Raw genomic sequence first — 139851 nt, 5'->3', positions numbered from 1 at the left:
AATATCCCAACTGTAAGATACTCACAACTGAAAGTGCACAACATACATCGTGGTGTCATGGCACAACCTCGCACTTTCAGGTCCTCAGGCCAGTATGTTTGCCACTTAACTCTGGTATTTACCTTCCATAATTCATGACTATGAGGTTGTTAATGCACGTATTCGTATTTTCTTCTAAATATTCGTGATTGTCATGATTGTAACGGTCATATACCGGGTTGTGAACACTAAAAAAATAAATGAATACTGTCACACCATCACTCCTGTAATTGTTATTAAAAGATATAAACATTCGAAACACTTAAATAACACAACATTACTATATGACCTTTGTTTATTTATCATGAAAAAAAAAATTGAAAAAAGGCTATCTATGATGTACTTACCATAGGGTCGAATCCAAATTTTAGTGTTATAAGCCCTAAAGTTTGCTAATAAGCCAGTTAAAAAGCATAGTGGTATTATTTCCTGTCTACGTTTTTAACTAAGACGTATTGTTTAATTTCTACGTTTTCTTTCAATTCAGTTGAAATGTGGGAAATCATTAAAGTAAACATATTTTTATTTTGTTTCTTTATAGCTCTATCCAGTTTGTTAACTGTCGATTAACCAAGTTTCCTACAAGGAGGTTCACACATAACATCGAGGAATAAAAAGCTTTTTTTCTTCAGTAAATGAGTCGAGTCATCAGTTGATCAGTATATCTCGAGGACAAGTAGATAGAGGTAATGTGCAGAAAAGTGTTTGATATGCAAAACGTTTATTGTATTTTGTATTAAAAGCCTTATTCTTATTTTTAGCAGAGTTTAATGAGGTTTATCTGGAACTTAATACTTTGTAGACTAAGAATTTTTGCAAAATTAAGATTTGTGTTTATTCAGGTTCTTTGTTAATATTTATATTTTGTTGAACTATAGTTTTCAATTTTCTTGTATCTTTATTTAATTTTTACCCTCGGATTTATGTTTATTTTATAACTTAATTGTAGTTTAACTTGTGGTGCACACACTCATTACACTTCTTTACTCTCTTACCACAGTTCAAAACACCCATCACAGGATTTTTTGCTCTTGTTTTGTTTTCTCTCATAATAACAACTGTAGTTTTTTGTTTTGTATTTTGTAGTGTGAACAGAGATTTTTCATATGCGTTCAACTCCTTCTTTGCGAAAAATTCGGCTAGAGATCAGATAAAGATAAACGTACACGCATTAACACGGGATCCTTCTGACCCGCAGTTAGCGGATGCTAAAGGAAATCCGCAAGCAGGAAACACCACAACATGAACAGCTTGATGTTCTTACGGAGTTCATATGCAGCTAACAGTAAAGTTTACCTCATGTATTGCAGAGTTACGTATATATATATATATATCTAATATTAAATGTATACAACAAGTTAACAGCATCCTTAGCCAACTCTTCGGCTACTGTTATAAGTTTCAATAAGGCGACTTTAGTGTCACGTTTGTGCTGCACCCACGATTGAAGTAGCTCTCACAAACGTTGAACTTAGACAACTAATCAACAGCTTTTTTAGCCAATTATTCAGCTACTATTGTCGGTTCTAATAATGAGATTTCACTGCCACACTTGTACCGCAACCACAGTCTTAAGATATGAAGCATGTGTTTTGCGTCAACGGGTCATGAATCATAAACTCAAACAGTTCAAGCACACTAACCAGAAGACCACGTTTGGTCCACTAACCGTAAAGAATAAGAAGTGCCATTAAAATCACTGAGTAGAATGGTTAACGTTTTAGTGTATGTTACTTTAGCGTTGAGATTTTGTTTTTAATTCAGAGGAAATTCACTACACACACCTCCACTTTTTTTAGCTAGTTTAATAGTCGTTATTGTATTATGTGTTTGAACATGTTAGTAAAATCCAACTAATTTATTTTCAAATAAGTAAGATGGGACTTAATCTTATTATAATACGATCTAACCACTATCTTAGTACGTACCTGATATCAATAGATTTGATTCCAAAAGGGAAAGATGTTAGGCTCACTCTATGATCATTTTGTACTTTTATCAGGTTCAATAGGCGGATCAGTGAGTATCTCTTAAATGTAAATAAAGCAAGAATAAAATTATTTATTAAACTCATAAAAATGAGAATTTGTTGTTTGAATTTATCTAACTTTCTACTACGGAGGAGAATATTAGGTTTGAAGTATGTTAAAATTAATATCAATATTATACACAAGCTTATCGAAAAAAGTGTTGTTTTAAGAGGTTGCGAATATTCCATCGTTTGGGTATAATACGTAATTATGTTTAAAAAGAAAAATGCCAAAAGAAATAACAGTATAGTTCAAGATGCTATGCCCCAGAAAATATCGCTTTGATCGACTAGACTGACTGGTAGTTCTACTTAAAACGAATATTTATTACTAAGGCTTTACATAGAAACGAGAATGTTGTATCACGTGACATGAGGATGAGTGTTTTTCTAATAGCAAGGCCGCATCGGGCTATCTGCTGAACCCACAGAGAGAAATCGAACCCCGCATTTTAGCATCATAAATCCGGAAACTCACCGCTGTACTAGCGGGGGAGGCATGAGGATATATACATGTGTATATTGTTGTATTGTGTTTCATTCAGACTATTTTCCAATTGATTTAGCTAAAGATACTTGAATCGCCACAAAGTCTAAATGTGAGGTACATTAAGAGATTTATTTATCTCGAGCTTTATTGTCATATTTATTTTAATAATAATTTCTAGTCTTCGGTGTTAATATAGACATTTAAGTTGAAGCAACCGTTCTTACAATATCTGACAGTTATTTATTATATTATTGTTTCATGTTCTGTCTAACAATATCTGTTGTCTTGAAGAAATGAAACAATCATATTCTTAAAATAATCTAGTTTTATTTTGAATAAATAAACAAATAAAAACTTCAAGATTATTTCTAGAGTTTATGACTGCTTCAGTTATTCAAAACTTCGTGCACTGCATTTCTAACGGTTTTACATAATTTTAAAAATGTATATTATTTTATTACAATATGAGTATAAGTTATAAAAATACCGCAGCCCACCGATTAAAATGTCTAACGAAAAGATAAGATGAAAGAAAAAGATGAATGACTTCCTAATATTCGGTTTAAGCAGTTTGATCTTATAAACGTTCTATTTAACTAAATCCGTCTAATTTATTTGTGCATAAGAAAATATATGTATATATATGCACACTTATTTTTAATTTTCCAGTTTGAACATTCGTTTATTTTCTCTAGAATTTAACATTTTCTTAAGAGCGCAGTCTTTTCTTGTTTACTTAGGGTACCTGATGTAAATAAATGTACATACAAATACATACTTAATACTAATATTTAAGTAAAGTAACAATAACGCAATAAAAAATACGAAAAAACAAACACGAGTAGTTTTCTGTAAACCGATTATAATTCTGTTGTTGGTGGTTTGTTATTTAGGATGGCGCTGCTCTTCCCGGTCTGGGTACTGAAAAACGTAATGGGATAAACTATAAACTGAGGGAGAAGAGACAGTGGTGAAACATGATACAAATGTTTGTTTCTTTGTTTGTTGATGTTTCACATACAGCTACTCGACGACTATCTGTATCATTTATCCCTTATTTTGAACTATTAGGGAAGGTAGCTAGTCAACTACATCCATTGTCAAATATTGTCAGACCAACTAGCGGCATTTTACCGCGATTCGTTAATTATACCGCTATAATTCGGAATTTGATTTTTATTCAAGCCCCGGATTAACCATTAAGCAAAATATGCACGTGCTTAGGGCATCAAGGGAAAGGGGTACCACAGAGTTTTCCCCAAGCTATCATGCCATACTCAACTTAAGTCGATTTTTTTTGTAATTGTCTCTATCTCTCGTATTCGACTGTACTCTTCGTTGTTAAAAAACATTTTATTTGACTTAGTGATTGAATAAGTTTCGAGAAACAACTAAACTATGTATCTGAAGTAAGTAGACATTGATTTGCGAAAGATTAGTATAAAGAGTAGTACCAAATGTGGATAAAACTTCAGGTAAATGACCGTATATTATGATATCTGACTGAAGATGAAATATTTTTCTCAACCATTCCTTTTGTTGTGGCTATTTATAAGAAATTATAGGCATGTAACTGTTTTGTTTTACCTTTTACTGCTTTATTCAGTCACATCTACAGAAAAATAAGAATGTAATACCACAGAAACATAAGTCAAACGAAATGGTGACAGATGTGTACAGAGACGTGGGTAGTTTTATGTTTTTTCGGCTTCTGTTTTCGTACGTTATATTTGGGTTATTGTCTCGTTTTAGTTTTATTTGCCATAGTGTTGCAATAATTTATTCATGTGTGTTTTGTAATACTTTTATAAGTACGTTTCTCACTGAAGCTTTTGAGCCGTAAATTGTTTGGCTTCAAACAACTTGCTGTAAAAAAAAACTCCTTTATATGTGAAATTTACCACACAAAGAAAAAATTTAGAAATGAATGCTACTGTAGCAATACCACCGTTCATAGATTACATGTAACCTATAAGAGTATTTTGGCATGTATGTGTTCCCTTGTGATTATGTAATAATATAAACAGATCTGAAACTGAGATTTACTTACGGAATAAATAGCCAACAAAATTTTGTCAAATATGTCATTTAAAGACCCAAAAATGGAGATCACAATTATATTCTCCTTACTTCTTCGTTGATGCTATCCTGACGTCATAATGCCCTGACTCGGCCCTCTCGTGATATTTGTTATGAGATGAACGAACAATCCGAGACGGAAACGCAGAGACAATGACAACAAACCTTTAAGTGTAATTCAACTATTTTGCGACTATAAATTCAGATCAGTATGTGTTCTACTATATTTCTGAAAAGCTGGAAAAACAATTGACTGATTGGAGCAATCTAAAGGCGATAATTCGACCTTTTAGGTCAAATTGCGTAAAACTTCAACATGTATGACAACATGATTCTTAACGTAATACTACTCCAATACTGTGGCACCGTGGTCATACAAAGATACTGTAAAGAACCGACAAATCAACAAAATCAGTTTAGGATTGTTTGAAAAAGTGCATGAATTGAACAATTTCATGTGAGAAAGGTCTGTACTGAGTACGAGGCCTAACGTTATTGTCACTCAGTTCTCAGATAACAACACTAACGTTAGGCCTAAATAGTGTAACTATTTTAATGTAAGTACACTGGTTGCGCTGCTGTAGGGTTTACCAGGGATTACCAAACTAAGGCCCGCGGGCCTGATACGGCTCTCGAGGTCATTTTGTCCGGCCCGCCAGCAGCTAGCCGCTTGGAAATAAAAAGTGACATTTTATCAAATGTCCGAATGTCATAACAAAATAAATTACACCGATGGTCACTTTAAGCTGGCAAATACAAGACGTTATGATAAAAAGAAACAAGGCTGTCACGCGCATTTTCAACCAATAGGAAAATTCTTCTTTCGTCCTTGCTGCCCGTTTAATCATATCTAGGCACGTATCTATGAAAACATTAGGATTTCGAAAACAAGTACAGACTTAACCCTCGTCCTATCGACTCGTCTTGTAAATTCAGCGGCCTAGGGTTACCGCTTTAGCAAGCTCATTTCTCTTAGTTGTCGGGTTATGCGTTTTTCGTAACTCGTTCTTAGGTAAGTATCGTGGCAAACGTACGTTTCAATATAATTCGTTTGTGCGTTCTTGGACCAGTACAATACTTTTCTCACAGCGTTCTGTGTTTTTTCATTTTCAGATCCTGTTTTTTTTCACCCATCGTTATGGCTGCTTTTCAAAGAAGAAAAGTGGACTCTGAGTGTCGTGCTTTCAATGAAGAATGGGGAGAAAAGTACTTTTTTGTGGAAACAAAAAAAAAACAAACAGAAAGCTACTTGTGTGATATGCACCGAAAGTGTTGCCGTTTTGAAAGAGTACAATCTTCGGCGTCACTATGAAACAAAACATCTATCAACATATTTGAAAATTTCAGGAAAGTTCCGTTATGAGAAATTTGAATCCATAAAACGTGTTTTTGAATCTCAAAAGAACCTCTTCACGAGAAAGTTTGCTGAAAATGAATCTGTCACTCGTACAAGTTACAAAATAGTGCATAGGATGGCAGAGCGAGGAAAACCTTTTACTGACGGCAACTTCATCAAAGAGTGTATGATGGAAGCAGCAAATGAGCTGTGTCCTGTTGTACGGAGAGCAGAAGAACTTGGAGAGAACATCGCATTACAGATACGCCAAAAAGTTAGAAACTTCCTATGATATTCTCTGACACTGGATGAGTCTACTGATCTTTCGAGTACGTCACAACTTCTCGTTTTCATTCGTGGATTTAATTTGGACTTTCAGATCATGGAAGAGTTGGCATCAGTTTGCAGCATGCACGGAAGAACAACTGGAGAAAACATTTTCATGGAAGTGTATAAAACTTTGCAAGACTATAATCTTCAGTGGAATCAGCTTAGAGGTGTAACAGTTGATGGAGGAAAAAACATGGCTGGAGTAAAGAAGGGTCTGGTGGGGCTGATCAGGAAACAGTTGGAAGATCTTCAACTTCCAAGCGCTCTGTTCATACACTGCATCATACATCAGCAAGCACTCTGTGGAAAAGACTTAGATATTTCTTGCGTACTGAAAGCAGTCATTTCTGCAGTGAACTTCATTCGGGGTCATGCACTTAATCATCGCCAGTTCAAGGCGTTTCTTGAAGAAATTGATTCGGATTTCTGTGACTTGCCTTATCACACGGCTGTGAGGTGCTTCAGCTGCGGTAAAGTCTTGTCTCGTTTTTATAAGCTGAGAATAGAAATAGATATATATCTTATCGAGAAATATAGAACTGATTCACTTCTGTCTGATCCAACCTGGTTGTCCAAGTTGTCATTTTTTGTTGACATCACGTCCCACGTGAATGAATTGAACTTGAAATTGCAGGGGAAGAATAACCTTGTCTGTGATCTCTATAGAATCATTAAAGGATTTCGGAGAAAGCTGTCATTGTTTGAAGCACATTTGGAAAGAGAAAACCTCTCATTTTCAGTGTTTCAATGAATTTCATGCTGGAATCACAGAAGATGTCAACCTGGAGTTTCAGAAAAAGATTATTAGTGATTTAAATAAGCATTTTTAGAGAGATTTTCGGATCTCGACAGAATCGAATGTGACATTCTTCTTTTTCAGAATCCTTTTGATTGTGTCATTGATGACGTGCCATTGGAACTTCAGCTGGAGGTCATCAATTTGCAAGGAAATGACTCTTTGAAAGCAAAACACAGATAGAGGCAACTTATTGAATTTTACAGCTGCATACCTGAAGATGATTTTCCAAAGCTGAAGCAGTTCGCATTTGGTATGGCATCAGTGTTCGGAACAACTTATGCCTGTGAACAAGCATTTTCAAAAATGAAGTATGTGAAGTGGATACATTGATTAAGGTTGACTGATGAACATTTGAAAGCAATTCTAATGATTGGATGCAGCAATTTAAAACCGAACATTGAAGATATTTTAAAAGCCAAACGCCAATTTCATAACTCTGACTAACTTTTTTGCGGCTTAGTGAAATTCAGATATGTACTCACTATGTGCGATGTGACAATTGTTTTTGCTAATGTCACCTTCTTTGATAACCTTTTGGTAAATAAAAATGTTGGTTGTATTTCTGTTTGTTTTTTATTGTGTGTGTGTATTGCATGCTACTCTCACATGGCTAATGTGGCATCCTAAACTTAGTGTTAAGTCTTTTACAGAGAACTTTCGTTCTAGCTTATGAGTATTGAACATAATGATTATGCGGACCTCGCTTCTGATTCCCCAAGTAATCTGGCCCTCCGTGAAAACAGTTTGGTGACCCCTTGTCTAGCATGATGAAATGGACTATTCCCAATTTAAGGCCGTCGTTTTGAATTTGCTTTCCAGACATGCAGATGAAGTTTCGGACATTTGCCTGTTTTGTTGGTGTATGGTTTGTTGACTTCTGTGTAGTCTCTAGATCAAAACTCAGCTCAAAGTTGAGGTTACAACTCATTCTACAGATATTTGATTAGGATTAAAGTATTCTTGCCTAGACCTAACCCAGTATTTAGTAGTTCAATGTGCAGTACAGTTTACAATTGACTATATGTTATGTATGTGTACCAGTACCGAATGATCACTGTATATATATAGGCTACTACAGTATGTGTTGTTGAACACAAGTTATTTTGGAATACTTTTTTGGCTCACAATGGATTTGCATATTACCATTGACATTACTTCTTGCATACAACTACCAGAACCACACCTTTAATGAAATTTTTGCAATGACTGAAAACTAATTCCTCTAAAATGGTTTGAAGTCAGTCTCAAATCGATTCCAGATTGGTTTCGAATGGGTTTTAACCAATCAGATTGCAGCAAATCAATAAAGGTATTTATGAATTCATGTTTATGTGCTGATGGACCTAGGTCCTAGAATAACTTTCTGACAATCTTTGTCTAAATGTAGACTTAGAGTTTAGTATGTTTGACTGTCTTACCAACGTTTTTCTTTATGAATTTCAGTGTTTTTTTCTAATTATTATAACTATATATGATCCATATTCTTTCGTGTTTTTTATTTTATTTTTACTTCTGTATTTTTCACACTGCAAGATGAAACGTGTTGAAATAAGTGGTGCACAAAAGAGAAAACTGGCAAAAAAGAACCAACAAAAGACTTTAGATTTAGTAGCCAAGACTGGAAAGCTGACTTATTTTTTTACTCAACTTACACAACATGATATTCTAAATCAAAACCCATCTCCGCCATCAGAAGTCGCTTGTACTGCATCTGACTCAGACAAGATTAAAGTTGAACCAAGCTCCACACCTACAAGTACCTCTTCGTCCACTTCAAGGTCAGAACATCATGATGACATTGAGGTGTCACAGGCTGGCTCAACTGGCACAAATCTCACAACTGATCTCGCTTTGCCTGTAAATTCTCCTGATATCTCCTAGTGTTAATGTTGATTCAAGTTGCTCTTCAAAACGGTCTGAAGTTGAAATAATTATTGAAAATTAAAATCTACTAGATTGTGGTAAAATGCTTCAGTCTATAAAAGATGAAGAAACTAAAGCAAAAGATCCAGGGTTGTGGTTCGATTTCTCTGTTGATGATGTGGATTATTGGATTGTTTGTGGACCCACTGGCTGTCAACTCTAGAATGGACCATTAGGCAAATCTTGCCGAACTTTCAATAGTGGCAAACCAACGAGATACTGTTTGCAGAAACCTTTCTTTGGGATAAAATCCAATGGTGAGCAACACAAGAAAGGTGGTTATTCACCATCAACAGGATCAGTTTACTGGTTTGCTTGTAAACTTTTTGCCCCTAAATTTTCCTTTCGTTTTGTTGAAAGGGAAGGGTTCAGTGACTGGTGAAATACTATTATAATTGATCATCATGAAAGAAGCACTACTCATCGAGACTCGATGCTAGCATACTCAACTTGCAGATAAGGTTTAGACTTGCGACAAGAGTTGGAAAAACAAATTAAAGAAGAGTGCAATTACTGGGAACATGCCTTGGAACGTGTAATACCTGTTATTCGTACGTTAGCTGAACGTGGCCTGGCTTTTCGAAGAACAGATTAAAAATTGGTTCACTGCAGAATCGGAATTTTTTAGGGCTGCTTGAACTCATAAGTCAGTTTGATCCATTTTTAGCAGGGCAAATTTTGAAATATGGAAATTCTGGAAAAGGAAATCCTTACTTCTCCAAAACCACCTGTGAAGAACTCATTGAACAGAATGTCCATGCATTCGTTGTTGATGAAGTAAATTCTTCTGAATATTTCAGCTTGTCAGCTGACTTGACGCCAGATCTATCACGCATAGATCCGTTAAGTGTTGTATTTCGATACTTGAAAGAAGGGCAGCCTATTGAATGCTTGTTAAATTTTCTGGAAATAAAAAAGCCATACTGGTGAGAAAATAGCAAACCAGGTATTGCAGTACTTACGTGAAGTTTGCAAGTTAATTTTTCAAAGTGTAGAGGTCAGTCTTACGACACTGCTGCTAACATGTCTGGGCGTTATAAGGGGATGCAGCAAAAGATTTTAGAAGAAAATAAGTTTGCTATATATGTGCTCTGTGCAGCCCATTCACTAAATGTGATAGGCCGAAGTGCTTTTAACTGCTGTCAAATGGCAGCTAATTTTTTCTCTGGAATGCATTTGTTCTGTACATTTTTTTCAGCCTCAACCAGCCAGTGGAAAATTTTTAAAGTTTGTCTTGGAAATGAAAGTGTGTTAAAATCCCTCTCTGATACCAGATGGGAGGCACATGCAATGGCAACAACAGCAATTTTGAAGTGTTTCTTTAAGATTTTGGAAGCTTTAGAATGTCTCGTTGAAGACTAGTGACAAAAGGGAGACACTAGAAGAGAAGCATACAATATTGTTGATAAGATACAAGAGTTAGAGTTTGTTTTTATGTTGATCATGTGGGATGGGACTTTACAAAAGTTTCATAAAGCAAATCAAGTTTTGCAAAATGAGGATGTGAACTTAAAAACATGTGCATATCTATAAGGGTCGTTTGCTCATCAACTCCGCATTTTAAGGGATCTTTTGTTGAAAGATTTAAAGCAGATGCAAAGGAAATACTGCTAGATGTCAGAAAGAAGCTACTCAATGACGGAGATGCACAAGAAATAGATCTAAATGCCAAAGATAAATTTCATATCACCACCTTCTACACAATTGTTGACAAATAAGAAACCCAGATGGGAAGAAAAGGAGAGGTGTACAAAGAAATTGCAAACATATTTTCTTTCCTAAGTGACGTGCCAAATGATGTCACTTCATCTGCTGAAACTGAAAGGTACTCTCAGTGTTCCCAAAAGCTATTTGATGCTTACCCAAAGGACTTGAACACTAATGTCTCTGCCGAGGTTCAGCAGTTTCACTCATATGTGCGCCATAAATTCAGTGCAACAAAAACTGTAAAAACCAGATTGAGTCATACTGAACTTTATAAAATAACTTAAGAAGACAAACGTTTTCAAACGTAGACATTGCATTGCGTATATTTTTAACATAAATGGTCGCAAATTGCACAGCTGAGCGTTCATTTTCTCAACTCAAGCATATTAAAAATCCCAACACAACAACTATGCGACAAGACAGGCTGGATTCCTTGTCTCTGCTTAGTATACAAGCAGATTTATTACGCCAAATTAGTTTTGAGGACTTGATCACAGATTTTGCAATTAAAAATCTAGGAGAAACCATTTTAAAATTTAAATACTAAGGTATAAGTAAATAATTTGTTTACAGGGTTTTAAAGTAATTTTTGTGAACATCAAAGTGTGAATTGTTAACTCAGAGTGAAGACAAATATACAGTAAAAATAATTCTTTTTAATTATCATTAATCAAAGAAGTGATTTCTCTCCTCATTTATAAATAAAAGATCTCAGTCATTGCTAGATTTTGATCCATGCCTAATTTGTTAAATAAATAAAGTTTTTATTTAATATAGTTGTGAGGTCTGACCTGGAAGAAAACTTTTATTTCACTTTCAGCACTTATTGAGTCTTAATGTCTTTTTAATTAAGCAGTGGAGGAGCCGATGGTGGCACCATTTTTGGGCTGTGCTTAGGGTATCATTTGCTCTAAATCCATCCCTGATGGAACACCATTTATTGTTTGCTTATCAGAAATTGCTTGTTTCTCACATAATCTAAATGTTTCATTTCATCAGACTTCATGACAGATTTCTCTTAACTTCTAATGAAAGTAAGTACATAAAATTATCCAGAAAATAGTGATAGAAAGAAATAAGTAAAGAGCTTGAGTTGTTTATCAGTTGAAGTTTGTAATCTCATGATTCCCTGGTCCGGTATGGCCAGGTGTGTTAAGGCGTTCGACTCATGATCTGAGGGTCGCGGGTTTGAATCCCCCTCACACCAAACATGCCTTTTCAGCCGTGGGGGTGTTATAATGTGACGGTCAATCCCACTATTATTTGGTAAAAGAGTAGCCCAAGAGTTGGCGGTGGGCGGTGATGACTAGCTGCCTTCCCTCTAGTCTTGCACTGCTAAATTAGGGACGGCTAGCGCAGATAGCTCTCGTATAGCTTTGCGCCAAATTCAAAAAAACAAACAAACAAACTCACGATTTCATGATTCCGTTACTTATGTAAAACAATATAACTATGAACATTTATGTAGCTGCTCAAATGCGAACAGAATTTGTCCAGATATGTGAGGGTAAGTGAAGCCCTTATTTTTTGATGATCTGTGCACAGTGCTTGAATTGAGGCAGGATCCCGTTCTGATAACCAGTTCATAGCGTTTGAAGTGAGGCAGGATCCCCTTTCACTTATTTTCTTGCGGTAAACTTCTCAGAAGGGAAAGGTTTAATAGACGATTAAATAAATATTTAGGATGAAAAGGAACTGGTTAAAAAAAACACACGTTTGCATAATATGTCGTGTAAGAGCGAGGCAGGAATGATACAAAGTAATATACGGATGGAGCGAATGGATCCTCTTGCTTCAAACTGTGTTGATGTGATCGAGTTTGTACCACAAAGTAACCACCAGAGTTTCTACACCATAACAGTATACATTTGTTTATACTAAACTTTGTTTTATTGCCCTTTGAATCGTATTTAACTCATAATTCTGCTACATAAAATGTAAATCACTTGACTGACCTCGTAAACACTTTTGCATTCGTTATAGCTTTTATACTATGACTTATAATACACTTGGTATATCTTCATAAATTTTGGCAGACTTTCAGTAAACATTACAGGCCATTTGCTCAGAAACGAAAATAAATTTTTAATGAAGTATTTTTACCAAAGGTTTGTCCATAAATATAGATAGTATTTTTACATACAATTCCGGGTGCTAAGTGTTTTTCACGTTGAGGTCAAAAATACTTTTCTTCGACTCAAAAAAACTCAGATTTTACTTTCTAATCTATAAATTTTATATTTTACTTGTTATTTGCTCTACTATAACTTCATGCAAGGTTTGTCAATTTGACTGATCTTGTAACTATAAAAAAGGCCAGAGTCGTGGGTTCGAATCCCCGTCCCACCAAACACCTTTGCCTTTTTAGCCGTGAAGGCATTGTAATGTGACGGTCAATCCCACTATTCGTTGGTAAAAGAGTCGCCAAGGAGTTGGTGGTGGGTGGTGATGACTAGTAGTCTTCCCTCTAGTCTTTCCTCTAGCCTTGCACTGCTAAATTAGGGACGGCTAGCGCAGATAGTCCTCGTGTAGCTTCGCGCGAAATCCAAAACAAACAATCAGATATCTTAAAAATACATTAATGCACATTTTAATGAATTAAAAAAAACATAATAACAAAGCCTGATTGAAGTAATGATATAATTTTAACTGAGATTGTCGTACTATCTTGCAAAATATGCTAAGTGTAACAAAAATCGAACTCTTACGAAAAAGCTGTTAGAAATGTATTCCGTTCATATGACAAAAAAAGTATACTAAAGTAAATGTTAAAAGCTCAAACCAGTTGATTCTCGTACTGAAATAGCATATAATGCTCATAAAATTCACAAATTATATTGTTCTGTAAGATCAAAGTTTCAAATGCTAGTACCTATAATCATAAGTTGAGATGATTTTAAAGTATTATATCCATGAACGTGCAAATAAATGAGTTTACAGTTAAAGGTATGTAACGAAGTTACCGTTGTATATATTAATTTGTGCCTACACTTTTTCAGTGCAGTTGTTTTTCTTGTATGTGTCGTATATTCTTGACTGTGTAATGCGTAAGTTTCGCCTGTTTTCGAAATTTGTAGGTTATCCTTAAAAGTTTAAAAACCAACAGTACTTACTGGACGAAAGCGCGCGAGAATATTATCGAAAGTTCTACAAACTCGCGTGATTCCTATAAAAATATTATTGGACAGCTACAGTCAGTACGCTATATCCTAAGAAGCTATATCTGTGATTAACGTCAATCAATCGGTAAACTACAGAATTTGACCAGGAACGTTATAGGTTTCGAGCATTAAAGGCTGTTCAACTTCAGTGAATTACTTCGAACGTTGTTATTTCTGCGAGGACATTGAATATCTTCGCCGGAAGGAGTGAACTTCTAACCGGTGCGTGGCTATTCAAGAAAAATGTTGTTAACGGAAACAAATTACAACAATATCAACTCAGAAATAATTTGTTTGGAGTGAACTTATTTTGTTTTTGAACTTGTGCAAAGCTACACGAAGGCTATCTGCGCTAGCCTTCCCTAATTTAGCAGGGTAAGGCAAGAGGGAAGGCAGCTAGTCATCACCACTCACCGCCAACTCTTTGGCTATTCTTTCACAAACGAATAGTGGGATTGACCTTAACATTATGACGTTGAAATTATTACGGCTGAAAGGGTGAACATATTTGGTGTGAGAGGAATTCGAACTCACGACTCTCAGATTACGAGTAGAGCGCCTTAACCACCTGGCCATACCAGGTCCAGTATGGACTTGAATCGTTGGTAAAATATTAAGTTTTATACCGAATACAGGACTCAATATCGTCTATGAGGTTGTAAAACTGTTGCATATAAACCTTCATTTGTGACAACTATTAGTAATTACCGTTATTATGATATATATTGTTTTTATGTTTGTATATTAAAACATATTTGTGTTAAAAAGGGAAATTGTGGAGTCAATCGTGTTGGCAAATAACATAAATTTGATACATATTAAATTTAATTAACTACTAAACTAAATTCAAATTTCCTGTTATTTGAAATAGTAATACGTTAACATAGATTGGAGACTCGTCCGAAATTAATAATAAGGTAGGTTTACGTTTTCCCTTTTTATTGCAAAATTTGTGGCTTACTGAAACACTGTACGCTGTTGAATTTAATACTGATACTTTCTTATTAACATTTTACTAAAAGAAGTAACTTATGTTCAAACATTCAATTACATTATCTTATACCAATATAAAGTTATTGGATTATCTAAGCACGTTTCCTCAATTAATATCTTTTTTTCTTAATGGATTTATTTAATATTAAGTTTATTGGGTATGCATGAGTTAAAGTTTACACAAATTATAGCTAATGTATCTTTAACTACTATGAAAAATAATGGAAAGAGAATTATTCTAACCAATTAAAACTTCTTAACGTTAGCCGTCCTTAATTTTAAAAAGATAGGCTAATGGGAAGGAAACTAGTGATCATCACCACTACTAACTATTTGGCTATTCTTTTATCAACGAAAAGTGGGATTGACCTTCACAGTAAATGTCTACACGATTGAAATGGCGAGCTTTGATCTTGCGACTCGTAGATATGGAAGCTAGCACTGTAATTACAGGCCATGCCAGTCTCCTACTTATATTGTCCCACGTGGCAATTTGAACGTGTGTATGATTCTATTCAAAGTTTTCCAATGTGAAGACGATAGGTAAACCTAGCGAAATTGGTGTTTGTTTGTTTTTTATAGTTTTTAGACATATTAACTTATTTATCCGCAAATAAAAAATAGGCACTTGTTTACATCTGTTATAAGATTATTATTATTTTTTCTTTTTTCAAGGATCTTTTCCCAAAACACAAGATTATTTTGTAATTTTTAAATTCACGTTTTGAAGCCGTGCAAAGGAATAGTTGGACTGACACCAAATGGTTGTCCGTACTTAGTTAAAGAACTAGGGGTAAAACTCGCGTTTCGCGTATGAAACAATTTTTTGATTGTGGTACTTTGTATCTGAATGCACAGAGTTCATAATATGTGAAACAGTGTTCTGTATTTAAAGTAAATAAATACACAATCTACACCCATCCCTTCCTTACACATATGATGACGTCCTCCGCATTCCCTATACTTAATTAGCATTATTTTTATATAGTTTAATGAAGTTTAAAATCCTTTTGGCGCATGTTACTCTTAGGATATTCTCTATCAGCAAATAGTAGGATTAGCTCTCACTTTATAACGCCCCAACAGCTTGGGAGTTGAGTGCCCTAGTCACCAGGGCATAACCCCATTGCTACTGTATAATTTATAAATTGGTGATTTCTTTAAGGTAGGTTTCGTAATTGATTGATTTGAAGATAGTTGACTCATCTGCGAGATAGAGTATTAACTTCAGAAGTTTGTTTATCAAAAAAGTCATTAATTTAAAATGTAGGTCTTGGTGTAAGACTAAAACCAAAGAATAAGAATAATTTGAGAGTGTAATGCAATAAAATAAAATAACTGTAAAGATAAAAATTGTAATTGAAAGGATATCACAATAATATTAAATAGAAAGGATTTTAAAAAAGATACAACAGTGAACCATATTTGGTATAGTCTCTTTACCGAGTCACCTTGTAGTGACATCAGAGACTTAATAAGGCAGACTAAAATCGAAATTTGAAAGTTTATTTGCCTGAAAGGCTGATTAATAAGTTAAGAAAATGTATCTGTTGTGTTAATTAATATAAACTCCTATTGTAGTGATATAATAAGAAAAAATAAAATGTCACTGTAATACAATTTTTTGATTATATTTTATTAATACTATAAGCTTTTGACATCTTAGCTAGGGTCTTCTTGAAGTAGAACGTATATGGCAATTGTTTTACAGTAGTATAATTTTAAAGTGTGAAAACGTTAGAATTTGTGGTACTAAAACCATAATTCCTCACGTCTTCGGTGATCTACCAACAGTACTAACATATGAAATGACCTCTGCATTAAGAACAAGCAATATTACTACATAATACAATATTTACTACTGATGAAATAAATAACAATTAAGAAATATTCCAATTCTTAGAAACATTATTCGTTGTTGTGCAATACAACAATAAGCGTGACTTGTTGATCACTTGGTTGTGTAGCATTATAATAAACCAGTAATAAAATATCAAAATTCAAACATTCTGCATAATAGTATTTCAACTACATCATGTCCGTCACATACACTGCCGACGACGCGTTTCGCTTAATTCAGAACTCATTGAAATACTACTATACACTCTTCTCCTTTTTGAAAAGCCCTGAGGGGGTATAGTGTAAAAAATATAATAGACCTATTAGTGTTTTTTGTCAAATATAATTAATTTTAATTACGTTTCGTTAGTTTAGAAAAGACATCCACATCATAAAATTATTGTTGAAACAAACAGCTTATATAAATAGTGTTCCGACCGCTACTAATTTTGTTGTCTCAGCTTGCCTGATGAACTCTGAATTGAGCGAAAATCGTCGTCGTCAAAGAATATGGTTAAAATACATTTATACACTCTTCTTCTTCTTCTTGAAAAGTCGTAAGAGACTGAATAATAAATGTAGGGTTAAAATTACAGTAAGCTTAATACTAATGTCTTATGTTTGTTTGTTTGTTTTGGAATTTCGCACAAAGCTACTCGAGGGCTATTTGTGCTAGCCGTCCCTAATTTAGCAGTGTAAGACTAGAGGGAAGGCAGCTAGTCATCACCACCCACCGCCAACTCTTGGGCTACTCTTTTACTAACGAATAGTGGGATTGACTGTAACGTTATAACGCCCCCACGGCTGAAAGGGCGAGCATGTTTGGCGCGATAAGGATGCGAACACGCAACCCTCAGATTACGAGTCGCACGCCTTAACACGCTTGGCCATGCCGGGCCCTAATGTCTTATGACAAATATAGAACAAGAAATTCTCAAGAATGACGCCAAATACAACTTCCTAAACAGAATAAAAGAGAGGTTTAATTCTGTTTAGTGATCGTTTCGACGAATTAATTTTTAGAGTGTGTAAAATTCTATTCACCTAATTTCATCATAGGAGTCAAACACAAAGCTAAACACTGGGTTATTTGTGTTCTCCCCACGATGGATATCGAAACCTGTCTTTTTGCGTTGTAAGATCACAGATATATCACTGCGACTGGGGTGTCGAGATAGAAAACTTAAGTTACTTATCGAAATAAAACATGTACAAATAACGAATTAAAGGTACGTTTGTGATATGGCATAATATTAATAAAACCAACATTATACTTTAATTTGCAAAAAAAAAAATTGTGATCATATCATGAAAATCATTCCAATTTCGAAGAATATTCAAGCCTGTTCTAGAATGTTATTATTTGAATCCTGAAAAGTTAATATTACATTTTGTTTAGATTATCATCAGTTTTCATTATAAACTCTACAAAAATTCTATAAAATTCCAATTTATTGCTAGTTCAATCAAATACACGATCAAACAAGCAGCAGTGGGTTTTAATGACTGTCTCAAGTATTAATAAAACAGCATAAAAGACGAAAACTCACTGACAATCAAATACATGCGTGATGGTTGATCACTGGCAACAAAACCAGTTTCTTTACATTTAAACACTTTAGTTCAAATGATTCGGAAAATGAAGCTCACAGTATTCAGTTTTACTTTGATGCATTACACTGGGCTATCGAACCCCGGTTTTTTAGCTTCGTAAGTCCGTAAAATTATCTTCGTTCCACCGGGAGGCAATAAATTGGGAAATCTTGTAATTTTTTTATAGTTTCTATTCAATAATTCTATGCAATCTAGTAGTTAGAACACTTTTCAGGCATGAGGGTGTTATAACGTGATGACCAATCCCACTGTTCATTGGTAAAAGAGTACCCCAAGTGTTGGCGGTTGGTAGTGCTAACTAGCTACTTTCCATCTAGCAGAGGGGTTCCAAGACTTTGCTAACCGACAGATCCTCTCCTGTTAAAAATAATTTTTGTCGTGTGTAACTGGTGTATCATATACATACTTCACTAACTTTACTGCTTGATTCTAGTTTTAAAAAAAGAACAATGAAAAAGATATTTAATACGGAAATGTTTTAAAAAATCTTAACAACTTACTCCAACGTCAGTGATGATACTTCTTGGTTGAAACAGTTTTGCGAATTTCTGGGTCAATGTCTGACAGTTTCAAACGAAAATTCAGCTCCACATTTACCTTATTTTCATACTTTCATTTTATATACATCAATTTGCGATCAACAGGAAACGGTGTCCATTTACATAATTCAATTTATGTTATAAGAAATATTAATTTTGGAATTATATGTATATTACTGTATTAGTTTTATAATTTCTTAACATTTTATTTTACTTGTTGCTCTTTGGCTTGGTGTTTTGGAATTTCGCGCAAAGCTACACGATGGCTATCTGTGCTAGCCTTTCCTAATTTTGCAGTGTAAGACTAGAGGGAAGGCAGCTAATCATCACAACCTACCGTCAACTTTTAGGCTACTCTTTTACCAACCAGTAGGGGGATTGACCGTCACATTATAACGCCCCCACGGCTGAAAGGGAGAACATGTTTGGTGTGACGGGGATTCAAACCCGCGACTCTCGGATTACGAATCGAGTGATCTTAACCACCTGGCGTGTAGCTTCAAAACAAACCACCCCAATGAATAATTTTCTAGATTATTAGGATAAAGCCTTTAAACAAGTCTTTTGGATTCCTATCATGCTAATTATATAAAGTTTTACCAATTTATCAGTATAGAAAGAAATTTCTGAATAAATTTAGTTAAAGACAGACTAATATAGTGCTTCAGATATACAGATTATTTTGCAGTTCTGTTAAATTTGACGATTATAATTATATATTGTAAGCTGTTTGTTTACCCAGTTAACTTAGTTATAGAAGAAACTACTTTTTCAAAGTACGAAATAAATTTTTTATACTTTCAAAATTTAAAATATTTTACATTTTCAAATTTTTATTTTTTCCAATTATGTCAGTTACAAAAATTAATTTTAGAACAGGCAGTCGAGTACCAATATGTTTTAAATTTTCAAGAATTATGATAAATTGTGTTATATATTTAAAATTAAAAAGATATAAAGATATTTGTACAGAATTTCACTTTCTTTTAAATAATATAAGTATTTTAAGCCTCAAGTTTATAAACAATGGGTTTACGAGAAAGTTTTTGAAAGTCACATAAGAAGTTTTTAATAAAAAATTATCATATCCTTTTCTTTTTTTTACTCACAATATTTTTTTAGTCTATCCTTTTCTAAATGTTCATTTCCCCATTATATTTCTTAATTCATGGCCAGGTGATTAAGGCACTTGACGCATAATCCGAAGGTCGCGGGTTCTAATCCCTGTCACACCAAACATGCTCGCCCTTTCAGCCGTTGGGGCGTTATAAAGTGACAGTCAATCCCACTATTCGTTGGTAAAAGAGTAGCCAAATAGTTGGCGGTGGGTTGTGATGACTAGTAGTCTTCTCTTTAGCCTTACACTGCTAAATTAGGGACGGCTAGCGCAGATAGGCCTCGTGTAGCTTTGCATGAAACGAACACACAAACTCATGACATTAATTTAATTGTCCTAATAATACAGGTCAAATATACATATTCCTACTTAATATATAATAACATAAGCTAAATTTTTCAATTTTCTTATTAAGTATGTTTAATACCTAATATCAGTTATAACGAATAATCATCGGCTATACAGCACATTAAACTTACTGAAAAGTACGTATATAACAGAATTCGAATAAAATACACGTTTCTCTTATAACCTAACAAGTTGTAGGTTGGAGTAGCTTATTTATAATTTATAAATAAAAAATAAATTTATTTTTGTCACAGATTATTTCGATAAGCTCCCAGTGAGTCAAAGGTAAGCTTACGAAGCTACATTAAAATGTAGAATTTTAATTCTACATCGTGAACAGAGCCCAAACAGCCTAATGTGTAGCTTTGCGCTGAAAGGTCTAACTTAACAACTGTTCCGATAACAAGCATGAACATTGTAAAAATCACTGTTTTTAATCTGGTTTGTTATGTTTAGAATGTATGAAGTTGTATGCTTAATTTTTCCTGAAAGGTACATGAAAGATATATATATATATATGACTTAAAAACAACAAATTCATATATGTGTGTGTCTGAGCACACACATATATACTGTAAATATGATTGATTCATTTGATACTTGTGTATGTAATTAAGTATTGTAACTGTAACATTTATATATGTACATAATTTAATTTGTGTTGGTTGTATGTGTATATATATGTATTACACATGCGTATAAATGTTAATGTATATGTACATTAGTTAATACAATATTGTCTGTATATATTTATTTTATGTGTATATAGAATGGAGTTGAACAGCTAGATCTCTTATTCCTCTGCGGGGACACACCAATATATTACCACATGTAAACTGTTTTAAATATGTCATTTTGTGTACTAAGTATTGACATCAATAAAACCTGTATGTGATAGAGTTTTAGGGTAATAAAGCTGTATTTTACTTTGCACACATAAGTTGTGTTAAGTGCTTGTGGAATTAGAGTAACGCTGCCTCTTTCCAATCCCCCGCTGGCACAGCGGCAAGTCTACGGATTTACAACGCTAAAATCAGGGGTTCGATTCAGCAAATAGCTCTTGTGGCTTTGCTGTAAGAAAACACAAACATGCGTCATTCAAATAATCCGAGCTTCGATCCCTATCAAGTTGGCTAGAACAAAGTAAATATTAGTACCCTTTTCTCTGGCATAAAAAAATGTTACGAAGCCACAACTATTTAAAATTTTAAATATTAAAATGCTTATAACACTAACTTAAAGAATATAAGTAAGACAGAGTTTTACCTTGCCATATTTACAAAGTGCCTTCTTTTCTCATGAAACTCTTCCCTTTTAACGTTCTATACATGTTATTGTTGTTAATTTTAAAGACGTTTTAACATTTTCTTGGGGATTGTTTGTGTTGAGAGCAGATACCAAATTTGATGTTTATATAAGTTTGATTTTTAATCACCTGAGTTATACCAGATTTCTAACCAATAAGCTCTATACGATTCGTGTTTGGTGGTTCTTTAGTTGTATTTATTTATTGAGAATGGTCGAATATTACTCTGCTTGAATCAGTTCTTTAAACCTTTTTGTTTTACGATGGAAACAGTTACACTTGTTTTAACATTGATTTACAACACATAATGCTAAGTATACCACTCAGAATTTACATTGTTCAGTGAAAAACTCCTTAAAGTAAACGTTCTCTTACGTTAAAATTGTGTGAAATACCTTATGCTTTCCCAAGACTTTACTGAGCTTGTGTGTTCTTATTTTAGAAACTTGTACACAAAATAATTTTACTTATTTACAATAAAAACTCGAGAGAGGATTTCACAAGCATTTAATGATATTTTCAAGGAACCAGCTGATTCCAGCCAGCTGAGGTTCCCGTCTTAGTCACGTGGTTTTGTTTATTACGAACTGCGTCTTCGCACGGGGACTGAAGTGCGTAGTTCTTGAAAACGGCAGTAGTATAAAGAAGGTATAATAAGTAACTGGTAAAGTTAGCGATCTTTGTCTTAGGTTGAAATTTTAATAGTTTAAAATCTTGCGTTACTGATATAATCAGAGGGAGTCAAAAACCTCGAGATAAAGAACGTTTATGAGCGATACTACTAATCTCATCTAAAAATCTTTTCTTTTTTTGTTTTTTATTAGTCTGTGAAAAAAAGGACGCTGTACATGGCTCCTTTTGTCTGTAAGCAGTACAACAAATACGTATTTGTCATCTGCTGGGCCAACAATCTACAACGTTTGTAGCTCTAACTTCAAATAACATTCAGCCAAACTCTTGATTGAAAAAGAAAAGGAGCTGAATCCGTAACGTGAACGCTTCTTGGAAAATTAGTGTAATAACTGATTCTTCGCCTATTGAAAACCAGGAAAAACCGACTTCTCTGGCACACTCTGTAAGTGTTCCAACTCTTTGAACTATCTGATAAACAATTTTGTTAAAAGTATTAGTTTTTCCCATTTATAATGAATCTAGAGTTTCACTACTTTTATCATGGATTTGTATACCAGTGCGCAACTTAAAAAATTAGATTATATTCAAATGAATCCAGTCTTCAACAGACATAATCTGGTTTGGAGTGAGGATGTACTTTGTTACAGATACTGCTTGTTTTGCAATATGTTTGATAAAAGTTATTAATGTAACTGTTATAGTGCATCTTTTGGTGGATGTTATTACATAATAACATTGAATCAGAGAGTTTCTTAACATGGTATCAATTTTGTTATATGTGTTTAGTATGTTTTTATTCTAAGAAAACACTTTCGGAAAGCGTGGTAAAAATTCTTGTAATCATACATATGTGTTTAGCTGTAAAAAAACCAGCTAAAAACATAACGTTTATTATTTAGCATGTTTGTACAGAAAGTGAAGGTCGATTAACTACAACATATCGCTTTATTGTAGGGAACGCTGATTTTTTAAGAGAAAGGGCAGTTGTTTGTCTGCTCTGCCCACCAAGGGGAATAAAATCCCAGATTTAAACGTTGTAGGTCCGTAAACTTTCAAGTAAATAAAATGTTTATTGAGAGGATACACGTTAAGTATGTCCAGGAAGAACGAGCTAAATGGCTAAATGTTATTCACGTTAATGTATGGTGACTGTGCTACAGGAACCACAAATATGAGGCCCGGTATGGCCAGGTGGTTAGGACACTTGGCTCGTAATCTGAGGGTCCCGAGTTCGAATTCCCGTCACACCAAACATGCCTGCCATTTCAGCCTTGGGGGCGTTATAATGTGACGGTCAGTCCCACTATTTGTTGGCAGAAGAGTAGCCCAGGAGTTGATAGAGGGTGGTGATGACTAGCTGCCTTCCCTCTAGTCTTACACTGCTAAATTAGGGACCGTTAGCGCAAATAACCTTCGTGTAGCTTTGCGCGAAATTCAGAATCAAACCATAAATATGAAGTATTTAATTTAGATAAAAAAGTTCAGAAATACAATTTCTATGTTGCTGTTGGTTGTGAGAGGTAATACTGTTGCAGAATTTTTTTTTTCTTCGTTATTTAAACATGTTATTTTTAGCTAGAGGGAGTTTTAATACTGTGCGAAGAGCGCGATTAGAACTTTCTTGGAAGTTTAGCAAGTTGAACAATATAAAGTGTAAATTAGGCGAGATTGGTGGTTTATTAAGAGACGAGAAACTCACTGGCTTATTACGTCTAATATAATGTGTAGCTTTACAATGAATTTTTAAGCAGTTAGAACCGCGATCTTTCAACTTATAAGAGGGGATCGTTTACAACGTGTAACGGTTATTTACATGTTGAATTATAAATATCTAACAAAGATGTTAATAAATTATTCACTGAAAACACTCAACAACATTTAAAACATTTGTAAAAAATTATGTGAATTATAAATAATAAAGATATAGAGAAGTTCCAGGATATTTGTTCAGTGTAAGTTTCGATGTTGTATAATTTTTTATTCTTTTATATCAGTGTCACGTAATACAATTTTAACATTGATTTTGAATATGAAGTGTAGTTTTTAATCTTGAAAAAAATTATTGTTACTATACATTTTTAACACAAAGTTACACAAAGGACTATTAGTGCTCTGCCCACCACAGGTATCGAAACCCGGTTTCTAACTAGTTTAAATCCATAAAAATACCATTGTGCCAGGGGAAAGTTTGAAAAACGTAGGAAGACCCTTTACAGTGTTGTTTGATCTTTGTCTTAATTGCTCTTCTAGTTTTCCCCAGATAAAATTGTCCAGTTCTGTCACTTCGTTTTCGTATATAGAAGTTTGAGTACGTTATATCAAAACGATTTTGAACATGTAAGTCACGTATCAAAACAACAGTACTACCTTTAGACATTGCTTGGGAAGGGTATGTAACAGCCCTCTCACACACAATATTTTTATACACTCAAGCTGTAAAAGTATGTTCAGATAGGGAATTTAGAATTTACACGAAGAACATCCCTTGTACTTAATGGTATTGGAATGCAAATAATATGGATTAATTTGAGGTACCAGGACCATCCAGAAAGAGACCTGCAATAAATCTACCCTAGCCATGGTAAGCAAAATGCGGTATCTTGAAATGAGGATCCATGAACAGAAGGGTAGTTGTAAAAATTGTTCACTTGATCCTGGTAACACCATGTAACATAATCAAGAAGGATATTTACCTGGAAAAGCTACATAAATCACACACACACACGTGCTTAAACCGTCACATACCTTTTGTAGTTGGAAAACGAAATGGATATTCATACTGGTCAATTCGCTAGACCCAGCGTCTCTTGAATTCTGCATGATTATTTTGTTGAAGTGGACGCTAGGAAACCATCGTCTTCGTACAGTAGAGATACTTTGGACATAACAACCTTAGGTCGGAGTCTTTCGCATGAGAACTACGTCGCAGAACTATTGTCAAGCCGCGCGATCGTCAGTTACTTGATATATCATACTCAATCTGTGTATTGTGCCTTTGGGTTTTCTTTTTTTTTGCGTTAAATAATTGTATCCAATGATGTATGATTTAAATTATAAACTTTAACGTTCTAAAACTTGTTGATTTATTAGTCTATTACAGTGATGGATTGACTATTAGGATAACGAATTTGTCAGTCGGATTAGCTGATACTACAATTTTATGAAGATTAGGTAATAAAGTTAGAAGTTTTGTTTGTTGTTAATGTTAGAGCTACATAATAGGCTAAATATCCCTTGCTTATCACGGGTATCGAAATAAAACTTTTAGCATCAGTGAGTCATTGGGGTCAGAAACAGAAGTAATATATGTATAAGAACATCAACATGTAATGAGTATATAATTTTATTATTTAAAACTAGGGAGCTTAAGTGCTCTTAGTACAATATCTATTTACGGCCATTGACTATTAAGTGTAACTCGTGAATTAAGGCTTTCCTTTAGATACATAGGGTTTGCATAAATTTAGAACTTGTAGTCGTAGAATTAAAAATGTCGATATCGTTAATTGTACTGGTTTTGTTTGTTGCTAAGTGTGAAGTTTAATAATGGGTTATCGGTGCTCTGTCCACCAATGATATCAAAATCAGATTTTTGTTTATATACCTCCTCATAATTATCGATGAGACTCTGAAGAGCGGAATGGAGGTTACTCGACTTTACTTTCTTCATTTTAGTGAATAATCTAAAAGAACTTGCCTGACAATAACAACCATTACAGAGCTTGTGTCAGAAGTCGGATTATTTTGTTTAAAATGACAACGCGGACTCAAAGCGAGATGGAAAATTTGGTGGAAATGATGAAATAGTGGGAAATATGACCAAAAGGAAATAAGTTAAAAGAAAAAAACACAAGAGCATGATATGAGAGTTACAGAAAAAGAAATAACACAAGTCACTTTCATCAGAGACAAGCTCGAAAAGGCATTAGAAAAGGTACATCTACAAAGAAAAGGTAATAACGAAATGATATCATTGAAAGGACATAGCAATGTACAAAGTAACATAAATACTATGGTAAAACTTCTGAAAGTGACCTGGCATGGCCAGGTGGTTAAGGCACTTGACTCGTAATCCGAGGGTTGTGGGTTCAAGTCCCCGTCATACCAAACATGCTCGTCATTGTAGCCGTGGGGGCATTATAATGTGACTGTCAATCCTATTACTGGTTAGTAAAAGAGTAGCCCAAGAGTTGGCGGTGGGTGGTGGTGACTAGCTGCCTTCCGTCTAGTCTTACACTGCTAAATTAGGGACTGCTAGTGCCTATAGCCCTCGTGTAGCTTTGCTTGAAATTCAAAACAAAACAAACAAACTTCTGAAAGCTGAACTTGAAAATGCAAGGTGAAACAAATCACATCTCTTTGCGCATGTGCCCAAGAATTCCAAGCGTAAATGTCATTTACTGTCATGTGGAATAGAAAATCCCATTCGTTCTCCACATGTTACTTATAGATGCATCAATTTTTTTTCTTTACTGACAGTCTTTCCTGGGTTATTCTTGCTACATTACAACTTTATCAAGTTACATAATTTAACATGTCAGTTATCAACGTCGTTAAAAATGAAAGCCAACAGATTGTGATGGAAACATACTATAGGAGACATATCAAGAATAGTTTAGAGTGATATTTAGTGTTGATTGAATAGGAAAAGAAAGCTTGAAACTATTCCGAAATAAAACAAGAATATGGGCTGATAAAAACAGCTAGTTGCCATAAAATTCCAGAAGGAGGAAATTTGGAAGCCATTTTCACTATAGGAAGATTCTATACGCAATACATGAGAGAGTCATTCACACAAAAGAAGAGTGCACACTTTCAGTAGACTACTTATAGGAAGAGCGTTTTCTTTGGGTAATAGGATTATTGAAGGAATTTACAATCCAAGAGGATTAGTGATGTGGGCTATGCATTTTTTTTTTTACTCAGACGTATAGATTTTGGTTAGAGGGAGTTTTGACGTCCATGATGAGCATGACACTATGACGAACTTTCTTGAAAGTTTGGAAAGGGAATTAAACCATATTAAATGCGAGTTAAGCGAGACTAGGATATATTATTAATTGATTTATGAGTCTATTATAATGATGGATTGAATAATGAGATAGCGAGTTTGTTAGTTGGTTAATTTGTTACTTCTGTTTAGTGAATATCAAGTTTGTGTTTTAACGAAGTGAGAGAGATAAGATATTTACTGTGCATATTAGAAAACTAACAAATAATTAATGAGTACACTAGTATCACAGCAGTGAATACTAGATAGGATTTTGAACACGTTTATGGACAAACTTGTAAAGAACACTCAAATTGTTTGGTAGACAGATATTTCTATATAATTAACTCTACTCGTAAATATAGTAATTACTGTTATTCCACTGTATGACGTTTACTCTATGTGTAGATTACGCGTCATACGAAATAACTATAAATTCTGTTGAAACTTAGCACTGTGTAGAAAGGCTTCTTAAATATCGTTAGTGAGACCAACTGCTCACCTGTGATAAGAGTACAGAAATGAAGGAATGATGGTTAAATACATGTATATAAATAGGTAACTGTTCCGCCAAAAGTAATTCAAATATCATTTAAACTATAGATGAGATACACACGTTCTGCTTCATTTAAACTATAGATGAGATACACACGTTCTGCTTAATATAAAACTGGCAATACTTATCAACCACCTAATGTTTCTTTTATTGTTAAACATAAAACTACCTAAGGTAAGGATGTGGAGGGACTGTGATATTGTTCGTTTTCTTAGTTATCAATGGGATGTCACTAAAGTATTACACCTTGGAAATTTAACCTTTTTGTGAAAGCTTCCGAGTAATGCTTATAAGGCTAAAAAACTTATAGAAAAGTCACTGAAATTACTTATCTTTTGAAAACACTTTTCTAGTCCATAAAGAAGTAGACTCAACCAAGAGACGAGTAAATTATGACACAACAAGCTAATCGTCAGTTCAACTTTCACATTTAACAACTTAATATAAATTTAATGTAATGCAATGTTTAAAAAGCAATCAAAATGAAACACTGCTTGTGTTCTGTATTATTATAAACCCATTAAACGCAAGGATAATGTTGAATATATATATATTACAATGCTTAATGGTGGATATATATATGTATTAAAATACAGAGGAGTGTAGAGGCTTTCTAGACTAATCAGTTTTTTATAACTACAACAGTTCAAATAAATTAATAAATCAGAAATTTCTATCAAACATTTTAAGTTAGCAAATAAGTGGATTAAATGAGAAATCAATATATATATATATATTTATATATATATATAGATAGATATAAACACACAGATATATTTATACAGATATTTAATATAAACAAAACTAATATATTTATTAAACAATAGTTTTCCAAATATAAATTCAGTTACTTATAGAAAAGTTATATTAAGTTGTTAAATGTGAAAGTTGAACTGACGATCAGCTCGTTGTGTTATAATTTTATCGTCTCTTGGTTGAGTCTAATTCTTTATGGACTAGAAAAGTGTTTTCAAAACATAAGGTTTTTACATCTAATGTAATAAGAGCTCTGCATAGTCTTAATGTGCCTGTCTGTCTGTGCAGTTGTTTGCGAGAAGGATTTATGACGTTTTTATTCGAATGCTTTGTCGGATTCTTCTGTAGTTGCTGAAATAGCGAACTATTTATTTGAATGATACCTTACTTGAAAGACTATTTCTGGATTTTACATTTCTAAGTAAGTCTCTCATACAATCTACCCGAGTGTATGCTACCTCAAACTATCAAAATTATGATTGATACAACTTAAACGAACAAATAACCATACAATGTATTCCTTCTAACAGACACACAAACTCGTAAATATTTTGGCTTAACAGACTAAAAGTACTCTTTCTGAGAACATGTCCTCAAAATAGCATACTTTACGTAAGCAACTATGAGATGTTGCCAACTAAAAGGTTACGATTTCGCTTACTTGTCTTGACTGGACGTTATTTTTATACCTAAGATTGGCACATTTGGAGACCAAGGTTTCGTCGTTGCTGGGAAGTCTCCTATCAGCCTTAAACTTCCTTTTGCACTCTGCACACACACACACACACACACACACACACACAAGTAAAAGTAAACAGTTATCATCAGTCAGCTGTTTGTTGTCAGGGTACGGAAATCCTGACGTCACAAACTACACCTGCAATAAAAAAATGCCTCTCTGTAAACATTCAAAACACTAACACTGTTTTCCCAGAGTATTTCAAAAGTATTGGGAAGAATGAGTGGAAAAATAGTTTGTAAAAACTAATTGTCGAACTCATGAAGTGCTTTATTTTGAGAAAAGTCCAAGAAGAGAGGTAAGGTAATTATGGCGAAGATTACGAAATTAACAAGTGCCATGAAAAAAAAAGTGGCATATGAAAGTATATGTACACGCTCATATGAAAGTATATGCACACACTCATATGAAAGTATATGTACACACGAGAAAACAGATGAAAGTTGAACTCAATTTCGTTTTAATGTTTATGCAGATGATACGAAAAATCAATAAGGTGTACACGCAAAAAGGGGATAATATACTTTGTTATTTGAAAGATTCGAATAAAACGTTCCTTTGTCGAATAATGAATGCATCTAGGTATTTAAGCTTAGAGGAAAAATACTTTTTTAAGGGAATTAAGTTAATCAATAGGTTTTAAAGTTTTAAAATTTCAATATTATAATTATCAAGGTACTGTATAATGATAATAGATTAAACGGCTCAAGAAATACACTTTAACTTTTGAAATTGTTACTCAGTCTGTATTTTGTATGTCAAATTCAGTAAAACGTACGATGAGTTTGCTTTCTATTCGAATTAATAATTGGATCGTTTATTTGGATAAAAATTAATCTCATGCAACACAATAGAAAAGAGGAGATTTGTAATGATGTTCATGCAAAATAACTGAAACAAACTTTTATGTTGTTACAAAATTGTATGATACACTTAACATAAATGTAAAATATATATTTTGTATGGAAAACACGGGCTTGCTTCTTTATAAAAAAGTATAAAATGCACATATGTGGGGATATTACGTAGAATTAATTGTATTATTTAAAATACCACCATGATGACTATTTACAAAAGTGATGTCATGTTATTTTTATACAACTTTAAAAAAACGAAAACAGCTTGAAACTGACGGCAGGCGGAAACATTGAACTAACGAAGTCAACATACCTTCAATTGAAATAACGGTTAAGAGATTTTACCCTTGTTTTTTTCAAGTGATGGAGTTAGTTGACTTAACAAGGTCAACAAGAAAAATAAGTACACATATATCAGCATGGTAACGAGTCACCAACCTCGAACCCTGGGATTCACAATACAGCACTATAATCACTCATCCATGCACAGCTTGTTTTATTATTACTTATCCAAAGAATAGTGGAAAATACAGTCTTACACTTTCTCATATATTTTGCTAATAAATGTGTCATATTTTAGATTTGCAGAATTTTTGCAGCATTAAATATGTTAAGAAATGTTTAATGATATAACAATCTATCTCGCTTTTTGAAACCATTGTTAAAAAGAAGAATTATAATACTGTTGTGAACCTGTTTAATGGAAATAGTTTCAGATAAAACTAATTTGATTGAAAATATAATTTTAATTGTGATGTATGAAAACAACGCTATATAAACAATAAGTAAAATAGAAAGTAAATTTTCAAACAGACAATATGATACTACCGTAAAGGATGACCTGTTAACCCTGTAGAATTTTAAAAGTCTCGATTTGACCAATTTTCTTTTCCCAATCTGGAAATAAACTTAATAAAAATTAAATGTTTCCAATGAATGTTTAATTTTAAATATGATATGCAGCAGGAAAGTTGAGCTAGCACCACAGCTATATTTAGCGTTTAAGTTAACATGAGCAAGTAAAATCTGTTATTCATTAAATAGGCCTTCTAATAGTTGTTTTAAATGTTTGATTTTTCAATGACTCACGAGGTTCTGATATTACAAGTTAGTATACAGAGCAGCGTTTATTAAGTTTTTGTTTTTTTTTAAACACGGTGTGAGCTAATGATCGGTATTTTTATAGAGTGGGTGTTGCTAAAGGTGCGAGATGTGGCACTACAAGAAGAATATTTCGTGTAGTGAAGTATTCAGATCTTGGGGCACTAATTTTAATGATGATTATTTCCAGTACAGTGAACGGTATCCACGAGGGAAGACCATGAAAAAAAATCAACATCCTACCACGAGAGCTGTTGAGAAAAAGACAAAGTACAGAACACTTTATCGAACATACCCTGCACGTAAAAAAACAGAAGTTTGTTTCAACCTTGAATGAAACTTGAGTGTGTTTAAACAAGAAAGTGCTTCAATACCGAACATTAGGTAAAACATTTTCCAACAAATACAATGTAAAGATTACCCCCCGCTAGGACAGCGGTAAGTCTTCGGATTTACAGCGCTAATATCAAGGGCTCAGTTCTCCCCGGTAGACACAGTAGATAGTGCGATGTGGATATGTTATAACAATAGCATACACACGCTGTAAAGAACATTTTTATACGGCTATATGGTTGCAGCAAATTTCTCACGTAATGGGAAAATGAAATCTTACCTAATGCTAGTAAAATAAATATTAACTCAATCTGCTATGAGGAAATGATGTTAACAACAATTCTATATGGGAGGTAAAATTTGTTTATCGTGTGGGTAGGACAACAAGAAATTATGGATTCATCAGGATAAAGTGGAACGTTTAATTACAAAGCAGTACTCCTACAATCTACGTCTTAATTAGAATATCTAAATTCACTTGATTATGAACCGTTAACTTATGTACATTTACTTTGCTTAAACGCGCTCTTGTAAGTGAATAACCATGTATACTACGGTGATGGTATGGGATCAAAGATTATTTTGGCATCCTATGTAGAAACTTGTTGTTGTGAAAGTTGCTGTGCCGACCAGTATAAATATTATATTTACATAGTGTGTAAGTACGGTTAACATGAACGACGACAGAAAAAAAAATCCTCGGGAAGTACAAGACCTCGGACATTATAAGAAGCTCTCTAAATATGGCGGTATACAAACATGATAACATGTGACAGCTGGTGGTATACAGACATGATGAAATGTGATAAGGGTCTTTCTGAGACTAAGCAATTAGAGAAGTTCATATGTTGTTGATGTAGAGTACATGACTGAGTTACAAATAAAAATAAAAGGGCTATCCACAATTTATAATCAACAACAAAAGACCAGAGTTCGTACTATGTCAAAACATGGACCCAAGTCCACACAACTCTCAACTAATATAGCTCTTGTTTAACCTTACCTTACTCAGCCAGGACTCAGTTACAGATAACTTAAATAAAAGTAAACCTACTCCTAAAATCTGACATTATATTATATTTAAACCTTCACTAAGATTGTCTAGATACATTTTAGTCGCACAAAAAGTAATTATAGGTAGTTAAAATATGTTTAGGTTACTTCTGTTCTTTTTATTAATAAATACTCACTCAACATTACTTGGGTCATCACTAATTTCCTGAAATACGTGTATTATAAAGACTATACCTAACACACACGAAATTTTATGTTATAAAATCATAACAGTCCATTTTAAAGTTATTTAACTTCTGATATCAAAAGCTTAGTTGATTTTCTGATCTCTCGTCACCATAGCCAAAAATAAAACTGATTTCATGAAAATTATCATTCTAATTGTGTTGCATTGCATAACGTTATCTAAACAATAGATAAAATAGAAAGTAAAAGTTAAAAAGAAAACAACTGTAATACTTCCGTAGATGATGAACTGTTGGCTGTGTAAGACAAGAAGTCTCCACTTGACCGATAAACTACTATCACACTATTCATACAGTATATAATATTTCAGAAAGTATTTAAGAAGCTGAGCTGGAATCCCAGTGAATTAAAGTGACAAGTTGTTCAGTAGCCTAGAGTAAATACTTAAAAACACATCATCTAATCACTGGAACTTAACTGTCTATCTATGCGGACATCACTGGTACAACGTAAGTAAAACAATTACTTTGTCACACGTGAAAAACACATGACTTTATTTCCGTAAAAATACTTATATGTTGAAGTACTTTTTAACTGCTAACAAATTAGCTTTCGATGACCAAGTTACGACAAATAAAAGAATATTATATTTACTTTCAATTGCTATTTATTAATTAGTTTGATAAATATAGCCTTTTCGGAAGAAACCACGAAAATTTACATGTAGGGAGGTTAATGTATACAGATTAATATAAGTGTATATGTATCCAATGAAGGGATTATTATCGAAAAACAATAAAAAAGGTATTTTATTTTATTGTTTTTACAAAGTAAGCATTATTCACAAGGATTATATTTTACAAATATACTTTAAAGGAAGTTAATATATAAAATTAATAGATATATGTGTTTCACAGAATCCACTACAGATTTTCATTATTCAACGTTGTCACCACTTTTATTAATATTTTCTATTTGCATACAAAATCTATGTTGTGAAGTACAGTTTCTAATGATTAAAACACTTTCAGGCCTGACATACCCAGTTTGTTAGGGCGCTCGGCTGAGGGTCGCGAGTTCGAATCCCTGTCACATCAAATATCCTCGCCCTTTCAGTTTATAATGTTACGCTTAATCTCACTATTGGTTGGTAAAGAGTAGCCAAAGAGTTGACGGTGGGTGTTGATGACTAGTTTCCTTTCCTCTAGTCTTAGACTGCTAAATTAGGGACGGCTAGCGTAGATGGCCCTCGTGCAGCTTTGCGCGAAATTCATAAGCAAACAATAAAATATTTTCAGAAGATCTAGTCCCAAGGGAATGAAAATTTGGTTCATTTGTATTCAAGAATTTAATTAAATGTAATTCTGTAGTTTGTGATATTTTGTAATATCTTGAGATTTCTATGGAAGTGTATATTTGGTTAATTTTTGTGTGAGTAACGAATTAAATGTACTTTGTGATCTGGCAAAATTATGTTAATAGACTAAAGATCTAAATCATTTTCAGGATTTTCACACCGTTTCGTAAGGAAACTACTACAAACACAACTAACATAGAATATTTGGCACCAATGCTAACATTAACTTCTAAAACTAATATTTGAGTCAACATTCAAATACTGTTGATGTCCAAAAAGGTGGTGCTAAGCTCTCGCTGTGGATATTCTAAACCAGACGATGAAAAAATGACATTTCGCTTTTCATTATAGGCCAAACACAATTGGAATTTTCATTAGTAAATAGGCAAAAATATTTCAAGAAGCGGTTATGCATTTCTCTCCAGACGTTTAGATACATTGAATGAATTAGATATCTTGTCATTTGAACTTAGCTTGATTAGATTTGATAATGGAAATAGCGTCTTTGAAACACTGGAAACCCATAATGCACCATAGTATAATAATTATTATAGTATTTGCAATGAAAATAGATAGAGCAAGCTAGGAAAAGGACGTGTACCATAGAGAACAGTACGATTCCGTGAAAAAGACTTCAGACCAGCTTTACATCACCCCCTACTTGTAAAGATGTTATCTGTTTACTTCTAATTCAGAAGCAAAATGGTGACGAGCTTTGGAGAGTCGAAATGCTTACCATGGATGCCAAGATTATAAAGATGACAACATATCTAAAAGAAATACGTCTACTAGAAAACTTTTATTAGATGGTATGGAAGCGACAGTTGCCATGCATCACAAAAATCACATAGCATGTTTTCATAGTAGACATTGAAGTTTCGAGAAGTGTGAAAACTGGAACTACATCAGAGATATTGTCTCAAGAATCATCAATTTTCTTCAGAATTCATTGCATGTATCAAGAACTTTGAAAATGGTCAAGATAACATAAATCATATATTCAAACTTTTTAATCGTGTAAAGTTGTACATTAAGTGCTTGAAAGAACTTGTTGTTTATGTAAAAAGTAAAGCTAAAGAAACTCAGAGATAAAATTCTGTGTTCTAAAGACGGCTGGTATAGGTGTTACTCTTTAATTAAAATAAAATAAGGTTATTATAATTAAATTTTTAATGCTCATACGAACTGTGTTTAGAATAGAATTTTACTTCATGTGGGTTTCTCGTCATCATGAGATAAAATTTTGTTTGCGATTTCTTCTGTAGAAGCATACAGAAATTACTACGAAATAATTTTATCATTTGAAAAGGACGCTGGAAACTACCTGCTTGTAGAAAGTAAAAGCAGTTTTGAAAAGGACGTATTGATAATCAATAAATATTATCCAAAGAGAAACGTTTGATAAAAAATACCAGTTTAATGGTTGTCTTATTGGTCTACAATAGTATTCGTTCTGTGGCTTCAGTTGCTGTAGTAGAGATGAAACGAACCAGTTGTCATTTTTCATAAAACAAAGACTGAGTTTATTATTTCGAACGTTGCAGAATCAACAACACAGCTCATTGTATCTAATGCTGTCAAAAACACAGAAAAGAAAGCAAATAGCCATGTCTTCTACTAGAATATGAAACCACGCTTCTATTGTATGTAGGTCTTTTTATTTTTGTTAAGACAAGAGTTTGTCTCATGATAGAGTCCTACAAATTTCTTCAGATGTTACCAACACAATTATAGTAATATTTAAGGATGCGGGTATTATATGTTCGTTGGCATTGATGGTCAACACACATACAACGTGAAATCTTGAAAACATTGACCATAACTCTTCATATGATACTGCAATGTATGCATTTCACGGAAATGCAATTTACTTGAAAGCATATAATCAAAAATCATCATAGACAAAATATCACCACTGATATCATTAATATTTTGCAAGCACGATAAATAAGGAATATATCTTATATAATCTTTTAGTACCACAAACACTTTCTTCACCAGTCACTATAGAATATGCACTTCCTCCTAGAAGCTATGGCATGTCACATATCTTGTTTTGCTTATTTTGTGAAGAAGAAAACACTAAATTCATGATCTAATGCCATTTCTTTTTTCTTCTGCTGTTTCGGGACAGAGCATACTCTATGACAATGACAAAATATGGTTTGGAAACTATTAGAGAGTTACATAACTGAAAATCCTAATCATGTGGCAATACTAAGAGTTCTGTTCACCAGCCTCTGTTTACTCTTGCCAAAAAGATGCAAAGTAGCTTTGCCAAGAACTTATTTAGAGGGCAAATATGTAGTCCTAATGGAAAGGCATACTTTTATAAGAAGTGTAGAACTATCACTTGCATCGCATTAGGGTTGGACAAGATTGAAAAAAATCTGTAAATTGTACTATGAAGCATTCTACAGGAATTGAGTAACAATTTCATTTTAACTGCTTTTTATGGTTAAGATCAAACTTAACATACTCTAACTTTAAAAAATATAACTTTTTAATAGTAGGTAAATAGATAATACCGTATAAAGTAATCGGAAATAAAGTTTAAATTCACAAAAACGGAACAATACTAAATTCGTTGTGGATTTAAACTTTATTTTAAATAGCCTTTTACATTTAGAAAAACGTTAAACATTAAAATATCATATTAGTTTTATTTAAATCTACCTCAAAATTTGATATTATTTGTTGCATTGGTGTCACAGAATAAATCAGAACTCCACTGTTACAAATATATCACAAATATTCTTGAACTTAAAGTTCATATTCTTTCTGCCGTTTCAGGCCTTGAACATAATCAGTCTTTCCTTAAGAAAAAAAAGTACAAATAAAACTCAACATTGTTAATATGAAATTCTCTAAGAGAAGAATTTTCTATAATAATATTTATATTTCAGTTACATGTTTAGCTTGATTTTCTTTATCATCTTGAACTTGTTCTGTCATTATAACCACCACGATTTGAACCGTTTTATTATAGAGCATTTAGACCACTTGCAGCATTTTTTTCTTATTCCGGACTTAGTTAATCCCTAATTTTAATAACTTGAGATGAATAGGGTCATCTTTCACTTCCAATGTATTAAAAGATCCTCATTTTACTAACATGGCCATTCTATTTTCTGATCCATTTGTAGATTAACCCACATTGCTGTTCATACTCAGTTTTACTTATGACATCTGAATATAGCCATACTAATTATGTAGCTTTATTTAATGACTTTCCATCATTTAACCTTCTTTATATAGGTATTTCGCTACCTTCGAGTCACCCATTCTCTAGCGAGTATATCTGACACCACTGTGTGCAGATTTTCCAATCTTGATTTTCAGTTTATGTTTTTACAAATTTGAGGAAAGATAAGACAATTATACGTTTCACTTGTTAACAATTTTGTTTTATATTAATTTACGGTTCTTATTTAAACTTTATGGGTTTATCATACACGGTACTTTTCAACTTATTTTGAATTTATAAACTCCCCCTAATCTATGTACCTCTTAGTACAATTATTCTCAGTACATTATTCATGTATTCACTTACATTTCTTTTATTGGTTATACCTATCAAAGTGATGAACAAGTCAGGTATTTTAGTTTGCTTTCTCTGGTCAGTCTGATTAACAACCTCATAACATTATCAACCCGGAGAGCCCGACATGGCCAGGTGGGTTAAGACGTTCGACTCGTAACCTGAGAGTCGCGGGTTCGAATCCCCGTCGTACCAAACATGCTCGCCCTTTCAGCCGTGGGGGCGTTACAATGTTACGGTCAATCTCACTATTCGTTGGTAAAAGAGATGGCGGTGAGTGGTGATGACAAGCTGCCTTCCCTCTAGTCTTACACTACTAAATTAGGGACAGCTAGCGGAGATAGCCTCTTGTAACTTTGCGCGAAATTTAAAAACAAACAATCAATCCGGATATAAAGCTAAAAAATTTTGCCATGTGACCCTGTAGTTACTGTACTATAATAATAATTTGTTATTCCATGTACCAGTTTATTTGTATCCTGGTGGGACAGCAGTAATTCTACAAATTACAACACTAAATCTGGGATTAGATTCCCTTCAACAGACAAAACATAGAGTGTATATATATATATATAGTATTCAACAGAGAAGTCGCAAAATTGGAGATTGTTTAATGCCTTAATAAAGAAATGTAATAACCTTGGCACCCAGAGTGTTATTTTAGAGTAGGACTGTTTTGGTGAATTAAAATTAATTTTCTGATTTTTTTTTTATGTTTGGTAATTCTGTTCTTCAGTGTTGCACTTAGTTAAGCTAACTTTTCCTCGCGGTAAGCTCTACGTAGTTCTATTCAGAATACTATTATTCGATCCGTTAAAGATATACGTTCCTTAAGCTGCAAATATTAAAAATGTTGTTTAGAAGCAAATTGTCCAAACAACCTTTCAATTATAAATTCGATCGGTCTAAATTTTATAACGTGGCTTGAACTACCACAACTCTGTACATTTTGTCGAAATTCAACTCGTTCTACTAGTAGAATAATATCATTTGGGTGAACAAGTGTTTGTCCGTCTACTGAATACAAATATAAAGAATATAAGCAAAAAATAAAATAGGCAAAAAAAAACACAAAACAACAAGAATTATGTTTATAGATGTAAGGCCTACTAAGAACTACTCTTATGGGTGCTTGTTCATTTTCGAATTTATGTGCTGTTAAAATTTAACAAAAAGTTTTCTAGTGTAATTTCCAAAGGTTTGATGTATAATTTTCTAACATTATATTATTTTTACAAATTCAATGTCTTGTTGAGATCTGGGAATTATTTTGATAGGTCGAAAAAAGAAAAAGAACGATTAAGTCAAGCCTTTGAAAGAGATTGTTATAAAGTCGTTTCACTATCAACAAGTACATAAACAAGGAGAACTGATTAAAGCCATCGAAGGTAGTGAGAGTACTTGCAATACAACATTATCGGAAACAGTTTTCTGTTTTAAAAGAAATGTTAAAAAGAACATATCTTGGTGGACAAAATTCGGTTTTGTGTGTTAGATAAAAATGCTAATCGAGTTAAATACACAACTATATATATGTTATCAAATTTCGACCTATCATGCTAGTCATAAAACATTATAGGAGTTTTCAGAAAAAAAGTATAAAAATATTTGTTTTTTTATAGTCCAACTATACATCAATACAGCCAACAAATATACGTAAGGGACACTAAAGATATCAGCAATAAGATAACTTTTCTCAGTACTAATACAGTTCCTACTGAAGACAGATGAAAAATTTCTTGGTATACTCTCTGAGCTTCATCTCAACGTGTTTAGAAAAAAGGTCAGTTGTGACGTTACAAGTAAATTGGTATCTGAAAGTGTTGATTACATGGAGAGGAGAAAAAACTAATGAATTCAGGATGTGCAATAGTGAGTCTGGTATTTTTATTTGGAAGTAGAACGCCTTCCATTATGATGCTTTTTCTCCCTTGTTTTTGAAGAACTTCATTATAGTACGTTGGTCATGACCATTGTCCAGCCAAACTGCCATTTCATACTTTTCACGCCACCTATCCTTGAAACATAATATGTGATGATGTCAATAATGTACAGTAGTTCATTTACTGAAATTTACTCAGATTCGATGTATGAAAAAAGAATGTGTCTTTTTCTAAACACTTCTGATCTGTTGTATGGTTGAGTAACACGTCATATATTCATTATTCTCAAAAACTTCCTATTAAGTGTCAATGGCACCTGAAAATATTACATCGTCGTATACTACTTTCTCAACCTGCTGGTCTTGTAATCTGAGGGTCACAGGATCGAATCCCTGTCACACATCACATGCTCGCCCTTTCAGCCGGGAGGGGCGCTATAATGTGTGGTCAATCCTACTATTTGTTGGTAAAAGAATAGCGAAAGAGTTGGCGATGGGTGGTGATGACTAGCTGCCTTCCCTCTACTCTTACACTGCTAAATTATGTAGGGGTTACACAGAAAACACTCGTGTAGCTTAGGTACTAAAAGTTTTACCACTGTGAGATACATTAATCCTTTATCTAGTTTACTAACTTTTTTAGTAAAATGATTTCATCTTACCGTTTCTAGATTTATTATTTTTTGTGATGATTTCGTTTAGCCTTTCATTAATATTTTTTTTTCTCTTTCTGCCCACCTTCTATACTAAACAAAGTACTTTTATCTCCAAACTGATCTGTTTTATTTTCGTTTATGTTTGTTTGTCGGTGCAGCATTCTATTTTCTCATTCATTATTCACATTTCGTATATTTTTTATCAATAAATTATAATTTTACCTTGTTTATTTACAGAAAAATAGAATATGACAACAGAAAAAAAAACACATTAAAGCCAAGTGAATTATGCACATTACAAATGTATCAGTCTTATATCATCACTAGCAAACTAATAAAACAGACAAAAGTACTAGAAGTATAAAGAACAGGAAATAACTATAATCGTCAAGTCAAACTACATCAGTTTCATTTATTCCTTAGGTTTTCAGATATTTGTAAGAAGGAACACTTCGTAATATACTTTATTGTTTTTTCTGCTTACCATAATTAAAATTGGATACATTTTGAAATATAAAATTTGTAATTCATTCACGAAGTTCAGCTTCTTACAAATCTTGTACAAATTCATTATATCTCTCTTGATGTATTTTATATATCTTCACTATGTGTTCATTCTTTTCGTATTTTCCACATACAGGAATTTCTCAACGTTCTTCTGTTTTCTATCCATACCCTTGTAATTATATATATGTTTTTATCATCTTCTTCTATTCTTCACAAGCACACATTTTGCTGCAGTTGAAATTTATTTTAATCTCCTTTTGAACTTATGCAGGATGTAACTTCAGAAGGTCATTTCTTTGGCTCTGTCCCCTTTTTTTTATTGCTCCCCGGAAATGAGAAATTTTGAACTTAAGTCTATTCACATACACCTTTTGTATACACAGTTTACAGAAAGTGACTGACGCAGTATACAGTTAGTTCATGTGAAATTTTATTTGCAATGTAACATTTCAAGAACCAGAGAGCATCTTTTATACATTTTTTTTTTAAATATTGTTATCGACTGTAGTGTTGTACGTTTCAGTACATTGACGAGAATAATGATTTGTTATGGTGAGAACACCTTTTATAACATGGCAAAATATGAGTTTAAATGTACTTTACATAATATATTAGTGTTAAGCCTATTCTATTTTTAAACATTATGCTCTTTATCTGGTTCCGTAGGAATATTCAAGAATTAGAGAAGTGAATAATAATTGTATTCCAACCATACTATATTAGTTATAACTATTGCCAATATCGCATTTCGCTGAATTTAGAGCTCTTCAAGCCAGATCCCAGTATAAATATAAATATTAATGAGTAGTTTTTGTTTTGTTTTTATAATTTGGCTGAAAGATAAATAGATACTGAGTTTATTACACCATAAAGATTGGAATAAAAAACATAAAGTTTCCATTACACTACTTAAACCAAGAACATTTTACCCACTTTGGTATTACTAAACTGGTACAGCGGTAAGCCTACTGATTTACAATGCTAACATCAGGAGTTCGATTCCCCTTTAAAGACTCAACAAGTAACCCAATGTGGCTTTGCTATAAGAAAATGCACCGTTTTCAAATAAACTTTAAAAATGACATTTATACAAAAGTTCCTTTTATTTCTCTTAATAAAATGCACACAAAACAAGTGAGACAGTTTTCTAAAAAATTGTAAAATGACATAGAAGTGTGTAAATAATCATTTTGCTTGCATATTTTCTGTTTTTCTATATCCACAAAGTTCTGTTGTATAATTAATGATAGGTTTTGTTAGACTTCCAAAAAGCACAACTATTTGTTCATATTCCGCGTTCTGCTTCTTTTAGCTACAATGCACTTTTTCCCTAGGATATTTTATCTGTTCCGTTGTTGTACTCATATTGTTAAACTAATATTTCAGATATTTATTTTTTGTCATTCATCACACCTCTATCCCCTAAGTATATATACATATATCATTTAATAGTCTTCTAATCACTTAAATGTATTCAGATCACTGCCGAAAACTGTATAATTTAATTTCTTTCTTGGTGTTTAGTTCTGTTCCCTGGTAAAGACAGCGGTAAATTTACTGATTTTAAATGCTCAAATTTGGGGGTGAGTTCTTCATAATGGACAAAGCAAATAACTTAATATGACTTTACTCTAAACCAAACAAACACACTCTTAGTTCTATTTATTGTTTCTGTAAATATGACGTAGTTATGCGATACAAAATATTACATGTTTTGAAAACGATAAAACCTTAGGTTTGAATTTCGCGTAAAGCTATACGAGGGCTATCTGCGCTAGCCGTCCCTAATTTAGCAGTGTAAGACTAGAGGGAAGGCAGCTAGTTACCACTACCCATCGCCAACTCTTGAGCTTCTCTTTTACTAACGAATTGGCCGTCATATTATAATGGACTTACGGTTTAAAGAGTGAGGGTGTTTAGTGGGACGGGGATTTAAACGCGCCACCCTTCAATTACGAATCGAGTACCTTAACCACTTGGCCATGCCGGGCCTGAAACCTTCGCTTTATTATAGCTTTTACTATTATTAAAAACAAGATCAGTTTTTAAAATGCACAATGAGTTTTTTTGGTCCACAGGCAAGATGAAAAAGACTCATATTTCAAACTTGAATTAGTAGACTAGCTACAATATTCTTATACATATAGGTATAACTATAAATTGTGATGCAGTTTGATTACGAAAATTAAATCAAAATGAGCTTATCTAATCAGTAGTAATATTGCAAAAATATTGCGAAAGGTGTAAAAGATTATAATAAACACTGTAATCTAAAAAAAAAGGAATGCTTATTTTCTTCGCCATAACTAAATTTGTTTTGCATTTTCAATTTCTTTTCTGTAATGAAACCTATATTAGAAAGGGTTAATTACGTTGTATTTAAACTCTTTTGAATATGCAAACCGATAAGTCATGTGAGAAATACCGGCGATAAAAAGTCGTGGTGGAACATCATGCATCAGAACTACATTTCGATATTGTTTGGTGTTACGTAGGGTATGATGTCACCGAAAACTGATCACTTTTGGAAAGAGCATACAATAATCCTTTCCAACGAAAAATATTCTTACAATCAGATCATAAAGTTTAATTCAGATCATGGATTTAAAAGTTTCAAAACAAGGATATCCCTTGTACTTAATGATGTTGGAACGAAAGGATCAATTTGGGGTGCCACGTTCATCCACAAATAGACCTGCAACAAATCATACCTCCAGTGGTCTTCTTCTCAAAGTGCGGTGTCTTGTAACGTGTGAGAAACCATGAACACAAAGGTCAGTAACAAAATCCGCTTAGGTGCTACAGACAGTAAAACATAACATCTCCATCTGTGAAAGCGACGCAAGACATGTATTCGTTGTCTCTAACGTCCTCAACCTCTGTATTTTGTTTGCTTTTAAACATATCCATAGATATAATTTAGCATTTTAATTAATGTATTATTTTTTTTTGCTTTTAAAAATGTTAATATTTTTATGTATCTAATATTAACAGTTTATCTGTGCTTTCTTTATCTGATCTTAATTGTTTAATACACTTTTGGTATTGTTTTTAATAATATTTAAGTGTTAGTAACAATAATAAACAGACCCGGCATGGCCAGGTGGGTGCGACTCGTAATCTGAGGGTCGCAGGTTCGCATCCCCGTCGCGCCAAACATGCTCGTCCTTTCACTCGTGAGGGCGATATAATGTGACGGTCAATCTCCCTATTTGTTGGTAAAAGAGATGGCGGTGAGTGGTGATGACTAGCTGCCTTTCCTCTAGTCTTACATTGCAAAATTAGGGACGGCTAGCGCAGATAGCCCTCGAGTAGTTTTGCGCGAAATTCAAAAACAAACAACAATAATAAACACATCATCACCGTTATTGTGTTCTATTCAAAACATTTCCCTATTAATTTTATAATATAGTAAAATCCTTTTTATATATATTTCTAAACCTTTTAAATTTGTAAAGTATTCATCTGGATTTTAATCTGTAAATATCATGTATATGATCTGATATGTAGGTCTAAGAACCATAACCATGAGAAATATATGGCATGAAGTTATGTTTTTACATTAATGATCTAATTGGTACGACAATGTTTCATTTAACTAATCACTCAGAAGTAATAACTTTATGTCTAATCACATGAATACTTAGAATCTCTTCGTTTTTAACCATCACATTAAAAATTGTCGAACCAATTAGATAATTAATGCAAAAACATAACTTCATGCCATATATTTCTCATGGTTATGGTTCTTAGACCTACATATCAGATCATAAACATATTTGTACTGTGAACTGCAAAAGTTACAGCCTCTCATTGTTTCTCTTTAAACGAATTTCTTAATGAACTCTCTTTAGATTTTAACACCTTCTCGATTGACGCTATCTTGAGAATTACTATTCGCTGGGCCCAGCACGGTCAGGTGGATAAGGCACTCGACTCGTAATCTAAGTGTCGCGGGTTCGAATCTCCGTCACACCAAACATGCTCGCCCTTTCAGCTGTGGGAGCGTTACCCGCTATTCGTTGGTAAAAGAGTAGCCCAAGAGTTGGCGGTGGGTGATGATGACTAGCTGCCTTCCCTCTAGTCTTACACTTACTTACACTACAAAATTGGGGACCCCTAGCGCAGTTAGTCCTCGTGTAGCTTTGCGCGAAATTCAAAACAAAACTATTCGCTGACTAGTGCTTCCATTTTTGCCGAGACGTCAAAGTTTTTTAAATATTGTGCTTTCTCGTCATCATATCAGCAGCATTAATATTGCTGGTAGTAAAGTGATAGAATTATTTGTGTTGTGATTCTTTAGAAAGCACTCGTAAAACTAGCTGAATATGACAAAAAAACACTAGCATCCGAAGTGTATTCTAAATTATATAATTCAGGCTTTTGATGTTTACGTTCTAATGTACTAGTGTAAAGCACTTTTTGATAAAAGTCTTTGCATGTCCACGTACAACTGGCAAACCGCTAGGTCAAAAATTCCCATATCTTACACCAAGGGAATGACATAGCGAGGTGTTGGTGTTTCGACCTGATCCTATTATGTCTTCCCCGTGCGTTGAGCGTATACTATACGTTAAGTGGTTTTCATTAAGATAAAACATGGAAGTCCCAAAAATATATTTATCAACTATAATTCGAAAGTTAAAAGAAACCGATCATCTTAGCTGGTCAGCTATGTCTCTGTTTATTACTTATAACTTTAGACTTTATATAATGTCCGAACTGACTACCTACGAAGAAAAGTAATAGAGTGCATAAATAATTATACCTAATTATTAGAACATTCAAACAATAATTACTATATAAATAATTTACGAGCAGTCTACAATAATTCTGAGCTTCTTGCCCCTCTATGGTACAGTGGTATATCTGCGGACTTATGCTGTTAGATTTCTATACCTGTTATAGGCAGAGCACAAATAGCCCTTTGTGTAGCTTTGTGCTTAATTACAAACAACAATAACTAATCTTTGGTTTTGACTAACAAAAATTTGTAATCGTTAACTGTATTTCAGCATATAGATACTGTTTTCATCTAACTATCATTAAATTGCTTGGTATTTCTGTTTTGTTACTTTAGTGTAATTTTAAGCTTATTAATAATTCATTAGAAAAACGTGTAAGTGTAAAAAGTCATAATAGAAAATTATGAAAGGCCTATAACCCAAAAACGTTCGGATGATAGAATGTTTATCATTTTATTTATTTATTTATTTTAGGTTTATTAATAATTTATCTTTCTTTTCTGTTTTAGATTTAAAAATTAGAAAGCGCTTTGTAGTAACTCACATATATAATTTGAACATATTAAGAATGGTGAAGCATTGTAATATATTTATATCTGTATCAGTAACATTATTATTAAAAAATATTTACCAAACGCTAACTTCTCCGCTGCTGTGAAGTCCTACTTACCTAAATAGGTTACTTCCAGCCGTTAGGTCACGTTCAAGAGAAGAAAACGTAACAAGTTAGTTTTATTAAATTCCTGAGCGTCATCCTTGTGTACGTGGTATCTATCAGACCATGAGTTTGTTGCCTCAGATACACACTCCGTACTGTAAGGGCGTGAGTGCACTGAAAATTAGTGGTCGGACAAGAGTAGTCTAACAGTTGGCCTTGGATGCTGTCTGTATTTCTCTCTTAGTCTCTATCAGTTCAGTATTAGGAACAGCTATCAACCTGTGTCAGTAAACGGTAAAACAGAACCCCATTTCTCGTAACACGTTTTGAGAAATCACAACGAAACAGCTGCTTATTACCATGATATGGGATACAGATTTATGAACTAATAAACTACTTGTCTTCAGATTTTGTTAGCAAACAAGAACAAATAAACCCAGCGTCTTTTTTTAAATAATAATCAAGAATGTGCCACTTAATAAAGGTTTATAATGTTTGTTTGGTTTGTTTTGAATTTCGCGCAAAGCTATCGGAGGGCTATCTGCGCTTGCCGTCTCTAATTTAGCAGTGTAAGACAAGAGGGAAGGCAGCTAGTCATCACCACCCACCCCCAACTCTTGATCTGCTCTTTTACCAACGAATAGTGGGATTCACTGTAGCATTATAACGCCCCCACGGCTGAAAGGGCGAACATGTTTGTGCGACGAGGATTCACACCCGCTACCTTCAGTCGAATGCCTTAATCATCTGGCTATGCCGAGCCATTGTAATGTTTGTCTAAACTGATAAACATGCAGTAGTGTTCAGCTAATTTCCCCGAAAGGGATATCTGTCAGTTAGTCAGTAGACACTAAAATGAAATTACATAGGGACGCTTAACATTGCAATTTGTAGTGTCGTGACGTCAGTAAAATATGTGCATGCCATGAATCAAGAGAAATATCATTCACGCTATAGACTATATCACAGTATGACATATATATCAAAACAAAATATATTTGTTTTTCTTAATTTTTGTTTTATTTGCTTTTGAAACAGAACACTTACAAGGACCCTAAAAGTACGTCTTATTAATTGGTTATATTTTAACACGTAACACATTAAACGCGTGATTATTACACTTTCTTGGTTATCTCCGATAGAAATAATATAAAACAAATGTTTAATTTATGCAACTAACAATATCAGTATTCGCAAGTTAATGCGACATGCTGGGAGTAGGGCTTAGCTTCCACACCAGCTGTAAGGTCCATGGATAGTTCTTTTTCACTCATCTGAATTGTCACACTGTTTTATTCACTTCTTTTAGAAGTTTAGAAAACGTAAGAAATATCTGCTGCTAGTGCTAATATTTCCTGGTGTTCTGTATATTGTTTATAATATTCCAGTTTGTTTTTTTTTTGGTTTGAAGTTAAGCGCAAAACTACATAATGGGCTAACCATGCTCTTCCCACCACAAGAATCGAAAACCGGTTTCTTGCATTTTCAGTCCACAGACGTACCGTTGCGCCATCTGCGAACATTTAAAAAGAATAATCAGCAATATTTTCAAATAAGACAAGCATTTAAAAGTACGGGCAGGAAGAAATGTATACTAGAAGAAATAAGAAAATTGCTTTCAGCCCCCCCAGTGGCACAGCAGTAGGTATGCAGACTTATAACTCTAGGAACCGCGTTTCGATACCCGCCGTGGGCAGAGCACATATAGCCTATTGTGTAACTTTGTGCTTACCTTCAGACAAATAAGTGATTGCAATATTCAATAGCAATCATAGAAACAAAAATAAGTGAATTTTCTCATAACTGTAGGAACAGGCTTTAATTATCGCAACTACAATGTAACTGCGTTAACCACATGAAATTATTCTCAGGTTGATATCACTAAAGATGTCAAATTTAAATACCAATTTAAAAGAACATTGGTTGATAGTGGTGCATCGCACATCTCTTCAACCACTTGTACAGTCATGTGAAAAAGTTAGGACACCCTATGAAAGCCTGTGTATTTTTGTAACATTTTTGGATATATAGATACTTAATCTCAATTTTAACAATACTGAGAGATTATAGGAATATAACTAAACAATTAAAACTGAAGAAAAGACTTTTCAAGATCTTCTGAAAGTGCAAATCTACAAAAAATGCATATTTGAACTGAGGAAAAAGTTAGGACACCCTATCCCCTAATAGCTAGTGTTACCTACTTTGGCTGAAATAACTGCAGTGAGACGCTTCTTGTAGCCATCTGCCAGTCTCTGACATCGGTCTGAAAAAAGTTTGCCCCACTCCTCAATGCAGAATTCTGTCAGCTGTGAGATGTTTGAGGGGTTTCTTGCATGTACAACCCGTTTCAAGTCACCCACAGCATCTCAATGGGATTAAGATCTGGGCTTTGACTCAGCCATTCCAGGACTCTCCATTTCTTAGTTTTCAGCCAGTTCTTGGTGGATTTACTGGTATGTTTTGGGTCATTGTCGTGTTGCAGGGTTCAGTTCCGCTTCAGCTTTAATTTTCTTACAGATGGACTCACATATTCCTCAAGCACCCTCTAATACACAGTAGAATGCATGGTGGATTCTATGATTGTGAGCTGTCCAGGTCCTGCTGCAGCAAAGGAGCCCCAAACCATGACACTTCCACCTCCACGCTTCATAGTTGGTATGAGTTTATTTTCCTGGAATGCTGTATTTGGTTTACGCCAAACATGTCTTCTGTTCTGGTGTCCAAATAATTCAAATTTGGACTCATTTGTCCAAAAAACATTATTCCAGAAGTCCTGGTCTTTGTCTACATTCACTCTGGCAAACTTCAGTCTGGCCTTGATGTTTCTATTAGAGAGCAAAGGTTTCCTCCTTGCACACCTCCCATGCAAGTTAAACTTGTGCAGTCTCTTTCTGATTGTAGAGACATACACTTTCACATCAACAGTAGCCAGAGCCTGCTGTAGGTCCCGTGATGACATGTTAGGATGTTTGGAGACCTCTTTTAGCATCTTGCGGCCTGCTCTCGGGGTGAACTTGCTTGGACGACCAGACCTGGGCATGTTGGCAGTTGTTTTGAAAGCCTTCCACTTGTTGACTATTTTCCGGACAGTGGAATGGCTGATTTCAAAATTCTTTGGGATCTTTTCAAATCCCTTACCAGACTCATAAGCTGCTACAGTTTTCTTTCCGAAGGCCTCAGACAGCTCTTTTTTCTCTCACCATGGTGCTCACTCTCACTTCAACAGTCAGGAGAACACCAAACTAAATGTCTGAGGTTTAAATAGGGCAAGCCTCATTCAAAATGCTGAGTAACGATCTTATAATCATGTGCACCTGGTGTGATACACCTATGTGTAAGTTGAGTTATTTTAAGTGGGAATAAATGTGGGGGTGACCTAACTTTTTCCTCAGTTAGAATATGCATTTTTGTAGAATTACATTTACAGAAGATCTTGAAAAGTCTTTTCTTCAGTTTTAATTGTTTAGTTATATTCCTATAATATCTCAGTATTGTTAAAATTGAGATTAAATATCTATATATCCAAAAATATTTCAAAAAATACACAGGCTTTCATAGGGTGTCCTGACTTCACATGACTGTATATATACATTCTGTATACTTGCGGTGATTAAATGAAAGAAATGCTGTGTGTTTAACGAAAGACGTACGTTTATTTCAAACTAAATGACTGAATAATTTGTTAAAACTCTTTCTGTAATTAATGGTGTATACACACACACACATATATATATAATTAGGAATTATATTAGTCTTTCACCAAGCCAACAGTTACTTGTTACTAAACGCTACATTATTTATCGCCCTAACTAAGAATTAAACAAGCTATTTCAAGAAAGAATATATATATATAACTTTATACAGTTATTGAAACTCTTTACTTATTATATATTATATTTTGTCTTATTATTTTTATAGTTTCATGACTATAGCACAAACATAATCTGTTTAAAAACGTAACTTAATAACGTTATAATTTTTAAACTATGCTATAGCTTTAAAGAAATAATTTCTCTTAACTACACTATGGTATTCATAAACTTAATTTGTCTATTATAAGAGGCCTGTGCTTTGCCCTTATACAGAGTTACTGATGTGATGAAAATTGGAATCTTTTTTACATTGTCTTGTGTTTAATTGGGAGAATTGACTTTAGGCTTATTTTATTTTAATTGTTTCGATAAGGAAGACAACAACAGCTTTTCAAACCCGTAGGTTATGTTTGATTTTAATAAATGTGTATGTCTCTGTTGCATTAGTTAGCAACTTATCATGCTACTTCAGCCTATAATTGGAAACGAACATTCATTCATAATACAGTTTAAGCCTTGTATAATCTGTTTGAATTACGTAGGTGATACGAAACTGTTAAACTGTAGAATTCAGTGAACCAGACTGTGAAGGGCGATTCTATTTTCTTACTTTGAACGACGACAAAATACATCTTGTGTAAATTCGTTGATAATGAGCCAATTCTTGAGTAATCGTTCACTTAAAAGTTGATTCTTTTTCCGTACTAAATATAATTGAAAATTCAAAGTACTAAATTTAAACAACTAAATAATACCATTTCAAATGTTATTTAGTTATGTTAATATATATAAGGGCTATAATTTGTCGTGACCTGGTATCTGCTTTGTCCACCGAGGGGAATCTAACTCCTGATTTTAGCATTATAAATCCGTAGACTTACTGCCGTACTAATGGGGACGTTATACAAGGAAGCTGGGGTGTTTGTAATTATAGTCTTACAAAGACGACCGCTTATTTTAGTATCCTTACTTTGAATGATATTTATTATATGGTTTAGGTTTATTATGGATGTGTGTAAATGTGGCCCGGCATGGCCAAGCGTGTTAAGGCGTGCGACTCGTAATCTGAGGGTCGCGTGTTCGCATCCCCATCGCGCCAAACATGCTCGCCCTTTCAGCCGTGGGGGCGTTATAATGTGACGGTCAATCCCACTATTCGTTGGTAAAAGAGTGACTCAAGAGTTGGCGGTGGGTGGTGATGTCTAGCTGCCTTCCCTCTAGTCTTACACTGCTAAATTAGGAACGGCTAGCACAGATAGCCCTCGAGAAGCTTTGTGCGAAATTCAAAAATAAATAAAAAAATAAGTATAAGTATAGCGAATTTCAAAAGGAGATAAAAAACACCTTATTTTTTTCAATAAACATTTTTGTGTTTAAAAATAATGTTCACGCAAATATTACTATTATTTCTTTTTTCTAAACTTAAGAAACATAAAACGTAAGATGAATTATTAATATTGTTTCAAACAGCCCCCAAAAAACAGTCACGTTACTACATGAAATTATGTCGAAAATGACTACGTATCTTGTTTGTTTTTGTTTGTTTGTTGAAATTCGCACAAAGCTACTCGAGGGCTATCTGTGCTAGCCGCCCCTAATTTAGCAGTGTAAGACCAGAGGGAAGGCAGCTAGTCATCACCACCCACCGCCAACTCTTGGGCTACTCTTTTACCGACGAATAGTGGGATTGACCGTAACATTATAACGCGCCACGGCTGGGAGGGCGAGCATGTTTGGCGCAATGGGGATGCGAACCCGCGACCCTCAGATTATGAGTCGCACGCCTTAACACGCTTGGCCATGCCGGCCCGACCACGTATCTACTATCTGTGTGGGAAATCATATTTTGTAACCAATGAGGACTGTCTTTTTTCTAAAATAAAATTCGTCTTTGGATGAAATCGAGTACTTGATCATAAACTTGCCCTTCATAGAACCACGATAAAGATAAACTATTTAGGTTGAATTTGAGCGCATTATCTTCGGTCAGAAATGTGGATATTTCCCTTTACCAATGTCATAAGCAACCTTATTTTATAGTTCATTTATTAGTTATGTTAAGCACTGTTTATTTATTTGATATAATAGATTTGTTAAGTATACTTAGCGGCCTCTACATCAGTATATAGCCCTCTGAATCTGTTTAAATTAAATCCGTTATATCAAGTGCAGTTTTAGGAAATTTGCTTAATTATTACTAAATACTTTTACTCTAAGGAAAGAAAAACACCTTTCCTAAAATGTATTGTGACCTATGACGAATTTAAACTTGTCACTATAAGCTTGATATTTGGAACATTTTAATATTTAATATCCAGAAAATTTTACTTTTCCAAGATGGACTCACACCTATAGCTTCCATACTAGTCAAATCATATTTTAAAGATTTATCTTGTTGCCCAAAATAAAGCTAATTTCTATGCGATGGAGTTTTTCTAGGGTTTATTTGTTTAAGATAATACGATTTCTTCTAACACCAAAGAATAAAAAGTATACTGCATCTCGATAGAAGTGATAAATCAAACCCATATTTTCACCTACTATATTTTGTTAAGATTTTACTTTTTAATAGTAAGGAACCTTTACTAAGTTACAGAGTAATAGTTATATTCCTTTTTACTAAATACACTCGCTAGTACAGCGGTATGTCTTCAGATTTACAACGCTAAAATCAGCGGGTTCGATTCCTCTCGGTGGGCTCAGCAGATTGCTTCGATGTGGCTTTGGTGTAAGAAAATTCACACACACACCCTTTTACTAAATGGAAAAATGGTAATGAATTCGTCAGTAAAGACGATTAACTAGTTATTTATCGTATAGTTTTGATATACTTTTTGAACTGTCGATGGCTCATTCTGATTTTCATGCCAATGTTTTATGAAGTTGAGAAAGAAAAATTGGTTTTGTGACTAATTTGAGAATTGTATTAATTTAAAGCATTAGCGCCTGATATTTTAGGAGTCATCTGTACAGTCTAGAAAGTAGTTTACTCTTGTAAACCAAATTTCAGTATATCTTAAATTACCAGTTACTGTTTACAGGTTTGGTCTTTAAAAGTGCTGTTATTACAGTATCGCGGAAGACTATTTATATTTAAATTTATTTTGAAATTTTTGAATAATTGAATAGAATAGAAACTTGATATCGTATTTGTAGATATTTTAATCAGAAAACAGTGTCATGTATAGAGACAAAGTACTAATAAACGATATTCCAAATCAAAATGTATGTATGGAAAATCTATGTTTATTGAAGATTGTCAGATATAAAAAAGTGTTTAATGTAGGTAGTATTATTAATTAATTTATTTTCTGTTTAAAATCCACTGATGTCGAGACTATAAAGATTTCTAGAAGAATAATAAGCGTATAAATAGCTGCCACCAGAGGAGCGGGAACAGAGTAAAAATAGAGACACGTGAAGAGAAGCTCAGACATAGAAAAGTTAATGAACGTAAAGTTAACCGTCATGGGAGTGAATGGCCTGATGGTTGATATGTTAGAGTGATATGAAAGAGATAAGAAGAATATTTTGTCATGTAAAAGGGTGTTCTATACCAATTAAAACCGCCTGTATGAACTTTGACAAAGGCCAAACGATTATTTGAAGTACGAAGAACAGACAGATATAGAAAGTACGAAAAACAGACAATTACTGGAAATTCAGCATAAAACTGTGGTAACTCACGCAACAGCGTAAGCGAATTACACACAGTTACAATTGCAGTAAAATATTTCGACTTGTCTATTTAATTCTAAAGCAACTGAATTGGTCTAAGTGTACTTTTGACAAGAAGAATAGAACTGTGTTGTATTTAAGATATAACTATGATCTCTATAGTGTAAAGAGTTTTCACAAACACGTTTAACTTGTTTGAATATATTATTTTGAAAACAAATGAAGTGCGTGTTGAATTTATCGCCAATAAGTCAAGGACAACTATTGTAGAAGAGTCCTTAGCCCAACACACCCATACATTTATATTACTATGTATACTACTAAAACGTAGATTCTGGCAGGCAAAAGCCAGAAGAATACAGTGGTAAATGACAGTAGAAGGAAACGTGAACGATAAGAGTAAGAACACAAATCGAGAGAAAGGAGAGCACAAATTGAGATTGAAAAGCTCATCCAACCATAGAATGACAATAGAGCCAGGACCAGCTGATCCACATTTTCCAAATTTGATGAACAGAAAATTGACACAAATGCTTTCCTGAAGAGATGTGAAAGATTTCATCTAAGTTAAAACTGGGACAAAAACGACGAAGCAGCTTGTCTCATCCCACTTCTTGGAGGAAAAGGCTTACAAGTATATGCAGGAATGATGTCAGAAGATGCCATGGACTGTGACAAATTAAAAGTGATTTACTGAGCTATATGAACTTACTGAAGAATGTTTTTGTTGTAAGTTCAGAGAGTCAAACCTGACAGTGGAGAAACTGTATTTTAATTTGTAGCATGTCTATGGCAATACTTTACAAGATGGACTAACATGGCCAAAAGTGACAATAGTTTTTAATGACTGACATACACATTAGTAAGTGAACAGTTTGTGATCATGTGCTCAGCTGGCATGCTACTGTTCCTAAAGGAGAAGATAATCAAGCTGGCAGAACAGGGTAAGGAAATCCATGGATGTACTATAACTGGCAAGTCCAAAAATATCCAGTTAAATTTTAAACCAGTGATGGTTGACAGGAAACAAGAGTATATCAAAGGTGGCAAGTTAATAGACAGAAAGGAGAATAAATGCTATGTTTGCTATAAAATGGCACACATTGCAAAGGATTGCAAGTCCATTACCAGCAATCAACAGCAAAAAAACCCAAAATAAAGCAAGTGGAGCTATTTACAAAGATAGTGCTGGTATGAAACAAGAGGAGAGTGACTGGCACCATGTATGCTACTGCCAAAATAAGCAGAATCAAGAAAAAAATGTAATATTCACCACAAGAAGGAAGTACCAATGGTCAGCTCAAGTTATCAAATGGATCAACAGTGCAGTAGTGCTTGAAGTGTCTGACAAATGTCAAGAGATGATATCAAATCACAACATGCCAGTATGTGAAGGATATGTTGAAGACAAGAAAGTGAAGGTTTTAATGAGATACTGGGTGTAGTAGTGTAACTGTAAGAACTAGCCTGATATATGATGATCAGGTAACAGACAAACTGCATTTGTGTCTGTTAATTGATAGGACAATTAAGACGTTTCCCATAGCAAATATAAAGGTGGATACTCTATATTATGTAGAAGATCCTGAGGTCATGTGTATGATGGCGCCATCATACATCTTGGTGATTGAAAACATACCAGGAAGTAAAACTTTGGAGAAGCTACAAAAAAGACTGCTGACGAAGCAACTGCAGTCATCAGAAGAGCTCAAAGGAAAAAAGCAAGCATCAAATTCCTGCAACTGTCAAAAGGCGACATCTTGAATGTAGATTTGCAGAAATTTAAGGAAGCTCATTAGAAAGACCTTTCACTACAGAAAGTTTGAGACAATGCCAAGGAGAAAGTCGAGCACAAGACTAAGGGGGAAGATACCTATAGAATATAGCACTGGAAGAGAGTCCTGTATCAGATCTATCAAAACTGTTATACTGGGTAAGTTAAACAGATCATAGTGCCAACAGAATACTGTACTCAAGTGATAAAGTTAGGTCATGAATCAGGAAAAAAGAAGATGGTGACTGAATCATCAGTAACTTCCATTGACCAAAAGTAATTGAAGATGTGAGTAGATTCTGCAGGTCATGTAGCATCTGCCAAAGGACAATATCTAGAGGGAGGATAGTCAACATGCCGTTGTAGGAGATGCTTCTCATAGAAGAGCCATTCAGCACAGTAGCTTATGGACTTTTCTGGAACACTAGTGCCTGTTTCTGACAAAAGCAACAGGTATGTGCTGACAACAGTCTACTATGTGACATATTATCCAGAAGTCAAAGCACTAGCGAAGATGGAAACAAAGAGTAGTAGAAGCCCTTCTAGAGATAATTTGCAAAGTAGGCTTTCCGGGAGAAATCCTGAATGACAGAAGGATTCAGTTTACTTTAGAACTGATGAAAGAAGTAGCATGCAGACTCGTCAGTACTGGGCAAATATTTACCACCCCAGACAATCCTAGATGTATTGGATTTATTAGAGAGTCAGAGGAGTTTAAAGACATCTTAAAGAAAATATGCCAAGAGAGACCAAGTGACTGAGACACGTACTTGCACACAGTATTATTTGCTTATCGAGAAGTCTCGCAATATTTACCACCCCAGACAATCCTAGATGTATTGGATTTATTAGAGAGTCAGAGGAGTTTAAAGACATCTTAAAGAAAATATGCCAAGAGAGACCAAGTGACTGAGACACGTACTTGCACACAGTATTATTTGCTTATCGAGAAGTCTCGCAATATTTACCACCCCAGACAATCCTAGATGTATTGGATTTATTAGAGAGTCAGAGGAGTTTAAAGACATCTTAAAGAAAATATGCCAAGAGAGACCAAGTGACTGAGACACGTACTTGCACACAGTATTATTTGCTTATCGAGAAGTCTCGCAAGGAAGTACACGATTTTCACCCATAGAGTTACTGTATAGAAGAACAGTTTGATGTCCAATGAAAATACTGAAAGAGCTATATATGAAAGAAAAGTGTCAGAAGTAAGGAACACATACTAGCATGTTTTAAATCTCAGAAGCTGACTGTAAGACACTCGTAAACTCGCTTGACAGTGCTTGTATTTAGCTCAAGGCAGTCAGAAAATTTTCAATGACAAGAAGACCAAAGACTGACTTTTCAAGGTCGCACAGAATGTCTTAGTTCTGTTACCCACAGGGCTCAAAAAATTTACCATGTTGTGGAAAGAATCTTTTGAAGTACATGTAGTACTCAACGGAATAGATTACAAGGTGAATGTGAACAGGAATACCAAGATTCACAATGTAAATCTATTACAGAAGTATTTTAGAAGAGAAGAAGACTGAATTTGTCAGGCTATTGAAACAAAGATGGATGTTGCAGGTGTGGCCATCACAGATGCAGAATCATAGTACAGAGAATTTGTCGTAGAAGATGAGAATCTACTAGACCTAACACCACTTGGTGGAGATGAGACATATAAAAATGTCAACATCAATGAAGAACTGATTGGAAAGCAGAAAAAAGAGCTATGAGACTCATTGTGTCATTATGCAGATATCTTTACAGATGAACCAGGAAGGACAGACCTCGTGCAACACAAGACTAAAACCACGACAAAGGATCCAGTCAAAGTGAAGCCCCATCGGACGTATTATGAAGTGAGAGACTTGATAAAGTAGGAAATTGGAAAAATGTTGGAAGCTAGAATAATTGAGCTTTCAAATTCAGCATATTGTTCACCAGCTGTAATCGTGAAGAAGAGGGATGGATCAAACTACTTCTGCGTAGACCTTTAGAAGCTGAATCACGTGACGAAGCTAGACTCTGAACCTATGTCGATCTAGAGGCTACCATAGTAAAACTAGATGAGACTAAGTTATTTTGAAAGATTGGCAGATCCAGATGGAAACTGGATCTAAAAAGAAAACAATATTTGTGAGACCAGATGGATGGTACCAATTTTAGTGAATGCCATTTGAATTAGTCAACTCAGCAGCCACATCCAACCATATGATGAGGAGGATGTTGTGCAACACCACCCAACATTGAGCATGACATCCTGACACACACTGCAAGATGGGAAGACCACTTGAAGAAACTTAAAAAGTTGTTCCAGTGAGTGATTGCAGCAAGTTTGATATTCTGTGCTAGAGTTTGTTGAACACAAGGTGAAGAACCAACAAAAAGGAAAAGGTAATCTGCATGCACAAGTTCCAGGACCAAGCTAACAAATCAGATCCTTCAGGAGGTTAGTGGAATATCAAAGGAAATTCATCTCACAGTATGCTAACCGTTAACTGATCTGACCAAGAAAGACTTGCCCAACAAGGTGAAGTGGGAACAGCCACACCAGCTTGAATTCCAAAAAATTCATTAACATGTTGGTTAGTTCACCTATTCTTAAAATGCTGGACTTCAACAAACTATTAAGTTTTTAGACTGATGTTTCAGACATTGGAATTGGGGCAGTACTTTTAAAAGAGCATAAAGGCAGACTGTTTCCAGTAATATAGATAAGTAAACAAACTGTTACGTTGTAAGAAGAATTACTCTGTGTTTGAATGAGGGTTTTTGGCCTCATTTTTGTGATATACACAGGTTAAACAGTTTAATGCACATGTTCTTAAAACTAGAATTATGTGAAGGAGTGTATTAAGAGTATTGTCAACATACTGCATAAAACATATAAAATACATAAAAATACTTTGACGCTTAATCGATTTAAACAGATATATATACATAGAAGAAAAAACTCTCTCCACATAGACTCAATGCTTGATAAACGTCAGTTTTAAATAATATGCTTTCATGTCTGGATAAAACAGACACACTAACAGAAGTAAAGGGCAAATTATTCTTTTTGGGAATGCTCCGACTAATCGAGGTTATGATGAAAACAAGATGACTACAGTAGTTCTATTTAAAACTGGTTGGTACTGCTGATTGTGAATCAGTATGAATTGTATTCACAGTAGCAGACGAGGTAGACTGCTTTAGTTTTCTGCAGTCAACTGAAAGTTACATAATTAAAATTTGTTTCTTTTTGAAAACATTGCTTTTAGTTGCTATATTTTATTGGTATTTTTAAGAATAACTAATAAAGCTCGCTATTTTGTCATGATATTTTGTGTACTGATTGTAGTTGTGACACAGATGCTAGGAGCCGTATATAAATTAAAGGGCTTTACGTTTAAGCAAGAGTTAAAACTAACAAGACAAACATCATTATATCTACTGTTGAGACGTAAAAGAAAAGCACATTAAATGAGTCTAACGTAAATACTTAGAATGTACATACACGATTGTAACCAAAGTAACGAATGGGATATTGCATACTTAGTTATATTATGTTCTTTCTTATTAGAAATTATGTTTAAATTGACATTCTTTCACAAATCTAATTTTATACGTGTTGTAACGTTCGTTTGTGTTTTATTTTTATCTTTATCAAACGTAAGCAAAGAAATCACTCATACTGTATAAATCAGCAGGCAAATTGTGAAATTTCTGGATCTTTTGTTTCAGATTTGAGACACAGTCATGCCGTCAGTGCCTTGTCTTCAGACTCTCCAGCGAGAGCTGGCGGATAGTATCATTCGTTGTGCACCGTTGGATGAAATACGGATCCTGTTGGCCTGTGGTGCCAAGGTTAATGAACCGGTGACTCAGGGCCTGCGACCTATTCATTATGCAGCTTACCAACATTACACCGAAGCTGTAAATTTATTACTAGTTCGAGGCAGCGATGTGGATGCGATGGACGAAGTGGGCTATACAGCTCTTCACTTGTGTTCTGAGCGAGGATATTATGATCTCGTTACACTCCTCATTAAACACCAAGCTCGAGTAAGCTATACTCATCTTGGGCCTAACGACGAGGCACTTGGAAACCCCCCAAGAGCAACACTTGCCGATGAACCACTGCGACTCGCCATTAAAAATGGGCATTTCGAGTGTGCAGAATATCTTTTGGCTAATGGTGCAGACCCAAATGCTCGCTACTTTCTTGGATCCGAAATCAATCTCATTAGTCCTTTAAATACCCCATTTCTTGAGCTATTGTTGAAGTATGGAGCTAATCCTGACTCACGCGACCGTGCAGGTCTGACACCCTTGATGAAAGCTGTGCGTCACCCTCAAGGTCTGGACGCAGTCAAGTGTTTGATTGAATACGGAGCTGATGTAAATGCAATGACCTCCGAACGTCACGATAATCGCACCGTGCTTCATTATGCTGTTCTTAGTGGAAATTTACATATCGTTTATCTGTTGCTTGCCAATGGTGCAAATGTACGATTGCCACACAGTTACCGAAATCCGACCCCTTTGGACTTTGCTATTTTACGTGGTAATGTGGAACTAGTTCAACTCATGATCAACGCTGGAGCAGACATCAACACCGGATCTCCAATCATTGGTACACCCTTACACATTGCCTTGTCTGAGAAGATAGATAACAAAGAAGAAATCGTACAGATTCTCCTGGACTGTGGAGCTAACCCTAATGCTATCACTTTGGGTGAGCACGGTCCTTTAGTTAAACCCCCGATAGGAGAATATATTCAAGCTTATGAACAACCAAATATTGATTTAATTCGGTTACTTCTCCGTTATGGAGCTAAAATTCTTTTAAAAACTCAGCTACAACACCCTTTGGGAATTTTAAAATCCATTCACCGTATCCATCTTGGATTATCTCAACATATTATGGAACTTATCTTAGATGCTGCTGAGGGATATAGTATCAGTGCCATAAAACGATCTGTCTTGATGAGTGACAGCCATAAATCTCTTCTTCTTGAAAACGCCCTGATGCCCCTCTTACTTAAGCATATTTCTCGACTGGTGATCCGTGGGATTTTTGGAATAGGTCCGCATCTTCCTAAGAAAATAAATATGTTACCATTGCCGAAAACCTTAAAAATGTATCTTCTATATGAACAATAAGAAGAATGCCTTTATAAAACCAACTGGTCTTAGAATAAATTTTGATGTTGACCAACCAAACATCACTGCTGAATATTTTACTACTTTTCTCCAATCCGCTGACGTTAGTCGGGAGGTACAAGAAAAGGTTGAAGGGTTCACTTTATAATACTGTACTATTATTTCAATAATCGCCATAACTTTGAGAATCTAGAATGTAATATCTACAGACGACTTTTCTTACGGTTAATTTCCTTGGTGTATTTGTCACAAGAAGATGAGCAATACATGATACCTTATTTGCGATCCACAAATCACAAAAACCCTAAATATCCACGTTATACATAGCTATATAATGTCTGTGTTAGAAGAATAGATTCATAGTAGATAATTTACATTTAATAACGTACAGTCTTATACTAATAGAGTAGGATTACAGAAGTTGTTTTTCGATTTACTTTTACGTGACTTACTCGGATATGAGTATATTAAGTACTGCTATAATGTTATTAGCGCAGCATGTTTAGCGTAGTTTTATGTGAAGTGTTTTTATTAATCTTATTCTGGTATAAAATTGTCGATTCAACTGACATATGAGAGTTACTACTGTTAATACCCCATTTTCTTTCGTTTTGACTTTTTTTTACTGTTTAATTTGTAGTTGCTACTTAGTGGAAAAGTTGTTAATTCGTTTTACTGCCATCAACACTGACCTTGCTATATTAGGTGCAATTACACACAATATTGGATTTTGCAGGCGGCTTAACTAATTCAGCAAAAATCTGCAATGTATGAATTTTCTCTCTTCATTTATGTAGTCTGCTACCATATAAATTAGAAAACTAAATTATAGAAAATGCAAATACAGATTCTTTCTTGGTTGTTTGAGCTAATCTTTCACTGCTTTTGTACGAATATTGATTTCGTTGAATTTTCTTACCTCTCTCTATATTAGGTAAATAAAGTATAAAAAGGTGAGAAATAAAAAGAAGTATGAAAATTATGAGATAAGAAAATAAAATTCACAAATGTTATCTTCATAACAATAAAAGTATAGTGAATCTAAAAGGATTCTTTCTCTCTATATATATATTCACATTATTTACTATTGTTGCAAAAGATGAAATCACAAACTGCATCTTGGATCGATGTAAAAGAAAATTGAAATTGGCATTTGATTTATAATGTTTTATGAAGGCAAAATATGTTTTAAAGGAGACCATAACATGTTATTTACAAAAGGATCTTCTCAATTTAATTGCATAACTTTGCTACGTAACGTTCGGGGTTACTTAAAATAACTAGTTTTCTGAAATTTTGCCTTTTTTTTATGTTAGATATTATATTTTCATTTTAATATAAAACTTTTTCAGTTATTTTAACATAAATTATATACAGTGAAGTTAGTTTTAAAAAAATACCAAGCCTAGAAGAAATTCAGTTTATATATCGTATACATTACTTTCCCTATCTGTTTGATTGTGTGATAAATCAAGTAGTTGAGCCTGACTGCATGGCCTAGCGCGTAAGGCGTGCGACTCGTAATCCGAGTGTCGCGGTTTAGCGCCCGCGTCGCGCTAAACATGCTCGCCCTCCCAGCCGTGGGGGTTATAATGTGACGGTCAATCCCACTATTCGTTGGTAAAAGAGTAGCCCAAGAGTTGGCGGTGGGTGGTGATGACTAGCTGCCTTTTCCTCTAGTCTTACACTACTAAATTAGGGACGGCTAGTGCAGATAGCTCTCGAGTAGCTTTGTGCGAAATTTCCAAACAAACCAAAAGACTGCATAACAAGTTTTTAGACGCAACTTCAGCTCGCACACAATACTTTCCATGTGTGTTGTGTTTGACTGCATGAAGAATCGTGTTGCATCGCTTGACTTTATAACAATGCAAAGTTGTTACAGGCAATTTCACCTTGTGCACATTACTTTCCCATTGAGTTTAACTGTTCTATATACTATATAATAACGCAGTTGTTTCACGCAATTTCAGCTCTTGCACAATATTTTTTAAGATTATTTTTTGCAGATGTAATCTCTCATATGAAATGTTCGATTTGTTTTGCATGTTTAGAGTGAAATCATTTACTTATTTAATTTTTGTTCGTCTTTCAGCTCAATCAACAAGTTATTTTCGTTCAGTACTTATGACTAGAACGAACTTGATTGTTTGAGTTATTATTATATTACTCTAAAATAACTGTAACATGTATTTTTGTTCTTCAAAAAAATACTCTATAGCGTCACCAAAATAATTTTATCACTGTGGCTATTTCGCTTACCTGTTTTCTAATTTGTATTATTTCGTTACAATACAGAAAATATGGTTTCATGAGACCTATGAAGAGGTTAGGGATGAATCAAGGCTGTTTATCAGTTTTAGTTTATATTAAGGTGTGTAAGGATGAATTATATTACTTTTTGCATAATGTACCAAGTCTAAGACTAAAGGTAAAAAGGCTATTTTCAGGTGCAATTAACTTTCAAAAAATAATCTAGGAAGAAAAGAAAATAGTCTTTGGTGGAAATGTAGAAAATAGGTGTATAAATATAAATTATTTTTAAGCGAATAAAGCTCATAAGAGTTGGATAAGTTAATTTATATTTTGTAGCCTAACGTATTATTTGATACGAAAATAAAGATTGTTGATATTTAGTATGTTGTACTGTATTGATTTTAAAAAAGAGTTTACAGAAGGTTAAGACCACTAAAAGGAGTGAATTATTAACAGAGTATAATTTAAAACCTTCTTTATACACAAGGCAAATCAGAAAGAAAAAAATTAGTATTTTTGTTGTCACAGTAAAAATCTTACACTAGAAACTTTTCAATAACAAACATTGGAGCGGAGTTAACGCTTGATTAAATATTGCATTAAGCCAAGTATGAATTGGGAATATATTTCCAATAATGACTACGAACATAATTGTGAGATATTCTTGATAAACTAATCACATTTAAGAAATTCGAAGGTTTAATCATTAGGCAGAGCACTGATTACAAGATTAGGATTACTAGCATAGCCTGCTTGTCACTGTTCGAAGAGTTAACTTTATTTGAAAACAATATAGATGTAACAAAATAAACGTTGTCATCAAAATTCTATTGTGACTTGTACTGTTCTAGTCAGCTTCATATTGACTGAAGAGATACTGCAAACGGACTTTGTATGTTCAGGACTCTGAAACAAAGACTGGGTGCAACGAACTGCTTGAGTAGTAACAGCGAGAACGTAGAACATATGAAGTGGACTACATTGCGCTAGAACTAAATCGTATAACTTCCCAATAAAAACAATTTTCCTTAGCTATACCAGCCACGTTTAGGTCATTGTTAAATAATCGCTCTGAAAAATCTGTGAGAATGTCGGACCGACAATTTGAAAAGATTAACTTCCAAATTATTACGTCCCAGTAGGAACACAGAGTTTAAAATTTGTAGTAACTAAAAATGTTTGTCATTCTAAAATAATTGTTTAAAAATGAACAATAACGCTCTTCTATAGATATCTACAGTTGAGAAATATGAATGAATTATGATACTTTTAAAATATAGTTCAGTAAGTTTGATGTTTACAGTAATTTTATAAAACCAACACAAAGTACTTGTTTTCCCTTAATAATGTTTAGTTCAGGATTGTGATAGATGTACTTCCATCACAAATATTTTTTACTTCTTCCTTAAAGTACAACATTATAGAGAATTCTTAATGCACATAAATAGAAAGATCAGTGAGGTTGTATCTACGAGAGAACTTAAGAAAGCATACAAACATTATTACGTTTTTATAAAAAAAAAAGTGAGCGAAGAATTGATCTGTTATTTATAAGTTACGTAGTCAAACTCTACTATAATATTGAACATTTTCTAAGGCTACAAATAAGTCATATATATATAAAATGGTGCTTATTATACTAATAATGTAATATTACTTAGTAATTTTAGTATAGTAATAAGAAAAATAAAAATGAAATTGTTATAATCCATTTTAATTAAAATATTATTATTTCAAATTATTAATGACAAAGCTGTACAATTGGTCATGCCAATAGCAGGGATAGAATCCCGAATTTAATATTTTAAATCATTAAACGTACCACCAAGCCACCACAGAGATTTAACGTTTTTTTACGATATTTGCTCCCCCAGTGGCACAGCGATATGTTTGCGGACTTACAACACTAGAAACCGAGATTCGATACGAGTGGTGGGCAGAGCACAGATAGTCCATTGTATAGCTTTGTGCTTAATTAAAAACAAAATACAAAACTTACAACTTTTGGAAGAACGCAAAGAAAACCATGCAAATAATGAAAAATCTAAATAATCTCTCATATCATTGCAACAAATATGTGATAAAATAACAATATTATATTACTCACAAGAAAATTTGTAAGACGATGCTTACGATTCATGGTATTATGTCTCATCCAATTAAATTTACTTATTCTTTCTCTATGTTAGTTTATATTAATATTATTAAATTATTTTTAGAAGAGCTACGAAAAATTATATGTAATTTTTCAAGATAGTAACTTAATTAAAAAATACATAAAACTAGCACTTTAGTCCTAGTTAGCAAACTATTTTATTAGAATATCATTAATTAACATTTTCATTATAGATGAAAATTTTATCTTATTTAGCTTCAGAAGTTAATAATTCGCAATCAACTAGCCTAAATACTTTAACAAATAACAGACGAGAACAAGCATAAATGTTCCATTTTTTACAATTTCACTAGTTTTTACAACTCATTTTAAGGTTACTAAGACAAAAATGTCCAAATATTATATAAAAATTTATATTATACAAAACATTTTCCTTAGTGTTACGTAATTCTTCCATCAGTGTTTGACAATTGATATTTCGTCACTGCCAAAGTCATTTGAAACATTGTATTTTAAGTAATAAAACACCCAAAAGGAATGAATATTTTGGTACTTCACAATTTGAGAATGAAATCGTAGAACAAGCGAATGCAACACGTTTCTTGTTGGTTTACATAGGTAGTTTTCCGAAGACTACTGTCATTATAACGTTCCAGGTGGCCTGATGAGCTCTGTGTTGAGACCACGCGTCGTCGGCAATGGATATAACGGAAATAATAAGATTTAAAGTCACTAAATGACTGAATAAAGGATGTAGCATCAAAAAATATAATAGGCTTAATGCTAATTTATTGTGACAAGTGTAACTCATTATAATCTTGCTCTGTCAACCTGAAAATATTTTTCACATCATAACAAATGATTCATACAAAGAGAGTTTTGTCCCCCGCCGGTACAGCGGCAAGTCTACGGATTTACAACGCTAAAATCAGGGGGTCAATTTCCCTCGGTGGACTCAGCAGATAGCCCGATGTGGCTTTTCTGTAAGAAAACACAAACACACAAAAAAGTTTTTGGACCACTGCTATGAATTCAACAACAAACAGCGTCGGCGGTGATTATGGCAGAAATAACGTGATTAAAATATTATTAAACACATTTCTGTTCTATAGAAAACATGTATAACAACAGATGTATAGCCTAATAATATTTTGTTACTTAAAAGTTTTGTATAATGAGAAAAATACGTTAAATTTTTAAAAAATAAAAATTTTCACTTAAGGTAAAATAAATATAAAGTAAAGACAAATAAATGATAATTTTAAACGTTTAAGAAAGGGCAAAGTTTGTGTGTTAAAATTATAGGAAGGATAAACATTCATTTAAACATTTTTGGTGAGGAGTATCTAATTTATAAATTCAAGTTTCCAAAATGTTCTTTTTCTATGACGTCCGAAAGTACATACTTAAGCTCCTTTACAGAAAAATCACTGATGTCATTTTTTAAAACTACAGTTATGATCTTTGTTATGTCCTTCATTATCACAGTACGAGATGTTCACGCGTTCTGTTTCCGAGTTCGTCGTTTGTTTTTCTTTATTATAGCTGTCCAGAACATATGCATATTATGCAATACATAATATAGTGAAATGTACAAGTGAAAGGCTGTTATTCGGAACTTAAGTTTGGATACTAATAATTGAGTAGTATTGCTAACATATTCACAAGTGACTCATCTGTGTAGTTCATAACCTTAAGTATCACGTAGATTCTAAACATGGTTACCAGATGTTAATGCACTATGTACGAAAATATTGCAAATATTGGTATCATCTGTATGGATATTAAGGACATGAACATGGTGAACACAAAAACAACTGGGGTAAGAGCCCCTTCATCGGATTTTCAGTGATGAAAAAAAAACACAACAAAAATGGTCGGTCACTAAATATCCTGTTGGTGGTAAGATATTCTAAGAGTTCCTAATGATTTCATTCATGGCTTTCATACTGATAGAGTGATATATCAAAACTAAGTGAAAGCAATTTTTTGATATCCTGAACTCGATTTAACAGATAGTTCATACGGTTTATTAGCTACTTTATGTACACTCGCCCACAAATGGGTTTCCACGTAACCTACAAACAAATATGCTATATTTGTGTGCAGAGCGACATCAGAAGTTCGTTTATAGTTGTCATCGGATTCGAACACGTTAGAATTACGACTAGATCAGCTAAATTAAGAAGTGAATTGAGGATCTTTTGTTTTCAGGAGTTATAAAAGAGTATTTCAGTGAGAGAAATTCATCGTGACAAACAGAAATGTAAAAACTCCATATCCATCGTAAACATCTTGGAAAAGTTTTGAAATAACGTTTGGGCGTGGTTCGTATCTTTAAATTAAAATTTAATGCAAACTTGTAGACATACTACTATGAAATATATAATTTAATCTCAAAAATCTACATTATCTTGTAGAAAACTAATTATTTTAAGAAACATTTACATTGGAACTGTAACTATAGTTGAAAAAGTAAACTTTGACATGCTCATTAAAATTTGTTCAACTTAAAGTAAAATATTAAAACTATAAATGAAATAAATTTCAATGTTTAAACAATCCCACAGGTTTGAGCTTAGGTCACAAATATATAAATTAAAAATACTGTAATAATTGTGGATGATTTTCTTTAAGTGTTCTCTTATTATTAAGATACAATTTACTTGTTTAAAAAGCTTAGTATGATAAATCTAATGCAGTTTAGATGTTATATTTTATTAACTTCTTTTTGTAGAAATATCAAATTACATGCTTCCGTTTATTATCACTATTATTTTCATTAACAAGACACATATAACTAATGTTTTTCTGATATCACAAGTTACTTAACTTGCAAGACATTTAAATTTTTATATTATTCTTAAATTTCAGGAGTTTTATAACATAAATAACAAATTCATGAGCAGATTATAGAGCTGGAAAATTAATGATATATGCTAAATGATTAATAAGTGGGCTAATTATTGAACACACTCAATTTATTAATTAGCATGCAGCCTCTACATATATACCCTGTACAAGCAAAATAAAAAAGGAATAATGTGCACTTGCCTCATAATTTCTCAACCACTACACTATTCTAATATGCTATTAATCCTCCTACTTTAATTCACTTTGATTTAATTCAATTACTTTTCAAATTATCCTTGCTTTCACATAATAGATGTCTTATGAAGGTCATCACTTTTCCCAAAACACATTTTTTTCCTTAAAAATATATTTTGCAACAAATTTTTTAGGCACTGCTTATTTACAACTTGTTGAATAAGTTAATAATGTAAATTAAATACCATAATGCATCTGCCATTATATTTGTTTTCAAAATGTTCAGAACTCCCACAAAGATGTTCTTCTTTAGATCAAAGGAACCGATAAAGTAAGGAAAACATATTTTACCATAATCAATAATATTAATACCATTTTAATTTAAAACATATCTTGATTACAATTGGAAATAACTAAGTAGTCAATTAATGAATTCATTTGGGCATGTTGTTTAACATGATAAACATTAAAATAATATTGAATAATGAATCAAGTCATTAAATATTTTGTGCCCACATAACACAAATTTAATCAAGTTTACTGTTTTATCACTACCTAATTTCATGATTTTATATGGTAAACACAGTACAAAAAAGAAATAAAACCATGTTAACAAACACTGCAACTCAATGAAACCATAGTATATCTACCAGAAAATAAAAACATTATAATTTTAAACAATGAACCAAATATAAAAAAATACATTTCTTAAACATTAAGCAATCTCCAATCATGTGGGCTTCATTTCATACTATACATATTTACCCTTCTAGGTAAACTACACATTTCCAGTGATAAAACCTTTTCCAAATATTATTAATTTGTTACTATGGTATATTTGTAATGAGTTTTTATTTGTCACCCATTCAAACTGTTTCAGTGGTGTATAAAGTCAACCTTATCTCAAATTATCTGGTGTCTTTTCATTTAAGAAAACATTCACCAATGAGAGGAACCTTTATATTTACCAAAATATATAAAAGGGTAATTCCTGCTCCATCCAATCATATTTAATCTTTCTTGTTTTAAAACCTTTATTTCATTAGTAAATGATCAGACCATTTAATGAGATACCATTACAAAATTTCAACAAGCAAAAAAATGCAAGGATACATTTGATAATCAAGAAACAGATGTATTATTATTTGCAAAAAAAAAACGTTATTCTTAAATGAAGGCAGAAAATTCTAAAGAAAATTAATAAGTGGGTTATACTGTTTACAAGCAAAACGCCTTGCAGCAAGGCAGAAATTTAAATATGGACTTTTATTTGTCTTCATGGCCTACACTACATAAATGCCACAAAATGACCAAATTTTGATTCTAAAATATTTTTTGAGTTAAATTGTTGAAATATAGTAAAAATGAATACATAAAATTGACTTTGAAATTTTTGTCAAAATATTTTATCAAGCTGTGAAAAAACTAATTTCAGACACAGTTTAGAATTAAGTTAAATTTTTAATCATAAACTTTGTACATGAAAATTTATTATACTTGTAACAAAACTACTGCTTAGAAAAAAAAATCAACTAGTTAGTCTCCTATTGCTATGATACTGTGTACACTTTTTAAGACAATCAAGTATTGCTTTTCCCTTTATAAATGTACATGCCAATGTTGGAACTCTTAAAAGTGTTATATCTGTAAATACACAGTTACTTTAAATGCCATATAACTAAGCAAAGGAAATGAATAATTAAATCTCCACTTATTTATTAGACAAATGCATACTTAACTGATACAAAAATCTCATGTTTTGGATATTTTTAAGTAGTGTAAATTTGAAGTCAAACAACGTACACATTAGAATAACATCTATTTTATTTCAGCTGCAGTAATGTTTCATTTTTACAATGATGGTGTGATACCAGTTAACATTTTAAAAGTCAGTTGTGTTATACTGTAATCAAACGTTCAGAATTTTTACATGAAATAAGAAACTGCCACTTTAGTATAGTATTAATCAGTGCCAAAAATATAGTCCTAAAAGTAGCCTAAACAATTTGTATAAAGTTAAAATAACATTAATATATTCTGTATCTGATTAGTTTGATCAGGTTATAATTTAACATCTCAAAGCTTATATTGTTATTTCTAGTAATGTGACTGATATTAAAATAAAAACAGGTGAAAACACCTCATGTTTTAAGTAAAATTAAATTTAGTCACATTTAGAAAAACTTTATATCATTGATGAACAGAACACCTGGTTTAAAATTTTTTAAAGTCATTTCTTATATATTTATACCATTTGCATTTTATTTATCTTTTACACCAGAATTATAACTCCTAAACAATGAATAATCAATTCTTTATCAAGCCTGTAAAACCTGCAGGTGCTCTAAACAATACTAACAAAATTTGATGAAAACAAATTTCCAAAGTCTAGACATATTGCTTGTGTGGAAAAATTCTAGAATTAAAAATGTACCATGGCAACATTAATTGATGTTCATATTATATATGGCATTTTGAGTTAATTTTACTTCACCATATGGTAATCTAAATTCAATTAGATATTCTATATTATTTAGCAAACCAAATGTTTAACGATCATGTATGTGTGTGTGTGTCTATATATATTATAACCATAAAGTATTCAAGCCACAAACCAAAACATATTAAGATGATTCTTTTTTCTTATGGCTTAAATATTTAATCAGAGGTTAGGATCTGCTGTTTTTAACATAGTCCTTCCTCATGAGTTTGTTTATTCATTTAACTTCATTTAGATACAAATTATTTAATTTCACTGAAATATACGTCACACATTTATTTTATTTTTCACAATATTCTTATATTAGCCTACAAATAATAAGCTATTGGTTTACATGTTAATTGAATTGCTATGGTCTTCAGTTATGTTGATCTTAGGGAGCAAAAAACTAAATTTTTTTAGTTATATTACCAATCAAAGAAAATCAATCAATGAACCAAACTAATATTTCTTTTTTACACTATATACAAGTGAAAGGATATGTATCTTTATTTTATTAATTTCTGAAAAAGAAATGGAGAGAGGTTGGACCTCAAGATCTATGCCTACTTATAATAATAATAATAAAAAAAACAAAGTAACAACCTTAATCCACTGATTGCTGATTTGTTGTATTGGATATAATCCACTCCTGTAGTTGAATGTGATTGTGTTGCACTGTACACAACATATGGCTTGCAAAAATTCTGCACACATTTAAAGCAGTTGCAATCAAAGGATTTAGAAGTAATTAATTTCTGAAAAACAAATGTATGTAGAGTGGCCCTAGACCTCTTCCCTAGATCCACAATTGCTTATACAATATTAATGGAAATAGCTAGGTTATTGTAAATATAACAAAATTAAAAAGAAAAAAAACAGTAAATTTAGATTTTACTTAATACTTAAATAACCAATGAATTGGCAGTGGGTGCTGCCATTTAGTTGCCTTCTCACTGACCATGCTTAATTTAGTGACAGTGAAAGATAGCTGTAGTAGCTTTTCAAGAACTAAAGCAAAGTGAGCAAGTATAGTGGTAATGAGGATTGAAACTAAGACCCTCAGAATATAAGGCACCTTCCCACTATGTAGCTTTGTGCTCAACAATATACAAACACAATGGCAAATTCTGATTACTTGGATAGCTGAAATAATTCAAAACAGTAATAACTGGAAACTGATTTTGATTAATCAATTAGTGTAGTGTATGTGAAAGTACTAGACTTAGTTGCTTCTCACAGATAAATGACTGAAGTACCTAGCTCTAGCAGTAAATTAACCTAATATTAAAACCCTACAAAGTTTTTTATTGTGATCTATGTATGTAATTTAGCAAGTACCAACCATAATAGTTAATCACTATGTAATGTAAATCCTAGCTATTATACACTGGAAAATGAAATATCTTAATGCTTTTTTTTTCAATTATTTTTGTAAATAAAATTTGATGAAAATAGTTATTTTCTAAAATATGATAACCATCACTTTACCTTAACTAGAAATCTCCATTAAAACCAAATTTTTTGGAGTTAAATGTTTTTTCTACAAACATATACATGTCTTTGTTTCTTTGAGACACCACGCAAAGAAATTCAACAGCTCTTTGTACAAGCTATCATCAGTTTTAAACTAACAGACTAGAGGGAAGGCAGCTAGTCAACAATGCCTACTACCAACTCTTCAGCTAATTTAATCAAATAGTAAGATTTTACAATCTCTTAAATGCACTCATGTCCCTAAAATGTGAAGCATATTTCTACATTATAATGCAGAGCACCAATCACTAAGTCTTGCTTAACCTCTTTATGTATGAGTTTTGGAACAGATACACATAACACTTATTTTTGATGTATGTACACTTCACAGTTATAAAAACAATTAATTTAGTTGCAATGTTTAAAAGAAAAAAAGCTTAATACAAAACTTCCAAACTTTTAAAGTTACAGTTTAATACCTTTTGATAAATATTTAATCTATTACAAGCATCTTAGCAATTTTGATGTGACTGATGAGAAATCTTCTAAGTACAAAACTATGCCTTTTGTGTGAGTGTTTTTTGTTTGTTTTGTGGTCTGCTTCTGCCTTGTGTGTGTTTATGACAATGTTTCATGTTCTGTATTATGTCCTTCTTCACCAACAAACATAAAGCAGAAACAGTCCACAAACTAAACCTTTCTCATATGTTAGCCACACTGCTTAAAGATGCCTTAAAAGAAAAACTATGCCCTGGTTTATCTTGGACCCTTATTTACTTTAATTACTACAGATCTAATCTATACACAATTTATAATGATCAAGAACTTTTCTACAGAATAATACAACCTATTATATTTGTTTCAATGGCATTTGCAAGTCAATGTGATAATCACATATGTGGAACAAATATAATACAAAAAATTAAATAATACTGGTTTAATACAATATTTCTTTCTGCCTAAGTGAACAAAAAAACAACTAAATACTGAAGTGTCAAATTTCTTTAATAATTTTATTTAACTGATATGATGTTTATATTGTTTTAAATTCAAAATTAAAGTACTCAAATTGAATTTGTTTTCTCTTAGCAAAGACAATTCTTAAATTAATGAAACACAATTATCTTGAAAACAATTATTACATATATAAATACTGCCTTAAAGCATTAAACCTCTTTATTCTTTAAAAGACTGAGAAAACCATAATGACTAAAATACTGGAGACAGAGTGGATTATTTTACTAAATTCAAGGATATCATATGAAACAAAATATAAATCTTGAGTATATCTATGTCTTGTTATTCAAATGCTGATAAGGCAGTGCAAACTGTTAGCCACTAAATTATAAAAAGAATGAAAACAATGACATCAAAGAAAAAAAAAATCATATATTTACATTAATATTTGTATTTGATAACCACAAGTATCAAATAACAAGATATCAAATTGTTTCAAGCTGTCAGTCAGTTTAAGATACTAGTCACAAATATTAATTATGACTACAAATTATGAATTACATAGTCCATAACGTATATACAATATGTGCTAACTGAATAGAGCAAGTTAGCACATCCCTGAAATAGTGGAACATAGATATTAACCATAGTCCATGCAACCTGTATTCTGTGCTACAACAGTCTGCAGATCCAAGTTGTCCCCTCCACTTACAGATGCCAGCAGTATGGTGATGTCATCAGGTTTACCACCTTCAGAGAAATTATAAAATATAATACCATTAGCATTAGTGTATCAAATTACTATTGAAGTTACATGCAAGTACATTCATAAACTGTTTAACAAACAAATACCTAAAATAACATTTTGTTTTACTATATAAAAACATGTAATTAATCACTATAAAGTACTAAGATTCATGATTCCTAACAATAACATGATAAATAATGGCTGACCCAGCAAAAATAACATATTAGAAAGGGTTTTGCAATTATACAGAAATTCTGAGTGGTGAAAATAGTAATAGAAAAAAGCTCAAAGACTTTAGAGATCTGATATTTGTTGTGTACATAACAAATGACTTCTTACCCACTGCATCAATGCCATTTTCTCGTGCACGGAGAGCAAAGGGGGACAGGTAGGTAGAATCAAAGGCTAGTCTTCTTGCTTGTAAAGCCAAAGAATTGACTACCTGTTGAACATTCTCCACATACTGATCCTAAAATTAAATATTAAATAAATCAGTCCTTAAAAATAATAGTTTATTAATTTTTTAGGTTTTGTAACATTGTACAGAATCACTAAAAACATTTTTCTAAAGTTACAACTGATAATTCTTGTGGTGAGAATTTCAAAGGTTATAAAAAAATGCTTACTACAGGGTTCATACATTACTTTTCCAAGTAAAATTGAGGTATTTTAACCTCTTTTTACGACCATACACACATTAGAATTTCCAGCACAAAAATTTATTCTATGCTCTGAGCATTACAAGCATTAGAAACCAACAGGCCTAAAATATGTAATAAAAGCCACGAAACTGCAGATACTTTTTACCCTAAATTCTCCTCAATTTTTGTATAACAGCTTTGAGCATTGAAACATTACATTTTGAGACAATATTTAAAAAATAGATACCACAGTTGAAATTGCAGATTTTTAGAAATAATGTGCTACCTACAATGCCTGTTGCTTAATACATGAATATCAAGTACATTTGTAATGGTAAAGGGGATATTTCTAAGACTCATGAAATGAAACACTGTAAACACAACACTGAAATTTATTTCAATTGTGGATGTTTTATTATCATTCCAGATAATCTAGTATTGTTATACATATTAATAAGCATGTTTATGATTATTCTGGAGCCTTAGGTGTTGTATCTATTAGCTATGCAATTATTCAAATGATTTGTAATCAATCGAGCAAATTTCTTTTTAATGTTATTTAAATAAGAATTTATTAATGTGAAAAAAAGTTAACATGATTAACATGTTACAGCTTACAGGCTGAAGTATCAGACTTATTACTTTAGAAATTTAAAGATAACAGTGGACAGAAACAACTACTATAGTTGGTACTTCAGTAATTACTACATTCTGAAGCATTCCTTAATCTCCACAACTTTCCAACACCTGGACACTTTGGTGAATAAAACCTGATATTTTAATGCTGTACTTTAGCTTGTAAGTTTTCTTTTTCATTAAACAAAGGAAATCAAACAGTTACAACTATTTTATTTACTACCAAAAGTGCACTTTGCCATACTAAGCACCTAGCAGTTTGGATATTCTAAAAGTTGCCTAAATTTAAAAGCAAACAAGTAGCATACCCAATACCACAGAGTTTTTTCCATGTGCATCTTTTCCCCAAACAACACACAAAAAAAAAACTGGATATTTTCTTGTATAAGAATAAGCAACTTAAATTAAAGTTAAGCATTTATTTAAAAACACACACCAGAAACAATGAAATACTGAAGTAGTTGTTTATCCTACCCCCACACCTCCAGCTATGCACCTGGTCGAACATAAAACTTAGAGCAACGTATTTTGTATATCAAACAAATATTTGATGGTTATAACTATATCTTATGAAGTTTCAAAACTTTTAGGGAATGAATAAGAAAACTAGAAAATTTGTGTTTTTAAGGTAAAGTTTCTTTGTTTTTTTTTTAATTGTTAAGCTTAAAACTACTAAGTGGGTCATTTATGCTCTGTCTTACTGAAACTATTCCTAGCATTATAAGTCCACAGCCTTACTGTTGAGCTATTTGGAGCAATTTTGAACTGCTGACCAAATAATAGTTGGACTAACGTTTACATGATAATGCTACCATGGTTCAAAGGGTAAGGCAAGTTTGGTAAAAGGCTTCAATCCTCTGTTTTTCAATATACTCATCCATGGCTGTTTTTTAAAAGGATGTTTGAATTGTTTTCCATGAAGTAAAGAGCCTCTAACTTGAGATAAAAAGATCTTATTATAAGAGTACAATCTATTCAAAATCTTTCTTTTTACTAAATTTTAACTTCTACTATGTCTACCATTTATGCCTAAAGATTTTTTTATTATGTATGTAATTTGTATGAATTCTTTCCACAGAATTTTAAGGCTGGTTAAAAAAAATTAAAGTAGTTGTGAAAAAGTTTGCTTACTAATCTAATTTCATACTAATTATTCTTAGTTTATTTACCAATTTATTCTAGAAATTAATCCAAAATATATTCAAATAATAAATTTTATGCCTGCCTTGTTTAAATGAAGAATTATTATACACTACCTGTATACAAAGTCAGAATTACTTCCAAAACACACACAAGTTATTAACTGTTAAAAGCAGGAATGTTTAATCTGTTTGAAACACGTTACAAAAAACACACACACAACACAATGCATATGAGCACCCTTTGTCTCCAATGGAGATACATTAATATATTTTACATCTCTTAAGTTGAAAATTATAATTTAGAGCAGTGGTTCTCAACCTTCATGGCAGAGAAAAATACACAATTTTTGCAAACATTAATCAAACAAAAACACATGAAACACAATATGTTCAACAATCTTAATTTTAATTAAGTTCTCAAATTTTGAACCTTTTTTAAAACATAGCACTTAATATTTTCACAGATGGTTAAGTTTTTAACTGTGGACTGGCTGTTAGGAATCATTGCTTTGAAGGCTAAAAGATGATGATTTTGGATTAAGCTAATTCTGAATTAGAGTTGGAAGTCATTGATAAAAATTCCACAATCAACACACCCAACAAATTTAAGTTAATGAAAAACTTGACTAAAGAAAGTTAGCTATAGACGATTAACTGACAAATATATTAAGGGTAATTTAACAGATAAATCTGAGGTAAACAAATATCAAACTAATTGATACATTACAGACTACAATATTTATTACTTGTAATGAATACATATCTTTCCTTAACCTAATAGTAATAATCAGTATCTTGAGTATTAATGCTGTGAAATTACTGGTTAAAAAGAAATAATAACAAGTTTAAACATCAAAATGAAAAGAGGAGGGTTGTTGTTACCATATGGAAAGCAAATTGTGTTCAACTTGGTTATAAGCTTAAAAGTTAACTCTTAAACTAGATTTGATAAAAACCCATATAAATAGAGTTCATAGCAGATCCTAAGCTCAAGACCATCAGGTTCGTAGGTTTGTGTGTGTGTGTTCTTATAGCAAAGCCACATCAGGCTATCTGCTGAGCCCCTGATTTTAGCATTATAAATCCATAGACTTACTGCTGTACTAGCAGAGGGACCATCAGGTTTGATTGATATCACTAAGAAACAAAATATTCCTCTCTAGACTTAATAGATTATGCCATATCTTTATCTATGATCACATTAACACTGGTCAACTTTACTTTCATTATATGTTTCATGATAGCAACTCACAAAGATTTTTGAATGTCAAAGCAAATGCTGGGCTGTTTAAATGTGTGCTAAATGTAATAAAATGTGCACATTCATTTGTATGATAGAAAACTGTATAATATAATATAAATTAATTTTCATCTTCACCATATGTTGTTGCAATTTTAATAGACTAATTATGAGTACTTGCTTACTGTCACCTACCCTAAGCTTAGAAAGTTCTTGTAGAATCATATTTTCTGGCAAGTTATCAAAAAGTCCATCTGTGGCTACAAGAATAAGGTCACCTTCCTGGACTTGAAATGATGATGTAACTGCTGATTCTGGGCTAGAATTAAAATATTAGCATAAAAAATTAGAATAAAACTAACCAAAAAAGTTCATGTAAATAAACACAAGTCACTTTAACAATAATATTCAGCATACTTATTAATTTACTTCATGATAATTGACTATTCTTCATTTCCTACTACTTTATATATGTATTTCTTTAAAAGAACAATTTATTTTTCAACTACTTTAACAGCATTTAATTTACATTACAATTTACATTATTTAGCTATTACTACTTATAACTTTAGCCGAGACGAGAGACCAAACAGCATGCAGATAGAATTTAATGTTAATGACTAGTTATCTTACCAACAACCAATCAAAAGTTACCTATCTATATTTACATTTCCACTCAAAAGAGGCAAGAAAGACTGCAATATGTAGGATCTGGTAAAAAAGTAAAACCATGTATAATAATGAGACACCCCCAAGAAAAATAAATGAGATAAACAAGAGGTAGAAAACCCAATAACTTAAACTAGAAAGGGACAAGTCCTGAGAGGAGGAGGCCTCATGGTAAAAATGTGTGATTGTGGTTTCAATGAAAAGGACAGTGCAAGCAAGACACCAATGGGTGGTTCGTACAGGATGAAAAGACTAATAGGATCATATCAATCATATAATGAGGAAATGCAAAGAGAGAGATGCAAGGAAGAAATGATCATCTTCCAGGGAAACCAAACCCTTTGAAAGAAAGGAGTAGTCCAGAAATAATTTCAACTGGTCTCAATGACAGAGAGTATAGTAGGCTTCCAAGGCATAAATGTATAAACAATGATGACCAAAAGCAAGAAGAACATATGTTTTGAGAGATAAGTGATACACAGAGCAGGAGGCAAGGCAGGTAAGAGCCACAACAAAAAACAAAAACTGGATAAGAAAGGTGAAGAACAAGAAAGGTCTAAAAGAACTCCATGAGAACAGGCTAAAAGAAAAGATTATCACCCAGCAAAAGGTAAAATATCATTGGTTATACTGCATAGTAGCGTCTAATAATTGAGATAGATAGGTTCTTGCTGAAAATAATGTTAAAAAAAAAGAAGTCATATATGGATGAAGAGGATGACCTGGTTGAAGAAAGTGGTAGTAAACAGACATTTACTTTAACAGAGGTCAAGAGTAGAATGCCTACAAGAATGAGAGAGAAAACAGGCTACTCTGCAGGAAAATTTCATGTCTTGCAATTGGCCAGGCAAATTCTATGCACGAATATGAAGATATGACACCATAAGGTGGACAATCAAAGCTGATAGGGGAAGGAACTCCAAAGAGGGAAATGTTCCCAAATCAGTAAGTGTGAAGAATGGAAAACCATGAATGAGCCAGCCACAGAGGAGCACCTAGGAGAACAAGACAAAGAATATCTTAAATAATGGAAAACACTCAGGGAAGAAAATGAAAAGGAGGTAGGCAAAAAAGAAAAGAATAGACAATTCTGGCTCAAAGCACTGACCGCAAGAGTGGTAAATTCTGAATTGATAATCAAAACAGAAGAAGTTGGGAATTTAGGGGAGTTGCAATAGCATCAGCACGAAGGGTTTCAAAATGGGAACATATGAAATTGAAAAAAAAAAAAACAATGGTAGAAGGGCCTTTTCATGGGATGGATCTGATTCACATAGGCAAGTGATTCACCACAAAATTCAGAACACTCAAGACATAGCAAACTGTAAGATGAATATGACAACTGTAGGCCAAATGGAGGAAGTCCTGAATGAGATAGTATGGGACCCAACAGCAAGTGTCTCCTTGGCAGTTGATGTAAGAAAGTGTCTTACAGTCATCTAAGTGGAACATCATAAGATGATGAAACAGTTAAGACCAAAGAAGACAGCAAGTCGAATAAGCTGCAGACATCTCCAAAATGTCAAAACCAGTCCCAGAGGAAGTGATGTCATTTAAAGCTACTATGAACTGGAAAAATAGGCACCAGTGGAAAGATACAAGTAGGGATGGAAGGGGGAGTAGCACACCCTGGTTCATATTGGAGATCAAACCATCACAATAGAAGGGGATGAGAGGAGAAAGGAGCAGACATGAGGGTGAATAAGAGCTTCTGGGACATTTTTCACTGATCCCTCAGAGCCCATTAAATGGGATGCATGTGTGCACAACTGAGAGGGATCAGTTCTTCTATGCTAGCAAGCAACCCCAAAAGTAACAGAATCTCTTGCAGAGGAAAAAAAAGAGAAAAATGCCTTGTAAACCAGTCTCTAAAGCACAAAGGTACAAAAGACTGGTTTGAGCTCACCCTGTACTGAAGTTGAGGGAAACTTCCAGGTTGAACAATATACTGAATGTGAATTGAATTAAAACTTGATAAATAAGACCAACCAGATCAGGTAAAAAGGCTTCCTAAAGAAGAATGGAGGTAGCATCCATTAATTCCTAACAAAGACATAGCCAAGAGAAGTCAATCACCTAAATATACAAGCTCCAAGTAAAAGAAAGCATTATCCAGTTGAAAGGGGCCAAAAGAAAGAGCACAGAACTGAAAGGTGCAGCCAATGTTGAGAAACAACAGGAAATTGCAGAAGAGAGGGCAAATAGGTATATGAAGGAAAACATCCAAAATGTTGAAGCTTGGTCACCCACAGGCTGGGAGAGAAAGGACCAAATACAAATTGTGAAAGCCATTCATCTAAAATTGAAGAAGAAAATGTTTAGAGATGGTGGGGTGCCAACCTCCCATCTTCTTGGAGATAACAAAGAGACAGGAATAAAAGCCCAAAGTGGGGTAGAATATAGATTTTAGATTTTCCAATGCTTACAAAGTGGACACTACATTCTGAAGACATTGAAGATGCAGGAAATTGGTAAAAAGGGGATATGAAACAGGAGGTACAGTATGAAAGTGGAGAGAAATACCTGAGATGCAACATGTAGATCCAATGATCACTTGAGAAGGTTAACTACAAATGTGTAAAGTAGGAGAGATGAGAATTAACAAGACCAAATAACAGTCACTATTAAAAACCACAAAGGCCAGACCAGGGGGTAGTAGGGTTGAAGAACAGAAGCAAGAGAACGAGGAACAGGAAATGGGTTAGCCCAACATGACCCACAAGGATGAGTGAAAGGCTAAAGAACTTGTGGATGAGTAAAGTGGGAAATCAGGGAAGATTACTGGTAGGCAGCCTCCACCTAAGAACACTCCAAAAATTTGGCCACTAACAAACATGGCAAGTAAAATTTTATAAAGATAAGAGGAATATAAATGGACAGTCAAATTGAAACCACCCTGACAAGGAGATTAATAATAATAAACTTGTCAAAAAAGAAATTGATTGATTGTTTGTAATTAAGTACAAAGTTAAACAATAGGCTATCTGTGCTCTGCCCACCACGGGTATTGAAAACCCAGTTTCTAGCAGTCTGAGTCTACAGACATACCGCTGTGCCACTGGAGGGATAAAAAGAGAGAGTAGATAAAGAAATATAAGCTAAAGTGGGAAACAAATAGGAAGAGTGTTCCCAACAAAGCTATATGGATCATGATGAAGGGCCTTAGGAACAAGATGATTGATAAAGGTATGGCAAGGGAGCTGAGTAAAGGTGAGGCAAAGTTGAGTAGATTAAGAAGGAAAACAGAAGGTTCACAACCATAGGTCATAGAAGAAAAGTTATGCAGCAAAGAAAACACTGATCAACAAGATGTTTGGAAAAAAATCATCAGCATAGGCAAGAAAAGGGAAAATAAAAAGATGGAAGATCACAAGGTAAAATAAATTTGAAGATGCATTGAAACTGAGGGACAAATTGAAAAGAACGTAACGTCACATGCCTGAGTAATGATCAAAACAGAGGAGGCACTTGTTTCTCATCAAGAAGAGAAGAACCAAAGAAAAAGCTGGAGGAGAAAACTGGTTGGTTGGTTGATTTGGTGTTTTATGGCAAAAAGGAGCTAAGCTACCTGCACCAAACACCCAATAAAAAGTTAAAAGTAAATTTAGTAAAATTCATAAAAGGAAATTAAGGTAAAACAAAAAGTTAAAAAAATAAATAGCATAAAATCAATGTTTACATCTAGTCTACAACGTTAAGAGAAATACTACAGTAATTCAAGTTGTAAAGGGCTTTCTGTAGTGTAACTGTAATAATCATAACTTGCCAGGAATACTAACAGTTAAGTACAAAAACCACCATCAGTCACCTGAAGTTGGCCTTTCCAGTCCTGGTTCTGAGTTATTTGACGTTATGGCCATTTTCAAAAACGAAAGTAATAAAAGTTTTAAAAGACTTGTAGCAAAATTATAATAATAACTTGCCAGGATGACTAACAGGTAGTTCAAACAACAGCGTTAGTCATCTGAAGTTGGCCTTTCCATTCCTGGTTTGAAGTTATTTAATGTTACGGCCAGTTGATAATTTCAAATTGAACTAGGTGAACTGTGATTTTAAAAGGGAGCCTCATTAAAAATGTGTAATGTATAAATTAAAAAGATTATGGCCTTTAAAAAACTAAAAACATTACCAAGGTGGACAGTGTCACCATCACCATTAACACTGTCTAACATTATGGATAAACCTTGGGACAGAACATGTTTAAAATGGCACTGTAAATCGTTGAGAGAGATTGTGAATCGTAACGACAAAAGAAAGTAAAATGTGGATTATTGTGATTGAGTGTTACACAAGCAACACACTGGTGCATCAGTTCTAGATTAAAGAAAACAATGAGTTAAAAAATTGTGACCAATGCATAGTTAGAACAACTTCTTCTTTCCAATCCTTATGGAAGCAAGATGGCCAAGTTCCAATACAGGGTTTTTTATATGCAAAAACGGCTCATTTGGGTTGAGAAAATATTTTACATAGAAGAGCGAACAACCAAGAAGGTCGAAACGTTGTTCGCTCTTCTATGTAAAATATTTTCTCAACCCAAACGAGCCGTTTTTGCATATACATTTCTCAACAAGTGGGTTTCTCGACATCACTGAATACAGGGTTTTATTTGAAAAAGCTTATTTTCACGTTGCTCACTCCAAGTCAACTGCTAGCTCGCACGGAGCTGAACCTTGTATACAGGACCATAGTCCATGTATGGGACAGGCACAGCAGTGATAGTGCCAGAGCACATAGACATAGCTGTAGTGTTAGCGAGCTCATTCCCTCGAATACCAATGTGGCCGGTATCCAGAAAAACTGTATAGAAGTAGATGTCAAAGAGAAATGGGCCAATCAGTTTTGAATACTCATCCAACTGTGTCTGGATGCAAAGGCCAAAAGAAACAATGGCAGGCCATCTGTTCTGAAAAAGTATGGCTCACCGAGGAAGGAAAACACAACCCCAGGTAGGATGCTTTGGTAAGGAACAAAGTTTTGAAGTATATAGTAAAGACACTTGCAAATGGCAGAGGTGCAAAGAAGTTTCATGTGACTATGTATACGCTCTGAACTGGGAAAGTGCAGAGCCATAGACCAGTGATCCATAGTCGAGTTTCGATCGAATAAGAGCACAATTTATCTTTAGCATAGAACGTTAATCCGCTCTCCAAGTGGTGGAAGAGAGAACATGGAGGATGTATAGTGCTCTTGTACATTTGACCCATAGCTGCTTGATGTGTGGTATAAAGGTCAACTTACGGTCAAAGATAAGCCCCAAGAATTTTGTCTCAGGGACCACAAGCAGCACAACTTCACCAATATGGAGTTAAGGATCAGGGTAAATACCCCGTTGGTGGCAAAAGTGCATGCAAACGGTTTTAGAGACAAAAACGTTAAAGCTGTTTGCTGTGGTCCACTTCAGTAAACGATTGAGTGGCAATCTGTAGCTGCCGCTCAATATACCTCATGTTCGACAACTGACATGAGACGTGAAAGTCATCGACATGGAGCCCGTTTACAACAATGAGAGGGAGTTGTTCAGTGATGGCATTAATTTTTATACTGAAAAGTGTGACACTCAGAACACAGCCCTGAGGAAAGTATTCCAGGCCCATTTTTGAGCCTTCTGTGCCACGTGGCAGGCAGGATTTTCCCCATGGATGAGAATATCGTGTCGAGGATTTAGGAATACATTAAGCAGCTGCTTGTATAATAGTCACTTACTGCTGCAAAACAGTCATCTATTGATGGCTTACAAACAATGGTAGAATCAAGTTCTGCAAGAGCAGTGAAAGAGGACCAGTTTACCTGATCCAGCTTCCACTGGGGCACCCATGTCAGATGGCATCGACCATGGCCAGTCTCTCTCAAAATTATAGGAAAATAATCACTGCCACATGGGTTATTGTCAACCTCACATGAAAAGTGAGGGGGAGCAAATTGAGAGATCAATAGCAGTAAAGGACAGAAAAGGTGTATGAAAATAAGTATAAGAACCACTATTGAAAAGAGAAAGGTTGTAATCAGAGAGCATATACTCTATGGAGTGACCCCTTCTATCAATATCAGCACTTCCCCAGAGGAGATGATGCTCATTTAAGTCCCCCAGGATGAAAAAGAGAGATGGCAACTGTTCAATGAGAGCATCAAGGTATGATTGATCATGTATCTCTCCAGGTAACAGGTAGAGAAAAACAGTGATGATTCGACCGAAGGAAACATGGTTGGCTACAGCCTCCAAGGGTGTGTTGAGTGGCAAAGACAAGGTGGGGACATACTGATTAACCAACAGTGCCAACCCTCCATGCACTCATCCATCATACAGCCTGCCTTTCTGTACAAAGAAAACTGCAGAAAGGTGACTGTATCACCAGGTTTCAGAAATGTTTCTGGTAAGGAAAGACATACAGGATGGTAGGAAGCAAACAGTGCTTTGATGTCATCCAGATTATAATGAAAACATCAATAATTCCATTGTATCAAAGTGGACATTTTTATTTATGTGTAGGTAAATTGGTTTACGACCACGTCTTATTTCCTTACTGTCCTTATTCAAGGGAGGTCTATCGACCTCCATGGATCCTACCCTGGGTCGATTGGGCAGGTCTTTGCTGTTGGAAGAGGATTCAAGTGACTGAGGATGTGAACAAATGATTGTTTTGCAACTTGGAATGGGAGAAGAAGACGTATCCAAGGAAATTCCTGTACCTGGAACCAAAGGATGCGATTCTAGGGATTTTTGGAATGTATGTAAGACACAGAGATAGGTGTTGAAGTTAATTCATCAACTTTTTTAACCATGGACATCAAAAGACTTTTCATTTGTTTGAATAACAATTCTATTGGAGGCACAGAGAGACCTGTTTGCACTCCCACTGTAGTTGTGGAATGAAGTGCAGCAGCATACGTCCGAGATGAGGTGGTGGAAAACAATATTTGAGCCTCAGGATAGGTAATGTTATGAATCGTTTTCAAATGTTGCACCTCTTTTTCTTCCAACCATTTAGGGCAAGAACAAAAGTAGGATGGGTAAGAGCTATTGCAACTGATGCAATGAGGGTCCATTTCACACTCATAGATATCATGGTCCTTGCCACTGCAACAAGCATATATCAAGGAGCCATGACACAACATCTTCGAGTGACCGAACCACTGACACTGGAAACATCGGAGAGAGTTTGGAATGAATGGCCGTACTCTGCAATTAAGATAAGCTGCCTTGATGGTGGCAGGTGGACACGGTTACGTAAATGTGAAAATAAGGACATTGGTCGGCACCATAATTCCATCTTTGCAAGTGGATATATGCCTCACTGCAGAAACTCCTTGGATGGAGAAACCAGCAAGAATCTCCGACTCTTGGATGTTCTTCAAATCCCTCTTAACAATAACTCCTCATGATGAATTCAAAGTAGCATGAGGTGTAACCTCAATACGTATAACCCCAATTGCCTTTGAATGCAAAAGGAGTTCACTATGTTGAGATATGTTTCCACCAATATGTCACCAGATCAAAGCTTCTTTACTGACTTAGAAGAACCAGCAAGTCCCTCAGTCCCTTCTGAATGAAAAAGGGAGACATTTGCCCTAAAGGTTTGTCTGAAAGTGAATGCAATATAAGAAAATGAGGTACAAAAAGTGGTACAGATAGTGAAAATTGCTACTCAGAATCTTCAAGATGTGGTCATTTACCTATAGACTGTTTTTCACTATTTTATTAATATTTGTAATTGGAGTATCCATAATAAAGAAAGGGAAATCTCGGTGCCCACTGACCCCATCCACCATGGAGCCCTATGAGGGGATGCATTACAATGTCAAACAAGGACACTGCACCAATGTCAGGGTTTTGTTAGCACTATTCCCAAATGCCAGCATGAGAAACAATGTCCACAACACCTGTTGAGAACATCCAACACTGATACTTGATTGACCCTAGCTTTAGTGGACCAGCTGACTGACCCAAGGGAGGCCACCCCAAATGTGCCCATCTACAGGAATTCAAGGCCAAAGTGATGTGTTCGGGTTCAACCCTTCAACCACCAGGATCCTTCTCCTCCCCTTCATGGGTTGCCATGCATGGCAAACACGTGGGTGGATGTTTAGATCTCAGAGGAGGTAAACTGAAAGAACAGAACCTTCCCCCTGGGAGATCCCCTCACCACTTACAGAAATCCACAGATGAGACAGGCTCTTCTGAAGATAAGGAAACCGAACAACAAAGAACCAACATTGATGAAGGAGGAGGCAAAACGGAACCAACCACTTGATGTACAATAGCTGTAACAATATAAATATGACAGGTTTAGACTTGAAGATGAACATTAGAGCCTATGGACATAGAAGCAATGTGAATATACAAATTCATAGTAAAGCACTGACACCATTAAATGGACAACTTCTTGTCTTTTTCATTTTTTTTATATGGAAACAAAACACATATGGTGACTATAAGGAATATGGAAATGCAAGCATATGGAAGAATTGCCAATATAATGAAGAAGTTCTATTAAAACAGCAAAAAAATTCTAAATGCACAGAAAAAAATTATGTTTGAACACAGGCAATGCCAAGAAAAGAATGAGTCTATGATCATGGATTAGTGCTCATGAGAATTACTGCACACAGAGGTTGTGTTGTCCTCCCACTGGTATAGGGCTATAGCATTATAACAATAATGTCATAGGAGGGACCAATACATGTTTATATGTGTAGAAGATATTCCATAGCAGTTGCACTCACATTAATAGCTCTTAGGGGTACAGAGAATAAAGTAGAATTTGTAAATTACAAAGACATTTTCTTGTTCCTACAGCAAACTGTTCACAACCTCATTCTGCATCTCAGTCAAAATTTAAGATAATTATTAGTATTAAACAGATACAAGTTCACCCACATGTTTGAAATGGAGAGATTTGTTAGTCAACAATCAATTGGAGGCATTTACATTTCTGTAACATATAATAACTCAATGCTTTTGTGAAAATACACTCCTCTCTCTTTCCTTAAGCTAGACCTTACCAATTTGCACCCCATATAAATGGAGGTCTCACAAAATGCCATACTTCTAAGTAGTATCATAAGCCTGGCAACTGTTCAAAAAGAACACCAAGGTCTGACTGATTACAGATCTTTTCAGGAGACAGGTAGAGAGAACAAACAGTGATGGTACAACCCAAAGAAACACGGATGGCTATGACCTCCAAAAGGTGTGTCAAGTGGCAAAGACAGGGTGCGCACATGCTGATCAACTAACAGTGCCACCCCTCCATGAACTTGTCCATCACACAACCTGTCATTTCTATACAAAGAAAATTGCCGAAAGGTGACTGTATTGGTAGGTTTCAGAAATGTTTCCTGTAAGGAAAGACATACAAAATAGCAGGAAGCAATCAGTGCTTTGATGTCATCCAGATTAGAATGTAAACCTTCACAGTTCCATTGTATCAAAGTGGCCATTTTTATTTACTAGGTTAATGAGAGTTGATGTTACCTTAAACAACATTTCCCATTTACTCATGGTAGCATATTTAGAATTCAATATCAACAAAATGCACTTCATTTATTCATAGTCTTTGAACCATTTAAAATTGATTAAAATTTCACTGTCTCAAAATACAAATACAACTTACCTATCACTTAAAACTTGCCCTGTCACACTTGGAGGAGGAAGAGATAACTGATAAGGAGTGTTGAAGTAATGGGTCTGTTCTTCTGATCGATGAATAATTCGGCCCTGTCGTACAACTAAAAATCCACTGTCTCCTATGTTGGCAGTGTATACAGTATGGTCTGTTCTGTTGAGTATTATAACACAAGCTGTGCTACTACCTATGTATATTACAAAAACAAATGACATTCTGAAAACAAAGATTAAATGACCTGTAATTTCACACTAATCTGACAAAATGTAAATGAAGTATTCCTTTACTTACATTTTAGATGTGCAGAGCTCTAGATAATGTTCTGTGTATGAACATACATGGAATTTCTTATATCAATGTAGCTTAACATTGTATACTTTTATTTTTAAACAAGGTTCACAAACACTTCAGATATCTTTCTCCCAGTTTAGCATGTCTAAAAAAAAGAATTAACAGTATTCCATCATGATGTATGAATAACACACCTCATGAGCTACATTACGTTGGAACTGTGCCATTTGAACATATTTATAAAAGCAGTACCATTTGAAAACAAGATGAGCTAAGCCCTTTTGAAGTGTCATTTTCAAGGGTTGATCCAGAAACAATTAAAATTTAGTATGAGTTAGGGATTTATCTCATTTTGAATATGTTTATCTGGATTGGTCATCAACACAGGTAATCTAAGGATTGTAGAATACTGCATTATGACTACAGTGACTTAAATTTAATGGAATATTAAAAAGACTGGAACTTTTTAATCAATTTTGTCTTTGTTCAATGTGAACATTTTTGCACACCTCTACCTCAGAAGCCAATACAGTCATGTAAAATAACAGTAAATTTAAGACTTAAGGTTCACACTTCAATGTGAATGAAAATTGTGTTGTTTTTAACCCTCTAACTATGGGTAAATTAAACTGTGGATTTTATGACCTCATACAAAGTTACATTCAAAATTTAATTAAACTACTTTTTTAGCAATGTATGAAAATTCACTTGGCATTAAATCACAGTAAACCAAATTTGAATTTAAGTTTTGACTTTTAATTTATAAAAATACACAAAGCCTCAATCTTCTCTTGTATAAGAGTAGTGACACTTGTTCTCCAGTTCTCTAATTTATTTACCACTAACACTCACTGAAGAACAGAGTTTAATGTAAATTACTCTCTCTCACTATTCAGCTATTATTAAGGTAAAAACTAATTTTTAATCTTCTTTGTTTATGGAGACAAACTACTAAGCCAGACCCATCATCTGTCACATCCTCTATTTCACAAATTGCCAATAATTCTCTGAAATGTTATGTCATTTACAAAGAGAGAAGAGAGAATTTTTAATCTGTCAAATGAAATATTACATTAATTTATTTTCAGTAGAGTATTTTCTATTTTGCCTTTAATTAAAAATCTTTTCTCACAATTTTCAGATCGAGAAGATTGGGAATTTATTTTAAGGCTCTTATGCCATAAACAGAAAGCCTGTTAATTTATGATAGTTAAGTTATTTTGTGTGTGTTATCATTCTATGTTCTTAGATGTATTATTTAAGTAAATAAAAAGTATTTTGTGTACTACTACTGTAATTAAAAGTACTTAAATTTCACAGAGAAGCTATAGCATTATGAAAATTACATTACTGGATAGCATAATACGTGTGCATACATAGAGGGATGGGAGTTTAAGTCTTGTGACGTATGTGCAAAGTCCATGGCATTTGTCTGAAGGGCAGTATCTTTTGAGAGTGAAGATATGTAAGTAAAATTCAGAAGGAAGTTCTTTGATTACTTCGATAGTGAGAATAATTGGAAACTATAATAATCAGAAATACTAATTATGAGTAGTTGGGTATTTTTTGATATTGTGATATACTCAGAAAAAGTTAAGTACAGAGCACTGGGATAGGTACATTGAATGATAGGAAGTTTAACAAGGTATTTATTAAGCAATTCTGATATTTCTTATTTTGAGTTTAAGAAAAAAAAAGGATTAGACACAAATGTATAAAAACAATTTTTATCTATATTAAAAAACACAATCAACAATATTCATGTATAGACAAGAATGACTAACTATTATACTTTCCTAAAATCTTATAAAAGTCTTTAATTAGATCTAATTAAATTTAATTTATTTAATTAAATTAAATTTAACATTCAGGTTAAACTTTTGGTGAATATTACTGTTTACAATGTAAAGATTTAAACTTCTGTTATTAAGCTGAAGGCTTCAGAGATAGAAAGCTAACCTAGAAATCACAACATTATATATTAAATATTATAAAACTACATTTTCAGGACACATAATGTTACCTAAGTCACTGTGATGAATCCCATTTAAACATATGTGCCACATTTGAGAGCAATTTTGTTGACATTCTTGCACAATATGCAGTACTACAGCAATATCTCACACATGGGCACAAAAAAGGTACTACTTTCAAGAGAAGGACTAAGGAATAATGGTAATTAGAACAATATGAACTTGATGGTTTTCCTGGCCACATTGTATAAGAAACCTGCACATACAGAGAGTAAAGGATAAATTCAGAAGAACTATTATTTTAATATACAAACTAAAGATGTATGGCACCTTTATATACCACAACATTAACAAAACTGTAATTTCAAGTAATCAACTATTTTATGTGGCATTTATCAGTGTGATCAATGCTCATAGGTAATTGATTATATAAATTAATCAAATTAATCACCCAGTTCTTGTTGGGACATCAACTCATGGAAACATTGTCTAGTGCAGCTCTCAAATACTGAAGCTGTCAAACAACCTGAAGTATATTGTGGAGTCCCACTCAAGGTCTATTTTTAATTTGTCAAATTTTTATTGAAGAATTAGTTGCTTTAGTTTTCACAATGTAGTGTTATGCAAAATCTGTAGGAACAAAAATCATGGAAATGTATTAATGGTTTCTTGTAGGTTTCATACTACCCTACATAAATGATAAATTTTCATATGCAACAGTTTAGGATTAAGAAAGAAACTTAATCCTAAATTATTTAATCTAAAGATATCAATCAGCTTGGACAAAATGTAGTCTGAAAATGTTATAAAAGATCAAAACTAGTTGCATGTAAGAATATCAGTCTTAAGTAATAACACTTAACTGGTTAACATAGAATCTCTCCCTCAACCAGACAAGTAGTAGTGTTTATGGGTAGCAGAGTAAGGAACAAGTAATTCTAGTTATTGTTTAATGGAGGTTATTGCATACACCATTGTGTATGTAAGTCTATACATTACTGTATCCAAATATCTAATCTATATGAATGTACCATATTTCAGTCAGGAGTTATGAGTAGACAGAGACAACAAAGGACTTTAGAGTGGCTGCATAGCCTTACCAGCACACGGTTACATTCAAGAATTGATCATCTCTCTGTGTCTTTTTTTTTTTTTAATCAAATTATGCAAACTATCTCCACTATTAGTTGGAAGTTGCATACTTTGTTCTTTACCTTCTAATCTGATGGAAGGCTACTACTACTATCCACTACAGCAGACCACTGCATTTATGGGACATCAACTAATAGAAGCATTGTCTGATGTGGCAAGACACACGTTCAAACTACTGAAACTGCCCAACAACCTAAAGTACACTGTGGAGACCCAAGGTATAGTTTTTCACATAAAATTTATAATGGAGGATTAGTTCATTTAGTTTGGTGGAGTAATATTGGGCAAAATTTGTAAGAACAAATAATGGAAGAGTGTTAATGGCTTGTTACACATTTCATACTACTTTGTTTAAACTACACATTTTCATTTCCAACAGTTTAGGATTAAGAAAGTAACTTGTTCCTAAATTGCTGAACCTAAAGATGTTTATCAGGTTAGACAAAATGTAGTTCAAAAATGTTTTAAAAAGATCTAAACTAGCTAAATTAGGAAAATTAATTTCAAGTAAGAATAATCAGTTGGATAAATGACATCATATAGGTGGATGTACCACAAAGAAAGTTGTCAAAAAAGTCCACTGTGACCAAATCTACAGTCTGCACAGTCTGTAACTTAAACACCTCAGAATGTTGTACATGCTGGTAAATAAGGGAATAATGATGGCTGATGATGAAAAGTTGAAGAGTAGCAAAGTTCCAGTCACAGGCAAAAAGGGATTGAAGCTACCTACTGAAAATCTAATGAGTCCTGGTCTTAAAACCACATGCAAAAATGAAGACGTAATTCATATACCAGTCAGTTAAATATGGTCATTAATTATGGAGGTTTCTACTGATGGCAAGTCATAACTGACTCAATTTCTAACCAATTTGGAAATTGTAAATCTTAATCATCATAACTCGTCATATTTCACTAAAATTAGATAAATTATAGATATTTCATGTCGCATCTTTGCCACTGAGATACTTCTGATTGAGGAAGGTATTCTTTATTACATGTAACTAACTGATGAGTCTCACAATTAATCAACTAGTAATTGTCCAGCTCTAGGCTTTTAACTGGATGTATATGTTTACACAAAATGAAAATTTATTATGCACAAATAGGTACATTTTGTTTAATAATAATGAAAAAAGAGCACTAGGCCCCTGCTTGATAAAGCAGCTGCACACATTTCCTTGCAAAGTAACAACAAAAACACAGGAATTAACTAATTTTGGATTTAAATACATCTAAACAAGTTCATTTTACAGATTCATGAACAACATACAAGTAAGGAAAAAGTATATGTGATGAAATGTCACAATAATGAGAGATCAATTTTTAACAATGCATAGCTTTAACCTTTTCTAGCTTCAATTTCTATCACCATTTAAAAGTACAACTAAGACCTCAAGATTTGAGTTGGACAATTTAACAGATTATCTGTGAAAAAAATTACATCAATTAGTGTCATAAAAACTAACTGATTGTAATATAATTGATTAATGTCATGAAAATAATCAACTAATCAAAACTAGTGTTTCCAACTAAAACTATTACTGTTTTTGAGCATTCTAACAATCAATTAATTAAAATTAAACAAATTATCATGAAGATAATCTAACTCAAATTAATTTTTTGTTTATTAAAGTTTTGGATTATTTAAACAATCAATCAATCACAATTCTGTCTTTAGGTTTGTTGCTGGACACAAAGTCGCATAATTGGTTATGTGCTCTGCTCACCATGTGTATCAAAACTGATTCTACCATTGTCCACTGTTGTTTTTTCAACAAGTCTATTTGGTTTGGGGCAATATGATTTTCAGGGGATGCTTAGTAACTGAAGAGCCTTGGTTTAACTCATATTGCCACTAAGCTTGTTTAACCTGTCATTCTAATGGAGGAGCTACTGAGGCTATCTACCAGCATCCACTTCTAACTCTTGGTTTGTAGAACACTGTATTAATTGATTGCAATATTTCTGATTAACTGGCCCCTAGATTAATTAACTGGAAAATATCACTAATCATCAAGTTCTAATCAGTATTTTGTTTGAAATACAGTGCATTCCTAATACAAGTGCAGTAACTCACAAGAAAGAAGGGAGAGAGTGGTGAACTGCAGGAAAGTTAATTTGTACTCTGCACTGTTTCAAGAGCATCCAGTACTTCAGTCACATGTTAGTTGACAGTACAAGAACAACTCACGTCAAAAAGGCTTTTCATATTTCAGAGGAAGTCTATCTGTTTTGAATTATATGTTCACTTATTTAAGTTTATCATTTTAATACAATAAACTCACCAATGGTATTAAATAAATACAAGTTTAAGTCACTAGAACCTTTTACTGTTGCTACTATACTTTCTAAACCTAATAAGAGTTACTCTAGGTTTTATCAAAGAAACAATATTTCAGTGATTTTTAAACAAACATAGCACAAAAAATTTACAGAATGAAACGAATGTCTGAGGAAACCATAAAAAAATTTCAGATCTTAGACTTGTTCGCAAGCTTTCCAAACTTTACACTCAACTGTTGTTCTTTTTGCAGGAGCTACATCTAATCACTCCAAAAAAACCCATTAATTACTGTTCAAACAATTCTATTCACTCTACACAGATATAAACTATTTATAATTAGCTTTATATATATATATATATATATAATAGCTACAGCTATTTTCAAATCAGTTTTCCACTTATAGTTGTTTCTACCCTTTTACAACCTCACAGTGTGTGAACAGAAGCCAGTAATAAAAAATAGTTAAACAAAGATGGAAGACAGTTTTTATTTCCTAAAAAAACTATTGTTCATTGAAAATACAATTTAGGAATTCAGAAAAACCTAAAAATTGCTTAAATACACTGTTTACAAGAAAAATAACTTGGAGTTCTGCATACACATTAGTTTGAGCATATTCTCAGAAGCAATATTCAAATGTACACCTGTATATAAAGTTTCAATACAAGTAAAAACAATAATTCATTTTTCAACAATTTCTTTCTAAAAATGTTTTAGAATTGAATATGTGATCCAATTTGCAAATGTAGATAAATAAAAAACATACCAATAATTTGCTGTTTACTTTCCAGAAGCTCATAATAGCTGGCTGCAATAATTCCTGCAGGGCATTGGGGATTAAAACGTCCTGTGCTGACCAGTCTTTCACAAGCTTCCATCAAAGAATATGAAAACAATGATGGATCAATTCCATAGGTTCTCCATCCACCAACTCCATCAGCAACACCTATTTATTTAAGAATTACACAAAATAAAGTTAAAAGGAGAAAACTATTATATATTTTTGTAATACTATATTCTTTAGTAATAAAAATATATAACAACAAAGAAAATCAACATAAAAATTCCAACAATAAAAATATACATGATTAAATTCTACTGTATAGTTTTCTTTCTTACATTCAGCTATTCATTAAAATAAGTAGTATATTTTAAAGTTGTTATACTTGTAATAAAAAATGAGATACAGTCATAGTAAAAGAAAGAATTTCCACAGAATCTTCCTGCTTTCACTTTAAAAGATTGTCCAGATAACAGTTGAAATTTTAGGAAGAAAAATATTATACCACTCTCCAACCTCCTTTCTTTCTACTGCAAAAAGACAAGAGTAATAGCCTGGAGAGCATGATGCTCTGCTTCAATAGCTACATTCCATAAAAGGCTTAAAACTCTTAATTCATAATTGTAACATAAACTGGATCAGAAGGGAAAAAACTGAAACAGCCAAAAGTAGAGAAGGATAATGTAATTGTATAGAAATGATGAAACTAAATAATCTAATGAAACAAAAGGTCATCATCTGAGTTAAGAAAGTACACCTTATTTGCTTCTATGTTTCATAATTTAAAAGGAATGCAGAAGGACAACCATTAACTAGATAGCTAGATGTAAGATGACAACTGGAAATAATGTGCAAAGTCAAAGGTCTAATCAGTTTCTGTTGACAAGCTTTTCCTGATTGAGAAATACTAGCAAAATCAGATGTGTGTAAGACAGAAACTTATCAGAGGTCATCAAAAATATACTGGAAGAAAGTCAAGTCTTGTAAAAATAGCTCAACAGGCTAAACAATCAAAACAAACAAGCTATGCATGTAGTCCAACAACCAGAATTAACAAGAATGGTATTTTACTCAACTGTGGAAACAAGGCACTATAATCCTAAACCCAGTATAACAATGAGGACACTACACAGGCAGGTACTGCTCCAACCAACATTCAGTCCACCTGGGAATGATTACTCAGGGCAAGGGAAGGCGGGAGTCCCCCTTTGTTCTCTTCTCACTGAGTTGATAAATGTGTGGTTGTAAAATAAATACCACACTCAGGAGAAAAATCCTTGATCCACCATCCCAGGGACTAGGAATTGGTAAAAACTCCCATGCTCAAGTTGGAGAAAAAAAGGGAAAATGAAATGAAGTAGTCCAGAGAAACATCACACTGGAGAAAGTGCAATGTGTTTGTGATTCCCTATTTTGAAAAGCAATCAAAAGGTTGATAGGGATGGTCAGAAATACTTTTTTGCTTTACACATGAAAGTCCATGAGTAACAATCCACCACTGAGTTAAATGTAAGGGTGCCTAAAGACACACGAGTATATACCACTTGCATGTTACTAGTGGATTCAAGAAATCCCTACATTTACAGTAAGCATTATAGCTCAAGAGGTATGTAATGCAGGTTTGAGTGGGATGCTGTTAGTAGTTATGATAAAAAAAGGGTCCTTGAAAAGAAAACATGTATGAAATGTGAAAAAAAAGACATACCCAAGTTAAAGGCAAACAGGCAATTAGAAAATAGTCATGGAAAAATGATGATATCCACCTGAGAAAGATACAGCCAGATAGTGCAGTTAATGAGTGACGAAGGAATAGTGAGTGGTCCATATTTTTACCTGAACAAATTCTTTCAATGAACAGCAAAGATGAGCAGTCAAAAACATACTTATACGACAAATTTTATGAGAAGAAACACTGAGGAAGTAGTATTCTTCCATGGAAAAATCTAAATAACCTATCTTAAGAAGTTGATGAATCCATCATGTTAGTGTGACAGGGGGATAGATCACAGGAAATTCAAGGGAACAAAACATCAGGAATATGAACTTCAAAAGCAGGCAGTACATACTACACAATATCTTGGGGAGCAAACCTGACAAAGAAATCAAGTGTGATTTATTTGGTTGGTTGGTAGGTTTGGCATTTTATGGTGCAAAGCAACAAAGCTATCTGTTCCAAACATCCAGTAAAAAGTTAAAATTAAAGTAAAATCATTAAAATTAATAAAAAGAATCAAGGTAAAGCAAAACAAAGGTTACTTTTTGAATCAAAAACTCAAATAGCATTAAATCTAATTTTCATATCTAGTTTACAGCAGAAAGAGAGAAAGTAAAGTAATACAAGTTTTAAAAGACTTTCTGTAGCATAATTTAAATTATTACAACTCACCAGAATGACTAACAGGTAAGTTCAAACATCACTATTAGTCACCTTTCCAGTCTTGGTTTTGAGTTATTTGACATTACGGCCACTTTCTAATTTCATATCTAAATAGTTGTACTTTAATTCATAAAATGGAATCATATTAAAAAAAGGTCTAATTTATGAATTAAAAACTTAAATAGCATTAAAAAGGTCAAGGGCCTTTAAGAAACTAAAAACATTTGTAAATTGGACAGTGTCACCATCACTAATGACACTGTGCAATGTTATAGATAAACCCTGGGACAAAGCACATCTAAAATGGATCACAAGACTCTGTGTACAAGCTCTGGATTGGGGAAGTGCAGAAAACCCTGGTGCAGATCTGAAGTTTCATGAGCATTGTACCCAAACACCAGGATCAGATACAATGTCCATAACACTGGTGCATGGTTGACCCTAGCCCAGTGGACCAGTTGATTGACTCTAGGGAAGCCACCTCAAGGTCACCTATCTACAGGAATTCAAGACCAAAGTGGTGTGTTAAGGTTGGACCCCTCAACCACTAGGATCCTCTCTTTCCCTTCACAGGTTGCCACACACAACAAACACATGGGAAGATGTTTAGATCCCAGAGGAGGTAAACTGAAAGAACAGAACCATCTCTGGGAGGCCCCCTCACCACAAACAGAAATCCACGCTGAGGGGCAGCTGCAATTGAAATGGGGATACAAGTGGGAAGTGGAAGATAAAGAAATAGGTGAAAACCATATGGTTTTCCTGGGCAACAGAGGTCTTAGGGAGAAAAGACCAATCTCGTTATAGAATAACATAAGACAAGTAGTAAAGGATTCTGGTAACATTAATAGCATAAATACCTGATTGACACTGTCTACAATCTAGGATTAAGAGGAAACATAATATCTTACACCTGATTAAAAAGCTGTAAAAAAAGAAGCAGAAGCTGAGATACATTGTATAGATGTAGTGTGACAGATCAAAATAAGAAGACGCTAGAAAAAGCGAGTTCAGTTTTCTTATCCTTGATTGTATTCATCTTCACATACACTGTCAGGTTGAAAAGAAAAAGAAAACATCAGGTAAAAGGAATTTAGGTCTGTGTGTCCTCAGCTGATAAAGTTGAACCCGATACCTATGTAGTCACACCAGAAGCTTTGTCAACCATAATAGCAACTTCTGTTGTCAATACATTGACCTGTGAAATCATCACAAGTTACTATATAATTCAGTAACAATAAACAAATTTTAAAAAGACTGAAATGTGAATGTATAATGAAGTCTTAAGTTCAGTATAATTATAGAGAATAGGTAAGAATCCTGGCAAAAAGACATAGTGGAAGAACACATGGAAGATACTGCTGCCAAAAAACAATACAAGAGCCTAAAGCTCTAGACATCAAATGAATAATATCCCATTAGAAGGCCAAAGGAAGGAGAAGCGAGTCTGGGAAAGGCTTGCATATGTGGTTTTTGACCTTATTAAAAGCCTAGTCCAGGGGTGAGCAACTCCATGGCCACTGGCATGTGGCCAGTGGATAGAACAATTGTGGCCAGCTCAAATTTAGAAATAAACCTTACCCATCATTTATTTTTATTGCAAATTTGGTAATCAGCAACTGCACTGCCTCACGTCATTGCTAATGTCATGCACTTCATCGCTGCCACAGACTCTGCCCATTTTGTAACATCAGTTTGGTTTAGATGTTTGTTATCAAGTGTGCATTGTTTTGCATGCGCTTGTAAACATATTTTTATTGTGCAACTTTCAAGTGTTTATATGTATTTTGTTTTTCATCCCATAATACAAACAAGTGAATAATTTGAAAACAAAAGAATTCAGATGATGGTAAACACTCAGAAAATAAAGACAATTTAATTGATACTGGCATTACAGCCAAAAAGAGAATAGTGGGTGACTGGAAAAATGTGAAACAAGAATTCAATGAAAGTTGGGAGTTGAAATTTCCAGTGATTAAAGCAAATAACAAGTCGGTGTGTCTTTTGTGTAATAAAATTTTTAAGAATAATAAAGTATACAACCTCAAGCAACACTTTAACAATTTTCACAACAAATTTGATGTAAAATTTTCAGTTGATAACAAAAATCATATGAATGAAATTAGCCATCTGAAAGCACAACTTCATGAACAAAAGGGAGGCCCAAAAAGATTTTTATCATTGATAGAACTAGCTATGTTAGCTAGCTATAAAGTAGCTTGGATTCTGGCTCAAAAAAAAGAAATTTTCTGATGCTGAACTAGTAAAAGAAATATTGATTGTGGTCATTGAAACTCTGTTGGAGAATTATGATTCAAAAATAAAAGATAATCTTTGAAAGGTAAATAATGTACAATAAAGTCGAAGAACACTTGTCCGCAGAATGCTAGAATTAGTGAAAGACATAGAAAATCAGTTGTTCAAACAACTAAAAGACTGTTTGTATTTTTCTTTTGCACTAGATGAGTCAACAGATGTTAGTGACACTTCACAGTTGATATTTTGGGTTCAATATGTAATGTTAGATCTTCAAGTGAGGGAAGAAATGCTTGGCCTTTGTGGATTATGAGATCGAAGATGTAGAAAAAACATCTTTGAATTTTTTTGACGTTTCAAGACATTTTCCAATCTGAATTTTTAAAACTTTTTTCTGTCACAACAGATGATGCTTCTACTATGACTGGGGCAAAATTAGGATTTGTTTTTCTTTTGAAGCAGCATTTAAAATAATGTGAAGTCTATGCTGCCATCTTTCCATTGCATTTTGCATCAGGAAAATTTATGTGCTCAGACGTCCAAAAGTGATGAATTGAAAAATTTGATGGACATTGTTATAAAATTATGAATTATATTACAAGTGAAAGCTCCCTCATCCATCAACAGTTTTTTGAGTCTTTGAAGAAAAGCAGTGACTGTACTTTTGATGAATTAGGATTTGTTTCTCTTTTTTGTCTTTAGATAAGTGTGAATTTGAAGATGAGATGCTTAACCTGCAAAGTGTAGAACACATAAAAGGTAAACAAAAATGTTCTACCAGAGAGATGTGGCTCACTATTCTGATAAATGAGAGTCTTCCAAATTTACAGAGAGCAATTTCAAAATTATTTTCCAAGTTTGGATCCACATGGGTGTGTGAGTAAACATTTTCTCTGCTTGATTTTCTCATGTCTAGATACAGATCTCAGCTTACTGATCTAAAATGAGAGTCAGAGCTAAAATGCTCATTGAGCATAGATATTAAGCTAAATTTCACAAAACTTGTTGATGAAAACCCCCATCAATTTTTACATTGAAAATTAGTTAAAATGCAATTATTTTGACCAAACTAACATCTTTCAATTTTTTTTAATAGTCTGGCTAACATTGTTTTCATTAGCCACAGTTGTGGCCACTATGAAAAATAAGTTGCCCACCCCTGGTCTAGTCCTTCCAATCTCTTTTTTAAATACTATAGGATTAAAATCTACATTACCAGAACTTGCACTAGACATTTTCTAGAATGCAGAACATTTACTGCTTTATTGTTCCATCTTCTGCTTTCAGTGTGTGATACGTATATACATATATTAAAGAAATACAAAACTAATTACAACATGTATGAATATCAGTGATCATGCTATGTCCATGCATCCCAAAACACCTACCTTTTACAAGTTGCATTCAAATACTTGAATACTGTCTGTTTACACAAAATGAATCTAGTCATTTTAAGATAAACACTTAATCACCTAAACAACTGTATGTAGTACCTCAAGCACTTGATTTGAACCAAATAGTTGTCAAAATGAGACCACCGAAAATTATATATCAGTCAGGATTCATGTTTTGTTATGTATCCTATGATAAAATATTCAGTGACTCATTTACTAACAAATTTTTAGACAGTAAGAAGACCATACACAAATGTGATTGTAGTTAATTTTATTGTAGTTCAATACCAAGGGTGTTAAATATATTACTATGTTCACTGATTTAAAGAAACAATGGCCTTATATTTTGAATTATTTGCAAAATATGAACAAAGCACCTGCACACTGATTATGACTATTCATCACTGCTACAAATATAAATCTATATTAAATCTCATTCAAAGATAATAACTTATCAGCTTGACTTGTAACTTGTAAATTAATTGTTTTCATAAAAATTTATACTGATAATTTTAACCAATTTTTAAAAAAGCATTACTTTATTAATAATTTATAATAAAGTTTTATCATGTTACAGAACTATTTTCCAACTATAATATTTGTAATATGTTTTTGAAAATGTTGAAAAAAAATTGTGAACAGAGTATAACAATAAAAGCAGTTTTTCAAGTTATTGTTTGTTTTACATCTGTCTACATGTGGATAGTGATAAAAATTGTCTCAATATTTACAAGCTTATAACTTAAGATCTGATATTGTTTTCTCTTGAAGAAAAGAGATCTGGTTAAGGTGTTTAAGAATTTTAAGAACTTTAAAGGAATTGATATGGTGATGCATCATCATCTCTCATATTTAATGGTGAGAAAAGTTGGGCAGGGGACACAGATATAAATTCTGGTATGGTTGAAGTCATCTTCATCTAAGGAAATTTTATTTTTCTAATGGATTCTAAAGAAATCAAGTAGAGACAATTATTATATAAAACAGAATCATTTTATTTATGGCACTGAAACATTATTTCAAAACAAGTGGCAACAAGCCTTATATCCATTAAAAATGACACATCAATCAAACTGGTAGATTTAGTCATCCAGCACTGAGACATCAGCTGATGTAGACTCAGTATCTCTATTGTCTCTACGTGTGGAAGTTCCATGTGGACTCACAAATTGTCTGGTTTTTTACTGTCCTTCCACCAGGATTCTACAGACTTGCACAGTAATTCAGTGCTTGCAAGATCACAGGTCTTATTCTTAGCTAATTTTATTGTCATCAAGTCATTAAGAGAATCATTTATTAGTTTGGACCATCAGTCATCCTTAACTGCCATCTGGGAAAATCCATGTTCTGGTTCAGCAGATGACATGAATATCACTTGGTTCAAAGATTTGAAAGGCACCAATAAAATCCTTATCAAATTCTTCAATTCTCTCATTCAGATATGTGACAATTTTACCTATGAAGATGACAGTTTCTTCAGCCATAGATTGAGCAACTGTCTCTTTTGTGACACTTTTTTAGCCTCTGGCCCTTGTCTGACCACTAATTACAATCACCTTTCCTTTAAGTAACCACTTGCCGGTTTGTTCACATGTTGTGAGCTCTTTAACAATTTTCTGGGATCTCTCACCATGATTCAGATTGCCCAGCTTCTCTTTGCAAACAGTGAGTTTGTAAGAAACAATGTTCACAGTAGCAGAATTGTCTTGAATTTTGAGACTAAGACATGTCAAAACAGGTAGAACTGCCAAGAGTATGTCCATGTACAGGATGAATTTAAGGCTTGTCAAAGTACTGTATAATCCTGCAGCTTTCTGTCCACGTTCCCCTTTGTCATGCAGCTTTACTTGATACAAATGCTTCACTAAAGCTGGCCAGTTATGAGAAACTGACTCCAGAGTGTGCTCTTTGTAGGCCACCCACCACGTTCCTGTCCCTTTTGTTGGCTTTCTAACAATAATGCTGTTGGCTTTTCCAGCTTCTTTGAGGCCAGACAAGTTCTGTGGTAAATTGTCATGAAACTTCCATAGGTTTTCTAAGGTTTGGATACTATCAAGGTAAGGGATGTCCTTGATGGTCTTCTTAATTGCAAGATCCAATCTGTGACTAACACAATAGATCCCTATCAAATAAGGTTTTTGTGCCTTCAATCTGTTGACAAGTCCTCTATTTGTGCCAAAATTGAACATTTGATTCAAACCAGTCGGAAAACTTGCCATATATGGACAACAACAACAACAGAGTAAATTTGTACTTCGGAAAATTCAATTGCTCCATTATCTATTACGCTAGTTGTGCTAGGTTAAGCTCCAATTCTGGAAGTGGTAAATACATGGTTGTTCTTGGTTTAAATCAATTGAAAAATGCTCGAGTTTTCACTGATGTATATTAATAATGGAATGTCTATGTAAACCTGAATTAAAACACAAATGTACATGAAATATTGTCCATTTTATTTTTTCTTAATTAAGAATTCAGGATAAATCCAGAAAATTATCATCCCAGGTAATTAAGAAACTTTTACCTGAACTAAGTGCCTGTAGCAAGTGTTCAGAATCAGCCTTCTCAACTGACTGCAGACACAGGAAGTGGATTACTGGGTAACAGTCACTGTCCAAGTATCTTACATAGACTATATCCTGCTCAATGTTGGCAGTGTCTGTTGAGCCATTAGTCATAATGCCAAAGAATAATGAGGAGTGCAGATGAAATTTGACATTAATTCTAATTGTTTCTGCAATATACTTTGTAAAGATAACTGCTTGTTTGTCATTGGCATAACGTTCTGTTAAGTTCATACCAAAGTTGTGCTCCTGCAGCAACAGAAGCTCTTGAAAATTTCTGAATGGTTTGTCATTCAAAGCCATATAAAGGGCAGTCCTGAACATCACAAGCAAACGATCTTTCTCAGTCTGGCTACGTTTGCTCAATTCTTTCATCATGGGAGTTAAATCAGGTGTTTCTTTTGCTGTCTTAGCTTGACAACTTAGACTGTGGGTGCAACTCCTTTAAGAGCAAGTCTCTCTTGAACTTTGTATGTCATGGATAACAGAACAGGTAAAATTTTAAAATAATCAAACAATAAATGTATAATACACAATTTAACTTCTGTTTAAAAATAATCAGTGGCTGTAAAAGACACTATATGTTTCAACATCATTCATTTTTCACACTACTGATGATGACATGAATAGTGTCAAAACAACTATTGTCTTTCATGACCATTAACTGATCTTTTAGATAAATTTTTTGTATCATACAAAACTGATTGTTTAAGTATTTTAAGATTTAAACAATTAATAGTGAAATAGTTTCAGTGTAAAATTAACTTAAAAACTTATTATTGTAAGAACTATCATTGGCACATTGAACTACAATTTACTTCATCGTAACTTACATATTTAACTGAAATAACACTGAAAAGTTAAAATACCATCACAACATTTATAATGCAACATTAAATTTAAAAATACAAATGTACATTTGTACATTTATTTATATGCATTACCTACAGCTGAGGTTCAATCTTTCAAAATTAATTTTCTTAGAATTTTGGTAATTCCCCCTATTATTTTAAGAATGACTTTTCCTGCCTAATCAACAACCAAATATATTAATAATTCAACGTTTTTCTGACACTGAAATTTATTGAAAACGTTAACTCCAAAATATGACATATCTCATCAAAATATTGAAATAAAATTACAAATACCTGTTATTGATTCGGTGCAGTCTCTTTACTTAAAATAAGTTAGTTTGAGTTTTTATACGTGTAATATTTAATGCATTTTGTTAATAATTTTAAATTTTTGCTATAGACTCAAGCCACAGTTAACTCACCTAAAACATCAGATGTTTTATATTTTGCAATAAAACAAGCATCATCTCCAAATCGTCCTTTTCGTAGAAGTGAAGCTGAAAAACCCGTCCAGTCTTTCGGAAATCCACATGACGCAGTTAACAAACGAAGATCCCGTTTAGTACTACAGCGTGCAACGCATCCTACTTCTGCTGAATTACTGGAGTAACTATACACGCCGTTTATACGATTGAATAAAGCTCGTGTTAAAATTCTTCCATAAGTTACTGCTGATTGCACACTCCCAGACCTGGCATACATTTGGAATATTAGGGTTGTGTAAGTAACAAGTAATTATATCTTAAAGGCATGCAGATAAAACAAAGCAAATTCTGCTTAAAACTACATAACCCATAAGAATCGCGTTACTATAAGCATGGCGTGCTTAGCGTTAGCGACATCTCACACAAATATTCAATGTCTATGTATATATGACTTAATTGGGTTTTGAAAATTTATTTTTATTTCTGTATGTTCTGTTATGACTAACTTTTAAGATGTTGATATATATATATACTTTTCAAAAAAAGAAACGCAAAAGGCAAAATATGAGACACATTGTTAACAAGTTTATTCCGGGTAGTTCTGTATGACATGTGTGAAACTTTGCACATTCACTGCTGAACATCCAAAGTCTGCAAAGGCGAAGTCCACGCTCACCAGGTGAAGTTTAACGTCATTCAACGTCAATAACGAGTATGCCCCCCGTGAGCATCAATAACTGCTTGGCATCTCCTGCCCATGGAAGCGATGAGATGACGAATCACATCCTGTGGAATGACTGTCCACTCAGCCTGCAAAGCTGCTGCAAGCTGAGGTAGAGTCTGCGGTTAAGGTTATCGCCGTCGGAGACGTCGGTCCAACTCGTCCCAAAGATGTTCGATGGGGTTTAAATCTGGTGATCTGGAGGGCCAGGGAAGAACGTTGATGTTGTGGTGTCTCAAGAAGACAGTGGTGAGTCGGGCTGTGTGAGGACGGGCGTTGTCATGTTGAAAAACGTTGTTGACGTTCACCATGATGGGTTGCACATGGGGCCTAAGAATCTCGTAGACGGTTGCGTACGGTCTGATAGGAAATCCTACGCAGCCCTGGTATGGTTGAAGCAGTAGACGTCTCAGTGGTGGTCCTATCCCGAAGGTAACGTAACCGGATGTAGCGATCTTGTGCGGGCGTGGTCACACGAGGTCTGCCAGATCGTGGACGGTCACGAGTTGATCCATATTGTTGGTGACGATTCCATAGCCTTGTGATGGTGCTTGGGTGGACATTCACAGCTCTGGCAACAACTGATCGAGATTCATCTGCTTCCAAGCTACCAATGGCGTTGTTGCGTTGTGCTTCAGTCAGTCTTGGCGTAACTATATTGCGTGTCGGTGGCTTAACACGGAGCTATGGAAACCGAGAACCCGTCACTTTTACAGGGATTTTACACATGTTGCACTTGCAGAACATGCAGATCTCTCAAACAAATTTATTGGACACGCATGCGTATTGGCAAAAAATCCGATGTTTTCCTCCGTTTTCAAAGCGCACAACATTTATTGTCATTTTGGTCTGACAATCAGTGCCTTAACACGTGTAACATCACATACTCTGAGCTTGTAACGTTATTACATATATTTCTCTTTAAAATAACAATAATATCCCTTTTGCGTTTCTTTTTTTGAAGAGTATATATAGTAAAGAAAATAACTTCAAACTATTATTATGTTAGTTACATTAGTTGTAAATCAGCACTATATAAGAATAATGAATTTAATATAAATTAAACTTTAAATTTATTTTATTTTAAAATTCCATTGTTATTTTTCTGAGGCCCGACATGGCCAGGTGGTTAAGGCACTCGACTCGTAATCCAAGGGTCGCGGGTTTGAATCCCTATCACACCAAACATGCTTGCCCTTTAAGCCGTGGGGACGTTATAATGTTACGGTCAATCCCACTATTCGTTGTTAAAAGAGCTGCCCAAGAGTTGGCGGTGGGTGGTGATGACTAGTCTTTCACTTATAAACTACTTCTAAATGTTTCTAAAAAAAGCCAATTATTTGGTTCTTTTGAATTTCGCGCACAGCTGCACGATGGTTGCCTGCGTATGCCTACCCTAATTTAGCAATAATAAACTAGATTAGAGGGAAGGCAGCTAATTAATGCCACTAGCCGCCAAATGTTGAACTACTCTTTTGTTAATTAATAATGGGATTCACTCTAACATTATAACGCACCCACGGCTAAAAGGGCGATCATATTCGGTGATGGAGTTTCGAACCTGTGACCTTCAGATCGCGAGTCATGTACCTTAAACCAGGCTTAACCCCAAAATTAGAGTCAGTCCTTGGGAGCAGGTAATGCCATTCTTTGATACTTCAATTACTATCCAATAGTCCATGCAGAACCTTGTGGATCCATTCTTCTTCTTAACAAATACAATAGATGATGCCTCAATATTAGTAGTCAGTTCCATTACTCTTTGTTTCACCACAGTTTCTACCTCTTTGAAAACTCTAGTCTGGATTGTAAGCGGAAATAGTTGAACTAATTGACGCATTGGAAAAAAATCTCCAACATCAAACTTATGAGTTTTTTAGCCTTAATAAAGCGGTATTGGAGAAGGAATCTTGATATTCTGTGAGAAAGTCACATAATATCTGGTTCTGATTAACTCTGAGACTTTCAAAGTTCCAGCTATACAGTTTCCATGAGTGAGATGTGTAGCTGCACATGTGTGAGTATCTGATATCAAACTTCCTCCATTTTGCCATAAGGTGACTTCTTCTGATGTTCGTTGAAAATGGTGTAGCCAGATTTTATGTTTGTGCTTCATAGCATTATTAATTACATCTTCATTCTTCAGATCCGCATAAGTTCTTCCAACCATTATTCCCTCAAGACTCACTAGAGTGTTTAGTTCTATTTTATCCGAGTCATTAAATATAAATTATTTTCTATTAAGTCCTGGTATGAATATAACATTTCACTTCTTGGTGGTATGAATACTCTTTTCCTTGTTGTCACAAGAAGTTCAACCACTAATGTATTAAATGTCATTTTGCGAAAATGTACTCCCTGGTTACAGATTGTGAAACTGTTTAAAGCTAGCTTAACATTTCGTTTACGCTTCCACATAAAGCTAGTTTCCATTATACACTCTTCCTTGATGACAGTTACTCGTAAAGTATGAAGTGTAGAGAAGCTTCCTACAGTAAGGTTAACTTTCAACTTTTCTTTTGCTGGGAATTTATGCTCATTTGATATTTGCATCCCTTTACTTTTATCCTTTATGTTTGGGGCGATTTTCTACTTTTAATTACCACATTATGTCAAACTATTTTACCAGTGTTGTGAAGAACAAGACTTATCATCTTAAACCTATGGATTTGTGGACCAGTTCTTGTTTATGACAGTTCCTTTTTCTTAGACTCTTTGTGAGGGTTTATATTTCATACATGCTTTTGTTTGCCTATTGTGGCAATATGTGTGCTTAAAGGCTCAAAACAACCATTGACTTGTAGTTTATTTCCTCCTATGTGTGTAACTAGTTGATTAAATTTAGTTTTTCTATGAAACGTAATGATAAAATAAACATAAGTTTTACAATATACGATCGATGAAAACTAAGGCGAATTAACAAATAATTTGAAATAATTTCTATAGCAAACAGGTGGAATAGTAAACAACAAACTATTCATCTTGCTGTTCATTCACAAGGCTCAGCCATAACAATTATCAAACATTTGCAGCTGCAATCAGCAAGTTAGGAACTACTCAAGAAATTAGTATCTAGAGCAAAGCTTTGTTTGTTTGTTTTTTGAATTTCGCAGAAAGCTACTCGAGGGCTATCTGTGCTAGCCGTTCCTAATTTAGCAGTGTAAGACTAGAGAGAAGGCAGCTAGTCATCATCACCCACCACCAAATCTTAGGCTACTCTTTTACCAACGAATAGTGGGATTGACCGTCACATTATAACGCCCTCACGGCTGAAAGGGCAATCATGTTTGGCGCGACAGGGATGCGAACCCGCGACCCTCAGATTACGAGTCGCACGCCTTAACACGCTTGGCCATGCCGGGCCACAAAGCAAAGCTACAGAAAAAGATTTGAAAGAAGGAAGAGATGTTAACTGTAGTTGCAAAAAAAATTGGAAACTCTTATCTAATTGTATTACCTCAATACACTACGTAAAATTATGGATGTGTTGGTACATTACCATTATAAACGAGGATATTATGATTAGATTGAAGTAAAGTAAGCGTACAAACTCAAAGAAACATCTCCAGTTGATAATGTTAACCTCAGATCATATAATCACCTGATGATTCCAGGTAAGCCTGGAGTAACGTTGTGAATAAAACAAACAAAAGTTTTACTAAGTACGATCGAAAAATGTGTTCTTGAATTTCACGCAAAGCTACACAAAGGCTATCTGCGCTAGTCGTCCCTAATTTAGCAGTGTAAAGCAAGAGGGAAGGCAGTTAGTCATCACCACCCACCGCAAACTGTTGGGCTACTCTTTTACCAACGAATAGTGGGATTGACCATAACTTTATAACGCCCCCATGGCTGAAAGGGCAAGCATGTTTGGCGCGACGGAGATGCGAACCCGCGACACTTAGATTACGAGTCGCACACCTTAACACGCTTGGCCATGCCAGACCTCCCGTGAGACGAATCAAGACCTTCGTAACTTACAAATGTTAAGTTTGTCTGTTTGTTTTGAATTTCGCGCAAAGCTACTCGAGGGCTATCTGCGCTAGCCGTCCCTAATTTAGCAGTGTAAGACTAGAGGGAAGGCAGCTAGTCGTCACCACCCTTCGCCAATTCTTGGGCTACTCTTTTACTAATGAATAGTGGGATTAAACGTCACATTATAATCCCCCCACGGCGGAAAGGGCAAGCACGTTCGGTGCGACCGGGATTCGAACCCACGACTCTCGGATTACGAGTCGAACGCCTTAACCCACCTCGCCATGCCTGGCTAATATGAATACTTTGTGAGTTGTATATTAAACTAATTACTATTACGAAATACTTGTTGATCAGTTAAACTATTAAAAATGTTATGCATAATGTATTCCTTTTATGTATGAAATCCTGAGGTCATCATACATTTACGTCTCATTCTATCAATTTATGTAAAAATTGCGAAACCGTGTATGCCTCTTTAATGTTGTTATGTATATATAATACTGCACAAAAATGTGACACTGTAAAAATGATTTTATATTTAACATATAGAACATTCGCACATATAGGATGTACAATGTAGTAGTAATATTTGAAACAAAATAGATGCTTAATTAGATACGCTGTTACCTCATTAACAAAAATAAAAAAATAATTTGTCAATAATATATAATTATGTATATATTTATAATGAATATATTTTTTTAATTTAGCTGTGTTGTTACACAGGTGTCTCTGTTGTTCTGAAGGTCCATACATTCACCTGTAATTTATGTAAATTCTTTCCTCTTATGTCTGTTCTGAAATTAACATAACAAAATTTTAATACATCTTTGACATTGTATACATATGACGTAACTAATGCTGGTTGGCATACCTTCCAAATAACAGTACATATTATGACTTATTTTTCAGTAACACATATGTTGGTCTGATTATGTATTCTTCACTGTTATCTCATGAAATGATTGAGATGTAATGGATTGAATATAAAACTAAAAAGTTATTGACGGTTTAAAAAGCTAGAACTAAGATATGTTAAATATCCCTACTGACCACAAGTCAAAATTACCCCTTGCATCGTACATGGTAGTTTCCAGTCCGGTAAAATATCCAGAAAGGTTTTCCGGGTCATAACAACACTGGCAGCATATTAGTCTTTATCTTTTTTTTTTTCTCTTCATGTTCATTTAATATCGTTTTTTACAAGATGAATGGAAATTAGCGCGCAATGAACGGAAATAGCGCTCAGTCGCACATTTTGAAGGTAACGAGCCATAAGGCATAAATCCGCCACTTGGCTTATAAAAATCTGCATATGGAAGATTTCAATGTGGAATTTGAACATTTGTATATTCCAGACTGCCTACAATGCTTTTCAGTCATAAAAGTAGGGAAAATTTATTTGTTGAAATATATATAACCTCATTGGGAATTTAGGCACTATGGCTCGTACTCATTCGTAAATAAGACTATATCTCCACGGATTCAGGTACGTTACAATGCCCACTTGGCGTTATTCGACAATAAGGCCGGCAGTTAACTGCGCAAGTTTACTTCATGCACGCAGTTTGCTTCATAATTGCTATAATCGCAGACATGTTTAGTCACTTATACAGTTTTTCAATGTTGTGAGTACGTCAATGAGATTGGCATCAAAACGTAGTTTATAATTTGAATTTTAAAATTATATACGTTTTAATTTCCTTATTTAGAAGAAAATATAAAGAAAAAAGTATCGGTTATTGTGTCACATAACACGTCCAGTTGTCGTACTGCTCAGTTTATATTCATTACGCCCACCATACATATTTACAAGTAACATACAAGCTAAATACAAAATAAGAACCTCCGGCCTTGAAGACGAAAGAAAGAATTTTGCCGAAACTGTAGATGTGTAATCAATAATTTGTTGCACTGAATAGGAATGGGATTTTTTCAACCCCCATATACTTTACTTAGAGAACAGTAAATTATAGGGATTTGAGGATACTAATTCAGAAATTTGATATAAAATTCGACAGACATCAAATAGCTGAGTAGTGGTATTGAAACACCTGCTTAATATTATATAATGATAATTTCTTGAATATTCAAAACCAAGGATATACATGCTGGCCAATGAACATAAAGAAAAAATATGCATTTTGTGTTGTTAGACTCAACCACTTATTTGAGTAGAGCTTATTTGAGTAGATTGAAATAAGAAAAGGGAAAATAAAAATAAAAAATTTTCTAGCATTTAATAGGGAAAATGTGAAATTAGCCTAAATACTAGCTAGTCAAAAGAGACCATACCAAAAAGAAGTCCCAAACAGGGTAGGAAATGCCCAACAAGAGGTCTCAGTAGTTATTTGCACGGCCGTCAGCAAAGTTTAACCGAGCTGTTTCGTGGGGTGGAAGGAAGCGTGGCCTTTGAAGACGTTTACGGTTTTAAAGCCTTTCTCTCGTAGATTCTGTCTTATTGTTCTTGAGCCGCATTCTGCATCTGAAAAGGTCTTAATCTGGTCCGACAATTGGCTGGTGTCTTGCTGGACAAACCGTCGAATCCTCCTGCTCAACGCCGGAGAAATTTTTTGGGCCGACCACTTGAAATTCTCGTTCCGTATCCCTCATGATCTTTTAAGAAATTTGAAACAGCAGTTTTATTACGCCCAATCCCACCAGCGATGACACGTTGAGAGAGACCTTGCTTTTGCAGCTCGACAATTTGACCACGTTCAAACTCTGTCAACTTTTTAGCCTTTGCCATGTTTTTACCCAATGTAACACAGGAGATGTCAGTGGGAGATGTTAACAACGGTAATGCTTGAACATAAATGACTAAATTTCGTTACGTGTTTACCGATTAACACTTCATTTCAGTATGATCTTAAACCTTTGACCAGCTGGTATTTAGGCCAATTTCATGATGTTCACATATTCCCTATTAAGTACTAAAAAAGTTTTTTTTTTCCCTTTCTTACTGTAATCTTTCGAAGCTCTACTCAAATAAGTGGTTGAGTGTAACAACGTAAAATGTATATTTTTCCTTTATGTTCATTGGCCTTAAGGTTTTGGCCAGCAGTGTACATGCTAGGCACTTGTAAACCACATCAGGTTTAGCCAGAGTCTGAAAAGAAACGTATAATACTATATAGTTAATCAGAACGTAAACATTCTTTACATAGATAATGTAAATAATCATAACATAGATAAAGAAATTCTTCCAGATTAACGATAACAAAGACATTCTAAAATAACCAAAATGTGTTATTAGCAAAAAACTTCACCATGGTCAACTCTGTATCACTTACAATAAAGGTAAAGTTAGTTTATGCCGTCTAATAATGTACAGGATACACACTAATTATGAGAGATAAATAAAATCGTTGATATAAATCGTTCATAGCTTACTTTCGATACCAGCTACAGTTATTAAGAACTGAACTAGTGTTGTAGTGTATTAGGAGAGCAATACATGAGGTACAGAAAGCTCAGAACAGTGATACAAGATATAAAACAGTCTTAAGACAATAATACATTTTTATATATGAAATAATAAAACACTTCGTAATTATTACTAAAACTGTAGTAGTAAAGTGATGGGCATCTAATATTGATCTGTTTAACTTACATAGTAGGTTGGGTTACCTTTATTATTTTCGTCTCGTTATTATATCTTATACCAGCGTGTATCGTGTCAAAAATTACTGGGCAAGTACCACCACCCTACTCAATAGTATACCCTAACATCACCTTTCATAGTTTACTGAAATATATACATTTTGTTAAATCAACCTTAACCAACAGAGAGACAGAAAAGTGAAGTAAAGGCAGTCAAACCTTGGTAAATTACTTTGTGAACCAATGAAAATTAAGATAATTAAGAAATATTAGTTACAGAATTTCATATGAGATTATGTGTTCAGATTTATAGCTCTTTTGAAAACTCGAAAGACTAAAAAATAGATTAATCCTGATGTTCATTGTAAATCTTAGAAGTTAGACACTGCTCAATGTTGGCAGTGTCTGTTGAGCCATTAGTCATAATGCCAAAGAATAATGAGGTGTGCAGATGAGATTTGACATTAATTCTAATTGTTTCTGCATTATACTTTGTAAAGATAACTGCTTGTTTGTCATTGGTATAATGTTCTGTTGAGTTCATACCAAAGTTGTGCTCCTGCAGCAACAGAAGCTCTTGAAAATTTCTGAATGGTTTGTCATTCAAAGCCATATAAAGGGCAGTCCTGAACATCACAAGCAAACGATCTTTCTCAGTCTGGCTACGTTTGCTCAATTCTTTCATCATGGGAGTTAAATCAGGTGTTTCTTTTGCTGTCTTAGCTTGACAACTTAGACTGTGGGTGCAACTGTTTTCATGTTCCTTAACAGCACTTGCTCACAGGTTGGAAGATCCTGTTATGAAGGTGTTCTTCTGCCTTCCACTACTTTGGTCATATTCCTGAGCAAAACATCAGTCTGGTAGCATTATTATACTCCAACCATGGTCAGCCTCTATTCCATTCATCCTGGAAACGACAAGTAGGCTTAGCGCCAGTACCAGCAGTAACATTTTTGCTTTAACACTTGGGCTTGGGTTTTTTCACTTGGGGTTCCATAGTATTGTCTTCTGATTCATTAGTCTTACTTGTGAAGCCAAACTGAAATAGATCGTGAGACTTTCCCATATTTTTACTATCAGATGCCATGATCAGATCATCATGAATGTTTGGCAGTCATGTTACTATCCGGGACAGCACGGATAAGGCGAACTAAAAAGCGCATTCTGTGAGCATTCACGACCGTTTTTTTAAAATTTGCTTTATTTTTTGTCTTAAATTTTGCAAGTTATTTTCCACTCATTATAGAATATACTTTTAAGCAAAATCTTTGGGCTGTGCATATACAGCTTTTGCCTCACTTATTTTTGAGGGGAGGATGTATTTGTGTCTGATATGTTAGGAATATGATCACTGGTCATGAAATCCAGTGATAGATGGGAAAGTGCCGGTCAAACTTGATTTTTTAAAGGACATGTCCGGCTTTAAATAGAAAATTTTGAACCCTGTATCATGTGCAAACTGTGAGCAAAAAGTGCAGTTTCTCTCTTTGAGAAGTTTGTTGCTAATACACTCTTTAGCAAATAGTAGCTGCTATGTTAACATATTAATCACTGTCATTCTTCTCGAATATGTTACTACCATTGCCATTCAATAATTTTCATTAAAAAATGCATTACTACCTCTTTTTTCAAAACCTAACAGTGATTCAAAATTTAATTTGTTGTCCAGAGAACTGTAGAGTTTGTATAGCAACATTTACATATTTCTTTTTCTCTATATATACTGTTTAGGTAAATCAGTTCACATATTTTCATCACATGAACAGCTACCACTGAATGCCATGAAAATACTTAAACAAGTATATTCTGAAATAGAATAATAACAAAACATAAGTTGAAGTTTCTGGTTTGTCTGATAAAGAGTTTCTGTATTGTGAAATGTAGCAGAAAAGACATTTAATGTTTCTGAGTATTTTAATTATGAGCAACAAATACTACATCGTTTTTATTGTGAGCTCTGTTGCTTTTCTAGAACTTATTACTATCTATATGAGAAGTTCACTTTGCATCATATGGATATTTTTATTAGCAATAAATATCACATCATTTTTATTGTAATTTCTGTTGCTTTTCAAGAACTTATTACTATCTATATGAATATTTCACTTGGAATTATATGGACATTTTTATTAACCGAGTAATTGATCAACAATTGTCCAGTCTAATAGCCATGATAAGACCCTCACACAACACAACATTTTTCCACTGTAATTGGTTCCTTTGAAAGACAATGAGCTTAATTTTAATTCAAACATCTTGCAAACTATTCAAAGACTCTTGTTTGTTTACTTCTTTACTATATGTCCAAAGTAAAGGTAATTGCTTTTCCTCATAACCATATCATTCACTTTTGGAATGAATGCAAAGCTCAGGATTGGTTTTAGATGTTGTTTGGAGTTCACTGTTGTATCAAAATATCTGCTACACAGCTTTTCTGCTTTTACAGCAAAAAATAAAGATGCCTTTCTTTGAATATTTGTAATATTTGTCATTACATTGTTTTACACAGTAATCTTACTTATCTATATTTTACAAAGTAAGAGCTATGACATATTATAGAAAACAGTAGTCTATTATTATAGGTACTGTACTGTTCACTGTAGAATGATCACGTATTTTCTAGTACCAAATATGTTTTCTCTGATGCCATGGGTTAGATGTTTGGTGAAATGTTGTTGGAAATAACCCTGTATATGAATATAACTGACTACAAGAAGATACAATGTTGTGCAACAGAAAATAAAGCATGAATAGATTAGATTTTGGTGATAAAGTTGTGTAAGTGGTTGACCAAAATGGTTGCAATGTCAATTTCATGTATTATGCACAGGCAAATTAGGAACATAATGAAAACTTCCAATATGTAAATATATCCAGCACCTTATAAGTACATCTAGTGTACAGCAGAAAGTCTATAGTTTTCTTTTGTTACTTAGCAACATGACATAAGTAATTGATTAAGCATCGTGTGACCAAAATGCATGAGCTTTTCTATATATTGTAATGTGTTAATTCAACTGATTTTTACCAATAATTATTCTATGAATATGATATGAAATGACTTCATAAATAATCTTAAAGCAGAGCAGTTTGAGACTACTACTTTTATTAACTTTTTCATATACTTATTGGTTACATCCAACAAACATCTTCTCAAAGAGATTAACCTTTTTTACTTTAACACTTTAACTAAATGTTCATTTAACTCTATACTAGTTAATGTGATAAATAATGCTTAGGAATAATGGGATCAGAATACTTACAAAGAGTTCAGGTGAGAAATGGTTGTCTCATTACTGCAATGGACATGTTGAAGTATTGTAGAGAACTTGCATTAAACCTAGAGGTAACTTCTTTCTCAGCAGAGAGTGCTTACCTTTTGGCAGTAACATGAGGTGTTATTCAAATTTTCCTTAGTATCCTCATCATCTACAAAATAGTATATATAACTACCCAAAAGCAGTTACAATACTAAATTAGTAAATTATTTTATGATCATGGGCAACAAGTAACAACAAAAACAACTCTAATTATCCATTGGTCACAACTAGAAATCGAGAATCGTCAGGCTCTTCTCTTGTATCTATACTCACATTCTTGTTATCAATATTTAATCTAAGTGCCATCTCGCTTTTTCAGGAAATTTTAAGTTTAAAAAATCATCAATCCTCTGCAGCTTCAGGACAAACTTGTGGCATCTTCAAGCTGTCAAAGATTCTTCCTGGTTCTGTTTAATTAATGCAGCGTCCAAGATTGCATAACACTTTCATTTTTATAGCGTTAACTTGCTGCTGTCTAAACATAAGGCAGAAAGTTTCTTAACATGTTGCTCTCGAGTCATCTTCACTATATAGCCATCTTTTTTTATGTACTTCTGTTCCTATACTTCACTGTATCGCACACTCCTTATTACATACCATTGTCTGAGATATTTAAAATATCTAAGGATGACTCACAATGTTTACAGACAGTTGAAACCATATGTTAGAGTTTGGCTTATAGTGTTTGATAACAATTTGTCCAGTATATTTTATTTTCTTGCCAACCTGTTCTTTTGTAGTTGAATTTTTCTCTTTGGAATTATCACAACTTAAAACTTTTACTAAGACAATGTAAATTGTTTTTGCTAGTTCATTTTTAAGTACATTTTCCACAAGAGGATAATGAAAAGCCAGCTATGAATTTAAATTTATTTTTGAACGAGACACAATGCAACTTCAAATCGATGGACAGTTTGTGTTTTGGAGATAATACCTCTGATGTTGTAACAGCTATGTGTTAAGAAAAGTTGTTGCTTTTTTCTTATTCTCACAACCCTCGCCAGTATCTCGTGTTGTGAGGACACTACTTTGAACACTTCCACGCTTGTTCTCTCTTCAGTTGTTATAGAAATTAGGGCTGTCCATGTTATTATATTGTTTTGTCACGATGTTTTTTATCGTCCTTATTGTTTATTTTGTATTCAGCTATTCGTTGCATCAAGTTTAAAAATAAATTTACGTATTTTATGCCATAAACACAAACAAAAGATTAAAAAATTAACATTAATAAGTGTATTATAAGAAATAGTATACGTCAAACAAAATTTTTCAAATATTGCAATTTTAACATTATTATAAAAAAAAGTGTAGATTTGGCTTAACTTTAGAGTTTAGACAAACAAAGGTTTGTTGAAAAAGATATATATATATATATTTGTTTCACTAGGACCACATAAAACCAATGGCTAACAACAAGCCTAAAAGCTTGAATTATGCCCATGAAAGCTTCAAAGAAAAAGGTAAAATATTTCTATTTTTCGGTTGTCTTGTATTAAAAGTACAAGCAAAATCTTTTTATATTTCAGTGGAAAAATTTCTACATTATTTATTTTGTCTGTAGACCGTCTCTTTTTCCCTTTTATCAAATTTATGTCAATTACAAAACTTCAGAATAAGCATCCCAAGTATGGAATTAAATCCCATCACAACTTCAGTTACTTCTCTTCGACAACACATCCATAATAAAAGTTTTTCAAGCAATTTCAATTCAAAAACGGAGAAAAGAAATCTTCAAAGAAAATATTTCATATCAATATACTTCTTTCAACGCATCAACTTCCACTTTCTAAGAACTAGACCTCTTGCTACTTTTCAAGCACTTAACAAAGAGTAGTGTTTCAGCCAAAAACAAAGCAGTTGGTTTATCTTTACGAAAGCAAACTGAACCTAACTTTGTTTCAAACTTCTAATTAATTAACATACATGTCGTGATGATGACAATAATTATATACTTTGTACAGATCGTGTACAACTTCCAGTATCATACCCACCAGGATGGAATAAATCAAAGAGTAGTTTCAAATGATTTAATGGGGAACAATCGTTACAGCAACATTCCCTTTCTGGCTGTTATATAAAACCTCATTATATCTAAAACATTTAAATAACTGGTGTAATAGTTTTAGAGGTAAAGCAGTATTATCATCAGTTAACAATAGTTTTCAATAGTTAATGAAAAAGATGACAAAAGTACCGTTTAATTTAATTGAAAACCCAATATATATTCGGAATATTCATCGGATAAAAGTAATTAATCATGTAGAAATAGTAAATACATATCTTGAACCCTTTTCTTGTCAGAGTAAAGAAAGACTAAATAAACCTAATATTTCAAGCCATAGTAAAAGAGAACCATTAGAAAATATTTAGGCATTATAAAACTAACACACATCTTACGTAATGTACACCTAACCAGGTTCTCACCAAACCAGTACAACTTATAAAGGATCAAAACGTAGAAAGCAAACCATATTTACTGCAGGCCAAAAATATTGAATACTAAGAAAAATCTTGTTCAGCATCTCGTTGCGATCTAGCAAATATGTTTCTTTAATAAACGTATCTCAGATAAAACAAAAAAATTATGAGAAGTTTCGACATATTCTTACAAAGAAATGCATCTCTGTTTCATAATTCATTAAATTTGTTTACTCTTTCTTATTTCCAATGGTTCGCAGATATCATTGGTTCTAATACCTTATAGTTAAGCCAACAATGACTACTTTTACTCAGAATACTTTATATTATGTTTTTTGTATATTATGGTCGAATTTTCAATATTTTTATTTCTTCTACGTATCTAATATGAACGATATTTTAGATAACGTTTCGTCTATCCATTTCAGTTTTTCCGTATCAAAACTCAAACTTATAAATTTCAGGTTTTTTTCTAATAACATTGCGTTGCTTTTTAAAATTTGTTTTATCTTATTTATCAATTTAAATATAGGATAAAGTATTTGTTGATTGATTTGTTTTGAATTTCGCGCAAAGCTACACGAGAGTTATCTGCGCTAGCTGTCCTTAATTGAGCAGTGTAAGACAAGAGGGAAGCAAATGGTCATCATCACCCACCGTCAACTCTTAGACAATTATTTTACCAACGAATGCCCAGCGCGTTAAGGCGTGCGCTTCGTAATCTGAGGGTCGCGGGTTCGCGCCCGAGTCGCGCCAAACATGTTCGCCCTCCCAGCCGTGGGGGCGTTATAATGTTACGGTCAATCCCACTATTCGTTGGTACAAGAGTAGCCCAAGAGTTGGCGGTGGGTGGTGATGACTAGCTGCCTTCCCTCTAGTCTTACACTGCTAAATTAGGGACGGCTAGCACAGATAGCCCTCGAGTAACTTTGTGTGAAATTCCAAAAACCAAAACCAACCAAAACTTACCAACGAATAGCTGGATTGATTGTCACGTTATAACACTTCCACGGCAAGCATATTTGGTTGATCAGGAATTGAACCCACGACCCTAAAATTATGAGTCGAGTGCCTCAACCACCTGCCCATTCCAGGCCTTATTTGTTGATTTTTCAATACATTAAATAAAATAATAATTAAACGCTTGAGTAAAGAAGCACATTAGGCTAGTATAAAAATCAACTAGTAAACAGCGATGTATAAATATAATTAATAGGTTTAGTTCTGGGAGAACACACAATATTTTTCGAAAGAATATTGGTCTGTCTTCTTCAGATATAGTATTTCGGTTAACAGTACAGGGCTTATATATAAGTACAAAGACAAGAGACACAATAATCTATAGTAAAAGAAATTTTTTCATCAAATGACAAGGTTATAGATAAAGGTCAAGTCTATGGTTGATAAATGAACGTAGCGAAATATGGTTGATGTTGCAAGAGACATTATCATAGTTTAGAGAAAGATAGTTCGATCTGATTATCTCTGTAGTTTTTCTAAACAATATACTTTCTTTTTTTTAGTTTCAGGATAGCGTAGAAGAAAAGTTTAGTAGCAAAGTATTTTGTGACCAGGTTCAAATGGATGGCATGGTAAAAAATACATCTGGAATTTATCTCTTCATATGACCTTTATATTCTTTTTATGTTTTATTTAAAATAAATGTGATATTTGCCCATTATATTTATTTCTTAATACATTCGTATGGGATTCTATGTGTATATCTTGGTTTTTCATTCAGTAGGAGTTATTTAGGGTTAAGTCATACGATATTCATATTATTTCAAGGTTTAATGTCAATGCTCAAGTTATTAAAGAGGCTAGAAATTTCTGGCACAAAATGGTATGTCGGTAGAAGGGCTAGGGATTAATATAATATATTGTTAGGTTCTGACCTTTAATAAAAGCCTTATTTATAATGTTTGGGCTAAATCTCTAGATAGCACTAGATTTTCTAAGTAGTTCAGTTTCTAAGTCTTCTTTGTGGATACAATGTTATAATAAAATATAATAGTGAGTTTGTGAATTTAAGGTAAACAAAAAGTAATCCTTCACTTCATATCCTATTTACATGTATTCAAACATATCTGCGTATATAACATGGAATAATTCATAAAGATATTAGTTAGAAGCTTCTTAGAAGTCAAGTTATTAATGAATACAGCTTTATAATCTTTCCTTTTCAGCTTTATTATCAGACAAAACCAACCATGATGTTACTGAAAACATAAAATCTTGGCTTTATCAGGATACCACATCTCTTACAAGGACAATCAATAACACCCTCTGCGACCTTAAAGAGAAATCAGTTCCTACAGAGGCTGTCACACAAGGTACACTTAACATTGCAATTTGTATTGCCGTGACGTTAGTAAAACGTGCACATGCCATGAATCACGAGAATAATTACGCAATCTGTAGGATACAACACAGTGACATATGAACTTGAAAACCAAGAAACAAAAATATTTGTTACCCTTCAATTTGTCCTTATATGCTCTTGAAACAAAACATGTTAGAGGACTCTTCACCAAACAACTAGTTTATTTATATATTTCATGAGTGCAAATCTAACTAAATATGATGTGTTCAGTTTATTATTTTCAGTTTAATTCATTATAGGGGAAAACAAAATTATCGACGTAAATACGAAATAATCCTGCAGAAAATAAGGTAACTGTTAATTTTAAATTACAATAATAACAGTTTTGAACTGATGATAATGCCATACCAAAAGTCGATACGATGTAATTATTAAAAGTCATAATCTACCTGGTGTAGAAGTTTTTATTCTATTTTGAATTTAATTATTTAGTCTAGCGGATTCCTTACTAGATGTCACAGCAAAGTTAGTTTAAATGCTACTTAATTTTGTATAAATCAGAATTTTTCATTTTATTTTAGGAGAATCTAGGGCAATCAGTAACACCCTAGATCTATAGGAAATCTCAATTCCTCCATAGGTTGTGATACCCAAAAGGTATGCATTTTGAAGTAAATCCTGACTCTCAGCTCAAGTGGTTGTCAGGGCGTTCTACTCACAATCTGCGGGACGCTGATTTGAGCTCCCGTCACACCAAACACACTCAAACATTTAGCCGTGGGGAAGGACTAAAATATGACGGTCAATGTCATTATTCGTTGATAAAAGAGCAATCCAATAGTTGACGTTTGTTGTTGTTAACTAGGTGCCTTCACGCTAGTTTATAACTGCTCAAAGAGTTAGCGCAGAGAGCCCACGTGTAGTTTCGCGCAAAATTCAAAACAAACCAAGACAAACTGAGCAGTTAATACGATCCACCAAAGCTCTATATGAATGGATCACTTTTCCTGACTGCTACTTCTGCTAAATTTCTAGGTCTAACCTATGATTCAAAATTAACGTGGTTACCGCATATTAAAAATATACTAAAACGAATCTGGAAAAGAGCAAACTATGCAAGAAGTCTTTCAGGTAAAAACCAAGGAACATCACCAGACAATATACTTAAAATCTACAAAACGTACATTAGACCCATGATAGAATATACATCACCTGCCTGGATTAACATAGCACCCACACATTTACAGAAACTTCAACGAATACAAAATTCAGTTCTAACTTCGGCATATGAAGTACCACGTAGCACCTCAACCACATTCAAGCACAAGTATGCGAACATAGATACAATATCTGAAAGACTCTTGTAAAATTCTCTAAAATATTTCAATAAGAATTGGCATAAGAATGACTTAATGTGTGATCTCGACAGATACCATGTACATGATGTAAATAGTCCTAAATATCTCTCCCCTTTTAACATGTATTTAAGGAATGTTGCAGGAGCTGGCCACCTTGCACTAGACACTTAATCCTTGTTTTTCTTTCAATGATCCTAAATATTCTCATATTATTATTTTTTTTTAATTCTTTATTTTATTTTATTTGATTTTTTTATTTTATGGTTACTACTAGTAGTAGTACCATTTTCTCAATGGAGAAAAGCAACAAAACAAGAAAAAGGAGAAAAATACAAAAAATATATATATATTAAATGAAAATCAAGAAAAAAGAAATATATATATATATATGAAAAATAAAAAATAAATAAAAATGAAAATCAAAAAGAAGAAAAAAATACAGAAAATGTATTAAAATAAAAAAAGGAAGAAATAACTAAAGGAAAAAAAAACTTTTCTTGTGCGTCCATGCATGGACTGTGCCCTGAAATGGGCCTGAGTATGGTGTAATACTTTTACTCTGGCCCAAAGCTATTATAAAACAAATCCCTGAAAGACAGACGCTATCAACGTTCGGGAGGGAGGAAGAGGTCTAATGTACCTGACCCTTCTGGGTATTTAACATCAACACCCAAATACCCACTCAGCGAGACTCGAACAGTTAATACGTTATGAAAACTGACTCAGTATCGAATAAACATGTTAAAACTATAAAAATATTTTCATGTATTTTTCTTAATCAAAGAGGACAACACAACACAAGCGGTTTGGGAAAAATATGAAACAGTTTATGTGTATTATATATTGTTTTTCTTAGTTTGTTTGTTTTGAATTTCGCGCAAAGTTACACGAGGGCTATCTGCGCTAGCCGTCCCTAATTTAACAGTTTAAAATTAGAGGGAAGACAACTAGTTATTTCCACCCATCGCCAACTGTTGGGTTACTCTTTTACTAATGAATAGTGGTATTGACCGTTACATTATAACGCCCCCCACGGATGAAAGGGCGACCATGCTTGTTATGACGGGGATTCGAATCAGCGACCAGCAGATTACGAGTCGAGTTCCTTAACCATCTGGCCATGGAGGGCCTCTTTTTTTAGTTGTCTTTATCTCACCACGGTGAACTTATATTTTGAGAAGCTTCAAGAGGCGTGCGACTCGTAATCTGAGGGTCGCGGGTTCGCATCTCCGTCGCGCCAAACATGCTCGCCCTCCCAGCCGTGGGAGCGTTATAATGTTTACGGTCAATCCCACTATTCGTTGGTAAAAGAGATGGCGGTGGGTGGTGACGACTAGCTGCCTTCCCTCTAGTCTTACACTACTAAATTAGGGACGACTAGCACAGATAGCCCTCGAGTAACTTTGTGCGAAATTCAAAAAACAAACAAACAAAGCTTCAAGAGTATGTACTATTATGAAGCAGACAAGCTATTAACTTACAATCAAATTAAAAGTATGTAATCCAATGATATAATTGGATTTCGTAGTTACTTATATAATATGTGTATTTCTTCAAGTACTTTGCACCTTTGCTGACAGGCTAAAGCTAGTTAAACGCTACCTGCCATATCACCTTTGTTGTCAACACCTTGAAGAGTCGTTTTCACTTATAATTTTTCTTTTGGGCCCCTAATTCTTGTACTTTTGAATTAAGAAGATAAATTTGGTAAATATATTTTACATGACCCTGAAATAACCATACTAAATTTAGTCGATATTTGTGCCGCCATATAAATATTCAAGCACGTTTAATTTATTTGACGAACTTCAACTATCGTTTTTCCCTATACACTATTCCAGTCATTCTTTATTCTAAGTAACGTTATTATGGTGACTTGTGAATTACAGTATAGAAGAATATGTAAACAACATTACATCTGCTGTACCCACAGTTATCGATGTCTTTCGCGTTATACCAGGACTCTTCAATTTGACCGGTATACGGCAGATCTGGTAGTTGTTGAAACACTATTTATACTGTCTGAACAATAACTGTTTCAGTGTGAATCGTGATATTTATTAACTTTATTTAAGTTATTATCCATTAACACTAAGGTACCGATTTATCAATATAACACTGTTTATTTAAATAAATATTGATCTTCTTCTATACACTTCACAAGTCAGGATCACCTTAACGTTCCTAATTCTTAACAACTGACCAACCACTCGGCAGCACTCACTGCCATTAGAAACTTTACTCAGCTCTTAGAATCGAATAACGGGGCCGACTGTTATTCCAACAACGCGAGCACAAATGAAATTACTGACTATGTTTAGGTGCACTGTGGCTCAAAGTTTAGACAATGAGAAACGCAACCCTACACATTGAGTATCAGCCAAGTGGAATAAAGTAAGTATAAATTAATGTTAACTTTAATCTGGGTAAAGATCTTGTTTGAAAGAAGCGTGCCGTTTAGATGTGAAAAATGCAATAGTTTTGAACATGACTTTTGGATAATCGACGATTTCTATTTCAAAATAATTTTATAGTAAACTTTAATTTGTACGGAGTTCGTGGGACTTCTTTTAACATCTTTGTCGTGATTTTTATGTTTCTTACAATCATTCGCGCAGCATGACAGTAATTGGATGTTTTAACTTTTCAATTTATATTGATTTAAAAGAGAAACAACAATCTCTGCTTTAACTATATTTTTTCTCCCATGTGATGTGTCAAATCACACTCCAGTCACAATAATTATGAGGATGCTGATATAAATAATCAACCTATCCTCGATCACACGTGTGGTCGACTGATTGGTACTGATTGGTCTTCAACCAGATGGAGCACAAGTTGTGGAGGTGATAAAACCTCTTTACACCCCATACGGATTTTTTATAGCTGAGAGAAGGATGAGAAACAGCAAAGGTAGGCAGACTCTTGTTTGTATCAGAACAACGTTTCTTTTATTATTATTATTATTATTACCGTAAAAGAGGGCCATGGTCGCCTGTTTTAAATATTTACACCGCTATACAGTAGTGTGTTCTCTGTCTATTACTTAGTTAGTAGACACTAAAATGATGCCACATAAGGGACGCTTAAAACTGCAATTTACACATGCCATGAATCACGAGAATAATTATACAATCTGTAGCATACAACATAGCATGCCATACAAACTTGAAAAGAAAGTAATAAAAATATTTGTTACTCTTCAATTTGTTCTTATATGCTCTTGAAACAAAAGACGTTAGAGGATCCTTCACTAATCATCTAGTTTATTAATATATTTCGTGAGTGCAAATCTTACCAAAGATGAAAGTATTGTGTGTTCAATTTATTATTTTCAGGTTTATTAATTATAGGAAAGACAAAGTTATCGTGGCTATTTTCATAGCATAATTCTACAGAAAATAAGGTAACTGTTAATTCCAAATTATAATAACAACAATTTAGAATTGATGATGATGCCTCACCAAAGGTCGCAACGATGTTATCATTAAAAGTCAGAATTTACCTGGTGTAGAATTTGGTGTTATTGTATTTTGAATTTAATTATTTAGTCTAGTAGATTCCTTACCAGCTGTCAAGGTAAAGCTAGTTGAGACGCTACTTAATCTTGTAGAAACCAGCATAAATATTTTATTTTATTTCGAGAAAAAGTAAAATTTATCTAAATAATTGATTTGTTTTGAAATCATATATAGATTAAATGCTTTCTATCGTAACTGAAACGATTTTATCTTAACGTTTTTAAATTTCACTTTATTAGTTTTCCACTTTTGAGGTTTGAAAAATAAAGTTTGTATAATAGTTATGGTGGCCATAGTGCAGACAAACGTTTGTTAAGACTGAACACACACAGAGATTTACACCAAATTGTCGTAACGGATTGATTAATATATGTTTTAGCATATATTTCACTCAATGCTACATACAGGATACCTCCGCATAGCGTTTTCAAATTTTAAACTGATAAACTATATTGAAGTTAGTTACTGAATATCACCCACCACCAACTCTTTGCTGACAGAATAAGTAGGATTTGACTGTCACTCTTAAAGCATAACCAGATTGGGAAATCCTTACTTATAGAAAATGATAAAGAGCATTAAGAAAAAAAAAACAGAAGTTTAACCAACCGTAACTATCTAATCATTAAAGAGAATAAAATAATTTGATGGAAGAAGGATTTTAATTCGTTAACGCAATCTAAATGTTAGAGTATTTTATTTCTTTATACGGACAATATTTTTTCAAGCTATTTCGTATTATTGTCTAAACTCACTAACATCGTTCAACAAAGCAACTTACATATTATTAGATAAATTTTAGTCGGGTAGATAGACGTACTAACAAAGAAAAATCACTACAAAGATCTTACAATTCATGTATATATATTATATTAATAGTTATTAATAATTATATTATATTAATAGTTTCAGGAGTGTTCGTAACACGGATGCGAGATAATCAAACATTGATTTCACTCGCTCGGATTCTTGATCATGGCGACGAAATTTTAGAGATAGATGAAGTCAGTGTCAAAGAAAAAAACATCACGGAAGTAAACAACTTAATGATAAAAAAGAATAAAATATACTTCACAACTCTGTCTCGTTCCAATCGGAAAGATACATGAAAATATATATAAAAACTCTTGATAACTTTTGTTTGTTTGTTTGTTTTGGAATTTCGCACAAAGCTACTCGAGGGCTATTTGTGCTAGCCGTCCCTAATTTAGTAGTGTAAGACTAGAGGGAAGGCAGCTAGTCATCACCGCCAACTCTTGGGCTACTCTTTTACCAACGAAAAGTGGGATTGACCGTCACATTATAACGCCCCCACGGCTGGGAGGGCGAGCATGTTTGGCGTGACTCGAGCGCGAACCCGCGACCCTCAGATTACGAAGCGCACGCCTTAACGCGCTAGGCCATGCCAGGCCCTCTCTTGATAACGAGAAACCCACTTGAAATAAAAATGTATCTTAGAATGGCTTGTATGGGTATTAACACTTTTATCGATAAGTAAAGAATAACGTTTTGACCTTCCTAGGTCATCTTCAGGTTAATGAAAGAGTTTGCAACTGACTGTTGCTGGACACGTCTTAGAGACGAGATTATAAATGGATATGGGATTGATACACATCCCCAGCAACCAACTAGCAACCTTTATAGAATTCACTACTACCAAAACTAACTTCATGTTCAATAACCAGAACTACCTACAAATAAGTGGCCTAAGTATGGGAATCCCGTGTCACCAGTCCTAGACAACACTTTTATGACACGGATTGAATCACAAGCGATACATTCAGCCTTACACCCAACACTATGTCGATGATACAATTACTAGATTCACATCTACAGAATACACACTAAGTTTTTCAATAACGTTAACTCGATACACCCCAATATTAAGCTCACCTGTGAACAGGAAAAAAACAACCAAATCGCATTTATTAACCTCAATATCATAAGAACTGATACACAATTCAAAACGGAAATCCACAGAAAAATCACACATAGTGGATGATACATACCCTGAAACTCAACACATGAAACAAAACAGAAACTTAACATATTAAGAAACCAAATAAACATAGCCACAAAACTATGTTCACCTGATAAAATTAACAAAATAAAACACTTTATCAACATCAACAAATTTCCTCAAAAACCGTGGAAAAAATTATATGCACAAACCCAGACCAACAACAACGACAATAAATTCCAATATACAACAAATTACAAAACCTTATATTGCTGCATACCATATGTTCCCGACAACAGCGAAAAAAATAACCAACATTTGGAAAAACTTATAATAAAATATAATATTCCAGTAAACACCAAATTTATTCAAAACCAGGTTCAAAACTAAAGTCCATACTATTTAAAAACTACACTGGCAAACACAACACCAACATAATTTATAAAATATAATGCAACAACTGCCACTACTTCTATATTGGAGAAACAAGCAGAAAAATGGAAACTCGATTCAAAGAACACAAAAAAACTCCACACATTTTTGAACACTGCAAATCAAATAAACACAACATAACAATAGAAAACTCCCAGATACTAAGTAGGGAAACAAATATAAACAAACGCAAAATAAAAAAAAACTCCAACTTATACAAGAACTAAAACCAAAATTAAATCAAATGTAAACGCTCACCTTATACCTATACTAATCAATAACCTAACATCCAACTGCAACGCCCCCTACAATTCCGTACTCGTTTACACTCTCTTCCCTAAGATGTGTGCCCAGCAACATTCAGTTGCAAACTCTTTTAGTGAACCTGAAGATGACCTAGGAAGGTCGAAACGTTGCTCTCTGCTTATCAACAAAAGTGTTAATACCCATACCAGTCATTCTGAGATATATATGAACTATGATTGATTGATTGATTTAGTGTTTTATGGCACAAAGCAGCTGGGCTATCTGCGCCAAACGTCCGGTAAAATGTAAACATAAAGTAAATGTAGTAAAATACATAAAAGGAAATGAAGGTAAAACAAAATATCATTGAAAAACAGAAAAAGTATAAAACCAATGTTGACACCTAGCTTACAATGGTAAGAGAGAAAGCAGAGTAAAAGAAGTTGTAAAGTACTTACTGTAGCAAAATGGTAATGATCATAACCCACCAGGAAGACTAACAGGTAAGTTCAAGAACCACCGTCAGTCACCTGAAGTTGGTCTTTCCAGTCCTGGTTCCGGGTTATGTGTCATTATGGCCAGTACTAAAAGGTAAAGTAATAAAAGTGTTAAATGATATGCAGCAAAAGTGTAATAACAACTACAAAGTTGTAAAGGACTTCCTGTAGCAGAATGGTAATGATCATAACCCACCAGGAAGACTAACAGGTAAGCATAAGAATCACCGTCAGTCACCTGAAGTTGGTCTTTCCAGTCCTGGTTCTGGGTTATGTGTCATTATGGCCAGTACTAAAAGGTAAAGTAATAAAAGTGTCAAACGACATGCAGCAAAAGTGTAATAACAACTCGCCAGGATGACTAACGAGTAGTTCAAACAGCAGCGTTAGTCACCTGAAGTTGGTCTTTCCAGTCCTGGTGTCGAGTTATTTAATGTTCTGGCCATTTTCCAATGTCAAATTGAACTAGAGAGAATGAAATTGTAAAAAGGAAATCACAATTAAAAAGGTATAATGAATAAATATGCAACACTTAAATGAGATTAAAAAGATTTATGGCCATTAAAAACTAAAAACTTTATCAAGGTGGACAGTGTTACCATCACCAATAACACTGTCCAATGTTACAGATAAACCCTGGGAAAAAACATGTTTAAAATAGTGCTGTCGTTGAGAATCGTAACGATGGCAAGAAAGTAAAATGTGGCTTATAGTGATTTGAGTGTTACACAAACTACACACTGGTGCATCAGTTCCAGATAAAAGAAAATGATGAGTTAAAAAACTGTGACTAATGCGTAGTCTAGTTAGAACAACTTCCTCCTTCCGAACATTATGGAAGCTAGATGGCCAAAGCCCAATATAGGGTTTTATTTGAAAAGCTTCTTGTTGCGTTGCTCACTCCAAGTGAACTGCCAGCTGGCATGGAGCCGAGCCTTGAATACAGACCATAGTCCATGTACGGAATAGACACAGTGGTGATAGTGCCGGAGCAGACAGATTTAACTGCCGTGTCTGCAAGCTTGTTCCCGCGAATACCAGCATGGCCTGGTATCCAGAAAAACTGGATAGAAGTGGCAGTTAATGAGAAATGGGCCAGTCGGTTTTGAATATCAGCGAGAACAGGGTGTGAGCCAACGTGTAGCAATTCCATGGCCAGTATAGAACTAAGCGAGTCAGTATAAATAGTGCAGTTGGAGTACTGCTCAGCTTCAATATGATCCAGGGCAAGAGATATGGCATACAGTTCAGCAGTGAACACAGAAGCTGTAGAGGGGATTCTGCATGCAACCACCGAACCGCAGCAAACCATAGCAGAGCCCACTGAATTACCTGAATTGGAACCATCTGTATAAATGGGAACGGAATGATTGTTTGAAAGATGTTCATTAAATAAATGACGGTACTTCCAATCTGGAGTATCTGCTTTTTTCAGATGACTGAAAGAAAGGTCACATTTGGGGGCTGTAATAAGCCATGGTGGGATGGGCTGACCTGTGGAATCTGCAATGTCATCCAAGAACAGACCCAATTCATCCAATTGCACCTGGATGCGAAGGCCAAACGGAACAATGGCAGATCGTCTGTTCTGAAAACGTACGGCCACTGAGGAAGGAAAACACATCCCCAGGTGGGATGCTTTGGTAAGGAATGAAGTTTCGAAGAATATAGTAAAGATAGTTGCAAATGGTGAAGGTGCAGAGAAGGTTCATGAGATTCTACATACAAGTTTTGAACTGGGGAGGTGCAGAAAGCCCCAGTGCAGAGTCGAAGTCCTTGATGATGAATGGGGTGCAGCATCTTTAAGGCCGAGAGTCTGGCAGAGCCATAGACCACTGATCCATAGTCGAGTTTTGATCGAATAAGAGCACGATATACCTTTAACATAGAACATCGATCTGCTCCCCAAGTTGTAGTGGAGAGGACACGGAGGATGTTCAGTGCTCTTGTGCATTTGACCCGAAGCTGCTTTAAGTGTGGTATAAAGGTCAGCTTATGGTCAAAGATAAGCCCCAAGAACTTGGTCTCAGGGACCACTGGCAGCGAAACTTCATCAATATGAAGTTTAGGATCAGGTTGAATACCCCGTTGGCAGCAAAAGTGCATGCAAACGATTTTAGAGAGAGAGAAATTAAAGCCATTCGCCTTACGCCACTTCAGTACACGATTGAGGGCAGTTTGTAGTTGCCGCTCAATATATCTCATGTTCGACGACTGACATGAGATGTGAAAGTCGTCGACATACAGCCCATTCGCAATAGTGAGAGGGAGTTGTTCAGTGATGGCATTTATCTTTATACTGAAAAGTGTGACACTCAAAACACAGCCCTGAGGGACTCCAAGTTCCTGTACAAAAGAACGGAAAAGTGTCAAACCCACATGAACTTGGAATCTCCTGTCCATTAAAACTTTTTAATAAACATGGGTAAATGGCCACGTAACCCATATGTATGGAGGTCTCGCAAAATGCCATACCTCCATGTTGTGTCATAAGCCTTCTCAATGTCAAAGAATATTGATACAAGATGTTGGCGTTTGAGAAAGGCTTCTCTGATTGATGTTTCAAGTCGAATTAGATGGTCTGTGGTGGAGTGCTGTTGTCGGAACCCACACTGGGTGGGCAAGAGGAGGCTGTTTGATTCGAGGAACCAAACAAGACGAGCATTAACCATCCTTTCTAAGGTCTTACAGAGACAGCTCGTCAAAGCAATTGGATGGTAGTTTGAAGGAATCTTGGGATCTTTCCCTGGCTTAGAGAAAGATAAAATAATAGCCTGGCGCCAGGCATCAGGAAAAACATTCTCCTGGCAGATCCGGTTAAAGACAATTAGAAGGACATCAAGAGAAGCAGGAGATAAATGGTGCAGCATGTCATAGTGTACATCATCAGGTCCAACAGATGTACTGCCAGACCAATGAAGGGCCATTTTCAGTTCCACCAGTGTAAAAGGACAATTATAGTCAAAGAGACAGTCAGTTCGAAAGGAAAGAGGTGAACGCTCTGCCCGAGTCTTGATGGCCAAGAAGGTGGAGGAACAAGCAGAAGTGCTAGATACCCGGCAAAAGCTTTCACCTAGAGTATCAGCGATGCTCCAGACATCAGCTGCCTCCTGACCATCAGAGAGTAAGATTGAGAGGGGGGCAGAATTGTAGTGCCCACTGACCTTTTGAATCCTGTCCCAAATGACCTTGGAACTGGTGGTAGAAGATATGATAGTTGTGAACTTAATCCAAGATTCTTTCTGGCTTTGACGTCTTACCCACCTGGCATGTGCACGGGCCAGTTGGAATGCGACACGGTTTGAAAGTGTGGGATATCTACGAAAAGTATCCCAGGCCCGTTTTTGAGCCTTCCGTGCCATGTGGTAGGCAGGATTCCACCATGGACGAGGATATCGTAGAAAACGTGTTGAGGTTTTAGGAATACACTGAGCAGCTGCTTGTATAATACAGCCAGTTACCGCTGCCACACAGTCGTCTTTTGATGGCTGATTCACGATGGCAGGATCAAGTTCTGCGAGAGCAGTGAAAGTGGACTAGTCTGCCTGATCCAGCTTCCACCGGTGCACGCGGGTAGGGTGGCATCGACCACAGCCATTCTCTCTCAAAAGTACAGGAAAATGATCACTGCCTAGTGGATTACTGTCAACCCTCCATGAAAAATGGGAGAATAATGAAGGGGAGCAAATTGAGAGATCAATAGCGGTAAAGGACTGACTAGGTACATGAAAATAAGTAGAAGAACCAGTATTGAAAAGAGAAAGATTGTGATCAGAGAGCATACGCTCTACAGAGCGACCCCTCCCATCAATAACAGCACTTCCCCAGAGGGGATGATGTCCATTAAAGTCCCCCAGGAGTAGAAAGGGAGACGGCAACTGTTCAACAAGAGCATCAAAGTCTGATTTATCATATGTCTTTCTAGGGGACAAGTAGAGAGAACAAACAGTGATGGTATGACCCAAGGAAACACGGATGGCTACGGCCTCAAAGGGTGTGTTGAATGACAAAGACAGGGTGGGCACATGCTGATCAACCAATAGTGCCACCCCTCCATGTACTCGTCTATCACACAGCCTGTCATTTCTGCACAGAGAATACTGCCGAATGGTGACTGTATCAGCAGGTTTTAGAAATGTTTCTTGTAAGGAAAGACATACAGGATGGTAGGAAGCAATCAGTGTTTTGATATCATCCAAATTAGAACGTAAACCTCGACAGTTCCATTGTATCAAGGTGGCCATTTGTAATGACGGGTAGGCGAAGTGGCTGGAAAACCCTTCTGTTTACGACCACATCTTTTTTCCTTACTATCCTTAGTCGGAGGAGATCTATCAACCCCCATGGATCCTGTCCTGGGTCGATTGGGCAGGTCTTTGTTATTGGAAGGGGATTCCAGTGACTGAGGACGCGAACGAATGACTGTTTTGCCTCTTGGGGTGGGAGAAAAAGATGTATCAAAAGAAATGCCTGTATTTGAAACTGAAGGATGTGGATCTTGAGGTTTGTTGGAATGTATGGAAGGAACAGAGATGGGTGTGGAAGTCGATTCATCAACCTTTTTAACCATGGTGGTCAAAAGGCTTTTCATTTGTTTTGAAAACGATTCTCTTGGAGGCACAGAGAGATGTGTCTGCACTCCCACTGTAGTTGTGGAATGAAGTGCAGAAGCATATGTCCGAGATGGAGTGGCGGGCAGCAATTTCCGAGCCTCAGGATAACTAATGTTTTGAGTGGTTTTCAAACGCTGCACCTTTTTTTCCTCCAACCATTTTGGGCAAGAACGAAAGTAGGAAGGGTGAGAACCATTGCAGTTGACGCAATGTGGGTCCATGTCACACTCATAGGCATCGTGGTCCTTGCTACCACATGTCAGGGAACCACGACATGATGTCTTTGAGTGGCCGAATCTCTGACATTAGAAACATCGGAGAAGGTTCGGAATGTATGGCCATACCCTGCAAATTAGATAACCTGCCTTGATGGTGGCAGGTGCACGTGATGATGTAAATGTCAAAACGAGGGTATTTGTTGGCAGTGTAACTCCATCTTTGCAAGTGGAGATGCGCCTCACTGCAGAAACTCCTTGAGTGGAGAGACCAGCGAGAATCTCTGACTCGGGGACGTTCTTCAAATCCCTCTCAACAATAACTCCTCGTGATGAATTCAAGGTAGCATGAGGGGTAACCTCAATCTGTATATCCCCAATTGCCGTTGAATGCAAGAGGAGTTCACTGTGGTGGGTTGTGGATGTTTCAACTAATATGTCTCCAGATCGAAGCTTCTTTACTGACTTTGGAGAGCCAGCAAGAACCTCTAGTCCCTTCTGAATAAAAAAGGGGGACAATTGCCCTAAAGGTTTTTCTGAAAGAGAATGTAATATAAGAAAATGAGGTACCTGTGTTACAGATGTTGAAGATTGCTGCTCAGAGTCTTCAAGATGTGGTCATTTACCTATAGACTGTTTTTCACTATTTTATTAATATTTGTAATTGGAGTATCCATAGGAAAAAAAGAAAAATTTCGGTGCCCACTGACCCCATCCACCATGGAGCCCTATGAGGGGATGCATTACAATGTCAAACAAGGACACTGCACCAATGTCAGGGTTTTGTTAGCACTATTCCCAAATGCCAGCATGAGAAACAATGTCCACAACACCTGTTGAGAACATCCAACACTGATACTTGGTTGACTCTAGCCCAAGTGGACCAGCCAATTGACCCAAGGGTGGCCACCCAAAGGCCGCCCGTCTACAGGAATTTAAGGCCAAAGTGGTGTGTTAGGGTTGAACCCTTCAACCACCAGGATCCTCTCCTCCCCTTCATGGGTCGCCACACACGGCAAACACGTGGGTGGATGTGTAGATCCCAGAGAAGGTATCCAGACAGAACAGAACCTTCCCTGGGAGGTCCCCTCACCACGTACAGGAATCAACACCGAGGGGTATATGAACTATGAATAACGTTTTTATTGTAAATAGTATTTATCTATGTATATATATATGCTGTGTTTTAGATTAGTATTGTAAAATAATAAATTAAGAAAATCTTAAATTCTATTACTTATATTGTATTAAATGTATTGTACAAAATTCTATGTTGGATTTTATTGGTGAATAGATGGGCTAACACCCGCAGAATTTTATACAGACTAGTTATAAAAGAATCAATCTTGGAAGAGATATAATTTCTGCACAAAGCTTCGCTGGATATAACAGTTCTTCAGCCCCAAAGGACAGTTGATTAAAAATTTAACTGATATTGGATACCTATTTCAGGTGTCATTTGTTGTAAATCCCTCAACAAATATGTAACAAATACTAGCATATCAAATTATATAATCCTGAGCTGATTACAAGCATACTTATTAAGAAGAATCTCTTTTATTTCTTACTTTACCTTATCTCAAATTTCTATTTTTACATTTTACTTACTGTTATAATAATGAATAAAGAAAATACATGAAAAACATGGAATGAAGTATACATCTTGGTCTTTTCTCTTTTTTTTTACTATGATAAAACGTGAGCTTACGTTTTTATATATTAATGGTATTGATACAATAAATAATGCTTTATGTAATTAAACACACAGAAAACACTGTTCTATAAATATGATAATTTCTGGCTTTCTAACTATGTAATAATATCATTAAAGAAACTCAGCTAAGCTTTCCAGTGTAATTTCAAATGACAAAACAGGAAGTTTTGTAAAGAAAACAACAAACTTGATCATTTGATAGATTTAAACTTCAGCTTTCTGTTGGGTATAAATAATAGTGTAAAACATTAAAGAGAACTATTGGCATTTGTGAAAGATGGAATTCAATAGGTGAGTCTGATTAACCAGTTTATGTTTTGTAGAATAATAACCAGAGATACAAAAATTATAATTTGTTTATATTATAATGAGAAATCTATGATAAATTTCTTATTTTTTTGGAGGGATGTTCAATGAATTAGAGAAGAGAAAAGACTGAGAGATAAAATATCACAATTCTAATACCAGGGAAGATTTAGAATTTTATAAATATTTCTTTTTTTAAGAATAAGAACTTAAAACTTATATTATATTAAAATTGTGTTCACTAACTATGTTTTTATACCAAGTTTATCCGTGTATGTTGATAATAAAGTCGTTGATTTAAAATGTAAACATAACTCTGTAAAACATTGTGACATGTACACCTTGAGTTACAGGATGTAAAAGGGCTAACAAAGTAGCTACCTTTATACACAACCACTACAAAATTATTACATTTAAACATGCTCTCCAAAAACATTCAATAATAATATTAGAAGGCAGAAAATTTCCTTTAATTATCACAATTTTTTGGTTGTCAGCAGGTAGTTCAAATTGACTAACGTTGTACAGAGAAAATAACAGATAAAATATAGTTTCACTAAAAACAAACAATTGTATTTGAGAGGTTTTGTATATAAAGTAAATAAAAGTTGAGATTTTTAGATAAAGAAGATTATTTTTAATCTTAACATTCACATCACTTTCCATACAAATTAGTGATAAAAGTACTCAGTATATTCACAGAAAAATTGTTTTTTAGTTTATTACAAATATATCACTAAAAAAATTTTTTTAATGAGAAACACTCATAATGTTTACTGAAAATCTGTCAAGTTTCTTGAAGATATATTTTCTACATTAAAAGTTAGTAGTATCAAAACTATAAACAAGTAAGCATAAAGATGTAATATGGAGAGTCAACCAAACCCATGTTGAGAGAGCTAAATATATACAAGTGTTCTATTTACAATATCCAAGAGAAAGCAACATTTTGTGTGTTAACCACTGAAATGAAACTGGTTAAATATCTGAACTATTTGGTCATTGTACTTTACTACATAACTATCAAATGATTCTTGTGTTTATATTAAATAATACAAATTATTAACTTCATTTTTAATCATCAAAATAACATCATCATCTTAATAGGTTTTGTGAATATTTTCTAAAAATATCACCTGTTAACAGTACAATGTTACAATTCTTGAGATTCCTACAGAAATTACAAGCAAAAAAACAAAACATGAATATCATTTTATTCTGTGAATGTTACTTACATGTTTGTGTGTATAATGTATGAATTTATTTTATTGACCAAAATTAAATTTCATTGAATATGATATACTCTGTTTAAAAAGCGCAATAACTGAAGTAGCAATCAATTTACTTAACTAAGCCTTAGAATGACCTTAAAGGGTGGTATTCAAGTACACCGATGCTCAACACAGTTATACGTATCTACAAAACACAAGTTCATAAATGTTTTGTAAAATTTCAAACATAGATAGTACAATAAACCAAGCTAATATTAATGTGAAATTAGAACAAAAAAATCTTAATGAAAACATGACCAAGTCTGCATCCAACTACTAGCCACTTAGATCATGTAGAAGAAGGCAAAATGCATTTCAAATGTCTTCACAAGCGAGAGATGAGATAAGGATCATAAGTGTCCTGCACTGTTAGATCAATCTATGAACATAGTGCACTGTTCTATATTTTTATAGTAGCTACTACATCAATGATTATTTCCATTTCATAGTAATGAAGTAAAGCTCCTAACTCATACCAACTTGTACTACCCCTAGGAATGACATAATATAGCCTCATTTCATGATGGCATGATAATAAACATGACAAAGAATTCTAAAAGTGTGACAGGACAATAGTTGTATCATATAACTTTTGTCTATGATAAAAGAATAGTACTGATGAAATACATCTGAATTACAAAAGATATTGTAACTACATTTAAAAAAATATGTAACAGAGAATGTTACACAGTAAAACAAAATGCACAAAAAATAGTATACAAGTGTATACTGTAAAAATTATGAATCAAAACTAATTTTAAAAATACTAACAATATTTATCATGCATCTAGAATAGTTGCTGCTGACGTACTGCATACAAGAAAATGTTAAAATATTTATGTACTACCAAAATGCTCCCAAAAAGAATTTTCTGACCATGGCTTCATCAGTAACCTAAAACAGTAAAAACCACTACTTGTGAGAACCTCAACAGATACAATAAAAACCACTACTTGTGTGAACCTCAACAGATACAATATTCACCATGAACTGTTCTTTGTCTTACAGATGTTTGAACTGTCATGATACACAAGTATAGATAAATAAACTGAAAACTGTTAATATTGATATTTATGATACTAGTGAAAAACTTCATTGTGTTGTAGTGATTTCTTTCATTGATTAACACTAATTTATTAATAACACAACTCATTAACAAGTTGTAGATAATTCTATTGTATCCTTTTCAAATTAATTAATTTAATTCTGCACCTTGTGAAATTATTTATTTCTGTCAGTTGTCATTGTTTCTATTATACTTGTTAAATATTTCTTTAAATGACAACAAAATACCCAGAAGTAAACTTTAAAGAAACTTCTCATCTGCCATAGAATGGTAAAATAATTAATATTAAACACTGATAATTTATATATTCATGTGCTTAGTCACTTCATGAAAGTGTTAAGCCTTATACTGTACACAGCTTGTCTATTAAAGAGTGTGTGTAAGTTTGCTTTCCTTGATACTACACATTTTTGTATAAGGTATCAAGTGATGTTCATGATCTGAAATACTGAAGTAGACAGATGTTTATAATCACTTAATATATTTGTGGTCAACATATACAACTTGTTCTTATATTTATAATGTAAATGTACAGTTTTACCTAATCTAAGAAAACCAATAAACCTCTGAGTTACATACCACATGCTCATGTTTCATGAATTTGAGCACAACTGTGTTTAATATGTTTTAGAAACTTACATGTGTAATATAAAAATAATCCCTTGTTTATGATTTGCTCACAGGTTAAGTATTAATTTGTTTAACATCATTTAACAATAAAAGTTGTTCTATTAAATATTTAAATGTTCAAATACCTGTTTTAAATTTCAATGTTAGTTTATACATTACTCCTTATGGATTGTAGGAAATTTATTGTTACATTAGATTACAGTTGTAACTATTACTAGAACCTTAACTGTTCTATGGTTAAGAATATTCATGAGTTTATTCAGGATTGTTAAAACATAAGAAACTTAAAAAAACAACTTTAAAATACACACATAAAATGCTTTTAATAGTTCTTTAGGCATCTAATAAATTACAGTTCTGGATGTTTGGTTGACTTGTTTCCACATGCAATGAATAATTATACAAAATGTTAAACTATTGTTCAAACACATCTATTTTTTTTTGAAATATGTAACTGATTATTTTTGATGAACTTATTGTTTATAATACTGTATGATGAAAACTGCTATCTGACATAGCCATTTACTAGAATATTTTGTACAAAGTGTTCATGCCTATAAAAATAGTTAGGCTAAAAAGAAAGTTTAGTTAAAAACACTATCTAAGGTATGAAATATAATACAAATAAATAGTATTTGTCTCACTCTATATATAAATGCATCAAAGTCATGTTCCTCCTTTTATTGTATGTCAAAAACCTAGTGAAAAAGTTCGAATTAAGACAAAAAAATCAATATTATTGCTTGTAAGTGGTAAGTTACATACCTTCTTCCCTTTCTAAATTAAAAGATTTTTTTCCACTGTTTCTGGCTAGTCAGTGACTGAATACAGTCCACATAACAAAACACTTTGATCATACTTGTCATCTCTATGCAACCTGAATAAAGAAAATTAATAGTTGAAGGTATATTAAATACAAGATCAATGATTTCAACAAATTTTTTATGAAGGTTCTTACTTTAAATATTACATTTTTTTTGTGCTACAGATAAGTAAGCTTTAGTAACCAATAACAGGAGGGTATCTTCAGTAGCCATGGCACTTGAAAGTCTTTTAAGCACAGCAAATTAATCTAAGAAACCTTTGTGTTTCCTTAATATTAGTTATATTTTTGTAGCCAAGCAATTCCAAACATGAAGCAAATATATACTCAATTCAATTGTTTTTATTCATTAGAATCTGTACTACCCTAACCTCAAACTGAAATTCTTAAAGGCAGGATTAGAATAAATTAATCTACAATACCTTGGGCATTGTTAAATACATCAATTGAAAGAGTTTGTTTTTCTAAAACCAAAACTGTAACTGAATATCAAATTGGTTAAGAGATAATGGAACTATGAGCTGAAATATTCTATATGATAAAACAAACAAAAACTCAAAGCCATTCTGTAAGTCTCTATGCTGTGGCTAAAAACACCACATGAGAACAAGATTTATATATATCACTATTTATAATTAACTATTACGGGTAAATACTAAGTATATAGCATTTATTTGCAAATACCCTGATAGAAAAACTATTTTACATAGCAAATATTTGCCAAATATGTAAAAATCCATCAGCAAACAGCTTGGTAGGCAAACTGTTTGATTCTGCAAGTATCTACTTAGGGTATAAAATCTAATTGGTAAATTATCTAGCATAGCAAATGCCTAAAGAACATGAATGAATCATTAAGCATCAAACAGACCAGTAA

At 33.8% G+C, this 139851-nt stretch overlaps 2 protein-coding genes and 1 long non-coding RNA gene across 8 annotated transcripts in view; 1 reads left to right on the top strand and 2 right to left on the bottom strand.

Annotated features, from left to right (window-relative positions):
* Positions 1 to 22162: 22162 nt before the first annotated feature.
* On the top strand, positions 22163 to 63205 carry LOC143226093 (ankyrin repeat and SOCS box protein 15-like). Of its 4 annotated transcripts, none has more exons than XM_076456602.1 (3): positions 22163 to 22297; positions 22474 to 22724; positions 59148 to 63205. In XM_076456602.1, exon 3 carries the CDS (start codon positions 59163 to 59165, stop codon positions 60567 to 60569), a length of 1407 nt encoding a protein of 468 aa, XP_076312717.1. In that variant the 5' UTR covers positions 22163 to 22297; positions 22474 to 22724; positions 59148 to 59162; the 3' UTR covers positions 60570 to 63205. The 4 variants fall into 4 exon arrangements, with proteins under 4 accessions (XP_076312717.1, XP_076312725.1, XP_076312742.1 ...); XM_076456610.1 differs by having other exon boundaries at positions 22238 to 22313; XM_076456627.1 differs by lacking the exon at positions 22163 to 22297 and adding an exon at positions 31477 to 31665 and having other exon boundaries at positions 22320 to 22724.
* A 967-nt stretch (positions 63206 to 64172) lies between these two features.
* On the bottom strand, positions 64173 to 104382 carry LOC143226113 (protein phosphatase PTC7 homolog). 2 transcript variants are annotated; one of them, XM_076456640.1, is made up of 8 exons: positions 103956 to 104382; positions 94074 to 94253; positions 87592 to 87790; positions 77504 to 77627; positions 73989 to 74118; positions 73547 to 73651; positions 68235 to 68296; positions 64173 to 65922 (listed from the first exon to the last, which is right to left on the bottom strand). In XM_076456640.1, the coding sequence occupies exons 1-8, from the start codon at positions 104233 to 104235 to the stop codon at positions 65878 to 65880; spliced, it is 1125 nt and encodes a 374-aa protein (XP_076312755.1). In that variant the 5' UTR covers positions 104236 to 104382; the 3' UTR covers positions 64173 to 65877. The 2 variants fall into 2 exon arrangements, with proteins under 2 accessions (XP_076312755.1, XP_076312760.1); XM_076456645.1 differs by lacking the exon at positions 68235 to 68296 and having other exon boundaries at positions 103956 to 104381.
* Positions 104383 to 134875: 30493 nt separating this feature from the next.
* The window catches only part of LOC143226116 (uncharacterized), a 7610-nt gene continuing 2634 nt past the window's right edge, over positions 134876 to 139851 (bottom strand). For both annotated transcript variants that reach the window (XR_013014345.1, XR_013014334.1), the window contains 2 exons: positions 138917 to 139028; positions 134876 to 137349 (listed from right to left, as the gene is read on the bottom strand). This is a non-coding gene — a long non-coding RNA (uncharacterized LOC143226116). The remainder of the gene's footprint in view (positions 137350 to 138916; positions 139029 to 139851) is intronic.

Source organism: Tachypleus tridentatus, chromosome 1 (assembly GCF_004210375.1).
Source record: "Tachypleus tridentatus isolate NWPU-2018 chromosome 1, ASM421037v1, whole genome shotgun sequence".
In the NCBI taxonomy this organism is placed as follows: domain Eukaryota; kingdom Metazoa; phylum Arthropoda; class Merostomata; order Xiphosura; family Limulidae; genus Tachypleus; species Tachypleus tridentatus.
This window is presented reverse-complemented; position numbering and strand designations above follow the sequence as displayed.

What these genes read in the sequence shown, in the direction of transcription:
- LOC143226093 (XM_076456602.1), top strand. Translation starts at nt 59,163, where the DNA reads ATGCCGTCAGTGCCTTGTCTTCAGACTCTCCAGCGAGAGCTGGCGGAT.
- LOC143226113 (XM_076456640.1), bottom strand. Translation starts at nt 104,235, where the DNA reads ATGTATGCCAGGTCTGGGAGTGTGCAATCAGCAGTAACTTATGGAAGA. An exon ending in AAGTAAACAGCAAATTATTG is followed by an intron (nt 87,791 to 94,073) that starts GTATGTTTTTTA and finishes TAATATACATAG; the next exon opens with GTAGTAGCACAGCTTGTGTT. An exon ending in AAATGGCATTGATGCAGTGG is followed by an intron (nt 73,652 to 73,988) that starts GTAAGAAGTCAT and finishes ATTTCTCTGAAG; the next exon opens with GTGGTAAACCTGATGACATC.